The sequence below is a fragment of the Microcaecilia unicolor genome, chromosome 1 (assembly GCF_901765095.1).
Source record: "Microcaecilia unicolor chromosome 1, aMicUni1.1, whole genome shotgun sequence".
Taxonomy (NCBI): domain Eukaryota; kingdom Metazoa; phylum Chordata; class Amphibia; order Gymnophiona; family Siphonopidae; genus Microcaecilia; species Microcaecilia unicolor.
This window is the reverse complement of record NC_044031.1, coordinates 353544705-353688883: the sequence shown is the minus strand read 5'-3', so window position 1 is coordinate 353688883 and position 144179 is coordinate 353544705. Positions and strand designations below refer to the sequence as shown.

General features: G+C 45.3%; 1 protein-coding gene across 1 annotated transcript; it reads right to left on the bottom strand.

Annotated features, from left to right (window-relative positions):
• Nucleotides 1-62091: 62091 nt before the first annotated feature.
• Nucleotides 62092-135025, bottom strand: LOC115479945. The gene is made up of 4 exons (XM_030218328.1): nt 134256-135025; nt 120195-120199; nt 110982-111059; nt 62092-62315 (listed from the first exon to the last, which is right to left on the bottom strand). The coding sequence occupies exons 1-4, from the start codon at nt 135023-135025 to the stop codon at nt 62092-62094; spliced, it is 1077 nt and encodes a 358-aa protein (XP_030074188.1).
• Nucleotides 135026-144179: the final 9154 nt, after the last annotated feature.

Here is a 144179-nt window from a genome sequence, read left to right as displayed (position 1 = left end):
AAGACCACAATAATGTTGTCCAAGAAATAGGCAATCAAATATTATAGATAATTAAAGTAATAAGAGGTAGAAGGCAACTTCTATGAGTACAGCCGATACATAGCATAATATTCAGGGTCTGATTTACTATTCCTTACTAGAGACAAACTCTTGAAGTTTCTCAGGTTCAAAGAAAATATAATTCTGAGAATTAAAAACTACCACAGGGATACTTAAGTAGGAAAGTTCCTCCTATATTAAGCAATCTAGTTTTAAGCTGTAAAAAAGCTTTTCTGCGTATCCCTGGATAAGTCCGGAATAATTTGGATCTTCGCTCCTAAGAAATCTTCATTGATATGGCGAAAATATAATTTGAAGATATTGTTTCGATCTAGCTCGAATACAAATGTCACTAGCATGGTAGTTCTCTCTGTGACTAACTCTAATGAATCCTGAAGAAATTCAGTTAAATTCAGTTGTGGAACAGATCTCTCTCCTCGAATTCCAGCAATATATTGTATCCTAGTTATTGGTGGCATATTTTCCATCGGAATGAGCAAAATGTCTTTTAAATATTTTTTAAACATCTCCAATGGTGACAGTAAAGGAGTCTTAGGAAAATTCAGTATTCTTAGATTATTTTTTCGAAGTTGATTTTCTAAATACTCTATTTTTCTGAACTGGATAATTTTTTCCCTGGAGACAGATGAAGAAAAGTTTTTTAAAGTTTGTACCTCAGTTTCCAGAGCCTCCAGCTTAGTGTCATGAGTATCCAGTCTAGCAGAAAGATTTTCTTGATTCTGTTTAATCTCCGCCACTTCTCCTTGTGTTGTTTTGGTTGTCTGCATCAGGATAGCATGCAAGCCCTGAATAGCGTCCCACAATGTATCGAGGGTCACGACAGCAGGTCTACTATGATCTCCAGGCATCTCTGGAGGCGTCCCGTGCGTTAGCTCTGTTAGGGGTAAAGTTCGTCGCCCCAACCGCTCTGATATTCCCGCAGGAGATGAGGTGGCGGCGGGGCCTCCTCCTACAGTTGCCAGGGTCGTAACCTCTTCGGGTGCCCTAAGGCGTTGTTCCTCCGACACCAATACTCCTCCCCCAGGCCTTGGAGGTGCTGCGTGTGAGGGAGGACTCAAAGAGACTCCCTCAATGCTACGTTCTGGTATCTCTACCAGAGTTATCGAAGTGCTCACAGAAGGTCCCGGTGTGCGCAGAAACATCGCGTCCAAAGTCCCCTGTCGCATCGGAGAAGATTCCATCTTGCTCGAGGAGGTGAGAGCGGGGGGCTTCCCCTTTCTTTTCCCCATAATGGGCTCCAAAAGGTTCCGATATGCCAGGAAGGATATTGGCGTTCAGGAGCTGCGCTCACACACATCTACCTCAGACTCCATCTTGGACCGATCCACACTACTTACTTAACCCCAACAAAGAGCAAAACATGAAGCCTATGAGAAGCAGCAGGGGGACTTTTAAGCCCAGCCTGTGCCCCGTATTCCAGCTATAGGCATAGAAAATATTAAGACAGTAAGTGGTCATGACTCACGTGTTCGGCCGCGCGCACTCTGGAGCAGGAATGGTAAGGTTGCGGTCGGAGCTTATAAAAGATCTGGAAGGATCGTAGTCTTGTGGCCAATTAATAAAAGGTAGGGTACATTTGGTATTATGCTTTAAAAGTAAGTAAAAGCTGTTCTTTGGGGCTTAAAGAAATAGGCGAGCTTCCTGTATAGACGTGGGGTTAATGGCGTCGGACCGAGGCGACATAGGAGGCGGGGTTAATGATGTAGGAGGTGGGGTTTGATTTTGTGTGGTTTTGGGCTGGTTTGGAGCTGGTTTTGGGTGGGGAAAATTTTTTTAACCTGGCAACCCTTAGTATATCTCTGTCTGCAGCAGGTGGTGGACGGATCTGTACCAGCTCCTGGATTCTCAGGGCCTTTGGAGTCTCCTGGGCTGTTTGCCAGTTGAGACCAGGGGGTGTGTTTGGTCTCTGACCCCCTTTAGGAGCATACTGGCTTGTCTGCCTGTCCCTTCTTCACCCTGCAAAAGTCCCTTGCTTCCTGTACCTTAGGTTCTCTTCTCTGCTAACTGCCTCACAAAATAAACAAAAAAGAACAGAGAGACTCATTGGTTCAGGCAATGCAGTGCACCTGGACTTTCTTTTGCATGGGAGTTTTCCTCTGCCGAGGTGGAGGCAGTTTGAGGACGGAGAGGAAGTAATGTGCATTCGGAGGAAATTTCTGCCGGCTCAGCATTTGGTGAGTGCAGCTCCTTTTCAGTTTCCTTCATTCTCTCCGGGGCTATTCTTGTGTCTATGGTGGCTGGTGCAGGAAGCTCAGAACGACTGCGAGCATGTGTAGTGTGGGCTGCTCTGAGTCAGCCGCAGGAGAATCGGGGGCGCTTTTGGTGGGAGCAGTGGCTTCCCGTGTGCGGATTGCCGATGCGGGCACCATTTTGGAACTTCCCGCGGTTTCTTCCCCTGGTTCTCTGGCACTCATGCTCTCCAGGCCCCAAAACAGCGAGATTCAGCCGGTTTGGGCGGCAAAGTTTCTTCTAGGGGGTCGGGTGTTTCCTCTGGCGCTGCTGCGATGGAGATTAGCCTTGCAGATTCAGGAGAAGGATTCTGACCTGAATTCATTTTGTTACTTTATCAGGCTTATTTGCTGAAATGCACCCTTCTCCTCCATCTGAGGGTCTAGGGGGACTGACCACTACCCTGGAAGATGCTAGTAGAAGTCTGATGCCTGTTGTGCTGGATCAGACTTGGAAGCGCAAACGCCTTGATTCTGGGTCCGACCGTGGTTCAGTTGGGCCGCTGTCACTTGCCCCCTCTCTTCCTGGGTGTTTGGGGGCTTCTCTGAGGACTGTGGGCACAAAGGATTTGGAAGAGGGGGATGATCCTTTGGCGGTCCAGATTTTTCACAGGGAGGAACTATCCTCCCTCATTTCTTCTGCCTTGGAGGTTTTGCACAAGCAGAAGCAGCTGCTACTGTGAATGTGCAAATGGCTAGCAAGAAGAGACCGTCCAAATCCTTCCTGATGCATGAAGCCATCCAGGAGATCATCACGGCTCAGTGGTCGGAGCCAGATGCACCTTTATGGGTGGCCAAGGCTATGTCACGCTTATACCCTGTGCAGAGCAGTCAGGCGGAGAGCTTTGAGCTTCCCCGCATTGATTCTTTGGTGACATAGTAACATAGTAACATAGTAGATGACGGCAGAAAAGACCTGCACGGTCCATCTAGTCTGCCCACGACAGTCACCAAGAAAACAACCCTTCCTATGGAAGGGGAGGTGGTGTTAAAGGACTTGCAAGATAGACGTCTGGAAGCTATACTGAAGTGGGACTTTGAGGTTTTGGCCTTGGCCCTTAAAGCTTCCATGTGCAGTTCTTACGCAGCCCGGGCTTCCCTTGATTTGCTGCCACAGTCTGCGGATCGGGATCGGGAGACTTCTTGCCAGGTGACAGTCGAGCCTAAGATGGAGGCGACTCTAGCATACGTGGCGAACGCTTTATATGATTTGGTGAGAGCTTCGGCAAAACTAATGGCCTTGGCAGTCACCTCTCGTAGATTGCTGTGGATATGGCATCTAAGCAGTGCCTTACCAGGTTGCCTTTTCAGGGTAAACTCCTTTTGGAGAGGATTTGGAAAAGATTGTTAAGGATTTGGGAGACTCCAAGTCCCAGCGGCTTCCGGAGGACAAGCACAAGACCTTGGCTCGTTCTGGAACCTCGAGACCTCGTTCGAGAATCCAGGCATTATCGTCCAGGTAGAACTTCTTTGGCCTTTCAGCATCCTCGGTTTCAACAGCGGACTTCCTTTCGTACCGACAAAAGAGGATCGTGGATTGAAGCACAGCAGGGGGCTGCTGCTCGTCCTTCCCAATGATGGGGCACCACCCACTCTTTGGATTTAAAAATAGGGGGTCAGTTGACTCACTTTTACCATGAGTGGGCCAAGATTACCTCGGATCAATGGGTTCTTGAGGTCATCAAAGAAGGCTACAAAATAGAGTTTGCCGCATTGGTTGGAGACTCTTTCTTGGAGTTCCAGTGCGCTATTTCTGCCAAGTGGGCTGCAGTACAAACTTCTTTACAAGATCTAGTGGACATTGGAGCCGTCGGTCTGGTGCTGAAGCTCGAAGAGTGCCACGGGTGATATTTCATATTTTTCGTGGCCCTGAAGAAAGGAGGATCATTCAGACACGTACTCGACCTCTGGAAGGTGAACCACTTCCTGAGGGTTCACCATTTTTGCATGGAAACTCTCCAGGTGGTGCAGCTTCAGAAGTTCCTGACAGCTTTGGACCTCAGAGAAGCCTATCTTCATATTCCAATATGGCTTTCGCATCAGAGATTCTTGTGGTCAGTGTTTTCAGTTTCGGGCGTTGCCTTTCAGCCTGGCCACAGCACCACATACCTTTTCCAAGGTCATGATAGTGGTGGCAGCCTCTCTCCTCAAGGAAGGAATTTGGGTTCATCCCTACTTGGACGACTGGCTCATTCGAGCGTCGTCAGAGTCGGCAAGCCGCTGGGCTACTCAGTGAGTGGTGGAAGTTCTTCAGTCCCTTTTATAGAAAAGGTTGGAGAAGCCATCCAGCCCAGAAGACTTGGAAGATGGCAAGTGCACTATCGTGTGCAGAATTTCCTCAGCTAGGATCGTGCTAGAGAGGTATTCAACGTCACTACCAGAGGACCTGCTAAATATTGATCAACAGCCTCCATTGGCACATAAGTACATAAGTATTGCCATACTGGGAAAGACCAAAGGTCCATCAAGCTCAGCATCCTGTTTCCAACAGTGGCCAATCCAGGTCACAAATACCTGGCAAGATCCAAAAAAAAATACAAAACATTCTATACTACGAATCCCAGAAATAGTGGATTCTCTCTCCCCAAGTCCATTTAATAACAGTCTATGGACTTTTTCTTTAGGAAGCCGTCCAAACCTTTTTAAATTTCCGCTAAGCTAAACCGCCTTTACCACATTCTCTGACAACGAATTCCAGAGTTTAATTACACGTTGAGTGAAGAAATATTTTCTCTGATTCGTTTTAAATTTACTACATTGTAGCTTCATTGCATGCCCCCTAGTCCTAGTATTTTTGGAAAGCGTAAACAGATGCTTCACATCTACCCGTTCAACTCCACTCATTATTTGATAGACCTCTATCATATCTCCCCTCAGCTGCCTTTTCTCCAAGCTGAAGAGCCCTAGCCGCTTTAGCCTTTCCTCATAGGGAAGTCGTCCCATCCCCTTTATCATTTTCGTCGCCCTTCTCTGCACCTTTTCTAATTCCACTATATCTTTTTTGAGATATGGCGACCAGAATTGGACACAATATTCGAGGTGCGGTCGCACCATGGTATGATACAAAGGCATTATAAATCCTCATTTTTGTTTTCCATTCCTTTCCTAACAATACCTAAACTCTATTTGCTTTCTTAGCCGCAGCAGCACACTGATCAGAAGGTTTCAACGTATCATCAACGACGACACCTAGATCCCTTTCTTGGTCCGTGACTCCTAACGTGGAACTTTGCATGACGTAGCTATAATTCAGGTTCCTCTTTCCCACATGCATCACTTTGCACTTGCTCACATTAAACATCATCTGCCATTTAGACGCCCAGTCTCCCAGTCTCGTAAGGTCCTTTTGTAATTTTTCACAATCCTCCCGCGATTTAACGACTTTGAATAACTTTGTGTCATCAGTAAATTTAATTACCTCACTAGTTACTCCCATCTCTAGATCATTTATAAATATGTTAAAAAGCAGCAGTCCCAGCACAGACCTCTGGGGAACCTTTCTCCATTGAGAATATTGACCATTTAACACTACTCTCTATTTTCTATTTTTTAACCAGTTTTTAATCCACAATAGGACTCTACCTCCTATCCCATGACTCTCCAATTTCCTCTGGAGCCTTTCATGAGGTACTTTATCAAACGCCTTTTGAAAATCCAGATACACAATATCAACCGGCTCACATTTATCCACATTTGTTCACCCCTTCAAAGAAATGTAATAGATTGGTGAGGCACGATTTCCTTTCACTAAATCCATGTTGAGTTTGTCTCATTGATCCATGCTTTTGAACATGCTCTGTAATTTTGTTCTTTATAATAGTCTCTACCATTTTGCCCGGCACTGATGTCAGGCTCACCAGTCTATAATTTCCCGGATCTCCCCTGGAACCTTTTTTAAAAATCAGCGTTACATTGGCCACCCTCCAATCTTCCGGTACCACACTTGATTTTAAAGATAAATTACATATTACTAGCAATAATTCCGCAAGTCCATTTTTCAATTCTGTCAGTACTCTGGGATGGATACCATCTGGTCCGGTAGATTTGCTACTTTTCAATTTGTCAAATTGCCCCATTACATCCTCCAGGTTTGTAGAGATTTCATTCAGTTTCTCTGACTCATCAGCTTTGAATACAATTTCTGGCACCGATATCTGTCCCAAATCTTCCTGGCTTTTTCTTCCCTGATTACCCTTTTACCCCTTGGTCATCTAGAGGTCCAACCGAACCTTTCTCCATTGAGAATATTGACCATTTAACACTACTCTCTATTTTCTATTTTTTAACCAGTTTTTAATCCACAATAGGACTCTACCTCCTATCCCATGACTCTCCAATTTCCTCTGGAGCCTTTCATGAGGTACTTTATCAAACGCCTTTTGAAAATCCAGATACACAATATCAACCGGCTCACATTTATCCACATTTGTTCACCCCTTCAAAGAAATGTAATAGATTGGTGAGGCACGATTTCCTTTCACTAAATCCATGTTGAGTTTGTCTCATTGATCCATGCTTTTGAACATGCTCTGTAATTTTGTTCTTTATAATAGTCTCTACCATTTTGCCCGGCACTGATGTCAGGCTCACCAGTCTATAATTTCCCGGATCTCCCCTGGAACCTTTTTTAAAAATCAGCGTTACATTGGCCACCCTCCAATCTTCCGGTACCACACTTGATTTTAAAGATAAATTACATATTACTAGCAATAATTCCGCAAGTCCATTTTTCAATTCTGTCAGTACTCTGGGATGGATACCATCTGGTCCGGTAGATTTGCTACTTTTCAATTTGTCAAATTGCCCCATTACATCCTCCAGGTTTGTAGAGATTTCATTCAGTTTCTCTGACTCATCAGCTTTGAATACAATTTCTGGCACCGATATCTGTCCCAAATCTTCCTGGCTTTTTCTTCCCTGATTACCCTTTTACCCCTTGGTCATCTAGAGGTCCAACCGATTCTTTTGCTGGCTTCAGAACCTCTTTCATCTACAAAGCATTTTTGCAAGTCAGTTTGTACCCGCACTCTTTGAACACAGAAAGGTAAGTTTTACTGATTCTTACAAGTACGACAGCAGCATCTGTTCTGCAGCATAATCCTTTTGCCCATCTCTGTGGACTCTTTATATCATTGAGTTTTTGTTTTTATGTACTGGTTTTCTTTTCTTTAAGCACTGTGTTTTAAGCTTTTCATAACATGCTGAAGGTGACTTTCAAATTAATGAAGTGATAATTTTTGGACTTTTTGAGAATCCATCTAGTGAAGATGGTTTCTTTGCTTGTTCCTTTTTTCTCCAGCCATTTGCCAAACAATTAGTAGATGCTTAGAAGACCGAGTTCAATTTTCTTCACTGTGCAGCATGTATAGGAACAGACAGAGTTTGATATCTTAAAATCTTTTATGTTTTTTTAGTGATGTGAATGCATCTTAAATACCACTGATTAATGACCATTTGAATTTTTTCAGATAACCCATTCATTATATAGCAAAGACTGCATTTTTTGATTGTTTTTTTTTTATTGTTTGTTTGAATTTCTTATTTTGTTGAAATAATATATGGGAGCTCATGCATTCAATCTATTGGTTGATCTTGTTTTTGGATAGCTCATTCTCCGAGGACAAGCAGGCTGCTTGTTCTCACACATATGGGTGACGTCCGACGGCAGCCCCAGGAATGGAATCTTCCTAGCAACAAAGTTTGCAGAGCCCTCGCGCATATGTGCGCGCACCGCACATGCCCGACCGTCTTCCCGCCCGACGCGCGAACGTGCCTCAGTCTCTTTTTTTTTCGCAGTCAGAGTGGCTGTTTTTTTGCTGCTCTGTGCCCCAGAAAGAGCCCTCACAGCTTTGTTTTCGCTATTCGTCCCTTTGTTTGCTCTTCGGGGATTTTTCCTCATCGAGTTTCTTTCTTGTTTGTTTTATTAAAAAAAAAAAAAGAGTTTTCCTTTACCGCTTAGTGTTTGGCCTCTAAGTTTCCTTTTGCTTTCGTGCGCGGCCTTTTTGGCCGCCCGTACGGGGTTTTCTCCCTGGTTTTGGTGCCTTTTTTCGGCATTGCGAATTTTAATTTCGCCGACGCGATTTTTCCGCTCATGTCCTCGAAGCCTGCCAGCGGCTTCAAGAAGTGCATGTGGTGCAACCGGACGATCTCGCTCATTGATCCGTATGTTTCGTGTCTTCAGTGTCTGGGGGCTGCTCATCATCCCAATGCCTACACTTTGTGTCTTCAACTCAAAAAGAGGACCCAGACGGCGATATCGGCTCTGGAACCTGCTGTTCGGAGCCCCGTTCGGTTTGTCGATGTCGGTAGCGGTACCGAGGTCATCGATGGCGGTATCATTGTCGGCATCGGAGAGTGCATCGAAGTCGGGAGCGCAGGTGATGGCTGTCCATAGGGCCCCCCATGCTGGTAGCAGTGAGCCATCGAGTGGGTCTCCACCTGCCTCGAGGGCTCCTGCAGTACAGAGCCATCGGGACCGTCCTATTTCGGACCCGTCCCCGAGGAGGCGTGTGGATTCCATGTCCTCGTCGGTACCGGGAGCTTCCGGTGACGTGCTTCAAGCGAAGGTGAAGAAGCATCGTCATCTGTTGCCTTCCCACCACAGTACCGAAAGCTCCGGGGTGCCGAAGGATTCGGCATCGGCACCCGCTAAGCGTTGACGCTGAGAGGACCGCTCCCCCTCTATCCAGGAGGTGTCTATGTGCTTCTCCCTGGACAGCCCGGTACCCCCTCCCTACCCCAGGCAAGTTCTGGCATCGTCTCCTGCACCGGCTCCTCTCGACAGATGCTCTTGACGAGCACCTCCAAGCCATCCTTCCTGGGATCATGGAAGGGCTGCTGCAATCGTCAGCTTCGGTACCGGGGGTGCTTGCGCCGCCGGTGCCAATGGTGGATGCGGCGGCTGGCTCCCCACCCATGGTGAGGTCTCCGGTGTCGCTTGCGGTATCGGCTTCGCCTGTATCGGTGCCATGTGCGGTGTCTGCTTTGGCGACCACCTGAGTTGACTCCCCGGCATCGTCGATGGAGGGAGCTTCATCGCCACCGGTGCAGGAGTCTTCTTCTCAACCCCGCCATCGAGGACGTAGTGCCTAGGCGTCGAGACGGGCTCGGATTTGGACTGCAGTTAGGGAGCTGGTGTCCGTTACCGAGGGGGAGGACTCGTGGGAAGCAGAGGAAGACCCCAGATATTTCTCTGACGAGGAGTCTTGTGGTCTTCCCTCTGATCCCACTCCTTCACCAGAGAGGAAGCTTTCTCCTCCTGAGAGCTTGTCCTTCTCCTCTTTTGTACAGGAAATGCCTACGGCCATTCCCTTCCTAGTGGTTACTAAGGATGAGCCCAGGGCTGAGATGTTCGAGGTCCTGGACTATCCTTCACCACCTATGGAATCGTCCACTGTTCCTCTGCATAATGTCCTTAAACAAGCATTGCTGATGAACTGGACGAAACAGTTATCTAATCCCCACATTCCCAAAAAGATTGAGTCTCAGTGTAGGATCCATGGGGACCCAGAGTTGATGAAGACCCAGTTGCCTCATGACTCTGTCGTTGTGGATTCTGCTCTCAATAAAGCCAGGAGTTCTTGGGATTACGCCTCTGCGACCCCGAGGCGCAAGTCGAGAACCCTATACTCTTTTGGGAGGAAGGCCTATCATTCTGCTATGCTCGTGTCCAAGATTCAGTCCTACAAGCTCTACACGAGCATCCACTTGCGGAACAATGTGCGGCAGCTGGCGGACTTGGTTGAAAAGCTCCCGTTGGAGCAGGCCAAGCCTTTTCAGGAGGTGGTCAGGCAGCTGAAGGCGTGTAGGAAATTCCTGTTCAGGGGTGGCTACGACACTTTTGATGTTGCGTCCAGGGCCGCTGCTCAAGGTATAGTGATGCGCAGACTCTCATGGCAGCGTGCCTCTGACCTGGAGAATCGAGTCCATCAGCAGATTGCGGATGCTCCTTGCCCGGGGGGGGGGGGGGGTAACATTTTCGGTGAGAAGGTCAAACAGGTGGTCGAGCAGCTCCACCAGCGGGACACCGCATTCGACAAACTCTCCCACCGGACGCCTTCAGCATCTACCTCATCAGATAGACGTTTTTATGGGGGAAGGAGGAATGTTCCCTATGCTTCTAATAGGCGTAGGTACAATCCACCTTCTCACCAGCCTGCTTAGGCTAAAGCCCCAGCGCACTCGTTCACATCAACAGCGTGCGCCTCAACAGGCCCCTGCAGCTCCCCAGCAAAAGCAAGGGACGGGCTTTTGACTGGCTCTAGGCAAGCATAGCTGACATAAAAGTGTCCGTGCCGGACGATCTACCGGTTGGGGGGGAGGTTAAAATTTTTTCACCAAAGGTGGCCTCTCGTAACCTCCGACCGGTGGGTTCTTCAAATAGTCCAGCTGGGATACTCCCTCAATTTGATATCAAAACCTCCAGATTGCCCTCCGGGAGCTCAGTCTTTCAGCTTCCAGCACAGGCAGGTACTTGCAGAGGAACTCTCCGCCCTTCTCAGCGCCAGTGCGGTCGATCCCATGCCACTGGGGCAGGAAGGGCTGGGGTTCTATTCCAGGTATTTTCTTGTGCACAAGAAAACGGGGGATGTGTCCCATCCTAGACCTAAGGGCCCTGAACAAATATCTGGTCCGAGAAAAGTTCAAGATGGTTTCCCTAGGCACCCTTCTTCCCATGATTCAGGAAAATGATTGGCTATGCTCTCTGGACTTAAAGGATGCTTATACACACATCCCGATACTGCCAGCTCACAGGCAGTATCTTCGATTCAGTCTGGGAATGCAGCACTTTCAGTATTGTGTACTGCCCTTTGGTCTCGCCTCTGCGCCCAGGGTGTTTACAAAATGCCTGGCGGTGGTAGCGGCGTCGCTGCACAGATTGGGAGTGCATGTGTTCCCTTATCTCGACGATTGGCTGGTGAAGAACACCTCGGAGGCAGGAGCTCTACAGTCCATGCAGATGACTATTCAACTCCTGGAGCTACTAGGGTTTGTGATAAATTATCCAAAGTCCCACCTTCTTCCAGTTCAAAGACTAGAATTCATAGGAGCTCTGCTGGATTCCCAGACTGCTCATGGCTACCTCCCCAAGGCGAGGGTAGACAACCTTCTGGCTCTTGTTTCCTGGGTTCAAGCGTCTCAGCAGATCACAACTCGGCAGATGTTGAGATTGCTCGGCCACATGGCCTCCACAGTTCATGTGACTCCCATGACCCGTCTTCACATGAGATCAGCTCAATGGACCCTAGCTTCCCAGTGGTTTCAAGCTGCCAGGGATCTAGAGGACGCGATCCAGCTGTCCACGGGGTTTCTCAAATCCATACATTGGTGGACAATTCAATCCAATTTGACCTTGGGACGTCCCTTTCAAATTTCTCTGCCTCAAAAAGTGCTGACAATGGATGCGTCTCTCCTCGGGTGGGGAGCCCATGTCGATGGGCTTCACACTCAAGGACGTTGGTCCCTCCAGGAAACCGGAGTTGCGAGCGTTCTGGAACGCTCTGAAGGCTTTCAGAGATCGGCTGTCCAATCAAATTATTCAAATTCAGACAGACAATCAGGTTGCCATGTATTACATCAACAAGCAGGGGGGCACTGGATCTCGCCTCCTGTGTCAGGAAGCAGTCCAGATGTGGCTTTGGGCTCGCCGTTACGGCATGTTTCTCCAAGCCACGTATCTGGCAGGCATAAACAACAGTCTGGCCGACAGGCTGAGCAGGATCATGCAACCTCACGAGTGGTCACTGAACATGGCAGTAGTCCGCAAGATCGTCTGAGCATGGGGCACCCCCTCGGTGGATCTTTTTGCCAGTCAGATCAATCACAAGGTCCCTCACTTCTGTTCCAGACTTCAGGCCCACGACAGACTAGTGTCAGATGCTTTCCTTCTTCATTGGGGGAAGGGCCTTCTGTATGCATATCCTCTAATACCTCTGGTGGGGAAGACTTTGCTGAAACTCAGGCAAGACCGTGGAATCATGATTCTGATAGCTCCTTTCTGGCCGCGTCAGATTTGGTTCCCGCTTCTTTTGGAGTTATCCTCCGAAGAACCATGGAGATTGGAGTGTTTTCCAACCCTCATCACTCAGAACGAGAGGGCACTTCTGCATCCCAACCTCCAGTCTCTGGCTCTCACGGCCTGGATGTTGAGGGCGTAGACTTTGCCTCTTTGGGTCTTTCTGAGGGTGTCTCCCGAGTCTTGCTTGCTTCCAGAAAAGATTCCACAAAGAGGTATTATTCTTTTAAATGGAGGAGGTTTGCCGTCTGGTGTGATAGCAAGGCCCAAGATCCTCGTTCTTGTCCTAAACAGACTCTGTTTAAATACCTTCTGCACTTGTCAGAGTCTGATCTTAAGACCAACTCCGTCAACTCCGTAAGGGTTCACCTTAGTTCTATTAGTGCTAATCATTATCGTGTGGAGGGTAAGCCTATCTCTGGACAGCCTTTAGTTCGATTTATGAGAGGTTTGCTTTTGTCAAAGCCCCCTGTCAAGCCTCCTACGGTGTACAAAAAACAGAAGAAACTAGTCTTCGCAAGGAAATCAACAAGAAACAAAACAGCAAAGATGACCAACAAAAGCAAAAAACAAAAAACATAAAAATAAAATATATATATATAAAAAACGTCAAAATTTAAAGTTAATCATAAGATATGTATTTAAAAGATGAATCCATCATTCCAAGATGGCGTTTTGCACACACGCACCTGAGTGAGCTCCCTGAGGACGCTGTGAACTGTTGCCTCTTGCGGTTCCCTCGTCTCGTCGTTTGCGATGGGAAAGCGGAGGGGGAAGGTGAGGGAGCTTCCCTCGGCTCCTGGACCTTCGTCGGCATTGAGGCAATCGATTTTGCAGTTCCCCAGGATGCCGCCGGGACCTCTATGCACATCGACTCCTTCTGCCACTGTCGACGTGCCGACGTCGATGGGAAGCGGAGACGGGGTTTCCTTGAGCCCCGAAGACCGCAGGGAACCTCCACAGCCAGGAAGTGAACTATTCGCCACAGCCCAGACAGTACCTGATACCGAAGGGGTAAATCCGGATCTGCCAGAGGGGAGGACAGCGGCGAATTTGAGTGGGACCGCGGACTCTGCGTTTTCGGCCGAATTGGCCTCAAAGGTACTGCCGCAAGCTATTATTAATAGACTTTCTCGTACCAAGACCCCACCACACTCCCTTTTGCCAACAGGTGGAATAAGTAAGCCCTCTATTGTGACACTTGAGTCACTGTGGGATATGGTATATAATACTCACTTCTCTATGCAAAGTATGCTAAAAGAAAATACTAATGATATTAAAACTCTTTCAGAAGCAGTTCTGATTCAGGCACAGGTGACAGCACAGCAGTCCTCTAAGATTGAAAAAGTAGATACTAAGATTCAAGAAATGGGGTCTTTGGAATCCGCTTTGGTTAAGGACAATAATTTCTTACATAAACGTTTGGAATACCTTGAAAACCAGTCTCGGAGACTTAACCTCCGGTTTCTTAATTTCCCCAAGTCTCCTTTAATTTCTTCAATAGAGATGGTGAAAAAATATATGATTGACATTCTGGGAATGGACAAAGATTCATTGCCTCCCATAACCTGGGCCCATTATATCTGGAATATTAAGGGGACATTGGGAGACCCCCCTAGACGAGAAATGGGTGAAGAAATTAATCTTACTTCCTTCCTGGAAAGTTCACTGGATGTGATTACCTACAGGACTACAATGTTAGTCACTTTTATGCTGGAGCCGGATCGGAATGCTGTGTTAAGATGAAGGCATTTAGATGAACTGTTTATGGGCTCCAAGGTTAGGATTTTTCCTGATCTTTCTAGGCCGACACTAGTGAGACGCAGGGCCTTTTTGGAACTCCGTCCCAGAGTAGAAGCCTTGAAAGCTAATTTTGTTTTACGTTTTCCTTGTATATGTACTGTTCTGCTTGAGGGCAAACAATTTCAATTTGTAGACCCTAAACAGCTTAAAGATTTTCTAGACGCTAGAGCTGAAGTGACTGTTACATGCCCTCCTACACAGCAGGCTGGAGTCTGAATTTAGAGGTAGCAAGTGTGTAATAATAATCCAATGCTTTTTCCCTTTTTTTTCTTTTCTTGGAATCGCTTTTTCTTTAGTTGTGGACGGAAAAAAAGTGTTTATTGTTTCCTTATACCACTTTTTGTAAAGAACTTCTGTTATTTCAATGTGGATTGTATTATCACATTGCTGTGTGAATCATTAAATGATTAATAAAGGTTTAAAAAAAAAAAAGATGAAACCATCAAAATCAAAAAATTACATAAAAAAGGCGACACTTTGGATGTAAAAATGAAGAATCAACTTTATTAGCCAAACTGTAGCAGGGAGAAAGGGACTCGACACAGCTGTGTTTTGGCCGTACTGCCTGCATCAGGAGTCTTCTCTGCCGTCTGTTGATTATTAATTCTATCCAAATATAAAAAGAATATGTGTGTCAATAAACTGAAGCTATAGTGCTCAATTGTACTGGAAACAACTTGTTGAGCGGAGAAGATCAGAGCAGCGTCTCTGATCTATGCAATCGGTGTCATGGGATCTCAGTGTTGTTCTCACCCAGCTGATGAAAGCTCCTTTTGAGCCACTGAATGCCTGCCATCTGAAGTACTTGACCTGGAAGGTCATTTTCTTGGTGGCTGTTACTTCAGCTCGTAGAGTCAGTGAGCTTCAAGCCTTGGTAGCCCATGCTCCATATACTTAATTTCATCATAACAGAGTAGTTCTCCACACGCGCACCCTAAGTTCTTGCCCATGGTGGTGTCGGAGTTCCATCTGAACCAGTCAATTGTCTTGCCAACATTTTTTCCCCATCCTCATACCCGCCCTGCTGAACGTCAGTTGCACACATTGGACTGCAAGTGAGCATTGGCCTTCTATGTGGAGCGGACAAGCCCCTTCAGACAGTCTGCCCAAATGTTTGTTTCTTTCGACCCTAACAGAAGGGAAGTGGTTGTCGGGAAACGCACCATTTCCAATTGGTTAGCAGATTGCATTTCCTTCACTTATGCCCAAGCTGGGCTGTCTCTTGAGGGTCATGTCCCAGCTCATAGTGTTAGAGCCATGGCAGCGTCAGTGGCCCACTTGAAGTCAGCCACTATAGAAGAGATTTGCAAGGCTGCGACGTGGTCATCAATCCACACATTCACATCTCATTACTGCCTTCAGCAGGATAGCCGATGCAACAGTCAGTGCTGCAGAATCTGTTCGGGGTTTAGAATCCAGCTCCACCCCCCTAGGCCCATTTTATTCTGTTCCAGGCTGCACTCTCAGATGTTTACTTCGTAGGTCAATCTTTGTTATGTTCTCGCTGTTGCGAGGCCCAATTGACCCTGTTTGTTGTTTTGAGTGAGCCTGGGGGCTAGGGTTACTCCACATGTGAGTACAAGCAGCCTGCTTGTCCTCGGAGAAAGCAAAGTTACTTACCTGTAGCAGGTATTCTCCGAGGACAGCAGGCTGATTGTTCTCACAAACCCGCCCACCTCCCCTTTGGAGTTGTTCCTTTTCTTTGGTTTTGCTTCTTAAATTGACTGAAGTGGGACTCTCGTGCGACGGGCGGGAAGATGGATGTGAATGCGTGGGCGCGCACTCGAAGGCTCTATAAGCTTTGTTGCTAGGAAGATTTTCCAGACCTGTCTAAAGTTGTTCTAGTTGGATAGGCAGTGCCTTAACAGGTGGACAATATATATATTTTTAATATTGGGCTTCTGGGTGGGGGTGGGTGATTGGGAAGGGAAGAGGATATGTTAGACTATGGGGGAGGGAAGGGCAGGACTGTTCCCAGACTATGAGTAGGTAGAGCTGATGCTGATCTACGGGGGAAGGGAAAGACAGGACTGATGTTGAGCTACAAGAAAGGATGGGGAAAGGTGTAGGCAAGGGCAGGGCTGATGTTGGGGTATGAAGGGTAGGGAAGGGCAGGGCTGCAGAGATGCCAAGCTATCCAGTTCCAGGCTGGAGATTTTGGGGCAATCCTGGTTTTGAAGTTATATCCCAAAACAGTGTGGGATTTGTAGTGCCCATTGAATGCTTTGAGTCCCATAATGCAACAGCATAGAATGGGCAGAAATCCAGAACTGTCCCAAAATTTCCAGCCTGGAACTGAGTAACTGGAACTGTAAAGAGGCCCAGAGGGAGAGAACGTGGCTGGAAACGGTAGGAGGAGAGGGAGAGCCAAAGAGAGATAGGGAGAGAAAGAGGGGACATGGAAAAGAGCAAGGGAGAGCCAGGGACATGGAAAAGAGCAGGAGAGAGCCAGAAAGAGATGGGGAGAGAAAGAGGGGCCATGGAAAAGAACAGGGGAGAGCTAGGGACATGGAAAAGAACAGGGGAGAGCTAGAGAGAGATGGTGAGAGAAAGAGGGGACATGGAAAAGAGCAGGTGATAGCCAGAGAGAAGATGCTGGATGGAAGGGGGTACAGAGAGAGAGAGAGAGATGAGTGGAAAGATGGGGAGAGAAAGAGGGGACATGGGCAGGAGAGAGAGTGAAGCTGCAGGGGAGAAACTGGGGGAGACCCTAGCTGTCAGACTGAGAAATGCTGGATGAAAGAAGGGAGAAAGGAAAAATGCTGGAAGGAGGGATCAGAATGAGGGAAAACGCTGTAGGGAGGGAAAGAGGAAAGATACTGGAAGTATGGGGTGAGAGAGGACATGCTGAATGGAAAAGGGTCGAGAAAGAGAACTGTCTAGAAGGAAGAGGAGATAGAGGGAGACAATGGACGGAAGGAGAGGGAGACAATGGATGGAAGGATTGGGAGAGGGTAATGGGTGGAAGGATGGAGAGAGAGGGATGACACTGGATGGAAGGGTAGGAGAGAAAGAGGGAAGGTTCTGGACATGGGTGGATGGAGGGGAGGGCAGGTGGGAGAGGAGGGTTGCTGGACATGGATGGAGGGGAGGGAAGGGAAGACAGGAAGGAGATGCACATGGATGAAGGGGAGAAATTCTAGACATGGATGGAGGGGAAGGAGATGCACATGGATGAAGGGGAGAAATTCTGGACATGGATGGAGGGGAAGGAAGACAGAGGAAGGCGATTCAGATGGATGGAGGGGAAGGGAGAGAGAAGAAATGATCGACATGGATGGAGGGGAGGTAAGAGAGAGGAAGGAGATGAGATGAGGGAAAAGGGAGAAAACCTGCACATGGATGGAGAAAATAGGCAGAAGCTGGATCCACTGGACAGTCAAGTCTGCAGAGGACCCAGCTTTTACTTACGGATGTAAGGCAAGAAAGGAGGAAAGTAAAGAAATAAATGGAAAGGAAGACCTGGAAATGGAGTTAAGAGGACAGATAGCAGCAGAATCAGGTACTGGGCCAGCATGATCAGAAAAACAAAGTCACCAGACAACAAAGGTAGAAAAAATCTTTTTATTTTCATTATTGTGTTTGGAATATGTCCACTTTGATAACCAGGTGCTCAACGTTAAAAGTTTATATTTATTTACTTATTTATGGCATTTTATGCTAGGGGGGGGGGGGCGCCAACTGATAGTCTGAAGGGGGGCACCAGAGACCCTAGGCACGGCCCTGGGAGGGATAATTTTATTGTGTTCAGCACCTCCAATCATTTGGAAATGTCTCTTATACAGTTGCAGAATCTGGATTAGGGTGGAGAAAGCAGACAGCAGGATTGTGGCAAGAAGCAATAAAATAATTGTTCACACTGACATTTTCACTCGGCCTCAGTTACACTGTCAAAAACTTACAGGTCAATATTCAGTAAGCTGTTGAATAGCAAGAAGTCCATATAAAGATGAAAGTTTTAAAAAAATGCAAATTATATATATAGAAGTATTTACTTACTACAATAAAATAATCCAATTTACTGCAGAAGTCACTGTTTAATGATTTAAAGTCAGCAGCTGCAACACCTCAACCTGCTTCTTCTAATTCTGTCGCTTACATACTGATAATCAGAAGCAAAAGCCAGTGCTAGAGGCTGTTAGCACCATACTAGCGCCTGCGTTTGCTAACGCCCCATGATCAGAGTCCCTGAGCGCAAGAAACAATGTGCTTACGGGCTCTGAACACAACTAGCATGCAAATGCATGCAAAACAGGGCTCAGCACAAATAGCCTGCAAATGCATGCTAAACCTATTCATCCCCAATGATCAGCGACCAGTGCACCAAAGATTGGGTCGCTGGTCACGGCAAACCCTACGCCAGCTCCGAGCTGGCATTAGGGTTTGCAGACCATTGGGGAGAAATGGTGAGCCCTGTCCAGCATGCATTTGCATGATAGCAGGCCCCCATTCCACCCAACGAAGCAGCCCCCCCCCCTAGCAACAGGGGCCCCCTGACACTCCCCCCCCCTCTCCAGCCCCTCCTAACTCCCCTCAGCATTTCTAAAAGGTCCCTGGTGGCTCAGTGGGCGACCGCCCCCCCCCCCCCCCCCCAGTGACAGGGGTGCTGCAGGTCTGCCGGACCTCCGGTCCCCCTGACACTCCCCCCCCCCCCCCCCCCCGACACAGTTCGGGGAGGGCTGGAGATGGGTCTCCAGCCCCCCCACCCCCTAGCATTAACAAAGGGTTCCTGTGGTCCAGTGTCAATCCCCCTACCCACCACCCCCTACCTTGAGTTGGAGGAGGGAGGTAGCCTGCCTCCCTCCTCATCCTTCAACGCCGCCTGCAAAATGGCAGTGCCCAGCCCTGCCCAGTGTATTCTGGGATGCTCTGGGTGGGGCTGTTCTCCCTTATATGGTGTATATGTATTTTTGATTCTGTATACATAACTGACCTCATACAGTTGAATATACTATACTTGGATTTGGCAGATCCAGCAAGCAGTGCGCATCAACGTTTGCACATACCGAGTTTATATGTTTATCTTTGGCTTTTTATGTGTATTCTTATGTATATCTTCAAAAAAATGTATCATTCACCATGCAGGTTAGAGTACTTTCTATAGATGTATACATTATTCCCCAACATGGCATTGTCAAACAGCAGTTACATTTAACATGGAGAAAAAGTCCTTTGTCCTAGACAGACTGATCCTGGAGAGGGAGTAAGATGATCATCCCCAGGACAGGAGGACAAATATCTCTTACTCCAGCAAAGTCTGGAGCTCTATATGGAATACCCTGAAAAGGTAAGCATTTTGTTCATTGTGGGTATCTCCCACTCCCCTGACCACCCCCACCATCTTGTCTCTGAGATTAGGTCCTAGTTGTAGTAACCTCAGGGCTTCACTGACTTTGGTCCTAACCCTTATGGGTTTTAAGTGTTCAGTTAGGCTTTCAAGTGTGTTATTTGATAGGAACAACATCAGTACTTCCACTGTCATGTATAGTTTGATAGTCACTTTGTTCATACATAACAGCTCTCCAATTGCTCTTCCCTTTACATGGTTGTTTGTGGTAAGCTAAGAGGTATGTGAGAGAATAGCCCAGACCTGTAGCCTCATATATGACTGCAGTGCATCTGGAACCCCATGAACACTTACAGCTGGGTAAAAGGAGATCTGACCATGGTGTCTGAGAGAGGAAGAGACAACTATTTCTGCAGGCATGCTACTGCTTCTTCCTTCAGAACTGCAGAGACCCATGCAAAGGCTTAGAACATAGAAATGGATACTGAGTGGGGGTATTCTGAGGAGGGCAGATCATGAGGAGGATTAGCTGTAAATGGTATTTCATAAGATGGATCTACTATGGGGAGCTAGGGATTCTGTACTGTTTTCTGTTCCTCTGTCTTTAATGGTTCAAACCAAATTTTATCTTTCTAACAGAGACCTTCCCCCAGGGATTCTCAAAGGCCTTAAAGGCCAAATTATGAGGCATACACAACCAGTGCTCCTGCAGCATATATGGCAGAAGTTGCAGGTAGAACAAGGTAAGGGTCAACCCGTTACTGTGGGTCTATTTATAGATAAACAACTGAGTTACGTTAGTATATTAGGAGGCATATTTTCAAAGCACTTAGCCTTCCAAAGTTCCATAGAAACCTATGGAACTTTGGAAGGCTAAGTGCTTTGAAAATATGCCTCTAGGTCTGCCATCTCCATTTGGGCAGCGGAGCCATGGCCCTTTTACTATCCTGGACAGAATTGCATATCCCCTCTAAATACTTAATTACCCCAACCTTGTATCTGCTCATGACAGTTTTACACAGAGCAGCAGCAGGCTCCTTAATTAGAAAGAAACCCAGTATGCAGTGAATATAGTAAGATAGTTTATTAGGAACAGCATCTCACCCAAAGGCAGTACAGGCAACCAGGTATTGGTATGGTAGAACAGCACCTCACGACATGTCTGTCTCCAGCCTTCTCTTGTAGCCTTCCTTCTGATCTAATACCCCTCAGACTGCTCCTTTTATACTATTTTAGCCCCATTGATTCCAATGGACCCTAGCTTTCTTACCAGAGCTCTTGGCCCTTATCAGTTGATCAAAATTACTTCACATGTTCTCAAACTCTAAGCATAAACAAGATATGCTCAGAGCGCATCTTGTGAGATGACTTCACAGGTCATCTTGCTCTCCTCAGCTCCCCCTCCCTCTACTTGCATCTGACCCTCTACTACCTTTCATTTTAATCAAAACATCTTAGCTCATGACTTCTCGCAGGTGCCAGTCTCAGGATTGTTGACAAGAGCAAATGCCCCCTCCCTTGCCAGCTCTCTGGGAACTCACTTCAGCATGAGCTGCAGTGAAATATATTTTGTACCAGAGATGATTTTTGATTTTAAGAGGCCTAACTCTTTAGCCTGAGCCATTGGCCTATATTTTACTGAGAGCAAGGGCTAGCATATTTCTACATTCCCCTCTTGCCGGACCTCCAAAGGGCCGGCACACATGACTACGAGTGGGTGTGGCCATCCTTTCCAGAGGGCTCCTAGAGTCCTGTGGGGGGATGTATAGGGTTGAGGTGACAGGGGTGCTCTGACATAGTGAGGGACAAGGCCATAGCGAGAGTCAGCCTGCGGATACATAATTATATGCTGGATGAAATGCAGCGTTGGGTTTCCCCGTTTACCATAACCAACCCAAGGGGCCTAACTATCCTAAACCTACCCCTCTAGGGTGGAGTGAGACTTGGAAGCATGAGAAGTCAATTGAGTCTGGGTACCATACAATGGAATCAATAAAGTTGAGTGCATATGATTGCAATCAATTAATATAATTCTAGACTGAAGTTGAAACAAATATGAGTTTTCCCCAACGTTTTCATAATTGTGCAGCGGCAGAAAACTCTGCAAAAAGTAGTTTTAAAATCAGAGTGTCTAATCTGCTTCAGCAAGCGTCCCTGTATAGAACAAGCTGGGCTGAATGGGTAAACAATCTAGGATTGGCAACCTTCCCAGAAACAGGAAACCTGGAATACAAAATAAATGTGCCGTTTGGTGCCCAGCTTTAAAGATGGCCAGGTTTAAAGCTGCCAAATTTAAAGTTGTCAGACCCATAAATTGTCAGACTCATAAATTGAATGGACCCCAGAGGAGGAGGTGTGTGTATTCGTCTGCTGAAAAAGTTAGAGAAAGCTACTGAATAGCAGAGTTTAAGAGTCAAACTGTAAAGCTTGGAGGACGGAGGATACCTAGCTCGCATTACAGAGCAGGTGTATGTAAAAGATGTTCTGCTATCAGGAGAAAGCAGGAAAAGTAACAGGAAAGTAAGCCGAAAGCACACAAAAAATGGCTTTTATACTCAATGTGGCAATTCTGCTTCTGTCATGGCATGTAATCTCCGTGTACGGAACATGCAGAATAAATTGTATAAACAATCTTACTCTGGCAATTTTCCCAGAAGAAGAAACCTTGAGTTAAATGAGGAGAGGAAAGAAAAGAGAGATACTGCAGTGCCATGAGCTGAAAAAGTTAAAAAAAAATTACTATGGAGCAAAGGTTTAAAACAAGCAAGGTTCAGACTATCAAGAGATGTTCCAGTATTTTGTAGATTTATTTAAAGTTAGATTGCCTGCTGTTCATGTAACTGAAACAGTCAAAACGAAAAGGAAAGAAAGCAAAGAAGGAGCTACAGATTACATCCCAGCGTGCATCAGCAAAGGTGGGCTGCTTAAGTCAACTGTAGACTGGAAAAACCACACAGTTTGTTCACTGCAAAACCTTCCAAAAAAAACATGGTCAGCTAAAATCATAGTACCTGAATGAGGGCAAACCCAAAAACCACTTGTTGGTATTCACAAAGGGGCAGAGGGTCGCAACAATTCTCTGTAAAAAAAAAAAAAAGAGAGAGACCCTAAGAGAAACCTACAGCTTTGTACAAGGGACAGTAAGTTTCCCAAACTAATAAGCAAATTATTGGAGGTGGGAACCAGTCTCAAAAATCTTCCTGTACAATGCCTAGACCCCTAAAAAAACACCTTGATAGAGGTTAGAAAGGCGCTTCATACTCCCATTATTATTGTTGGGGAAAGAGCAGCAGCCAACACAGACTGAAGTCCAGAACCTCTACAAAGGGTGGGGTCAGTCTCCAGTAATTGGAAACTGGCTAACACAAAATAAAAGCAATGTGTGACCTAGCTGAAGGTGATAATTTGGGGAAGCAGCCGGGGGAAGACTGCATGTGTCAGAAATGCTGCCGGAGAAGGCAGACAGAAAATCTAGAGATAGAGAAACATAAATCTCCTATGCGTTGAGGGAGGGGCCCCTTGCATGAGTCCACACCGTGAGAATATGCTGATAACACAGTGGTACTAGCCTAGAGAGATTAGACTGGAGTTTAAAGGTGTGCAAATATAAGGCAGCGAGTTAGTTAGGTAGGTGTATGAGCAACACAGTTGACAGAGACAGGCAACAAGAGGTTAAAAAAATTCACATGTAATGACTGTTTGACTTATACCACCTCAGCATGAGACATGAAGAAAAAAAACGAAAGAAAAAATGACTTTTAAAGTGCAGTGTGTCAATTCAATGGCAGCCGTGCTCTGTGTGAAGCAATTGAACTGCAGCCCTTCTCTGCAGAAGCGGGGCTGAATTGATAAGCAAGCTAAGCTTGGCACATCTCCCAGCTTGGCATGACCTTGAGATACTGAGTTATAGTGCTCGTTAGGGAGAATATAAAATGAAAGAAAAAATGCAGTTCTGTGGCCAGGGTGAATCAAATTAAAAGTGTAAGAAAAATATTTTAAAGAAATTTACAGTCCGGTGCCCAGTGTTAAGTAAATGTAGTGAGGCAGATCATAATCCCAGAGGGAAAAAACCATCCTCTGCTACCAAAAATATTAATTTATTAGGTCTTCCATCTCCATTTGGACAGCGAAGCCATGGCCCTTTTACTATCCTGGACAGAATTGCATATCCCCTCTAAATACTTAATTACCCCAACTTTGTATCTCCTCATGACAGCTTTACACAGAGCAGCAGCAGGCTTCTTAATTAGAAAGAAACCCAGTATGCAGTGAATATAGTAAGATAGTTTATTAGGAACAGCATCTCACCCAAAGGCAGTACAGGCAACCAGGTATTGGTATGGTAGAACAGCACCTCACGACACATCTGTCTCCAGCATTCTCCTGTAGCCTTCCTTCTGATCTAATACCCCTCAGACTGCTCCTTTTATACTATTTTGGCCCCATTGATTCCAATAGGCCCTAGCTTTCTTACCAGAGCTCTTGGCCCTTATCAGTTGATCAAAATGACTTCACATGTTCTCAAACTCTAAGTATAAACAAGATATGCTCAGAGCGCATCTTGTGAAATGACTTCACAGGTCATCTTGCTCTCCTCAGCTCCCCCTCCCTCTACTTACATCTGACCCTCTACTATCTTTCATTTTAATCAAAACATCTTAGCTCATGACTTCTCGCAGGTGCCAGTCTCAGGATTGTTGACAAGAGCAAATGCCCCCTCCCTTGCCAGCTCTCTGGGAACTCACTTCAGCATGAGCTGCAGTGAAATATATTTTGTATCAGAGATGATTTTTGATTTTAAGAGGCCTAGCTCTTTAGCCTGAGCCATTGGCCTATATTTTACTGAGAGCAAGGGCTAGCATATTTCTACAGTTACAGGGAAATAGCTACAAGAGGCTGTGGAAATGCCTGTGTTCACTGTCAATGTTGGGCCATATGCATAGCCTGCCTATAAACTGGAATACAATGCATGTCATTTGCCATTGCGCTGCCATCAGCAACAAGCCAGTGTATAGTTTCACTATAGCGTAAGTATAAACATCATAAATATCAATGAAGCAAGAGGTAGTTTCAGTGATGTCTGGTAAACAATAATGAGGTTTCACCAGAATTTGAACATAATATCTTTTTCTTGCTCTTACTCTGCAAGAAGCCTTCATATTATTGCCTTTTAGGGGAAGGGGTATAGCCAAAACTTAATTTTGGAGGAGGCCCAAGGCTGGACTGGGAGGGGGGAAAGCATTTTCTGTCTCCCCCCCCCCCCCCCCCCAAGCCGCCGCCACCACCGCATCATAGTTTTGCTGGAAGGATGCTCAAGTCCTGCCAGATGAAGAGATTCATTGCTGGAGCCCCCGCTGGTGCTCTAGACTCCAACGCCGATATTTCTGCATATACGCAGTTTAATGCATAAACTGAGCATCTGTTGAAGTGCCAGCATTGGTGGCTGGAGCACCCTGGCGACTTCCTGCGCCTCAGGCAGCATCAGAGACGGTTCCAGCGGCGAATCTCTTCAGCTGGTGGTGCTTGAGCATCCTTGCAGCCATGCATCTGGTGCCACAACTTTGAAGGGGGCCCAATGGCTTCTCTAGACAAATGTCTGGGGTGGTAATGGGGGTGCAAACTATGTATGAAAAGGGGGCAAACCAAAGTGATATTCTGCTCTTCCTCTCGCTTTTTAAATTAGCTATAAACAGATATTATAAGAAAAAGTCCCAAGGCCTTCTGTGTGTAAAGAATCCCTCACACAGCCTTTTTCAATCACACATTAGGACTACTATCAAAGTGTTTTACCGCAACATATAATGCATTTTTCTAAACAGGAGTGAAGCCTGGATTCTATACACCATTGGAAAGAATCACAGTATAAACTCTTGAACTTCTACTGTATGATTTGCACGCAAGCTCACACACCCTACATTCCCCCAAAATAGAGCAAAGACATTTCTACTTAAAATGTACTATACCAAATACAATGCACTCCATTTAAGTGCATGTTGGATAAGAGCATGCTCTGTTTAACTGCATGCCGTACTTCGGTCCTGGTTTTGGCACCATCAATTTCTATGGGGACAAACTTCATTTTAGCGCACCACTGATAAGTGCAAGATTCGCTTATATGCATGGTTCAAGACTGCTTCTCTGCAGGAAAGACTCCGCATAAGCGCGCGTGTGGAATAGGGAAGCCGATTGGCGCATGAGAACCAACGAGATTTCAAATTTACTGCCTCTTTAACTGCCACAGGCAGAATAAGCGAAAGAATGTTGTTAGGGCATACACCGGGGTTGTCGTCACAGCAGAACTGTAAGACTTTAACACTGGCTGAACGAATAGAAGTTCTTAAAAAATTAGAAAACAAACAAAGTCAAGCATCTATTGCTAAAGAATATGGTGTCAATCCCAGTCAAATTTCACGTGTCTTGAAGCAGAAAGACCAGCTTCTGAAAGACTGGCAAAACAACACAAATCCACAACGGAAACAAAAACAGGCAGGAAAAGCTGAGGAGGTAGAAGATGCTCTTCTTCGGTGGTTTTCTCGAGTCAGGAGCAGACAGTTTCCTGTCAGTGGTCGACTGCTTATGGAGAAAGCTAACCAGGTAGCAGAAAGTCTTGGACTGAGTGAATTCAAGCCACTGTTGGATGGTTGGTTGGAAAGATGGAAGGAGAGGAACAGCATAAAATTCAAGAAGCAGCATGGTGAGAAACAAGATGCTGATGACTTTTTGGTGCTGAAAATTGGGGTGTTTCAGTTCTTCTTGAACAAGTTTGCACCTCGTGGCATTTTCAATGCTGACAAAAACGGTCTCTACTGGCGAGCGATTCCTGATGGAACACTTGCATTCAAACATGCCAAAACTACTGGAGGTAAAAAAAATCGAAGGACCGACTGACAAATCCTCCTTTGCTGCAATATGGATGGGAGTGAGAAGTTGGAACCCCTCGTCATTGGAAAGAACAAACAGCCCCGTTGCTTCAAGAAAGTTAAGTGACTTCCTGTGTCATACGAGGCTAACGCAAATTCATGGATGACTGGGGAAATTTGGAAGCAGTGGCTAAAGAAGTTAGACACTAGAATGCGGGCAGAAAAGCATCAGATTTTGCTGCTTTATGATAATTGTGCTGCACACAGGGACAATGTCAGACTGTCTAACCTCAGGGTGGTCTTCCTGCCACCAATCACTACCTCTCTGATCCAACCTATGGATCAGCGCATAATAGCCAATTTGAAACAACATTATCAGGCTCTTGTACTACGTCATCTGATGAGCGTTATGGAAGACCAGACTGCCAAGGATAAACGTGCTGTTGAACTGGCTCGTAATCTATCACTGTTGGATTCCCTACATATGCAGAAAGAAGCCTGGAATCATGTTACACAGGCAACCATTGTAAACTGCAACAAGCGGACAAGCTTTGTTAAGGATGTGGAGAGAGTGAAACAGATGCAGCTGTTGCAGATGAAAAGGTTATTCCAGTCGGTGTTATTGAAGAGGAGTTCCATCTCTATGTAGCTGTTGATTACAATCTACAAACAGCTGAAGACAGCAGTGATGTCGAGATATGCGCCTACATGCAGGCAACAATGGCTGATGATGGAACAGATGAAGAAATGAGCAGCGAGGCACATGCTGACGAAATTCAACAACCTCCTCCTGTCACTTTTGCAAGCGCGCTGGAGAGTCTCAACACTGCGGGCCTATCTGGAGGCCACTGGATGTCAGTGCTATGACATTTTTTACTGTCTGGCAGATGTAGTCTATGGGTCTCACAGACCCAAGAGTGTACAGAGGACTATAACTGATTACTTCAAGCCAGCCTAATGTCAGTTAACTGAGAATGTATACTGTACGTATAATAATAAACAGTACTGTACATATGTTTATCAGATGTCAAGCTTCTTTGGGTCACAACAGTTAAGTGCATGCTCTGGTTAACTGCATGCATTTCTTTGGTCCCAGACCTTTGCATTTAAGCAGATTGCACTGTATATATGTATGTGTGTGTATTATTCAGACTGTGGTGTCACCTCAAGAACAGCAGCAACATTCTCCTTCCAATTCCAGACATGTTATTGAAGTACCACAAAACCAAGAAAAAATACTCACAGCCTATATTTCAAACTTACAATATCAAAACAACCTACTCAGGCAAGAGTGCAAGTAGTACACCAAGTCCCAGAGCATACACCTCCTTTTGGGAAAGTACAACAAACCAAACTGCTACAAATTCCTTCATGGAAAATGCACAGTAGCTAAATTCTTTACTTTGGGCACACAAGCATGGGCAGATCTGTACCTAATATAGAAAAAGGAACCACAAATGAGAAACAGAAGCTGCCCCCCCCCCCCCCCCCCCAAAAAAAAAAAAAAGCCAGACTAGAAAAAGAGAAACATAAAAGGATTTTTTCCTCTACTTTGCAAAGTACAGTAAAAAAGATGGATATTTCTCAAAACCAGCATAGTCTAATTCCTAAAATTTTAATTTTTTTTCCTTTTCCACTTTTATTGTCTATGCATTTTATTTTTCTGTTCAGGTGGTGGCACTCTCTTCCACTTTCCTGGTGTTAGTTCTTTCTCAGGATCTCTGCCATTTCTTCTCTCTCCTCCTGCCTTTTTCCTTTTCTTCTTTATAATACATACATATACCCCATTCTACCACAATATCACTTTGTATTAACATGTATTTGTTCAGACCGGAATCGGCTAACGCCGTTAATGGTAAAATGTAAGCCACATTGAGCCTGCAAAAGGTGGGAAAATGTGGGATACAAATGTAACAAATAATAATTCACATGTATTTTTCCCTTTCATCTTTTTTTGCATTTCTATCGTCTCAGCCTCTGTACTCGTATCTAGATTTTATACCTCATTACTTCATATCTGTCATCATCCAGTTCCCTGTCTTCTCTTTTCACCTCTCATTTACCTTCCAATTATCTTTTCTTCTCTTGTCCCCTTCCCAGCTTTCTCATTTCCTGTTCCATCTCTCTCTCTCTCTCTCTCTCTCTCTCTCTCTCTCTCTCTGGCCCCTCTCTAGACCCCAATTGCCATCCTCTGTACTCAGCCCTCCTTAGCCTTCATCTTCCTCCTTCTGGCTTTCAGTCCCTCACCAGCACTGTCCATGTCATACAAATCCCCTGGCATTCAGCCCCTTTCTTCTTTTTCTTAGACCTTCCATAGCTTTCCAGTCCCTCCCTTACAACTCAGCCCCCTTTTTTACATTCTTTCACCCATTCCGTGGTTCCTTTTCTCTTCATATTGCTTAACTTCTTTCTTGCCCCTTCAGTTCCTTCACAGTCTCTTCATCCATCCCTCTGAAACACTTTCTTCCTTCTCACCTTCTTCTTCCATCTCTAGATTCTCTTTCCTCTTCACACATTCTCATTCCAGATATTATTTTTCCCTTTACACTCATTCCTTGAAGACTTACTTGTTCCCTTCCTCCATGATTCCAATCTTTAATGGAGCCAAAGTCGGGCAAGATGGCCGCGGTCTAGAGGAGCTCCGCAACTCCGCTATCGGGCTCTTTGTTCCCCCGCTCTCTGGATTCCCCACGCAACATCCAGATGATGTCCAAAGCCCTCCAGAACCGGAGGACCCCTCAGAAGGACTGCCAACACGCTTTATAAAGCGGGAAAAGCTGACGATCGCAACACACGCGGCACGAAGCAAGATGGCGGCCAAATGTACAGAGTGAAAGAACACAGAGAGCTCGCGCCGCGGAGAAAAGGCGAGTAGAACTAGAGCGAAGGGGATAGTCATCGGGGAACTCAGAGGCACGGCTGTACAATAGGAAGCGGGAGAAAGGTGACTGCGCTTCCATTTTCCCTTCCCCCTCCCCCCCCTCGGCGAACAGAAACGGAACTGTTTACTGGAAGCACTGAGAGACTTTCTGACAACAACACAATATAAGGGGCCGAGAGCACTAATTTCTGCCCCAGAGTGCAACTGGCGCTGCTTACAATAGTATGGACAGTCAAATAAAGATTACTACTACAACACTCTGGCTGTTGAGAGAGGGCGACGTCGGGTGCTGATGGCCAATTAAAGTCTGCAGTCTCGGCCTGGGCAGCTAACCGAGGGAGAATATATGCGGAGGCTGAACCTGAGACCCGGATTAACGTGGGGAACTGGCTCACTAGACTTTTAGAACTTGAATGACAACGCTTGCGAGTTGGTAAAAGCCTGACCCACAATACCACCGAATTACCCCCAGGTAAAAGTGTTACCTTAACGAGATCAGAGGCGCAGAGATCAGTGAGACATTGTAACACCCTCTGTATGGAGCAATATTTGAGGCCCAAACCAGCAGGAACAACTAGAAGCGGAATTAAATACGATAAAGGGAAAAATTCCCCACTGCCCGCCGGGATCAAGATGGCAGAGGGGAAACTCGAGAAGCTTGGTGATTTTTCTGAAAAGCAACTTGCACAGATCACCATGGCGGTCAGCGCCGCATTGAACCCAAGATTCGACTTGTTGGAGCGCCAAATGAGCAGCCTAGAAGCTACCATGGCCGACACGGTGAGACGAGTGGGAGAGGCGGAAAGTAGAATCTCAACGGCAGAAGACATGAGAGCGCAGAATGTTCACGATGTCACGCGCCTGATGGAGCAACTTAAGGCACAGCAAGACAAGATTGAGGACATGGAGAATAGAGCAAGGAGATGTAATCTACGAATCGTGGGTCTACCTGAAGCAATTCCTGAGAAATCATTAGGACATCTATTGGAAAACTGGCTTAAAAAAGAACTTGCCCTGTCGGACAGCTACGGAGAACTGTGCATAGAACGGGCCCATAGGCTTGGCCGCTGGCAACAAGGACAACAAAGACCAAGATTGGTGATAATTAAAGTACACAACTATCTGCACAAGGAGGAAATCATGAGGGGCTTTCGACTGAAAAGAGACACTTTAAAATACGATGGCGTGCCGATAAAAATTTTTCAAGACTATTCGGCTGGGGTACAAGAGCAAAGGCGCCGGTTCCATCCCCTCTGCACGACGCTGGTAAGCAGAAAAACGAGATTCATGCTGATTTACCCAGCTGTGTTGAAGATTCAACATGAAAATGGATGGCGATCGTTCCACTCTGTCCTGGAGGCCCAACAATTTATAGAATCCGAATTACCTGCATCAGTCGATGCCCCACCATGACTCAATATTCTGTAGTACACAGAAGGAACAGAGACTTCACCTTGTTAACAGTTTCCTGCATGTGACGAGGCTGCAACATGCTAGATAAGTTGTTTATAACAAAGAAAATGTTGATTAAGAGTTGATATGTTAAAAAGTTATAATTGTATTAATGTCTATCTGGGAGGTCTCTCCGGCTGAAGTGCCAGAATAGCTTTAATCACATCGCCGGGGGGGAGGGAGGGAGCCCCTCATTAATGGGGGGAGAGGGGTTGGTAATGGGGGGACGAGCCACATAGCGGTATTACACCTTTAGGAAGGAGAGAAGCTCAAGCCAGGAGGGAAAGGGTTCTCAACATGAGAAAGGCAGCGGGTGGGGGGAGGTGGGGATTTAGCGGGATTCAATGTTTAGGGAAGGGGGTTCTTAGGAATACAAAGGGCAGGTCTATCACTCAGGTCACACATAAGAATAAAGAATGGACAGGATGTCTAAGTCAGCATATTGAAACAAAAAGAAGGTGCAACATTTACAGCTTCTGGGAAAGGGCTGGGACCCAGGGGCTGAGTTTTTTCTGGCATACTATTATGAAGCTAGCATGCCCTGGCGGTAACACATTGTAAATTAGTTACCTGGAATGTAGGAGGCATTACGTCCCCCATCAAAAGGAAAAAGATCTTAGCGCATTTAAAACGTCTCAATACAGATATTGCATGTTTACAGGAGACAAAATTGACAGACACAGAGCATGAAAAACTCAAACAGGGCTGGGTGGGTCAGGTGATCTATGCGTCCTCCGATAGGCGGAAGGGAGGGGTGGCAATTTGCATACACCAAAAACTCGCTTGCACGGTGGAGACAGTCTTGCAGGATCCCAATGGAAGATATATTTTGGTTAAAATGTGGTTGCAAGGGAGGGAATTATACCTGTTAAACGTATACGCACCCACCCCCCCTGATAGCGCCTTCTTTCCTGAACTGTCCAGACAGTTGCTTCCCTACGAAAGTAAACACTTGATAATTACAGGAGATATGAATGTGCTAATGGACCCCAAATTGGACTATTCAGGGGAGGGACAAAAGGGAATGGAGAATAGGAAGGGCGCACGGATGTTGAAAGAGTTCAGTAACTCCCTCTCTGTGATAGATGCATGGCGGAATTTACACCCGGATTCAAGAGAGTATACACATCAGTCCAGAGCCCATGGGACTTGGGGCAGGCTAGATTACATGTTGATATCACCAGCCTTATTTCAGTGTATACGAAGCACAAAGATCGAAGAGGTATTGATCTCCGATCACAGTCCGGTATGGTTAGAACTAGGGGCGCCATACAACTTTCAAATGCACAGGCAATGGAGATTTCCCAACCATCTAGTTAAAGATAAATCTTTTCAAAAATACCTGGTCAAAAAATGGGAAGAATATGACTTATTTAACAAAGAACATAAGTCTGATCCGCAATTGTTCTGGTGTACTGGTAAAGCGGTGCTCAGGGGAGACCTAATTGCCTATGTAGCAAGAAAGCGAAGAAAGAATGCAGCTAGCCTCTTACATCTGAATAGGCAACTGCAGAAAGCTAGGCGTCGATACATGGAGAAACAAACCATAGTAAACAGGGAGGCCTATCTATCTGTACAGGCAGCCGTAAACTCATTGTTACATGAAAGAATAGTAAAAAACAGGACTTTCCTAAAATATAAGTTCCACAGATTCGGAGATAGAGTGGGAAGCATGCTAGCCCGGGTGGTTAGGAGACGGGGAGGAGGCAGAACTATATCGGTCCTGAAAGAAAAGGCGGGAAGCATTACTAATAGCCCAGATAAGATCCTTCAAATATTTCAGGAGCATTTTACACAATTATACACTGCTGAACAGCCAGTTGGGGAGGCACATATGGATGAATGTCTTAGAAAGGCCCAAATGCCAACGCTCAGAGATTCTGATATCGTTAGCCTGGAGGCCCCCATCCTGCCCAAAGAGTTATCAGAAGCGATAAAAGGGTTAAGATCATATTCAGCACCGGGGATGGATGGGTATTCCGGGGAATTTTACAAAATGTTACAACCCCAATTGATACGGCCCTTATATGAATATCATCAAGCGGTAATTCAAGAAGGGAGATTCCCATTACATGAAAACACTGCATGTATATCGTTATTGCTGAAACCAGGGAAGGCCTCTGAGGAACCAGAGTCTTACAGGCCCATATCGTTAATTAATGTCGATATTAAGCTTCTTGCGAAAATTTTGGCCGCACGACTCAATAAGTGCTTACCCAACGTGATCGAGCCTGCACAGGTGGGTTTTCTCCCTAATAGACACTCTGTGTTGTATACCCGGAGAGTCTTGCTCGCAATGGCACGATGCCGAACCGAAAAGATCCCTGGGATCTTGGTAAGCTTAGATGCTACCAAGGCTTTTGACAGGGTAGGGTGGGACTTTCTATTCTATATGTTAGACTGGATTGGGGTTCCTTTTGGAGTGAAGCAAGCAATTAAGGCTTTATTTACTAATATGGAGGCACAAATAACAGCGAACGGGGGGCTCTCGTCAAGATTTCAGATAGGCAGAGGAACACGGCAGGGATGCCCTTTATCACCACTACTGTTCGATTTAACATTAGAACCACTACTACGTCATTTAAACTACGACCCTAGTATTAGCGGTGTGCAATTGGGAGAGCAGGAGGTTCGCGCGTTGGCATATGCTGATGACGTCCTCCTGGTGCTGACTAATCCACAAGAGTCCTTCAACGCAGCCCTGGCTCTGATAGAGGAATATGGAACGTTATCGGGGTTTAGCCTCAATCTCTCCAAGTCGTGTGCGATGCATATGGACACAGACACTGATTTAAAATGGGAAAGGGAAGCCCCACTCAGATGGGAGGCAGCGAAAATGAAATATCTGGGGGTATACATTACTTGTGATAGAACCTCCCTGTATAAGGAAAACATTTCCCCATTATTAGAGATGACCAGGAGTAAACTATTAATGTGGAGGGAACTGCCACTCTCTATTTGGGGTAGAATAGCGTTATTCAACATGATGATAGCTCCCAGGTGGCTCTATGTCTTTCAACAATTACCACTTTTCTTGAAAAGTAGAGATGATAAGCAGTTGCAACGTTTAATACAAACATACCTGTGGCAGGGTAAAAAACCTAGAATACCTTACCACCAGATAGCGGCCCCGAGAGAGGGGGGCGGTATGGGACTTCTAAATATAAAATTTTTGGCAATAGCGAGTTCCATGCGGCACATAAACGACTGGTATCGGGGAACATCGGATTTCTCCGTTACACAAGTGGAGACCTCGATGTTTAAGGGTACTCACTTCAGCCACTTACTACACTCTGGAACTCCTCTACCCACTGCGGCATTTCAGATACACCCACTATTGAAATCTCTTAGGGAAACTTGGAGATGGGTGTGTAGACGTCGTCGTTTCTCCCCCCGGGTGTCCCCCTGGATGTCAATATGCGATAACCCTGCTTTCCCCCCAGGCCAAGGGACCAGTACATTTAGCAGATGGGCAAAAAAGGGGATCATATACCTGGCACATATAGTTACAGAAGAGGGACGCATATTCACGTACCGGGAACTCCAGTCACGATATGGGATTCCCACGACACATCAGTTTGCATATTATCAGTTACACCATTATGTAGCCTCCCTGGACTGGACAGACCTTACGGAAGATGTGGTAGAAGTTCTCTCAGAGGAGTTCACTCTGGGAGCACAGCTTAGGGTACCACTGAAATTCCACCACCAGCAACTCAAAGATACCACAGAGGAGATAGACTTCCGGCGACTAGCCCAGGAGTGGTCTAAGGACTTAGGGTGCACACTTACTGAGGAAGAATATAGGGCACATTTGAAATCTATTTACAAACAGAGGCTTTCTGTTCCGCAAAGGGAACGGCTATATCGGTGGACGCTCAGAACACACATTTCTCCCCACAGAGCACAGAAAGCGGGATTTGATACAACAGGGGCATGCCCTAAATGTAATCATGATGCGGCCTCACTTGGACATATGTTCTGGAGTTGTCCCAGTATTGAACAGTTCTGGAGGCAAGTGATAGGGGGGATAGACCAATTATGGCACTGTACCCTTGTGTGGGAGCCTACAATTTTATTCAATATCTTTAGGTATACTACAGACCCCACAGAAGGCTTCAGGGCATTTGCAAAGATAGCAATATATTTTGGAATAACATCCATATTGCAATATTGGAGAACGAAAGAAGCTCCCCCTCTGCAGATATGGCGATCGCAATTAGTGAAGCAAATGAGAATTGATAGGTGCGGAGTGCAGGATCTGGACAGTTCAGCAGGCCTTAGGTTTAGGGCGCAATGGGAGACACTATGGGCCACTCTCCCGTCCAGAGCGAGAAGTTTGCTGCTAAATTTCTGACCCTAATCTGGTACTCTACAGCTCCACATTAATCGAGGAGCCTGGTGACAGGGCCACAGGTTGTGCAGTACTTCACGATAAAAAGATGCCTGGACCATACTCTGATGTGCAGACAGTCAATTTGAACAGCTAAGAGGTTATGATAGACATCACCTCATCTGATATTTGTGAGAGACCTAACCATTACCAATTGTTGAACTCTAAGCGACACAGAAGGGTAGGGTAGTGGGAGGGATTAGTTGGATAGGAGGGCAATAGCAGAGAAGTATTTGACAGACAGCACGATGCTGAACAAGTTCTACATGTTACCTTGGTAATAAAAGGAAATAGTGATAATGCCCAAGAGCGTTAGTTGATCATAATAGGGAGGGAGGGAGGGAGGGTGGGAATCAAGGGAGAAAATAAAAGCAATATTGTAACTTATTTGTTGAATATGTGACAATGGATGACATCTCTTTGTAATGTAATTTCTTTGATAAGTATCTGTAAAAGGTTCATTTCATCTACTAATAAACAAGATTTAAACATAATGGAGCCAAAGTCTACAGGCTTGCGGCTGTGGCTCTGCCAGGGTCCTGCCCCCTCTGATGTCAAATTTCTGTTCTAGGGCAAGGGGCCAGCAGAGCCAACAGTTGTGCGCCTACAGATTGTGGCTCTCCGACTGCTCAATGCACCCCCTTACAGCTTGCACCCGGGGTGGACCGCACCCACTGCCCCACCCTTGATATGCCACTGCTCTTTCCCTCTCCCCTTTGTCCCCATTCTTCCCCTCCCTCCATACACTCTTCCCCCTGTTCGTCACTATTTCTTCACCCTTCTCCTTATCACCAACTCTTTCCTTCCCCTTCCCTTCCCTTTTCACCCTTCCCTCCAGAAGACATTATGTCCTAATTCCCTTTTCATGAAATGTCATAAAATTTACTACATTTCCCTCACACATCTTTTTCTCTCAGGTACATCCTTGCCTCCTTCCCTTAATTTTCTTCTCTAGCATGCATCTTTCCTTGCTGTCTTCCTCTCTCCTTTCTGTCATTCTGAGATGCTCCCTGTTTCAGTTCTTTTCTCCAGTGACCCCCCCCCCCCATTGTATTTTCTTCCCTGTATCTTATCCTCTTCTTCCATGTGCCTCAACCACCTTTTCTTATTCCATAGCATTCTCTCCTCAACCTCCCCCTCCCCCTTTATCTGTGCACAACTTGCTCCTCTTTCATTTTCTTCTCTTCCCCCTGCTGTTACTTGATATTTGTTCTCCCCTGCCTCTCATCCCATGGCTAAGCCTGCTGTATCTGGAAATCCATTCTTCTGCCCCTCAATTCCTCTTGTTTCTGCTGGTGCTGCAAACAAGTTGAAAACTCAGCCGTACAGGAAGTGAGGCTTGAGTTTTCAACTTGTTTGCAGCACTGCAGTGTTGCCAAACTCACTTATTTCCACAAGTTTGGGCAAGTTTTTTTTAGAACTCACATTTTTTTTTTCTGACCCAATGGGTAGCTTCTTTTTGGGCTGAAGTTTCCAACTTGTTTATTCACCAGGAGAATGTTTTGCGTATCTGATGGTGGATTTCCTGGGGCTAAGGGATTAAAGCGGGTACCTAACTCCGGGCAGCAACACTGCTACAAACTGACCCCAAAGAAGCCACCTTGAGTCAGGTACCTGCTTTAGCCCCTGGAAATCCACCATCAGACACGATCTTAGCGCTAGGGAACGAACTAAGACTGTCTCCTTTTTAGCTCTGTAGAGGCCGCACTATGCGCCTTCTTCAAGCCAATCCTGATAACCAATATTCTGTATATTAGGATGTGTTACCCAATATCATTACTTTTTCTGTCTTCGATTTTCACAGGAAATCTCAGTCAGAAGAGGGGAGGGTAATGATAGCCCTTCCCCTGCCACCGGTTATCCAAAATTCTGTATATTAGGATGTGTTACCCAATATCATTACTTTTTCTGTCTTCGATTTTCACAGGAAATCTCAGTCAGAAGAGGGGAGGGTAATGATAGCCCTTCCCCTGCCACCGGTTATCCAAAAGCTCTCACAGTTGGAGATTTGGTTCACCGGAAGTACTACACATAGAACCCTTCCAAATTAGTCAAGTTACGAGACCACACTTCCTGGGTCCACCTAAAAGACATCCGCATCTATAAGGCTCCTGATTCAGACCCTTTCAAGCCACTTGATGATTCCAGATCAACCACCACAAATAAACCAGCCACCCCCACCAGTTCCACAGGTGCCATCCCTGCAGACGCCGCCACCACTACTGCTCCACCTGGTTCCTGTACCTGAGGTGCGCATCCCCTACTTACAAGCCAGGATTCTGCATATACTTGATTCTGCATATACTTGAACATCTTCACCATCTTTACCATGAACTCTTTGATTTATACAGTCTTTGTGACTACCATTTTATGCTGAAGGACTAAAACTTTCTGTCCTATAACAACTACAGACATTACCTTACAGGAAGAAACCACCATACCTGAACAGAACATTGCACATCAAAGAGAGCCTACTACTGCACTTGCCATCTTTCCAGTGGAACCGTGTGACGCAGGTCCAACTACCCACAAGAGGACACTGTACTCTGTACTCCAAAAACTGTGTTAGGACTTGTTGTACCTATATTATTTGTGACTAATCTACTATACATTTGTAAAGACTCACAGGTTTTTTCAGTATACATAGTAATAATCACAAGAATCTACCCCATGTATCCCAACATTTAATTCTACTATTCCTGACAATACGAATCATCATTTGTGTTGTTTTATTCATTACACCTGCCTGGCTATTAAATGGCTGGTGCTCACTCTAATGAGCTCCTGAACGGTGCCTGTCCCACTCACCCCCTAAATTGGGATCCAGGAATAGATGATGATCCTAACTGAGACCCTTTAACTAGATTCGATATTTTGTGTTATCCTTTATTTGATACATGGGCTACTGGATCTAATAGGTCCGTGTTGGATAACTTTGAAATTTTTCAGGGACGAGTTAAAGTTGAACAGAGTACACATCCAATAATCAGACCCTCCACCGGAGAACCTGTATATTTTTGGTATGTCACTTAAAGCATTGGTCAAAGTGGGTGGCATACTTGGTTCTTTGTCCGGAAATTTGGAAATAGATATGTTGAAGTTTATAAACTTTACTCTGCATACGGATTGACTTGTGCCGTACCTCTGTTATCACTATAGATGCTATAGGAGTGTCAAGAGGGGTACGTGATCAATTTAAAGCCAAAAATCATTGTTATACTTAACATTCCCAGTAATACTGACACTGATAGGTTCCATTATAAAGGCATTACAAGACCTTTCTGCCTTAGTCAACAAAATTAGCTACTAAATCAGGTGTTGATACTGTTGCATTATTCCCTATGTTCAGAGGTTTGTCTTAAGCCTCCTTGTTACTACTCTCAGTACAAGACAAACTATATTTCCATCATAAATTTTGTGTAGGACCACTGCTATTTATTTTACCTATTAATACCTGTAACGCAAGTGTACCTCTTTTATTAAGGAAGATATTTATTCTGCTTTTGCTGTTTAATTTAACTATCATACATTTCTTTTTAGTTTGTTACATTTTGCCAATTTGTATAGACAGGTTTAGATTGTTTCCTCTCCATTTTTAGACTGTTGTACCTTTCATCACTGGACTTCAAATAGTAACTAAGCAGACTGTTTTCTACTATTAAGAGAAAATGAGGCAGATCAATTCATTTCTTTAACATATATTTGCTTGATTTTCTGTACAAAGGAAAAAGAAGATTATGTTCCTATGTATGCTCCAAAAACACTATAACTCAACAGTGCTTTCATATATGATCTAGATCTATTACACTCAGAGTTTTGCCATTATCTTGCTCATAATTGCAAAAATATCTTGCCCATAATTATAAGACTACTGCAAGTTAAGCAGCAGGCCCTTCATATATAATGTAGGCCTATGACATCCATAGCTTAGCCTTTGCAATACTTATAATTATCATGCTTTTGAGTTTGCAGTAGTTATTCATTATTTGGCCAATATTAATCCTTCTTAAATGCTAAAATGAAATATTTCTGCCCTCTTAACACCAGTTTTAGCTATATTTACACATTCAAAGTTTGACTTAATGATAAACTTTGATTGAAAATTTTCTTTCCCCCGCCTCCCAACATCAGCTTTGTAATCATGATATATTAATTACAATCATATGCACTCAACCTTACTGATTCCATTGTATGGTACCTAGATTTAATTGACTTCACATGTTTCCAAGTCTAGCTCCGCCCTAGAGGGGTAGATGTAGGATAAATAGGCCCCTTGGGTTGGTTATGATAAAAGGGGAAACGTAACGCTGCATTTCATCCAGCATATAATTATGTATCCACATACTGACTCTTGCTAGGGCCTTGTCTCTTATTGTGCCAGAGCACCCCTGTCACCTCTATACATTCCCCCCCCACAGAATAAGAGCTCTCTGGAAAGGATGGCCACACCCACTAGTAGTCATGTGTGCCGACCCCTCCCTGGGGGAGGGGTTCGGCAAGAGGGGAATGAAGAGTTATGCTAGCCCTTGCTCTCAGTAAAATACAGGCCAATGGCTCATAATAAGAGCTAGGCTTCTTAAAATCAAAATCATCTCTGATACAAAAGAGAGCTAGCTTGTAAAAATCAGAGATCACCTTTGACACAGTTACATTTTACTGTAGCAAATGCTGAAGTAAGTGCTCAGAGAGCTGACAGGGTGGAGGGAATCTACTCTGTAGATAATGAGGAGACTGGCACCTACAAGACGTCATGAGCAAGAGTTGCTATGGTTATGTAGAGATAGTACTGGGTCAGCTGCTCCCCGGGTGAGAATATCCAAAGGAGGGGGCTAGGGGAGAGTTTGGGAAACATGCAAAGTCATCTAATAAGATGCGCTCTGAGCATATCTTGTTTATACTTAGAGCTTGATAGTATGTGAAGTCATTTTGATCAAACTGATAAGGGCCAAGAACCCTGGTGACAAAGCTGGGGTCCATTGAAATGAATAGGGTGAAAATAGTATAAAAATGGGAGTCAGAAGAGTATTAAATCAGAAGACTCCAGAAGGTCAGAGAGAGAGAGGACGTGTCGTGGACTGCTGTTCAAACCATACGAATACCTGATTTGCCTGTATTGCTATTGGTAAGATTGAAATAAACTATCTCGTTATATCTCGGCGAGTCCTTCTGATTATGGAGTTTAATTCCTAGACTGTGTAAGAGCAGTCTGGGGGAGTATGAGGTCAGAGTAATTGGTGGGAACACACAAATTATTTACTAGAGAGAGCCCCTGGCTTCCGCTGCCCAAACGGGAGGGGCAGATCTAATTAATTACAGTGGTGGACGAGGAGGGAAGCTGCTAGTGCTGTGGGTGTGGGAGGGCAAGATATGATTTTGAAGGCTTTCTGGCTACTTTTTGGGAGATGGAGTGATGCTGTTCCAGAGCCACACACTAGGAAATCCCCGTTCCCAGAGAGCTGAAGAGCAGAGATTGTGAGAGAGGAAGCAATTTCCTTATAGACTCTCTACACAGAAACTCTGTCCAAGTGAGAAGTGCCTGAGAAGAGACGAGTAAGTCACCAACTGCATGATTTTCAACTTTCTTCTTTGAAAGTCAAACAGTTTAGACCCCATATAGTTATCCGATTGTGACCTGTGGCTGGTAACAACACGTGCTTCCTTCTCGTAACATCCAGTGCCATATTAATTAATGTCACTATAATTCCCATGTGAGCCTTGATGACCCCTAATGTATGGAACAATACAATATCATATGCTGATTATATTTTCTTCTTTGCCTGGTGATGGAGACTTTGGATAGCACTTTGAGGTCTATTAAATACTATATTTCTTATATTGATAACTGGGCAACTAGACATTTTTTTATGTTTGAATAAACAAAAATCCTATGCCCCTGCTTACAAAGCCACGCTAGCGGTTGCTGGTGCAGTAATGCCAACACAGCCCATTCACTTTGAATGGGCTGTGTCAACATTGCCGCACAGCTTTGTAAACTTGAGGGTAAGTTACTTTAGTTTGGTGAAAATATCCCAAACAGTTCCGTGGTTTTGGCTTCAGGTTATGAAAATTGAGGGTTTTTCTAGAGTATTGGGAGTCATTTTGGATCCTTCATTTGAGAAGCAGGTCAGTGTTTTGAGTAAAAGATTATTTTCTAAAGCTCAGACAATTAAGAGCGATTAGTTCTTCCTTATGAATAGAACATTTTAAAGCTTCTTCCTTAGTTGGATTATTGTAAATCATTACATTCTCAGATCAACTGTAAACTAAAAAATCGGTTGCAGTTATTACAAAATACAGCTGCCAGATTGATTTCTGGCTTGGGTTGGTTTATCTTAAAGGAGTTACATTGGTTTCCTATCAAACAGCGTATTAGATTTAAGATTTTGATTTTCAAAGCACTTTTTGGGGCAAATGCAAAAGGTTTGGTTGATTTGTTAGAGATTCCTTCTTCTAGAAGAAACCTTTGTTACTATTGGACTTTATCATTAGGTTATCCTACAATGAAAAATATTAGACTAAAATCAATTCTCCGAGGACAAGCAGTGACGTCCATGGCAGCCCCCAGGACAGAAATCTCCTCAAACGTTGGGAACGCATCCTCTCCCGTTTTCCTAAATTGGCCTATAAAGCGACAACCCTTTCTCTCGCCATCCTTGGAATACCGACACTCCTATCCCTGCCGGGAAAGCCAAGTTCCCTACCAACGGGAGAAACGGTCTGGCCCCTTTAACCACTCCCCCCCTGCCCTCTCCACCACCTCCAAGCCAGCTGCAAGGCTGTCACATAGTGATCCTCCACTAGCTTCCTAGCTCCTGACACCACCCAGGACTCTAGGACAGTAAATGGGTCGTTCGGTCTACACCATCTCTCCCAGAAGCCCCCGCATGCATAGAAACCCTTCCCTGAGATCAATTCATGGATCCACCGCAGCAATGCCGCCACACTATAGGCTCGTAGATCTGGCAACCTGAGTCCTCCCTGTCTCCTGTGATAAGTTAACTTAATATAAGCTATCCACGGCCTCTTTGCATGCCAGATGACAGTGCCTATCACACTCCGATACAGACTGACTTCCACTGTCCGCACCCACAAGGGTAGCATTTGTAATGGGTATAAAAGTTTAGGTAAAGCCACCATTTTTATCAGGGCTATTCGTCCCATAAAATTCAGCGGTAGGTCTTTCCACTTATGGCACAGCTTTTTTATCTCCTCAAATCTATCACATTCCTCTTGTATACCCATGTCTGATTAGCACTTAGGTAAACCCCTAAGTATTGTATACCTTCCACTGCCCATTTCAGAGGAAAACTCTGCAGCTCCTTACTATCACATGGCACGCTAATGGGTAGTGCTTCAGATTTCTCAAAATTGATGCTAAGACCCGAAAATTCTCCAAAGCTCCTAATGATGGACATAACTATCGGCAAAGTGCGCAATGCTTCCTCCATCATCAGCAGCATATCATCTGCAAATAATTTGATTCTGTGTTCCTCGCTCCCCCACTTTCAGCCCTTTTAACTCTTCCTCCCACCTGATTCTTGCTGCCAACGGTTCCAAGGACAGAATGAACAATAGCGGTGACAGTGGGCAGCCCTGCCGGGTTTCTCCCTTTAAAGGGAACACATCCGTGAGAGAGTCGTTAATAATGATTTGTGCTGTTTGTGTACTATACAGTGCCCGAACCCAACTCAAAAAATCCCCCTGGATACCGAATCGCCCCATTACCCAAAACAGATACTTCAACACCACCCTGTCAAAGGCTTTTTTGGCATTCCAGACTAGCCAGAATTGCACCTCCAGGTCTTCCCCTCCCCTCTAGCAAAGCTCGGCCCACTGTCAAGATGTTGGCCGACGCGAATCTTCGTTTGATAAAGCCCACCTGGTCCGAATGAACCAGGCTGGGGACTACTTGTCCCAATCGGTCCGCCAACACCGCCGCCAACATTTTTACATTTTGATTAAGTAACGAAATTGGTCTATAGGATCCTACCAATTCCTCATTTTTTCCAGGCTTTGGGAGCACAGTAATATAAGCATGATTCAGTACTTGTCTCATACTGCCCCCCTCCTTCACTTCTTCACACATAGCTATAAAAGGTAAAAGTATCAGGTCTTGTAAGATTTTGTAATATTCTACCCCCAAACCATCTGGGCCAGGAGCTTTGGCCAAGTTCAGTTGCTTGATTACTCGTTTGGCCTCTCTGCCTGCAAAGCCGCATTCAACATTCTTTGTTGATCTCCCGTCAAAGAAGGGAGGCCCACCTTTTCGAAAAATTCCCTACACTTGTCTTCAGGAAATGACCTCTCCTTCTAAAGAGACGTATTATAACTTACAAACTCCCTCTGAATCTCTTTATGCGCTGTTATTAACTTCCCCCCTCCGTTCCTTATTTTGCTGATAAACTTTCCCCCCCCCTGATTCTGTTTCACCAAAGCCGCCAGTAACTTGCCAGTTTTATTGCCCCATTGATGTAGCCTATACTTATACAATTGAATATTGTATAATGCCCCCGCGTTCAAAACCTCTTGCATCTCTTTCCTGCACTGGATATACACCTTCCTGTTATCCTCAGAGGACCCGATAAGGTTCCGTCGGGCCTCTCTCAATTTCATAGTAAGGGCACCGATTTGTGCTTCCCGTCTCTTCCTCTGAGAGGCAGCATATGCAATCATTTTTCCCCGAATCACCGCCTTTGCAGCCTCCCAGTATACCCTTGCATTCACCGACTGCGCATCATTGTCCCTGATGTAATCCATCCAACTCTGTCGCAAGTATGTACGAAAGTCCCTACTCTGATACATCGCCAGATTCATCCGCCATCTAGTCGTCCTTCCCCCTCCTCCCCGTTTCAATTCCACCCACACTGGGGCATGGTCAGAGATATCTGGCTGTCCAATTCCCGTTTGAGTCGTTGTTAAACTCACCGAGTGGGACAAAAGCAGATAGTCCAAGCGTGAATGTACACCATGCGGGTGTGAAAAAAAGTGTAATCATGTTCTTCTAAATGTTGCAGGCGCCAGATATCCACTAACTCCAAATCCCGCATTACCAAATTCACTCCCTCTCTCCTCATGGTTTTATCCTGCTCTCTTTGGGGGTTTGCAATCTATGGATGGATCGCTTGTAATATTAAAATCTCCCCCTATAATAAGTTGATAGTCATCTAATGGCATTAATTTGGCCACCAGTGTAGTAAAAAATGTGTGCGTATAGACATTGGGCGCATAGACACTGCAGAGCCCCACTTTAACACCTTGCAATAGCCCCTATAATTTTTTTTTGTTACATTTGTACCCTGCACTTTCCCATTCATGGCAGGCTCAATGCGGCTTACATATTGTATACAGGTACTTATTTGTACCTGGGGAAATGGAGGGTTAAGTGACTTGCCCAGAGTCACAAGGAGCTGCCTGTGCCTGAAGTGGGAATCGAACTCAGTTCCCCAGGACCAAAGTCCACCACCCTAACCACTAGGCCACTCCTCCACTCCCATGAATCTCCCCTCTGGGTCTTGATACATTGTGTGCATATTGAACGCAACTGATTTGTGAATCATTATGGCTACCCCTCGCTGTCGCCCGTTATATGCTGCAAAGTATATCTCGCCTACCCAATCCCTTTTTAGTTTAAGGTGCTCATTTCTGCTAAGATGTGTTTCCTGTATGAGGGCTATGTCAGTTTTCTGCCTCCGCAGTGTTTGTAAGATTTTTGCGCGTTTTATCGGGGAGTGCATTCCCTCAACATTCAACAATACTATTTTTAAACTAGCCATGCCACTCTGTGCTCAGCTACCATCACTGCATATCTACTTGTAATGCCCCAGGAGCCTCCCAGCCAAGCTCCCAGTGCGCCATCGTGCTCATCTGGCCTCTGCTCATTCAGTTGGGTCACGCATCCTTCATTCTCACTATCTTGCTCCCCAAATTCCCCCATCATTATTCGAATCCAGGACTGCAATTGCCCCTCCCCCCTCTCTCCCCCTCCCTGCCCTGTCTCCCCCCCCCCTGCCTCTACCTTTCTCCTCCCTTCCTGTCTACACCCTCCCAACCTGACCCATGCATATCCCCTGAAACTCAATAGGTCACAACACACACTCCCCCCCCTTCTCACCACTAACTCTCCCGGTTTCCTCCTCCCATGCCCACCCATCCAGACCTCGTGCTATTCCCCCCTTAGAAAAAAAGAGTAATAACATATGTGTAAAGATAACTGCCCTATGAACAGAAGTGACTAGCCTAGGCTCTGAAAAACTGACCAGTGTTTCAGTTCCCAGCATCAATCAGTTAGTCAGGCCACCATGCTTCCAGCTTAGGAACATAAACAAGCATGGTGCACGACTTCATGCTAATACTTGCAGCTTTGAGGAGGCCAGAGATCCCCATGCAGGCTGGAGTTTGCACCTCTTCCGCTGCTGTCCTTCTTGTCAGCCGCCAACATGGAAACTCACGATGCCCAACAACTGAGTTCACAATCCACTTTCCTGGTCTCCTCCAACCACACTGGCAGTCCCCGCGCTTCTAATCCGCTGCAATTCTCGAGTCCTCAGTGCAGTCTCTCTACGAACGCTTACAGCTCTGCAGATTCGCTGAAGAATAAAGATTTGTTTTCATGTAGGACACGAACCTTTGCAGGGTATAATAAGGCAAACCACACCCTTTTCATATAAGCGTTTGCAATGGCGCCCGTTTAGTTTCCGTTGTTCTGAAACTATAGCCGAGTAGTCTTGAATGAGCAAGATTTTCCCCCTCGTATTCAAGTCGCGGCTTGCCCCTATACGCCTGCAGAAGTGCTTCTTTGTCCTTGTAATTAAATATTTTGGCCAACACTTGTCGAGGCCGGCTTTCATTTGCTCGCACTACACCCACTGGATGCACTCTTTCTACTTGCATCAGCCGGCCATCCAGTTCTAGGCCCAACTGTGTGGGAAGCCATTGCTCTACGAACGTCTGAAGGTCCGCTGCTTTGACCGACTCCGGGACTCCCACTATCTGTAGATTGTTGCGCCTGCTTCGATTTTCGAGGTCGTCTGCCTTCTGCGCCAGTTGTTCACATTTCCTTTCCAGCGCTGCAACTCTGCCGCTCGTGCCTTCAGCCAAGTACTCACAGTGCGATATTCGATCCTCCGCTTGTTGCAGGTGCCTGCCTTGGCGCTCTAACGTCTCGCGGATCTGATCCACCGACGCCTGTAATTTGGACAGCTTTTCCTCCAACATTGCTGAAATCTGCTGCGCCAAATCTCTCACTAGTTCTGATGGGATCGTTCCCATCACCACCGCCTCGGGGACCGCCGCCATCTTTGCTGGCGCTGCACTGGCACTCTTCTTCTCCCGTGGGGTCTTAGCAGGCATATCCGGCTTTCTGCATGGTGATGGGGCCCGTGATCGCACTCTGCGCCGCTCTCTGCCTTCAGCCGCCTAATCCTTCAATTTGGGGTTCGCTACGAGGTCGTTTTTGCAGGTAAATGAGCAGGTTTTTGGGCATCTGAGTCGGAGCCGGTTTTCAAGGCGTCCGCTCAGTCCCACGTCATCACATGACCCCCCCCCCCCCCCCCCCCCGGAGAGTTCCTTTCTCTTCATTTGTCCGGGAAATGTCTGTGGCTATTCCCTTCCCTATGGTATCTGAGGATGAGCCCAGGACTGAGATGCTCGAGGTCCTTGACTATCCTTCGCCACCTAAGGAATCGTCCACTGTTCCTTTGCACAATGTCCTGAAAGAGACACTTCTAAGGAACTGGATGAAGCCATTAAGTAATCCCACCATTCCCAAAAGAGCTGAGTCCCAATATCGGATTCACGTAGGACCTGAGTTGATGAAGTCGCAGTTACCTCACGACCCTATGGTTATGGATTCCACTCTCAAGAGAGCCAGGAGTTCTAGAGATTTTGCCTCGGTACCCCCAGGGCGGGAATCTAGAACCCTGGACTGTTTTGGGAGGAAGGCCTATCAGTCCTTTAGGCTCATGTCCAAGATTCAGTCATACCAGCTCTACACGAGCATCCACATGCGGAACAATGTGAAGCAACTGGCAAACTTGGTTGACAAGCTCCCTCCGGGGTAGGCCAGGCCTTTTCAGGAGGTGGTCAGGCAGCTGAAGGCGTGTTGTAAAATCCTGTCCAGGGGTGATTATGATACTTTAGACATTGCATCCAGAACCGCTGCTCAGGGTATAGTGATGCGCAGACTCTCATGGTTGCGTGCCTCTGACCTGGACAATTGAGTCCAGCAGCGGATTGCGGATGTCCCTTGCCGGGGGGATAATATTTTTGGTGAGAAAGTCGAGCAGGTGGTCAATCAGCTCCACCAGCGGGAAACCGCTATGGACAATCTCTCCTGCCGGGCGCCTTCAGCTTCTTCCTCATCAGATAGACGATTTTTCCTGGGAAGGAGGAATGCTCCCTATGCCTACAATAAGCGTAGGTACAGTTCTCCTTCCCGACAGCCTTCTCAGGCTCAGCCCCAGCGCGCTCATTCTCGTCAACAGCGTGCGCCCAAACAGGCCCCTGCAGCTCCCCAGCAAAAGCAAGGGATGGGCTTTTGACTGGTTCCATATGAGCATAGCCACTATAAAAGTGTCTGTGCCGGGCGATCTGCCGGTCGGGGGGAGGTTAAAACTTTTTCACCAAAGGTGGCCTCTCATAACCTCTGACCGGTGGGTTTTCCAAATAGTCAGGCTCGGATACTCCCTCAATTTTATCTCTAGACCTCCAAATTGCCCACCGGGAGCTCAGTCCTTCAACTTCCAGCACAGGCAGGTACTTGCAGAGGAACTCTCCGCCCTTCTCAGCGCCAATGCGGTCGAGCCTGTTCCACCGGAGCAAGAAGGGCTGGGATTCTATTCTAGGTACTTCCTTGTGCAAAAGAAAACAGGGGGGATGCGTCCCATCCTAGACCTAAGGGCCCTGAACAAATTCCTGGTTCGAGAAAAGTTTAGGATGGTTTCCCTGGGCACCCTTCTTCCCATGATTCAAGAAAACGATTGGCTTTAAAGGATTCTCTGGATTTAAAGGATGCTTACACTCACATCCCGATACTTCCAGCTCACAGGAAGTATCTTCGGTTCCATCTGGGAACGCAGCACTTCCAGTATTGTGTGCTGCCCTTTGGTCTGGCGTCTGTGCCCAGGGTCTTTATAAAATGCCTGGCAGTAGTTGCAGCGTTGCTATGCAGACTGGGAGTGCATGTGTTCCCTTATCTCGATGATTGGCTGGTGAAGAACACCTCGGAGGCAGGAGCTCTACAGTCCATGCAGATGACTATTCAACTGCTGGAGCTACTCGGGTTTGTTATAAATTACCCCGTCCCATCTTCTTCCTGTTCAAAGATTGGAATTTATAGGAGCTGTGCTGGATTCACAGATGGCTCGCACCTATCTCCCCGAGACTAGAGCAGATAATCTTCTGTCTCTAGTTTCCATAGCCAGAGCGTGTCAGCGGATCACAGCTCGGCAGATGTTGAGACTTCTAGGCCATATGGCCTCCACAGTTCATGTGACTCCCATGTCTGTCTTCATATGAGATCTGCTCAATGGACCCTAGATTCCCAGTGGTATCAGGCTGCCTGGAATCTAGAGGATGTCATCCAGCTGTCCACCGAATTTCACAATTCCCTTCAGTGGTGGACAATTCAGTCCAATCTGAACTTGGGACGTCCTTTTCAAATTCCTCGGCCTCAAAAAGTGTTGACAACGGATGCATCGCTCCTAGGGTGTGGAGCTCATGTAGATGGGCTTCACACTCAAGGAGTTTGGTCCCTCCAGGAATCAGGGCTTCAGATCAATCTCCTGGAGTTGCGAGCGGTCTGGAACGCTCTAAAGGCTTTCAGAGATCGGCTGTCCTATCAAATTATCCAAATTCAGACAGACAATCAGGTTGCAATGTACTGCATCAACAAGCAGGGGGGCACCGGATCTCGCCCCCTGTGTCGGGAAGCCGTCAGGATGTGGCTGTGGGCTCGCCATTACGGCATGTTTCTCCAGGCCACATACCTGGCAGGCATAAACAACAGTGTGGCCAACAGGTTGAGCAGGATAATGCAACCTAACGAGTGGTTGCTGAATTCGGGCATTCTATGCCAGATCTTCCGAGCGTGGGGCACCCCCTCGGTGGATCTTTTTGCCATTCAGGTCAATCACAAACTCCCTCAGTTCTGTTCCAGACTTCAGGCCCACGACAGACAAGTGACGGATGCCTTTCTCCTTCATTGGAGGAGGGGCCTTCTGTACGCATATCCTCTCATACCTCTGGTGGGGAAGACTTTGCTGAAACTCAAACAAGACTGCGGAACCATGATTCTGATTGCTCCCTTTTGGCCGCGCCAGATTTGGTTCCCTTTTCTTCTGGAGTTGTCCTCCGAAGAACCATTGAGTTTGGAATGTTTTCCAACCCTCATTACTCAGAACGAGGGGTCGCTTCTGCATCCCAACCTCCAGTCTCTGGCTCTCACGGCCTGGATGTTGAGAGCGTAGATTTCGCCTCCATGGGTCTTTCTGAGGGTGTCTCCCGAGTTTTACTTGCTTCCAGGAAAGATTCCACGAAGTGGTGTTACTCTTTTAAATGCAGGAGGTTTGCCATCTGGTGTGACAGCAAGGCCCTAGATTCTCGCTGTTGTCCTACACAGACCTGGGTTGAATACCTTCTACACTTGTCAGAGTCTGGTCTCAAGAACAACTCCGTAAGAGTCCATCTTAGTGCGATTAGTGCTTTTCATTATCGTGTAGAGGGTAGGCCTGTCTCTGGACAGCCTTTAGTTATTCGCTTCATGAGAGGTTTGCTTTTGTCAAAGCTCCCTGTCAAACCTCCACCAGTGTCATGGGATCTTAACGTCGTTCTCACCCAGCTGATGAAACCTCCTTTTGAGCCACTGAATTCCTGCCATCTGAAATATTTGACTTGGAAGGTCAATTTCTTGATGGCTGTTACTTCAGCTCGTAGAGTCAGTGAGCTTCAAGCCTTGGTAGTGCATGCTCCTTATCTGAAATTTCATCACAACAGAGTAGTCCTCCGCACGCACCTTAAGTTCTTGCCGAAGGTGGTGTCGGAGTTCCATCTGAACCAGTCAGTTGTCTTGCCAACATTTTTTCCCCGTCCTCATACCCGCCCTGCTGCACACCTTGGACTGCAAGAGAGCATTGGCCTTCTATGTGGAGCAGACAAGCCCCTTCAGACAGTCCGCCCAAATGTTTGTTTCTTTTGATCCCAACAGAAGGGGAGTGGCTGTTGGGAAACGCACCATCTCAAATTGGCTAGCAGATTGCATTTCCTTCACTTATGCCCAAGCTGGGCTGACTCTTGAGGGTCATGTCAGGGCTCATAGTGTTAGAGCCATGGCAGCATTGGTGGCCCACTTGAAGTTAGCCACTATTGAAGAGATTTGCAAGGCTGCGACGTGGTCATCAATCCACACATTCAAATCTCACTACTGCCTCCAGCAGGATAGCCGACGTGATAGTCGGTTTGTGCGGTCGGTGCTGCAGAATCTGTTCGGAGTTTAGAATCCAACTGCGCCCCCCCCCCCCCAGGCCCATTTTTATTCTGTTCCAGGCTGCACTCTCAGATGTTGTGCTTCGTAGGTCAATCCTTGTTCTGTCCTCGCCGTTGCAAGGCCCAATTGACCTTCTTTCTTGTTTTGAGTGAGCCTGGGTGCTAGGGGATACCCCATCAGTGAGAACAAGCAGCCTGCTTGTCCTCGGAGAAAGCGAAAGATACATACCTGTAGCAGGTATTCTCCGAGGACAGCAGGCTGATTGTTCTCACAATCCCGCCCACCTCCCCTTTGGAGTTGTTTTTTTTCCTTGTTATTGCTTTTTAAATTTATCTAAACGGGACTCTCGCGGGACAGGCGGGGAAGATGGCAGCGCATGTGTGGTGCACGCGCGCACTCGAAGACTCTAGCAAAGTTTGTTGTTAGGAAGATTTCCATCCTGGGGCTGTCATGGACGTATATGCTTTCTCCTTTCCCAGGCCTGTTTGCCCGTAAGGATATCAGATCAGATCATAAGTTCCTAGGCCTCATGATTTATGGTCTTTGCCCTTTGACTCTACTCCAAGGTGCATAACTGTGTTTATTATCTACAGTCCCCCATTGAAGGCCTTCAAGAGTAAGGGCTTCACTGCTTTGAACCTTTGCTGTACTTCCATCCATTCCGGAGGGGAGCAATAGGTTATTTTTCAAATGTATATTAGGGTTAAAGGGATCGTAGATGTGAGTCACAGTTCATGTCAACCCCTTTACAGATATTGGGCTATGTGTAACATGACAATGTGGTTATAGTGAAATGTAAGTTGCCCCTCTTCATCCTTCCCCTGGCCTTATGTTACTTACAATATCTTCCCTTCTAAATGATCCCGGAGATTTAGGATGTAAATGATAAAAGTATATTTCAATTTCTGTTAAAAGAATTTAGATTACTGTAAAGTTTATTACAAATTGCAATATTATATTGTTTTGTGCTGTATAATAATATAATAATACAGAAATTAAACATAAATGATCCCAGAGGAAGATAACAATGCTAGGCAAAGGAAATCATAAAAGATTTAAACATCAGCAGCAGCATACACCTTCAATCTGTATTAATATGTAGTTTTTCATACAGAACATAGAGGCATATTTTCAAAGCACTTAGCCTCCCAAAGTTCCATAGAAACCTATGGAACTTAGCCTCCCAAAGTGCTTTGAAAATATGCCTCATAGTGTCCTATGGGTTCTCTCTTAGTTAAAGCAGTTTCAATTAAACGTTGTACTAAGCTTCTGATACAAAGTATTACGCAACAGCCCAGGAGTACAAATATAGCCATAACAATTATCAATGTGGTTAAACCAGATAATATAAAGGTTCTCCATTTCCCAAAGATATTGTCCATCCACCCAGTCCAGATGGTATATGGTCTACACCAGAATTCTCAACAAGTTCATCAGCTAAGGTAGTGAGTCCTTGCAAAGCCTTAGTTATGGTCTTATCAGGCGCAGTATTGTTAGGAATAAAGGTACAACATTGTCCTCCTAGCATGATACAAACTCCTCCTTGCCAATATCATATCAAGGACTAAGCGGTTTTCCCAAGCCATCCGGCTTGTAGCATCCAGTTGGGCAGCAATGCTTTTAACTGCATCTCGAGTATAATTAATGAAACGCTGTTGGTTATAATAAATATAGTTAATCCAGTCAACGTTCTTGTTAATTGTAGACCACCAGAATAATGAAGATTCAAAACCTGCAGCAATTTGATTGCGAGCTTTAAATTCAACTGGCACCCCCCTGAATTATTCACCCCCCTAGGAACACCTATAGAATCTATGTATATCCTATCATCAAAGGAGCCTTTAAGATCCCTTTTCCTGCTAGAGGGGACTGGTTTATCAGTATGTCGAGATGCTATGGTGAGTGGGACTATTAGCTGAACCAAAGCACACTGACCATACCAGTTAGAGGGTAAAGTGGGATACAGGGTTTTAGTTCCACAATACCACCAGATGTCTGCTCGGGGACGTGAAAAGCTTGAAAAGGCAAGTTTCTCACTGGGGAGTAGACTAGAATTACATAAGGATAAATTTCCTACAAAATAGGAATTTTTGATCTTTTCTCTTAACATACATGTCTGGCATATTGTCCCAGAAACAGATGTATTAAACACTGGAGGTACCCTCACACCTTTGGGTAATTCAGGAAATAGTAAACTGAGGGAAAGGCAAGATTTATCGTTATTCTTAGTATCTTGGAGCAATTTTAGCATGCACATTGTTCCTTTATAATCGTTTATAAGATTCAAAGGGAAAGGAACAGCCAAGGGCTCAGGGCGAGAGGAGGAGCAAACATAACAATCAGATAAATTCAAACTATGTGTTGTGAACCGTATCCAATCCATCCACAAATTTGTGTCTCCATAACCAGTTTCAAGAGAAAATGTTTCCTTTAGACTAGTTAAGTTGAGAATTCTGATTGGAATTTTTGTTTCAGGGATTTGGGGCATCAAGGGATTGCTCGGCACAGTATTGGATAGTGAGGGAGAAGTGACCACAGTACAAAAGGGGCCAACAGCATCCGTGTTAGTGGCTTCTATTCCTATACCAAATGTACAGTTCATTGCCTTATACATTCCCTTAAAGGTAATGAGCACAGGGTTACATTTCTCTATCTCACAAGTGGTGGGGTCCACTGACTGTCGAACTATGGTAATATTAGTATGTAAAGGATTATCCCAAGCATGGTGTCCACTGATTGGATAATTGGGTCCAGTGTACCACCATACATTTGACCACTGTGTACAGGGAGATGCATAATTACTCATTTTAGTGTAAGTACATAGAATTTAGAATACCATCGTTGCCACTCTAAAGATCCACAAGAGGCTATACTGCAAACAGAGTGGAGGAGTGGCCTAGTGGTTAGGGTGGTGGACTTTGGTCCTGGGGAACTGAGTTCGATTCCCACTTCAGGCACAGGCAGCTCCTTGTGACTCTTGGCAAGTCACTTAACCCTCCATTGCCCTAGGTACAAATAAATACCTGTATACAATATGTAAGCCGCATGGAGCCTGCCATGAGTGGGAAAACACGGGGTACAAATGTAACAAAATAAATAAATAAACATCTAATTGCAACGTGACTGTCTTGTCAGTTATATTAGATTTTATAGTAATCTTAACTGGATAGTGCCCCAGAGCATAATATCTATCCACCTCCTGAGGATCCAACTCATCTGAATTAATGGTTACAAGGGAGTCGAAGTCCCCCTCTACATCACTGGAATGGGTAAGAGTGGCCAAGTTAAAAAAGAGTGGACAGTAAACAAATGGCATGCATACTAGTAGTTATTCTAAACAAAAATAATACAGTCTTTTCTAATAATAACAAAATTATGACTAAAGTAAAAGTAAGTAAAAAGTCCTATAATAGTAAGTAATGGTTAAGCAAATATAATGTGGAGTCTCCTATTTTCAAGGCCTTGGGATTTGCTGTACCATCCCCTTTTGTCTGTCGTTTCCTGTGAAAGGCAAGGCAAAGAGATTATCAGATTCTGTAACTGATCCCAGTAAGCCGAGTAAGAATCTGGCAAGCAATGATCAGGATTACCTGCAATAAGGCGCATTCTTTGTCCACTGCACAATTGAAAAGGGGTTAATTTTAATGCTTGAGAACATAGTAAACATAGTAGATGACGGCAGAAAAAGACCTGCACGGTCCATCCAGTCTGCCCAAGAAGATAAATTCATATGTGCTACTTTTTTATTTGTACTGTCCTCTTCAGTGCACAGACCGTATAAGTCTGGCCAGCCCTATCCCCGCCTCCCAACCACCAGCTCTGGCACAGACCGTATACGTCTGCCCAGCACTATCCCTACTTTTTTTGTAGAAAAAAAGATGCCGGTACTCATTATGGGCGGGGTCACCACATATGGCTCCACCCCTATGATATCCACACCCAACTTAAGCCACACCCCTTATACCAGCCATGGCGCATATAAACAGACATCACTGAAAATATTATACTAGTATAGGAGAAAAAAAATGATGTGATTTTTTTCATTATAAATAATTTCTGTAAGCTGTTACAGCTCCAGTATACCCAGTGCAAAATTCTCAAATTGGATACATTCCAAACACTAAAATGAAAATAAAATGATTTTTCCACCTTTGTTGTCTGGTGACTTTGTTTTTCATAAGTACATAAGTATTGCCATACTGGGAAAGACCAAAGGTCCATCGAGCCCAGCATCCTGTTTCCAACAGTGGCCAATCCAGGTCACAGATACCCGGCAAGATCCCAAAAATGTACAAAACATTTTATACTGATCCCAGAAATAGTGGATTTTCCCCAAGTCCATTTAATAACAGTCTATGGACTTTTCCTTTAGGAAGCCGTCCAAATCTTTTTTAAACTCCGCTAAGCTAACCGCCTTTACCACATTCTCTGGCAACAAATTCCAGAGTTTAATTACACGTTGAGTGAAGAAAAGTTTTCTCCGATTCGTTTTAAATTTACTACATTGTAGCTTCTTCGCATGCCCCCTAGTCCTAGTATTTTTGGAAAGTGTGAACAGATGCTTCACATCTACCCGTTCCCACTCCACTCATTATTTTATAGACCTCTATCATATCTCCCCTCAGCCGCCTTTTCTCCAAACTGAAGAGCCCTAGCCACTTTAGCCTTTCCTCATAGGGAAGTCGTCCCATCCCCTTTATCATTTTCATCGCCCTTCTCTGCACCTTTCATAATTCCACTATATCTTTTTTGAGATGCGGCGACCAGAATTGAACACAATATTCGAGGTGCGGTCGCACCATGGAGCGATACAAAGCCATTATAACATCCTCATTTTTGTTTTCCATTCCTTTCCTAATAATACCTGACATTCTATTTGCTTTCTAAGCCGCAGCAGCACACTGATCAGAAGGTTTCAACGTATCATCAACGACGACACCTAGATCCCTTTCTTGGTCCGTGACTCCTAACACGAAACCTTGCATGACATAGCTATAATTCGGGTTCCTCTTTCCCACATGCATCACTTTGCACTTGCTCACATTAAACATCATCTGCCATTTAGACGCCCAGTCTCCCACTCTTGTAAGGTCTGCTTGTAATTTTTCACAATCCTCCCGCGATTTAACGACTTTGAATAACTTTGTGTCATCAGCAAATTTAATTAGCTCACTAGTTACTCCCATCTCTAAAGTCATTTATAAATATGTTAAAAAGCAGCGGTCCCAGCACAGACCCCTGGGGAACCCCACTAACTACCCTTCTCCATTGAGAATACTGACCATTTAACCCTACTCTCTGTTTTCTATCTTTTAACCAGTTTTTAATCCACAATAGAACACTACTTCCTATCCCATGACTCTCCAATTTCCTCTGGAGTCTTTCATGAGGTACTTTATCAAACGCCTTTTGAAAATCCAGATACACAATATCAACCGGCTCACATTTATCCACATTTGTTCACCCCTTCAAAGAAATGTAATAGATTGGTGAGGCACGATTTCCCTTCACTAAATCCATGTTGAGTTTGTCTCATTGATCCATGCTTTTGATTATGCTCTGTAATTTTGTTCTTTATAATAGTCTCTACCATTTTAACCGGCACTGACGTCAGGCTCACCGGTCTATAATTTCCCAAATCTCCACCCTCCAGTCTTCCGGTACCACACTCGATTTTAAGGATAAATTACATATTTCTGACAATAGCTCCGCAAGCTCATTTTTCATTTCTATCAGTACTCTGGGATGAATACCATCCGGTCCAGGAGATTGGCTAGTCTTCAGTTTGTAGAACTGCCCCATTACATCCTCCAGGTTTACAGAGAATTCATTAAGTTTCTCCGACTCGTCAGCTTCGAATACCATTTCTGGCACCGGTATCCCACCCAAATCTTCCTCGGTGAAGCCCGAAGCAAAGAATTCATTTAATCTCTCCGCTACAGCTTTGTCTTCCCTGATCGCCCCTTTTACTCCTCGGTCATCTAGTGGTCCAACCGATTCTTTTGCCGGCTTCCTGCTTTTAATATACTTAAAAAAAATTTTACTATGTGTTTATGCCTCCAACATAATCTTTTTTTCAAACTCCCTCTTAGCTTTCCTTATCAGCGCTTTGCATTTGACTTGACATTCCTTATGACCTTTCTTATTATTTTCAGTCAGTTCCTTCTTCCATTTTCTGAAGGATTTTCTTATAGCTCTAATAGCTTCCTTCACCTCACTATTTAACCATGCTGGCTGTCGTTTGGTCTTCTGTCCTCCTTTTTTAATATGTAGAATATATTTGGCCCGGGCTTCCAGGATGGTGTTTTTGAACAGCATCCACGCCTGATGTAAATTTTTGACCCTGCAGTCGCTTCTCTAAGTTTTCTTTTCACCGTTCTTCTCATTTTATCATAGTCTCCTTTTTTAAAGGTAAACGCTAACGCATTTGATTTCCTATGTATACTTACTTCAAAGCTAATATCAAATCCGATCATATTATGATCACTGTTGTCAAACGGCCCCAGCACCATTACCTCCCGCACCAGATCATGCGCTCCACTAAGGACTAGGTCTAGAATTTTTCCTTCTCGCCTCGGTTCCTGTACCAGCTGCTCCATAAAAATGTCATTGATTTCATCGAGGAATTTTACCTCCCTAGCGTGTCCCGATGTTACATTTACCCGGTCAATATCAGGGTAATTGAAATCACCCATTATTATTGTGTTGCCCAGTGTCACGTTTTCAAAGCTGGAAACTGGGTTTGTGAGCCCTTGGGCCACTGCCGAGGAGCGGCAGTGGCAGGCAAAACCACCCCACGCTAGAGACAGGGCAGATCTCTGACAAACAGTTAGGCTTCACCTGCACCTGGCCACTTTCCACCAAGAGTTGAGCTCAAGGCTTCAGGTGGCCAGCAGGACTTACTGGACAGGGCAGGACTGGCTAACACCTAGGCAGCACAGGGACAGCAAGGCAGGGGAAAGGATAGGTTAAAGGACAGGACTGAAAGCTGCGAGCAGCCACTGAAACAGGGAACAAACACAGCCAGACACAAGACTGAACTGAAAGTTGCAAGCAGCCACTGAAGCAGGGAACAAACACAGATAAACCCAGAACTAGGCAAGACATACAAACAAGACTGGGAAACAAGCAATACTCTAAACTAAACATAGACTAACTAGAACAGGCAAGACTTCAGGCAAGAATTAGAGCAAGGAAACAAACTCAGGCTGAAGTGCAAAAGCACCAACATACCAGGGCCTTAGACGCAATGCAAAGGCAAAGCAGAAAGGTTTCAAAATGGCTAATAAGCCCAGCAGCAGCTGAGACTCACTGCAACAATCACCAGGCAACTAAGGGTGCTGTGCAGGTTCAAACAAAACAAGCAGGTCTGGAAGATCCGGACCGGACTGGGCTGAAATCTGGAACGGGTGACAGCACACAGACAATCTAATGCATCCAGCACACAGAGACAGAACTAATTCACAAAGAACAGACATAAGCCAGACATAAGCCAGCTCAGAAGCTGACCACAGGAAATAAGGTGAGTCTGAGAGGGGGCACGGCCACAGACGTGACACCCAGTTTGTTTGCGTCTCTAATTTCCTTTAACATTTCTGCATCCGTCTGTTCATCCTGGCCAGGCGGACAGTAGTACACGCCTATGATTATCCTTTTCCCCTTTACACATCGAATTTCAATCCACAGTGATTCCAAGAAGTGTTTTGTTCCCTGCAGAATTTTCTCTCATTAATATACAATACTACCCGTCCACCAATTCGATCCTCCCTATCACTACAATTTAATTTGTACCCCGGTATGACAGTATCCCACTGTTTAGCCTCCTTCCACCAGGTCTCAGAGATGTCTATTATATCTAACTAGTAAAAAAGCCCGTTTCTGTGAGTGATGAAACGGGCGCTAGCAAGGTATTTGTTTTTTGCAATGATTGTGCTGAAAGAGGTGTTTTTTGTAATTGTGTTGTGTTGGTGATGAATATTTGTTATTTCTGTGTTATGTGCCATTTCTTTTGTTATTGTTTGTTTTGTTGCAGTGTTGGTTGTTTTGTTATTGTGTTTGTAGGTTGTAGTGTAATGAAGTTACAAAGCAGTTTGTGTTATTTTTTTTATTCATATTTTTTTTTTTACATTTGTAATATTTGTTTATACACAATATGTTTGGTGTACATTTTTTTAGAACGTGGAATAAGTTTTCCTTGTTCTGGTCCTTCAAGTATTTTTACAGTTACATCACATGAGTTCCGTACTCTTGAAAAAGCAACATATAGTTGCCCATATGCGAACACAGGTTCTGGAAGATGAATGCCAACTTTGTTAAATGTTTGACCTTGTGATTTGTTAATGGTCATTGCAAATGCCAGTTTGACAGGAAATTGTCTTCTGCAGAGTGTGAATGGTAGGTCACTCTGTGAGGGTGCTAGGTCAATTCGTGGTATAAAAACCTTACTGCCTGCAGTTGATCCACTGATGATTTCAGCAACCATGATGTTTTGTTTCAAGTCTTTAACAAGTAAGCGTGTTCCGGTACACAAACCGCGTGTGGTGTTTAAATTTCGGAGTAGAATAATAATTGCACCTATTTTTAAATTAAGTTTATGTGAAGGCATGCCAGATGGTGTTTGCTCATGAAGGAACTCTACAGGATATAATTGTTGTTCTTCTTCATTGGAGTCTGTAATAGAATCTGTGCTTAAGTAAGTGATTGTGTTCCCTTCTAAAATTTCAAGAACTTCCTCATTTATTTTGTCCACATGTGAATTTTTTGCACACAAAATGGCATTTTTTTTTGCAAAGTTGTGTACAGTGTCATGGGTAATTTTGTGTCCAAAAACAGCCTGGACTATATTTGTGTTACAAATGTGCTGTTCTGGTATTTGAATAACATCTTGCAAACCGTGTGGACATGGTAAAGTGCCGTTTGCTAAATTAATTAGCCAGTTGTTGTAATCTGTATCTGAGCAGCAGACATTAGTGTGTAATTTGATTATTTTGAAGTTGTTCCATAGTTTATTATATTTAATGCTTGCTTCAATTGTTTTTGTTTGATCTCCATGTGGTACTACTGGTAGTGTTTGTCGGAAATCTCCACCAAGCAGAATGACTTTTCCACCAAATGTTTTTTTTATTTTTCATGATGTCTTTAAGTAGTCTATGTACAGCAGTAAGTGCCATAGTGGGTGCCATTGTAGTTTCATCCCAAATAATTATGCGTGCATCTCTTATGATTGATGCATCTTTAGATGTTAATCTCATAGTTGAAGTGGAGTTGTCCAGTAGTGGAACTGGTAATTTAAATTGGGAATGATATGTTCGTCCTCCAGGGAGCAGATTTGCTGCAATTCCTGTTGAGGCAACAGCAAGTGCAGTTCCACCCTCTCCTCAGATAGTGCTGAGGATTGTTTTATATGTATATGTTTTGCCACTTCCACCTGGTTCACATAGGAAAAAGCAGTTGTTGTTGTTACTTGTTTTGCAAGCAGAGATAACTGTATAGAAAGCTTCTTGTTGTTGAGGGGTTAGTTGTTTTTCCATTTGTTCAGCTGTATTTTTTTCATTTGCAATATTGAAGGCTAGTGTTGGATGTTCTTGTTGGTTGATAGCTTTTGGTAAACCAAATTGTTCTAGTTTTATGCCATGTGTTTGTAATTGTTCACAAACTGAGCAGTCATTGTTGCAACCATGCATATGTTGTAATTCTTCCATCATGTAAAATTTGTATTTTTGATATAGTTGTAAAGCATTATTTGGTGTTGCAAAAACACAAATGTATGCAAAGAGTTCTCTTATTTGCTGGGGCATGCTGCATGTTACTGCATCATCTAATGTGTTCTGCCAGACAGTGTCGTCGTGAATGAGTCCCATTTTCTTTGCTGCTTCTTGAAATGTATTGTAAACAATGTTTTGTACTGTTTTTAAATCTTCATATGACCTAGCTCCTGGTTGGTGTAGTAGTATCAACCTTAAACAGTATCGTTCTGGATCTGCTGGTAAATGAACTGCATACATTCTGCCTATTGTTGTTGATTTTCCACTTTTCCTTTGTTTCCACGTTTGTAGAGTTTTGTCAAACGTGTAGTACATTGGAATATCAATGTATAGAATGTTGTTTGCTTGAGGTTGTTCTACATTTAGTTTGAACCATGCTGTTAATGTGGTGTCCCTTTTTTTTGCTAATTGAACTGCATCTGCCACGTGTGCTGGGTGGAAGACAATGTTTTGTTGATCTGGCAAGTGTACTTGCAATCTCTGTATATTATGTGATTGCTGATGCATTTCGAAGCCATTAAGTCGCCATGCTGCTTCTGGAGCACTAATGTATCTTGAGTCTGTAAATATTTTAATCTCATCATGTTGTGTGTTCTTGTGCTCTATAATTGCGACGTTAGCACAATCATGTCCTTTGTAGACATATTTGAATAGGTATTTCACACTTTTAATTGATGCACATATTTCCACGTTAATATGTGAATTGTATTTTAAAAGTAAGTAAGGGTTATAAGGGACTACCCAACTATTATTGATGAATTTTCCATGTAAAAGTGCTCCTACTCCATTATCTCTTCTGCGGTATTTTGGGTAGCCATCATAATTTGCTATAGTTTCATTTTGGAATGTTTTTGGGAATTGTTTTGAACACTTTCCTGAAACCATGCATGGCAAGTTTAAGTTGTTTTCACTGTAAGGGCCATGAATCATATGTTTAGCGACAGTTGCATGTAGACGTGGGAATTTTTCTTTGTCTGGAATTTCTGCGCATACAATTTTATCAATTAAATCTTTATTTTTTGGTTTGTGCTCTTCTTTTAGAATGATTAAAATGTGTGCATGTGGTAAACCTCTTTTTTGGAATTCTATGACATGAATGTTGGCAAGAGGGACACCAAGTATATGATCTTTGCTTATATCATTTAGTAATTGTTTTAGTTTTAAATGAAACACCCTTGCCAATAAGTCTGGATGGAACTCTGATGTTTGGCCTTGTTTTAAGTTGTTAGTAATCTCTTCCCATTTTGGGTTGCATGTCATAGTTATGAAGAGATCTGGTTTTCCATATTTGCGAACTATGGCCATTGCATCCTGGTAATTTTGATGCATATTTCGTGGGCTTCCTGAAAATGTTGATGGTAAAATGAATGGTTGTCCAAGTGTTAATCGTGTATCTGTTGGTTCACTTGCCAGACGGTTCATTAAGCCAGAGTATTTTTCTATGCGTAGTAGTTTTTGATTTTGTCTGATGTAGTTGAGTCTGTTTGCCTCAGTTTTACAAAGTATTGTTGTGTTAGTTTTCCTGCCGAAAGAAATGGATTGAATTCATCTCTTTCTGCAAAACGATATCCATAGTACTGCATTTGTGTTACTCTCACTCTTTTTTTGTTGTTGCACCAGTAGACATTTAGGTTGTTCACTCAAAGGAATATGTATTCCCCAGCTTTGATCTCCATGTGGGAACAGTAATGGATATACCATAGGTTCTAGGTTTGGATCTAACACACTGATTATCTCGGTCTTGTTGGGTTCATTGTTTTTGTTTCTGCAGTGTATTATGAGATCTCGATGTAATGGAGGTTCTCTGTCTGTGTTTTGAAAAATGAAAGCCACCTCATTTGCTCTAGGGGCATTATATCTTCGTTGATCATTTTTTTCGATCTTGTACAATAGCCATTGAGATTGTAGGTGGTTCTATTTTTAGTTGTTGTGCTTCTGTGATGCATTCATTCTCTACTTCATAGAGCATTTTGCAGGCCTCTGGAAAAGGGTTGTCACGTGCCATAATATTGCTTAAGAGTGTCATTATTGTGTCATTGATGTTTGAGTTTGTTTTCATTTGTAGCCTCTGGATGGCAGCCTCCTCTGGATCTAGAATATATAATTGAGCATATTGTCTTTTTTCTCATTATCAGGATGTAGTGATGATGTTCTGTGGTAAATATTGCCTTTTATTCTGAAGCAGTAAGGGCCATATCCTGGTGGTGGTGTAATGTTAGCTCCCATTGAGGCAAAAGCTAAGGAACTGTTAATAGATCAAATGTTTTGCATGAAATTTTTAGAGTATTGATGTTCACCTGTTAGTAGGTCTTTTATAGGTTCATGACATCTAATAGGTGTTAGATGAACTTTGCCCTTACTGCAGCATTTTGTGAATAGTTTGTCGGCAGTTGTTTCATTCTTAAAATGTTTTGCTTTACAAAATATGCATTTTGCGTTCATGGCTCCACAACTGTAGTATGGTGTGTTGTTCTCATTTACACAATCTGTTATTGCAATTGCGGAGTTTGAAGTTGTACCGTTTGTTGTAAGTGTTGGCTGTCTTAAGTGTTGTTCTGTTTGTCTGTGTTTTCATCTCTGACTTTGTAAATATGATCTTCTATTCCTTCTTTTTATTTTTGCTTCATCTGTCATTTTTTGTCTTCGTGCGCGTTCTTTGGCATTGTGCCTACTTCTGTGTTTGTCTTTGTTCTTCTGTCATTTTTGCAGTTTGTGGTTTTGTTGATTTTGTTTTTGTTTCTATGTTATTTTGGTTTTCCAGTGTATTGTTTTGGTCGGCAGTGGTGTTTTCCATTTCACTGTGTATGTCATGCTTGTGTTGTTTTTTTTGTTTTGTTTTGTAAAGCTGCTCGTCTTTTTCTTTCTGCTTCTTCTTTTTTTGTTTCTACATGTAGCTTCTTTTTCTGCAGTTTTTGTTTGTGTAATTTGTTTCCTTGATCTTTTGCTTGTAGTGTTTTCTTGCTGACTCATAGCTAAACGCCTTTTTCTTTGTTTTTCTGTTTTTTGTTGTTTACGTGTGGCTAGTTCTTCTGCAGTTAGTTTTATGTTTTGTTGTCTGGTCTTGTTCCTTGCACTTGCTTCTTGACTTAGACGTTTTTTTTCTTCCTGTGTTAGAGATGCACGTCTTTTTTTTTTCTGCTTCTGCATGTTTCTGTTTACATTGTGCCTGCTGTTGCATAGTTTGTGTTTTAATATTTTGTCCGATTGTCCCATTTTTTTTTTTTTTTTTGTAGTTGTTGGTCAGACGTTACAGCTTCATTTATTTGTAGTTTTCTTTTATTTGTTTGTTGATGTTCAGGCTGTTTCGCTTCATGTAGGTTTGTTGTTTTGTTTTTGTTTGACCATTTGCTTGTACTGTCTTCTTCTGTTGGAGGTGTGGTTTTGTTCTGAGGTTGAGATGCTTTCCTTTTCCTTTGTTTTTTTTGTTCTTGTTGTTTACAGTCATCATGCTCCTCAGTATTCATTGTTTTTTGTGAATAGTTTTGTTCTGTGCGTTCATTATTTTTGTGAGTTATTGTGTGTGTTGTTTGTGTGTTATCCATATCCTGTGTATCTGTTGTATGGAAGAGTGGTTGTCTGTTACTGGAGTGGTACTGTGTTTTTGTATCAGATAGTGCAACTGTGTGTCTCTGTGTGCCACAGTATGTGAGATTGTGAGAGTTGTGTGTTAATTGTCACTCTGTGGTTTTGTTAGATGGTATTACGCACATTGGTGATCAGTGGTCAGTTGGATGTTGTTCTCCGTAGCTCCTTGCTTGTTTTTTTTTAGTTCTTGTTTCTGTAAGAAATGAAATGGTTATTTTTTTTTTTTTAATTTATTGTAATTTTATGTTTTAAATATTAAAATGTGTGGACTCAGCATGTTTGATAGGGTCAGGAATCCAGTTTGTTTGTGTGTAATATGTAGTAGTAGTGCATATGTGTGTTTGTGATTGTAAGTATGTGTGTTTGTCACTCTGTGATTATTGTTGTCACATATAGTGAGTACATGTCAGTAACAGTATGTGTGTTAGAGATTGTGAGTTTCTGTGTTTGATTGAGAGATAGAGTGTGTGACATAGACAGAGAGTTCGTGTGATAGTGAGTGTAAGTTTTAAACGGGGTCATGTATCTGTGGGTTTTTTTTTTTAATGTTCCTTTATTTTGTGTGAATTTGCTTACCTTGTAGTTCTTTTCTTTTGTTGTTGTTGTTGTTTTGTTTTGGTCTTTTGTTCTCAGTTGCAATCTGTTGTTGTTTCTTGTGTGTTTCCTTTTTCCTTGTTAGCGTTTCACCACGCTGCTTGGTTTCTCTGTGTGCACTTGATAGGGAAAAATGAAATGGGCATTTATAAATTGTTATTGTAATGGAAATGTTTTTTTTTTCTGTGAAGTTACTTGGTGATAGTGTGAGTGTGTGTAGTTGTGTTTTTTTTAGGCATTGGGTGTTTGTTGGTGGATATCTCAGTATTGTTTTTTTTTTGTGATGTGTTTTGTTTTGTGTGTGTGTGCAATTGTTAGGTTGTTTGAATGTAGCTTGTAGGTTTTTTTTTCTGAGGGGTGGGTGGACTGGGTTTTGTCCGGAATGGGTTTTTTTTGAGGGGGGGGGGGGTTGTGAATGTCCCTTGCGTTCAAAGTTTGATGAATTGGTTGGTGGCTATGAGGGTGGTGATGTGCTGTCAGTGTGTGGCATTGTGTTTTGTTAGTGGGGGTTAGTGTGTGTGGTGCAGTGGATTTACGGTGTGCAGCATTGGTGGTGGTTATTGTGCTTAATCTGCTCTTTTCTTTATGTTGTGGCAGTGTTTTTTGATTTTGTGTGTGGTGGAGGGGTGTTATGTTGTGTAGCATTGTTGATGGTAAACGTGCTTACTGTGCCCTTTTCTCTCTGTTGTTCTGTTTTATCAAGGGCGTGATGAGAGCTGACATAGAGAGAGAAGGGCAGAGCCTGCACGGGTTTTATTTTTTCTTGACGTCTTCGGTGAGAGGGTGCTTGGATCTTTGGTTGGTGGTTATGAGGGTGGTGGTGTGCTGTCAGTGTGTGGCATTGTGTTTTGTTAGTGGGGGTTAGTGTGTGTGGTGCAGTGGATTTACGGGGTGCAGCATTGGTGGTGCTAAGTGTGCTTTTTCTGATCTTTTCTCTATGTTTTGGCAGTGTTTTTTTGATTTTGTGTTACCGTGTGTGGTGGAGGGGTGTTATGGTGTGCAGCATTATTGATGTTAAACGTGCTTACTGTGCCCTTTTCTCTCTGTTGTGTTTTATCAAGGGCGTGATGAGAGCTGTCATAGAGAGAAGAAGGGCAGAGCCTGCACGGGGTTTTTTTTTGTTTTTTTTCTTGATGTCTTCGGTGGGAGGGTGCCTGGATCTTGTCCATGTTGATCGACTTTTGAACTGATGGGTCAAAGGGTGGGTGTCTGTACGTGCTGAGGCGTTTGCTGACGGGAGGTTGGAGATAATGTGGTTTCTTAATGGGGACTCGGGAGGTAGTGTGTCGGAGAGGAGTTGGAGGGTGATGTTCAGATGTCGTAGAAGAGGAGGAAGGATTTGTAGGGTGGTGTTTTGAGTTTGGATTTATGTGGGAGCGTTTTGAGGATGAGAGTCGGTGAGGGGGTCTGTGGCTTTTTGATGTGGTGTGTTCACTTTGGATGGGCGTTGGATTTTTTCCCATGGTTGGGTGGGTGAGGGTTGTTGCGTGTGTGAGAAGGGCAGAGCCTGGTTGTTTTTTTTGTTTTGAGTTAGTGCGTGTGATAGTGAATGTAAGTTAGTAACGGGGTCATATATGAGGTTTTTTTTATATGTGCCTTTCATGTTTTTGTGTGTATTTGCATACCTGGGTTTTTTTTGTTTTGTTTTTTCTTCACAGTTGCAATCCGTTGTGTTTTCTTGTGTGTTTCCTTTTTCTTTGTTTGCGTTTCACCACGCTGCTTGATTTCTTTGTGTGCACTTGATTTTGAAATATGAAATGGGCATTTGTATATTGTTATTGTAATGGGAATGTTATATTTTTCTGTGAAGTACTCGTTGAAATTGTGTGTGTGTGTGTGTGTTTTTTTGCACTCGGTGTTTGTTGGTGGATGTCTGAGGGTTTTCTTTTTTCATGTTTTGATTGGATCTCAAAATGTTGTTTTTTTTTTGTCTTCATTTGTTATGTTTTTTGAAGGGGGCTTGGAGGGGTTTTTTTTGAGTGGTGGGTGGGTGGGCTGGGTTTTGCCATTTTTTTTTAAAGGGGGTGTTACTGAATGTCCCTTGCTTGCAAACTTTGATGAATTGGTTGGTGGCTATGAGGGTGGTGTTGTGCTGTCAGTGTGTTTTGTCAGTGGGGGTTAGTGTGTGTGGTGCAGTGGATTAATGGTGTGTAGCACTGTTGGTGCTAAGTGTGTTTATTCTTGCCTTTTCTCAATGTTGTGGCTGTGTTTGTTGATTGTGGGTTAGCATGTGTGTTATGGTGTGCAGCATTCCTGATGCAAAACATGCTTACTGTGCCCTTTTCTCTTTGTTCTGTTTTAGCAAGGGTGTGTTGTGAACTGAGATAGATAGAGAAGGGCAGAGCCTGCAGCATTTTGTTTTTTCTTGTCGTCTTCAGTGGGACGGTGCTTTGGCTAAACAACGTGCTTACTTTGCCCTTTTCTCTCTGTTGTTCTGTTTTAGCAAGGTTGTGATGAGAACAGAGATAGATAGAGCAGGGCAGAACCTGCAGCGTTTTTTTTTTCTTGTCGTCGGTGGGAGGGTGCTTTTATCTTCTACATGTAAGAGGGCTTTTGATGTGGTGTTGTGGTTGGGAGGGGGGTGGTGATTGTGTGAGAAGGGCAGAGCCTGCACCTTTTTTGTTGTTGTTGACGGCTTCGGTGGTAGGGGGCTTTTGATCTGATGGGTTAAAGTTTGGTTCTCTGTCGTTACAGAGGCTTTTGTTGACGGGAGGTGGCAGATAATGTGCTGTGCTGTCTAATCTGGGAGTCAGGAGGTATTCGTTGTGGGAGGAGGTGGAGGGCGGTGTTCCAATGTCGTAGAGGAGAGTGAGGGAGGAGTTGGAGGGCGGTGTTTCTAGTTTGTTAGTTTGTATTAGTGAGGGAGTTATCCGGTAGCGTTTTGGTGAGTAGGGTGTGTGAGGGGGGCTGTTTCCGATTAACATGGTCTTGTGTTGGAGTGTGTGGGTTGTTTTGTGTGTGTGGGTTAACCTGGTTTTCTCGAAAGTGCTGATGCCCTTCTTTTTTTTCTGTGTGAAAGTTTCGCGCTGTTGGCGGGTTTTTGTTTTTAATACGTAGTAGTTCATGTTGACTCGCGCTACTGTGCTGTGATTGGGCACAGTCGTTGATGACGCTTCGGGGAACAGGAGCACGAATGCTTCAGAGTTTTTGTCCACGCAGCCAGCTTCAGAACGTTGCAGGTGCTTTTTATTATATAGGATTTTTCATTTAGTGCAATATATTCTAACTCTCCCATCTTATTTCTTAGGCTCCTGGCATTCACATATAGACATTTCAAACTGTGTTTGTTGCTCCTATTTACATCATGCTTAGTACTTGACAGTACTAATTTGCAATCTTTTGTCTGATCTTTATTTTTATTTAGGGACACCTGATCTACTACGGTCTCTTTTGCAACCTCACTATCAGGATACCCTATCTTCCCTGTTTTGGTGATATCTTTGAAAGATACCTTATCCCGAACCATGCGCTTTTGAGCGACTGTCGGCCTTCCCCCAATTTCTAGTTTAAAAGCTGCTCTATCTCCTTTTTAAATGCCGATGCCAGCAGCCTGGTCCCACCCTGGTTAAGGTGGAGCCCATCCTTTCGGAATAGGCTCCCCATTCCCCAGATTGTTGCCCAGTTCCTAACAAATCTAAAACCCTCCTCCCTGCACCATCGTCTCATCCACGCATTGAGACTCCGGAGCTCTGCCTGTCTCTTGGGCCCTGCACGTGGAACAGGTAGCATTTCAGAAAATGCTACCCTAGAGGATCTTGATTTGAGCTTCCTACTTACGAGCCTAAATTTGGCTTCCAGAACCTCTCCCACATTTTCCTATGTCATTGGTACCCACATGGACCAAAACAGCCGACTCCTCCCCAGTACTATCTAAAATCCTATCTAGGTGATGCGTGAGGTCCGCCACCTTCGCACCAGGCAGGCAAGTCACCATGTGATCCTCACGTCCACCTGCCACCCAGCTATCTATATGCCTAATGATCGAATCACCAACTACAACAGCTGTCCTAACCTTTCCCTCCCGGGCAGCACTTGGAGACATATCCTTGGTGCAAGAGGATAGTTTATCCCCTGGTGGGCAGGTCCTGGCTACAGGAGTACTTCCTACTTCACCAGGGTGATGCTCTCCTTCTAGGAGACCTCCCTCCTCCAAGGTGGCACAAGGGCTACCAGACTGGAGGTGGGACTTCTCTACAACATCCCTGTAGGTCTCCTCTATGTACCTCTCTGTCTCCCTCAGCTCCACCAGGTCTTCTACTCTAGTCTCAAGAGAATGGACACATTCCCTGAGAGCTAGGAGTTCTTTGCGTCGGGCACACACATATGACATCTCACCAACTGGGAGATAATCATACATGTGACACTCAATGGAAAAGAGTGGATAGCACCCCTCTCACTGCTGGACTGCTGACTCCATCTTAGTGTTTTGGGGTTTTTCAATAATTTAAAACTTACTACAGTATTAAGGATATTAGCCTAATATAAAAGTGTCTTTTAGTTTATATAGTATATTGTATGATTTAGTTAGTGTTTCCTTCTTAGATGGTAATGAAATATATTTAAAACTCTGTAAGAGCACTCCTTGCTTGTTACTCTAATTACAATAACTGACTATAAATGAAGAGTTGTTCCTGCAATGCCTGTTAATTTCTATCTGTTAATGCTGTGGTACAAAGTTTTTTAAACTAAGTGGAAAAGACTATGGAGATTAGTTGATAAAATTTGCTTTTTATATTTTTATTTTGCCTAACATAAACCTACAATTCCTCCTTTAAACCCCAATCTTTAAGTTCCCAAAGCACAAAGCAAAATAGCGTTCACTTACCAGAGAAATGTTCTCTTCTCTCGGAACTTCTCAGAAAGAAAGTTCAATGGGACCTTTCCTCTTTATATAGTTTTGAATCTAAGGGGCCTCTTTTAAACAGGCTCTTTGAAACTGACTCAGCAACCAATGCAAGTATTGTACTTCCCGACACCTTAATTAACACTTAATTGAGGTCGCTGGATGAGCTACCTCTCCAGCAGCCAAGGAACAGAAAATAACTGCCTTTTAGAACAAGAGTTTTTGGCTGTTTAGTTTCTACCTCTAGAAAAGGTTTCAGTTTAAAACTATGGGGAAAATGCCTATTTCTAGAGAAAATTTCAGTTTAAAACTATGGGGAAAGGGTTTGTACACTATGGCAACTAGTTAATGATGCTTGCTTTTCTCTCTCTCTCTCTCTCTCTCTCTCTCTCTCTCTCTCTCTTTTTATTCCCCCCTTAATACTAAACTAGGTCCTGCTTGCTTCTCTCTCTCTCTCTCTCTCATTGACAGCATTTGTGGTGCCCAAACTTTAGAAACAAGGTTATCGTACATAGTACTAGCACTTAAATGCAAAGAATAATGTAAAGAATGGAGTAACAGAAATAAATTTTGTTATGCTACAAAACTTTGTCCAGCAGGGTGCACCCATAGACTATGGGAATTTAAACTGCATCCTGCTTGTTGCCACAATCTCAATTCTGTCTGGGTAGCCGAAGCCTGCAGTGCCTCATATAACTCCAATCCCTGCATTATCTGGGTTTGTTTGGTCTGATCAACAAACGTTTTCCTTGTCATCAAGCAGATGCAGCCATTACAGATGGGTTGTGTCCATCAACCAGCAGAGGGAGATAGAGAGCACGCTTTTTTCAGTGCCTCATACCAGCTTGCTCCACTGCCTCTCTTCAGTATTCTCTAATCTCCCCTAGCAGAGTGGCTGCAGCTTCTTCGAGCTCCATTTAAAATCTGCCTGGAGGTTGCTCCTGTGCTTTTGCCAGTTGTTAGCAGGGGTGTTGGAGGCTATAGCAGCTTCACTTTAAAGGCACATAGGTTCGCCCTTTCCCTGCCTTACCCATACCTCCGTGGATGTGGACACATTGCTTAGCTTTCCCTGTCCTTCCCCACCAACAGTGGATGCAGGCACATAGGTTCGCCCTTTCCCTGCCTTTCCCACTCACCTGAGCCTCCAGAGTTCAATTTACCTCTGCTTTCCTCACAGCGTTAAAAAAAAAAAGCGCTTAGACGCTGGAACAGAGGTTTTTCCTTGCCTTTTTCTGTGGGACCGGAGCTGTGATACTCGGTCCAGTGAGGTAAGAGTGTTTTCTGACTCCTCCGGGGTGGGCCCGTGATCAGGGCGATTTTGGCGCGAACCGCCATTTTGAATTTTACCGCCATTTTCGGCGATGGCTGCGGAGACAGTAAAGCGATGTTCCAAGTGTGGCAAGCGCAGATCAGCAGCGGGGCTCTGTAAATCGTGCTGTACAGACGTTAGAGCTGGCCCGAGCATGGCGAGCGACGATTCTTCACACTCTGAGCTGGCAGCGGGCGCCATTTTGAATTTACCACATGGCGCGACCTCCGCTGAGACGGAGAGTCCTGAGCCCGGGGGGAGGCCTTGGAGTAAGGCTGATATGGGAGCTACTAGCCCCGGCAGAGATCCGGGTGCCCAGGGTGAGTTTTTCTCCCCTGATTTTGTCTTATTAATGCATAAAGCATTCATGCTTAAAAGAGCTCTCCCACAAAGCCCAGCATGGGCCTCTTGTAATGCCCCCCCGGTGGATTCTAGCCTGGGTATGCCCTCTGAGGCGTTATTCCCTGATAATTGGCAAAATATGAAGCGCAGAAGGGCTCATTCCCCTTCAGAGAGTGCTGCACCTCCATTTTTTCCCCCGTGGTCGGGCTGCGAGGATTTGGAGGACTCTGGCAGGCCTTCATGGTCTGAGGAGCCAGAGTCTGGTGCAGAAGTGACTCAGGATCTGGACGATCCCTCCGCGGTGAGGATTTTCCACCGTGATGAGCTGCCAGCGCTTATTTCTGATGCCCTGCAGGCTCTCTCTATTGAGGACCCTGCCAGTGGCACAGCCTCGTCTGTGAATCCTAGGATGGCTAGTACCAAAAAGCCTGCTCGAGCCTTTCCTTTGCATGACTCCATCCAAGAGCTTATTTCGGCTCAATGGGCTGACCCCGAGGGACCTTTGAAAGTTTCCAGGGCTATGGGGCAATTATACCCTCTGAGTGAGGAGCATATGGCTCGCTTTGCTATGCCTAAAGTGGATGCCCTAGCCACAGCTGTGACAAAGAGAACTACCCTCCCTGTTGAAGGAGGTGTTGCCCTGAAGGATATTCAAGACTTTAGACTGGAATCAGCTCTTAAACGGTCATTTGAAATTGCAGGTCTCACTATTCGGGCATCTGCATGCAGTTGTTATGCTGCTAGAGCCTGCCTGGCTTGGTTGCAACAGGCAGTGGAACAGCCCGGTGATGGAGCGGAGCCCTTTTCAGATGTGGCTCCGCGGATGGAGTCGGCCTTGTCCTTTCTTGCTGACGCACTTTATGATATTGTCAGAGCTTCGGCTAAACACATGGCAGTAGCAGTGGCGGCTCACCGTCTTCTTTGGCTATGGCATTGGGCGGCGGACATGGCCTCTAAGCAAAGGTTGGTGAAGTTGCCCTTTCAAGGCCTTCTCCTGTTTGGTGAGGAGTTGGAGAAAATTGTGAAGGGCCTGGGTGAGGCTAAACCCCAGCGCTTGCCTAAAGATAGGCCTCGGCCTTCCTCTAAGGGTGCGGCGGTCCACTCCTCTTACAGACCTCGCTTCCATGAAGCTCGAAGGTACCGCCCGGGGCGTTCTGCTGGGTTCACTTCTCGTGTCTGTTTTCAGCAGAGGAACTCCTTTCGCTCGGACAAACGTTCCACAGCCACTGGCTCAAGGCCTGGAGTTCAGGTGCGACCCTCTCAATGATGGTGCGCCGGCCCTCTCCTCGAGTCCTGTTATCGGAGGACGTCTTTTCCTCTTTGCCGAGGAGTGGGCCAACATTTCCTCAGATCAGTGGGTCTTGGACCTGATCAGAGACGGTTACAGAATAGAATTCGACACCCCTGTAAGAGACGTGTTTGTGGAGTCCCGATGCGGTTCTGCCGCCAAACGGGCGGCGGTAGAGGAGACTTTACAAGGTCTGATTCAGATAGGGGCCGTGTCCCCAGTACCTCCCGCCGAACACGGCTGCAGCTGCTACTCCATCTACTTTGTGGTGCCGCGAAAAGGAGGGCCTTTTCGCCCTATTCTGGACTTAAAAGAATTAAACAAGTCCCTGAGAGTGCGGCATTTTCACATGGAAACCCTGCGCTCCGTCATTGCGGCAGTACAGCCAGGAGAGTTTCTCACGTCTCTGGACCTGAAAGAAGCTTACTTGCACATTCCAATTTGGCCCCCGCACCAGAAGTTTCTGAGGTTTGCGGTGATAGGAAAGCATTTCCAGTTGCGGGCCTTGCCTTTTGGCCTCGCCACAGCTCCCCACACCTTTTCGAAGGTTATGGTGGTAGTAGCTGCCTTTCTAAGGCGAGAGGGTATTCGGGTTCACCCGTACCTGGACGACTGGCTCATTCGAGCAAACTCTGCTGCAGAGAGTCAGCATGTAACAGCCAGAGTGGTCTCAGTACTTCAATCTCTGGGCTTGGTCGTCAATTTGGCCAAAAGTCACTTGACCCCCTCGCAGTCTCTAGAATATTTGGGGGCCAGGTTCAACACAGCCTCGGGGTATGTGTACCTACCCGAGCAAAAGCGGTGCAAGCTTCAGAATCAGGTCCGTCTGCTCCTGAGGATGCCCCGCCCGCGAGCTTGGGACATTGTCCAGCTGCTTGGATCGATGACGGCCACCATAGAACTGGTGCCCTGGGCGAGAGCGCACCTGAGACCTCTACAGTATGCTCTACTCCAAAGATGGTCTCCAGTATCTCAGGATTACCAATGCAGACTCTCTTGGCTCCCTGCGGCCCGACTCCGCATGGAGTGGTGGCTCTCAGACAGCATGCTGCGGCGAGGAATGCCGCTGGCGCTCCCCGATTGGTGCCTAGTGGTGACAGATGCCAGTCTGAAAGGCTGGGGCGCACATTGCAAGAGGAAGCATGCCCAGGGTCTATGGACACCCGAGGAGTCGGAGTGGTCCATCAACCGCTTAGAGTTGAAAGCGGTGTTTCAGGCGCTTCTGGCCTTTCAAGTGACCCTGGAAGGATTGGCTGGCAGAGTGATGTCGGACAACACGGCAGCAGTGGCCTACATAAATCGACAAGGCGGCACTCAGTGCAGAGCTCTAGCCGCGCAGGCCGAACAAATTTGCCACTGGGCTGAGCTGCATCTACAGTTTCTGTCGGCAGCTCACATTGCAGGTCAGAGCAACGTGCAAGCCGATTATCTAAGCAGGCATCAGATCGATCCAGCGGAGTGGGAACTTGCAGACGAAGTGTTCCTGCAGATATGTGCCAAGTGGGGCAAGCCTGTGATGGATCTAATGGCGACATGCACCAATGCCAAAGTCCCGTGCTTCTTCAGCAGACGGAGAGATCCTCGCGCGGCGGGGTTGGATGCCTTGGCTCAACCCTGGCCTCCGGGCCTACTGTATGTGTTCCTTCCATGGCCCTTGATAGGGCGAGTGCTCCTGCGGATTCGGCTGCATCCTGGAGAAGTGGTTCTCGTCGCCCAGGAGGCCTTGGTATGCGGACCTCCGACAGATGCTCGTAGAGGATTCCCTTCAGTTACGTCTGGTTCCCAACCTGTTGTCACAGGGTCCGGTGACCATGGAGGGCGCCGGCCGATTTGGTCTTATGGCCTGGCGATTGAGAGGGCGCAATTGAGAGGCAGAGGCTATTCCAATAAAGTAATTACCATTCTCCTGCAAGCCCGCAAGCGTTCCACTTCCGTGGCTTATGCCAGGATTTGGCGCCAGTTTGAAGTCTGGTGTGCTTCCAGAGAGATCACACCCCTGCGGGCTCCTGTCTCGCTGATTCTGGACTTTTTGCAGGATGGTGTACAAAAAGGCTTGGCCTATAATTCCCTGCGGGTGCAAGTGGCAGCGTTGGCCTCCCTGCGTGGCAAGGTTGAAGGCGTGTCTTTAGCTGTTCATCCGGATGTGGCACGGTTTCTTAGAGGGGTGCTTCGGCTCCGTCCTCCCGTGCGTGCGCCTTGTCCAGCTTGGAACCTGGGGCTAGTGCTGAAGGCCCTTCAGGGTGCTCCCTTTGAACCGCTTCGGCGTGCTTCAGAGAAAGATTTGACAGTGAAGTCCGTCTTGTTAGTGGCCATTACTTCGGCGAGACGGGTGTCAGAGCTCCAGGCGCTGTCCTGTAGAGACCCTTTTCTGCAGTTTTCAGAGTCCGGGGTCACAGTTCGGACCGTGCCTTCCTTCTTGCCTAAGGTGGTTTCAGCGTTTCACCTAAACCAACCTATTTTCTTGCCCTCCTTTGTCGAGGAGGAATTTCCAGAATCTTTTGGGCAATTGCACCTGTTGGACGTACGCAGGACTCTGCTGCATTATCTGCGAGTTACTAACTCTTTCAGGACCTCTGATCATCTGTTTGTTTTGCTATCAGGTCCTCGCAGAGGGTCTCCAACGTGTAAAGCCACTATTGGCCGCTGGCTTAAAGAATCTATCTTTTCAGCTTATTTGCTTACTGGCCAGCCTCCGCCTGATGCCTTTAAGGCGCATTCCACTAGAGGAATATCCTCTTCTTGGGCTGAAACTGGAGCACTCTCTCTTCAAGAGATTTGTAGTGCAGCAACATGGGCTTCTAAGCTCTCTTTTGCCCGACATTACAGGCTGGATGTGGCTGCCAGGAGGGACGCACATTTTGGAGCACAAGTGCTGGCGCGTGGTGTGGCTTGTTCCCACCCTATCTAGGTAAAGAGGTAAAGAGGTAATTTAGTGAGACTAGGCCGAATGGTATCCATATCATTTCGCATTTCGTTAGCGATGTCCTGAAACCTCAATGTTAAACCCATGGGTCCCAAGACTGTGCCCCTGGGATACATGGGTGTAAGATGAGGCATAGGTCGGTCGATTAATGGATCTGAGCAATGGCTGGAAGACGTCACATTAGTGGCGGTCTCAACAGTATCTTCTGGGTCGTTGGGATTCAATTCTATGAGAGCCACGACTCCCGCAATCTTGACAGTAGTAGTGCATTGGCTGTTTATGGGAATTTTCTTGGTATCCTCCGTCATATCAATTAAATCAGGATACAGCTTCTGATATCCATCAGCCGTGCCACAGGGAAATAATTTAGTTTGGGCCAATCCTCTGGACACAGTATGCTGTAATTCCTGCTCATATGGAGGAGGGCATAATGGATTGGTGGGCGATGGTGGTGGAAATTTAGTGTCGTCTGGTAAATTTTGGGATGCTAATTGTTCTTCACCCACCAAAATCCATTTATTAATAGCTTGTAAATGTTTCAGTCGGGATTTTTCCTTATTCTTTTTCTCATTGTAAGCAAATAATTGTTTCAATATGGAACTCTCAAATGAGCCATTTGGTGGTCAGCAAAAATTAGTTTGCTGTTGATTCCACATACCATTTTTGATTTAATTTAGTAAGTTCTTTTTTCTCTAAAGGAAAGTATTTAATTACTTTCTCAAGAGGCATAGCCATTATGTGTATAATAAAAACCTAGTATTTTAAAACACCTATTCTGACAAACGAGACTTAGGACCTACTAGTAACTCTGTGTTATTCCCTGATATTTTATAAACACCCACAGCTGATCAGATCATAGGACCTACCAGGGATAATTGCTATTTTAAAACACCTAGTCATACAATAGTGACATAGGACCTAGCAATGCTATTTTAAAACACCTAGTCAGACAATAGTGACATAGGACCTAGCATAAAAGTTTTTTTTTAAAGATGCCACTGGGAATCCTGCAGCTTGAACCAAAAACCATAAAACTGCCCTCCAATCCACGTCGGGAGTCACAAAATGTTAAATATTTTAGGTCTTTTTACCAAATCTTCATATACCAGTTGCCCACAATTTGTAGAGATAAAAGACCGAGGCTGCCGCTTATGAGAACATCATGGGAAGATAGAACTACTGCATACATATGCTTTCTGTATCACTCCAACATACTGAACTGAAACAGCTATTTTTATACACTTGTATTTAACAATGATTTACAAGGCTTCAGCAAGTTATCTTACTCGGGATCATCTGGTTTTTTTTCAAAACTATCTGGTTTCCCTCACCTGCTAGACCACATTCTCATGTTTGTTTATGCTTCCTCCTTTCCCAGGCCTGTTTGCCCATAAGGATATCATATCAGATCATAAGTTCCTGGGCCTCACAATTTATGGCCTTTGCCCTTTGACTCTACTCCAGGGTGCATAACTGTGTTTATTATCTACATGAGCTTAGCAACAGCATTGAGTAGAAGAGATGACAGATTGGGCTCAGTCCTCTCAGTCAGTGATGAAGATTCTGGGGTGTAAACCAAAGGACCCCAATGAATTAAGCAGGGCAAACTGTGAAGTTAACTAGTGTTTGTCTTATGCCCTTCTACCAGGCTGCTGTTAGGGTTGTGTAATATAACTTGCTCTGACACTTAATATATTTGAAACCGCTCTATAAATTCCTCAGGATAAGAAGTGTTAAAAAGAGTGTTTTGGTGTATGATTAAACTTCACAGCATGTAAAAATGTTGGGTTTATTTTTGGCCTTGTTTTTGAACTGATATCTCTTGTTTTAGGCTTGTTTTTTAAGCTAAATGTAACTGTTTTTCAACGACTACATGGCAACACTGCAGCACCAGCAGAAGCAAGAGGCATTGCAGGGATAGTAGTACAGACTTAATGTTTGGGCCTCCTCTTTTTCAGTCAGATTTGTACCACTGGAGGAGGTAGGCACATGCACAGTCTGCACTAGGAGCTCGGTTCATGGTGCATGTGTCTAACTCCGAGTGAATAGACAGGTCTCTTGGGTCAGGAAGTGAGAAAGAACATGCTGATGATATTCGGACTTGGGAGAGTAGCAGGACTGTTTGCACATGATCAGATCTGGGGTAGCAAGCTGTTTTTGTAGAGTGGCGTTAACTCCTGTGAGGGAGGCCTGAACTTAAAGTGTGTGTGGGGGGGGGGGGGGGCACCAAGCCCCAAAGACTCCCCCATGCCTAAGCCACTGGTTAGAGGTAATTTTATAAAGAATGTTTCAAATGGAAAAGGTTCATATAAATTTTTTGACTGAAATTGTGCACATAAGTATGCACACCAACAAGATGGTGTGTCCTTGTGCATGTGCATATGTAGACTTCCCTGTCATAGTTTGGGTACAGCAAGCAGAGTGGCAATGTGTGTGTATATTTTATAAAATATGTGAATAATTGCATAAGGTTTAAATTTGTGCAAGAGAATTTGTAACCTACTGGGAGACATGGTATGAGCCTATTTTATAAAAGCATATAAAAGCTTGCGCCAAAGGACGTTTGAGAAGAGACTGGAAGACCTGAATATGTATACCCTAGAGGAGAGGAGATATGTATGATACATACATTTAAATACGTAAAAGGTATTAATATAAAAAGAAATATTTTCTGGAGAAGGGAAAATGGTAAAACTAAAGGACATGAATTGTGGTTGTGGTGTGGTAGACTTAGGGGTAGTGTTAGGAAATTCTTTTTCACCGAGAGTGTGGTTGATGCCTGAAATGCCCTTCTGAGGGAGGTGGTGGAGAAAAAAATGGTGATGGAATTCAAAAAGGCATGGGATAAACACAAGATCTCTAATTAGAAAATGAATGGTATTTAAAAAAAAACTTAAAATGATTACATGTGTGTTTGCATGTTGAGTGGCACTTTAGATGGCGACTTTGAAGAACTGAGGCTGTTGTCGGGCAGGCTTGTATGGGCTGGGTTCCATGTATGGTTTAGGATGGGCTGGAAAGGGCTTCTACAAACTCCAGTAATTTGGAACCGGATAAAGTTTTACAGTCTGTGCCCCACAGTTGACAAGACAGATTTAGATAGGCTGGAGTGGGCTTCAATGGAAACTTCTGTAGTTGGAAACTGAGAGAAGGGAAATGAGACTTGATATACCGCCTTTCTGAGGTTTTTGCAACTACATTCAAAGGCCAGGCGGGTATCCCAGAGATACCAAAGAGTGACAGTGATCAAGTATTTTATATCACATTCATTGTTGGTTTAATCATGACTTGGGTAGACCGTTGGGTAGACTAGATGGACTGTACAGCTCCTTATCTGCCATCATTTATTATGTTACTATTGGGAAAAAAGGCCCATTTCTGAAACCAATGAAACGGGCACTAGCAAGGTATTGGCTTTCTGCAATTAATGTTTTGAAAGGGATTGTTAGGATAAATGTGTTGTCGTGCTAATGAATAATTTACATTGTTGTATTATGTCTAATATATCAGTGTGTATGTTTGAGAGAGTGTGTGTGTGTGAGAGAGAGAGAGAGAATGAGAGAGAGAGAGACAGTGTGTGAGAGACAGTCTATGTGTGTGAGAGAGATAGAGAGGCTGTGTGTGTGAGAGAGTCCCGCCCTCTGATGTAACTTCCGCAAGGGCGGGACTTGAGGGAAGGCCGGCCAACGACGAAGCGAGTTTTCTTCCCTCAGACGCGAGGCACCGGCACCGCCGCTTGGAGGTTCTTTTTAAATGCTGGGTCGGGTCAGGTGAGGTGCGGGCGACAGAAGAGGGTCGTTTGGCGGGTCGGGGAGGGGGGGGGGGGTCAGACGGGAGATGTCTCAGGTGGCTGGAGGGAGGGGGAACAGCAGGGGAACGAGGAGACTCGCGTCGCGGGACATGGGTGGAGGGCAGGGGGATGGGGGGGTTACTGGACATAGGTGGATGGCAGTTGGCAAGGGGGGCAGGAGGGTCGCTGGACATGGGGTGGATGGAGGGGAGGGCATAGGGGACAGGGGGGGTTGCTGGACATGGATGGCAGGGGGGACAGGAGGGTCGCTGGACATGGGTGGATGGCAGGGGAGGGGGTTTCTGGACATAGGTGGATGGCAGTTGGCAAGGGGGGCAGGAGGGTCGCTGGACATGGGGTGGAGGGAGGGGAGGAGGGCTTCTGGACATAGGGGGATGGCAGGGGAGGGCAGGGGGCACAGGAGGGTCGCTGGACATGGGTGGATGGCAGGGGAGGGCATAGGAGACAGGGGGGTTGCTGGACATGGATGGCAGGGGGGACAGGAGGGTCGCTGGACATGGGTGGATGGAGGGGAGGGGGTCTCTGGACATAGGTGGATGGCAGGGGAGGACAGAGGGGACAGGGGGGGTTGCTGGACATAGATGGATGGCAGGGGGGACAGGAGGGTCGCTGGACATGGGTGGATGGAGGAGAGAGAAGAAATGCTGGACGGATGGAGGCGAGGGAAGAGTGAGGAAGGAGATGAGGTGAGGGAAAAGGAAGAGAGGAGAAAAAGTGCACATGGATATAGAAAATAGGCAGAAGCTGGATCCACTGGACAGTCAAGTCTGCGGAGGACCCAGCTTTTACTTACGGATGTAGGGCAAGAAATGAAGAAGAAAGGCGGAAAGTAAAGAAATAAATGGAAAGGAAGCCCTGGAAATGGAGTTAAGAGGACAGATAGCAGCACAATCGGATACTGAGCCAGCATGATCAGAAAAACAAAGTCACCAGACAACAAAGGTAGAAAAAACTATTTTATTCAGAATTTATTAATTGGAATATGTTAGTTTTTGGAAATGTATATCTGTGATATTTTTCATGTAAGTTTTAATTTTTGTAGTATTGCTACATACTGAGTCTGACTTTTTGAGGTAACTTTCCAGTTCAGTATTTTGCATTCATGTGTTTTTCAGGTGTGATCAAGGAAGGTGCAGTATTCTGCTAGCGTATAGTTTGCAACCCTTTTTGTTTGTTTTTTTTTCACTAGGTTGTGCACTGGTGTTTTAGAGCCCGGTGTAATTACAGTTGCCTTTCCACGCCACGCATAAGGTTGTAGCTCGTCCTGTCCTTGGAATTAGTGCTGTTTATGGTTTGTTAAGGTTATGAGTGTGTTTTTGCACACGTTTGTGTATAGTGTTTTGCAGTAGAGAGATTGTGTGTTGGCCTTACTAAGGTGGCACCAAACATCGGAAAGGGTGTAGAGCCTAAATCATGACACACTATCTCTAAAAGGGTGTTTTGTGGCTCTACATGAGAATTGTGATATTATGATCCATTGCTAGCTTCATATTGTTGATAATCTGCATTTTCCGTATGGCTGGTATATTGGTGTATAAGGTATTAATTGTGACTTTTTTTTTTTACTTATTTTTTTCTGTGTGTTGTCAGACAATTATGGATGACAGAGTCGGAGTCTTCTTGAGTCAGAGAGTTGTGGTATATATTTTAAAACAATTTTAATACCTTGGTGGTCTATATGTTTTTATATTGTACATTATATTTTACATATCACTTAATTTTATTGTATATCTTTTCATTTCATTTTTATTTTATTGCATATATGGGTTACAGAGTAATAGGGGAATTTGAAAGTACTGAATCTTTTCTTAATATTTTTCCTTTATTCTCCTTTGTTATGAGAATTGGAACTACTAATTGTAGTGGACTTGAACTGAATAATTTCTGGGGAGGGGAGGTTTCATGATAGCATTGTGCTTATTATTTCAATCAGTTTTTTGTACAAGTTTAGCTTCATTTGTCTTTATTTGAAATTTCATAAATAAAAAAATGTTCTAAAAATGGAATAATTTTATCAATGGGGTGGAGCTATGGTGGGGGCGGGGCTACGGTGGGGCGGGGCTATGGTGGGGGTGGGGCTAGGATGGGGCCCCACCAAATTGGTCTGCATAGGGCCCCGCACTTGCTAAGACCGGCCCTGGTGACAGAGATAGTCTGATAGACAGAGAGTGTATGTGAGAGACCTGCCGTCTCCTGCATTCATGTCCAGCAACTGTGCTCTGTCTCCTGCATCCATGTCCAGCAACTCTCCTCTCTCCCCTGTCCTCCCCTATATCCATATCCAGCGACTCTCCTCTCTTCCCTGCTGTCCCCTGCATCCATATCCAGCAACTGTCCTCTCTCCCCTCCATCCATGTCCAGCAACTGTCCTCTCTGCCCTGCGCTCCCCTGCATCCATGTGCAGCAACTCTCCTCTCTCCCCTACCCTTCCCTCCATCCATATCCAGCAACTGTCCTCTCTCCCCTGGCCCCCCCATCCATGTCCAGCAACTCTCCTCTGTCCCCTGCATCCATGTCCAGCAAATTTCCTTTCTCCCCTGCCCTTCCCTCCATCCATTCATGTCCAGCAACTCTCCTCTCTCACCTGCTGTCCCCTGCATCCATGTCCAACAACTGTGCTTTCTCCCCTGCATCCATGTCCAGGAATTCTCCTCTGTCCCCTCCCTTGCATCCATGTCCAGCAACTGTCCTCTGTCCCCTGCCCTCTCCCCCATCCATATCCAGCAATTCTCCTCTCTCCCCTGCCCTCCCCTCCATGTCTAGCGATTTCTCCTGTCTCCCCTCCCTCCCATCCATATCCACTGATTCTCCTCTGCCCTCCCCTCCATGTCCAGTGACGCCCCAAACCCCACCTTCCCCCCGGGTTCCAGTTCCAACCCCCCCACCCCCACCCGCCCTTTTCTCCCTCAACAGTCCTCCTTTGTTTCCTGCCGCCCAGCCTTAGCTTAAAACTCATTTTACTAACCTGACTGAAGCAGAGTACAGCCGGCTCACCTTCAGCTTTCCCCTTCTCTCTCAGCTGTGGTCCCGCCCTCATTTCCTGTTTATGCAAGGGTGGGACGCTGAGAGAGAAGGGGAAAGCTGAAAGCGAGCCGGCTGTACTCTGCTTCAGTCAGGTTAGTAAAATGAGTTTTAAGCTAAGGCTGGGCGGCAGGAAACAAAGGAGGACTGTTGAGGGAGAAAAGGGCGGGTGGGGGTGGGGGGGTTGGAACTGGAACCCGGGGGGAAGGTGGGGTTTGGGGCGTCACTGGACATGGAGGGGAGGGCAGAGGAGAATCAGTGGATATGGATGGGAGGGAGGGGAGTCAGGTTAGTAAAATGACTTTTAAGGTATGGCTGGGCAGCAGGAAACAAAGGAGGGCTGTTGAGGGAGAAGAGGGAGCTTGACGGGAGGGAGGAGAGTATGGGGGGGTTTAACGGCGACTTGGGAGGGAGTCGGTCGGGGAGGAGGGGGAGGGCGGTGGTCCGAAGTCGGAGAGGGAGGTGGTTCAAAGTCAGAGAGGAGAGGGAGGTAGGCGGGAGTGTGCTTTGGAGAGGAGGGTGGGTGAGGGGGGCTGTGGGCAGGTGACGGGGTCCAGTGGCGACTCGGGATGGGCGAGGGAGAGAACCTCGGGGGGGGGGAGGGGGGTGTTGTCGCGTGTGTGGCTGAGGGGGGTAACCCGGCGTTACCGGCAGTGTTGACGCCGGTTGTCTTCTTTCGTTGATTGAAGTTCGGGCACGTGGGTTTGGCTGTTTTTTTAGTCCATTGAAGGTGTGATTGGGTACTGCTGCTGGTGACGCACCCGGAAGTACATGACGTCATTTCCGGAGATGGAGTTACAGAGAGCACAAATGCTTCAAGGTTTGAGGGCCACGGAGTCAGCTTCAGAACGTTGGAGGTGCTTTTTATTATATAGGATATAGCTGCTTTTTTGACTTTCATATGTAGCACAAGTCCCTGTTTTAAAATTAGCCCTGTGGCTTAGTAACAGGTTGCCTAGGTTGGAAGTCCAAGTAGGGGCCAATGTTGAGACTATTTTATAAAGCTGCATAGACACCAAAGTGTCTTTATAAAATACCCCACAAAGCCTGCACAATTCCATCTTAGTGTATACAACTAGATGTTCAAACTAGATGTATATCTAAACCTGCTTGAGAGCAACCATAAATATATGTGGGTGAAGTATTTTATATATTTTAGGCCCAATATTCAGCCCATGGTGGTCAGCGAATTTAAAGGTGCCAACCATAATTGGCAGTAAATGACCCATATATTTAATGCAAACCTAATGCAAGCACTGGCATTGAATATTCATATCGGGCCAGTCACCAGAAATCTGGGTACTGGCTGATAATCAGACTGGTGCCGAAATGACATCCCAGATAAAGTCAGAACAGCCTTTTTGCTGTCCTAACTTTACCTGGTTAATGAACTGAATTATCTCTGCTAACTAAATAAATCCCAGTGTGGCCCAACACCACCCCGTAGCACTGTGACACTAACCAGATAGTACCATGGTAGTCACACTAGATTTTCAGTGGCAATAGCAGTTAAGTGCTACTGAAAAATCCAGGGATGGACCATTCACCACAATCAAACTGTGCAAGAACACCTGACTCATTTATGTATTTCTAAATATCTACCTCTTCCATTACATATCTTCCCACTATTCCAGAACCTAGCATCCATCAACTAGCAGGTGGAGATAGAGAACCGAACACTGAGCTGAGATATAGCTCTCTTGGCATCCAGTTCAGTTCCTCAGTATTTTCTATCTCCAGCAGGTGGGTGGACAACCTCTGGTTTTGAGTGATTTACTCCTGGTTCAGTTGGTCACCTTGTTCCCAGTTGAGCTTTGTGGGTGGCTTGAGTGTGCAGAATCATATCTAGAGGTCTTCAGATCCTTGTCTCTGATGCCCCACGAATTTACTTCTTCCATCCCTTCACCTCTCTCCTTAGCATGGAACAAAGAATCAGTCCTGATGCTTTCTCATCTGGGGCAAGACTTGTGGAGACTCTGAGTTTGGGGAGAGCAGCTGGTAGTGGTACGTCTGACTAAAGTTTGACTCAGAACTGCATGGAGGGCTGCAAGTTCTACTTGGTGCAGGGGAGGGATCCTGACTTACTTGGGACTGCATTGTGCTGCTCTTGTGCCAGTTGGGGTGAATGGAAACTCCCACGGAGGCAGTTAAAAGGTTTTCCTGTTCTGGGACTCACCACCCACCATCAATGACTAAAATGATAGCGGGGATGGGACGATTTACCTATGAAGAAAGACTAAGGAGGCTAGGGCTTTTCAGCTTGGAGAAGAGACAGCTGAGGGGAGACATGATAGAGGTATATAAAATAATGAGTGGAGTGGAACAGGTGGATGTGAAGCGTCTGTTCACGCTTTCCAAAAATACTAGGACTAGGGGGCATGCGATGAAACTACAGTGTAGTAAATTTAAAACAAATCGGAGAAAATTTTTCTTCACCCAACGTGTAATTAAACTCTGGAATTCATTGCCGGAAAATGTGGTGAAGGCGGTTAGCTTAGCAGAGTTTAAAAAGGGGTTGGACGGTTTCCTAAAGGACAAGTCCATAAACCGCTACTAAACAGACTTGGAAAAATCCAAAATCCCAGGAATAACATGTATAGAATGTTTGTACATTTGGGAAGCTTGCCAGGTGCCCTTGGCCTGGATTGGCCGCTGTCGTGGACAAGATGCTGGGCTCGATGGACCCTTGGTCTTTTCCCAGTATGGCATTACTTATATACTTATCAAGACATTGCAGTGTGTGCAAGCTGGGAATACCACAGGACATGGGGAAACATTTGGTGGCAGCATGTTTTCGGATTTGGCGCAGCATCCGAATATGCTGGGGACTTTGGGCTCTCCTACAGGGCTGTTGTGCAGTTTGATGCTGGAGATCGCGGTAATGGGCACCATTGTGTTGGGGCCAACTGGCAGTGAGGAACGGCCTCTGTCTGATCATGCGTGGAGCACAGCTACCATTATACAACCTCAGGGCCTGACAGAGCATTCAGCTGCATCGGGGTCTTTGTTTTCTCTGGAGTTTGTATTGCTCTTACACCAAGCCTATTTACTGAAGCAGGGACAGTCATAGTTGCTGCAAGGTGCTTCAGGTTCTCACTCTGCGGCCCCTCTGGTTCCTTCTCATTTAGCCTCATCTGCCCACTCCTGGAGGTCTATCTCTGCTTCTCCCTCTTTTTTTTTGATGTGTCCTGAGTCTATTAGATGAGAGAGAGCTCTCTCCTGAGGAGGTGGATAATCTGAAAGTACTGAGGTTGTTTCATAAAGAGGAGCTCAGTACTCTTAGTTCTGAGGCATTCACAGTGTTTTCCATTGAGGAACCTTCTGCTTTGGCATCAAGAGTTCCATCTTCGTCGATCATGAGTGGGCTTAGATGTACTTCTAAGGCCTTCCCAATGCAGCCAAACATTCAAGACTTTATTACAGCAGTATTGGACTCACTGGATGCAGACCTCTGGAAGAGGAAGAGAAATTACAGCTTCAAAGGGTGGACTCCCTTGTTATGGCAGTGAATAAGAAGACCACCATGCCCTTGATTACTCTTCTGTTCATTGCCCTGCAGATCGCTTTTGGAACAATTTCACACCCTTGACTTCGAAAATTGTAGCACAAGCGCTTACCAGGTTTTCAAAAACTTTTTGTAAACTTGATATTTGCCCTAATTACCTCTTGTCTTCTCCTCCTTCATGTTTTATTACTGATCTCACAGCTCACCTTAATTTTATGCTACAGGAAGGTCGTTTCCCAAAGGAACATGGTAGTATTCTGCTTACCCCAATTCCAAAGGACCCAAAGAAAAAGGCAAATATCATTACTAACTATCGTCCTGTTGCTTCTATCCCGCTACTAATAAAACTTATGGAAAGTATGGTTACTAATCAACTAACATGTTACTTGAACAAATTCAATATTCTTCATGAATCACAATCAGGTTTCCACACTCAACATAGCACTGAAACAGTTCTGATTACTCTGTTGTCCAATTTTAAAAACACAATCTCTGTGGGCAAAAGTATACTTTTACTTCAATTTGATTTGTCCAGTGCGTTCAACATGGTTGACCATACCATTCTTCTCAGCATATTAGATAAATTTGGTATTCGTGGTAATGTGCTAAATTGGTTCAAAGGTTTCCTATCATCTAGGTCTTATCAAGTCAAAGTGAACTCCACAATTTCATCACCTTGGAGACCTCTCTGTGGAGTACCGCACGGATTTCCTTTATCTCCGATGCTCTTCAACATTATGATGATTCCTCTTGCTACTGCATTATCCAAGCATGGCCTTAATCCTTTTATTTATGCGGATGATGTAACCATCTCCATCCCTTTTAAGTCCACTCTGTCTGAAATTACTGGCACAATACAAGCCAGCTTTTCCATTATGGAATCCTGGGCTAATGCGTTTAAATTTAAACGCAATAAAGAGAAAATTCAATGTATTGTTTTTTTCTTCACAACATAACAAGTCTATTCCCAAAGCTCTGGTTACTCCTGATAACACCCTCACAATCTCGAACAGCTTGAAAATTCTTGGGGTCACGCTGGACAGCCATCTGTCGCTTGATAGTCACGTTAAGCAGATTACGAAGAAAATGTTATTATTTTATTTATTGCATTTGTATCCCACATTTTCCTACCTCTTTGCAGGCTCAATGTGGCTTACATTCTCCGAGGACAAGCAGGCTGCTTGTTCTCACTGATGGGTGACGTCCACGGCAGCCCCTCCAATCGGAATCTTCACTAGCAAAGGCCTTTGCTAGTCCCCGCGCGCTGATGCGCACCGCGCATGCGCGGCCGTCTTCCCGCCCGAAACCGGCTCGTGCCGGCCAGTCTTCTTTCGTCCGCGCTCGGTACGGTCGTGTTTTCGCCGTGTCGTGCCCCGCAAAGTCGACCTCGTGCGTTCTTCGTGTTGTTTCAAAAAAAAAAACAAACCATTCTGTGTGGTAAGAGACTCTTCGGTCTCTTTTTCCCCCGCTATTTCCAGCTTTTTCGCCCCGGTAAGTTTTCTTTCGTCGTCGGGGTAGGCCGCTTTTAGGCCTCGGGTCGAAGTTTCTTCCCCTTGTTTTTCGGGTGCCTTTTCCGCCATTTCGACTTTTGATTTCGCCGGCGTGATTTTTCCGCCCATGACATCGAAGTCTCCCAGCGGCTTCAAGAAGTGCACCCAGTGCGCCCGGGTCATCTCGCTCACTGACAGGCACGCGTCGTGTCTTCAGTGCTTGGGGGCTGGGCACCGCCCGCAGGCCTGTAGTCTGTGTTCCCTTTTGCAAAAGCGGACTCAGGTAGCGAGATTGGCCCAGTGGAACGTTTTGTTCTCGGGCTCTTCGTCGGCATCGGCACCAGGGGTATCGAGTGCATCGACGTCTTCAGCGTCCAGAACTTCATCCTCGGCCGCCAGTGCATCGAGGCATCGGCCCTCTGCATCGGCGCTGAGACATCGGACAGCTGCATCGACGTCGGTGGTACCGGGACCTCGTCTGCTGATGTCGTCGGACGGTGGTGCTTCGACTGGAGTGCAGGTGAGGGCTGTCCATTCCCCTGCTGGTGGCGGTGAGCCTTCGGGTGGGTCTCCCCCTACCCTGAGGGCTCCTGCGGTACAGCCCCCCCGAGACCGACCTCCTTCGGCCTCGGCCCCGAGGAAGCGACGGCTGGATTCTACGTCCTCCTTGTCGGTGCCGGGAAGCTCCGGTGACATGCTTTGTTCCAAGAAGTCGAAGAAGCATCGTCATCAGTCTCCTTCCCGTGTCGGCACCGAGAGCTCTGGGTCGCCGAGGGAGTCGGCACCCAGTAGGCATCGGCACCGAGAGGACCGCTCACCCTCTGTCCAGGAGGTGTCGATGCGCTCCGCTCTGGACAGCCCAGAACAGCCTCCACGCCCGGAACAGGTTCTGACGTCGACACCTGCATCGACCTCCATGCCTTTCTCTGCAGCCGCTCTAAACGAGAGCCTCCGGGCCGTTCTCCCAGAGATTCTGGGAGAGCTGCTGCGCCCTACCCCTCCGGTACCGGCGGTGCTTGCGCCACCGGTACCGTCGAGCGTGGCGCCGGCTGGCCCATCGCCCGAGGTGAGGTCTCCGGCGTCGGTGCCGCGTGCGGTACCGGCTGCTGCCGCCTCCCAGGAGGGCTCCCCGTCTACGTCGGCGGAGGGAGCTTCGCCGATGCGGGCGAGGGAGTCTACCTCTCGACGCCCCCATCGTGGACGTGGCTCCACAGAGTCGAGTCGGGCACGGTTGCAGACACAGGTCCGTGAACTTGTGTCTGACACCGAGGGTGAGGCCTCGTGGGAAGAGGAAGAAGACCCCAGATATTTCTCTGACGAGGAGTCTGAGGGTCTTCCTTCCGATCCCACTCCCTCTCCTGAGAGACAGCTTTCTCCTCCCAAGAGTCTGTCTTTTGCTTCCTTTGTCCGGGAGATGTCTACGGCCATCCCCTTCCCGGTGTTTGTGGAGGACGAGCCCAGGGCTGAAATGTTTGAGCTCCTGGACTATCCTTCTCCACCTAAGGAAGCGTCCACTGTACCCATGCACCATGTCCTAAAAATGACATTGCTGGCGAACTGGACCAAGCCTCTAACTAATCCCCACATTCCCAAGAAGATCGAGTCCCAGTACCGGATCCATGGGGACCCAAAGCTGATGCGCACTCAGTTGCCTCATGACTCTGGAGTTGTGGATTTGGCCCTAAAGAAGGCCAAGAGTTCTAGGGAGCATGCTTCGGCACCCCCGGGCAAGGACTCTAGAACCTTGGACTCCTTTGGGAGGAAGGCCTACCATTCTTCTATGCTCGTGGCCAAAATTCAGTCCTACCAGCTCTACACGAGCATACACATGCGGAACAATGTGCGGCAGTTGGCGGGCTTGGTGGATGCGCTCCCCCCTGAGCAAGCCAAGCCTTTTCAGGAGGTGGTCAGGCAGCTGAAGGCGTGCAGAAAATTCCTGGCCAGAGGGGTGTATGACACCTTTGATGTTGCGTCCAGGGCCGCTGCTCAAGGTGTGGTGATGCGCAGACTCTCATGGCTGCGTGCCTCCGACCTGGAGAATAGAATCCAGCAGCGGATTGCGGACTCGCCTTGCCGTGCGGATAATATTTTTGGAGAGAAAGTCGAGCAGGTGGTAGAGCAGCTCCACCAGCGGGACACCGCATTCGACAAGTTCTCCCGCCGGCAGCCTTCAGCTTCTACCTCTACAGGTAGACGATTTTTCGGGGGAAGGAAGACTGTTCCCTACTCTTCTGGCAAGCGTAGGTACAATCCTCCTTCTCGACAGCCTGTGGCCCAGGCTAAGCCCCAGCGCGCTCGCTCTCGTCAGCAGCGTGCGCCTCAGCAAGGCCCATCGGCTCCCCAGCAAAAGCAAGGGACGAGCTTTTGACTGGCTCCGGCAGAGCATAGCCGACATCCAAGTATTAGTGCCGGGCGACCTGCCGGTCGGGGGGAGGTTAAAAGCTTTTCACCAAAGGTGGCCTCTCGTAACCTCCGATCAGTGGGTTCTCCAAATAGTCCGGCAGGGATACACCCTGAATTTGGCCTCAAAACCTCCAAATTGTCCACCGGGAGCTCAGCACAAGCAGGTACTTGCAGAGGAACTCTCCGCCCTTCTCAGCGCCAATGCGGTCGAGCCCGTGCCATCCGGACAAGAAGGGCTGGGATTCTATTCCAGGTACTTCCTTGTGGAAAAGAAAACGGGGGATGCGTCCCATCCTAGACCTAAGGGCCCTGAACAAATATCTGGTCAAAGAAAAGTTCAGGATGCTTTCCCTGGGCACCCTCCTTCCCATGATTCAGGAAAACGATTGGCTATGCTCTCTGGACTTGAAGGATGCCTACACACACATCCCGATACTGCCAGCTCACAGACAGTATCTGCGATTTCAGCTGGGCACACGTCACTTCCAGTACTGTGTGCTACCCTTTGGGCTCGCCTCTGCGCCCAGGGTGTTCACAAAGTGCTTGGCTGTAGTAGCAGCGGCATTTCGCAGGCTGTGGGTGCACTTGTTCCCATATCTCGACGATTGGCTGGTAAAGAACACATCCGAGGCAGGAGCCCTGCAGTCCATGCAGATGAGTATTCGCCTTCTGGAGCTACTGGGGTTTGTGATAAATTATCCAAAGTCCCATCTTCTCCCAGTGCAGAGACTCGAATTCATAGGAGCTCTGCTGGATTCTCGGACGGCTCGCGCCTGTCTCCCAGAGACGAGAGCCACCAACTTGTTGTCCCTCGTCTCGCGGGTGCGAGCGTCTCAGCAGATCACAGCTCGGCAGATGTTGAGATTGCTAGGCCACATGGCCTCCACAGTTCATGTGACTCCCATGGCCCGCCTTCACATGCGATCTGCTCAATGGACCCTAGCTTCCCAGTGGTTTCAGGCTGCTGGGGATCTAGAAGACGTGATCCACCTGTCCACGAGTTTTCTCAATTCCCTGTATTGGTGGACGATTTGGTCCAATTTGACTCTGGGACGTCCCTTTCAAATTCCTCAGCCACAAAAAGTGCTGACCACGGATGCGTCTCTCCTGGGGTGGGGAGCTCATGTCGATGGGCTTCACACCCAAGGAAGCTGGTCCCTCCAGGAACGCGATCTGCAGATCAATCTCCTGGAGTTATGAGCGATCTGGAACGCTCTGAAGGCTTTCAGAGATCGGCTGTCCCACCAAATTATCCAAATTCAGACAGACAACCAGGTTGCCATGTATTACGTCAACAAGCAGGGGGGCACCGGATCTCGCCCCCTGTGTCAGGAAGCCGTCAGCATGTGGCTCTGGGCTCGCCGTCACGGCATGGTGCTCCAAGCCACATATCTGGCAGGCGTAAACAACAGTCTGGCCGACAGGTTGAGCAGGATTATGCAACCTCACGAGTGGTCGCTCAATTCCCGTGTAGTGCGACAGATCTTCCAGGTGTGGGGCACCCCCTTGGTGGATCTCTTCGCATCTCGAGCCAACCACAAAGTCCCTCAGTTCTGTTCCAGGCTTCAGGCCCACGGCAGACTGGCATCGGATGCCTTCCTCCTGGACTGGGGGGAGGGTCTGCTGTATGCTTATCCTCCCATAACTCTGGTGGGGAAGACTTTGTTGAAACTCAAGCAAGACCGAGGCACCATGATTCTGATTGCTCCTTTTTGGCTGCGTCAGATCTGGTTCCCTCTTCTTCTGGAGTTGTCCTCCGAAGAACCGTGGAGATTGGAGTGTTTTCCGACCCTCATTATGCAGGACGAAGGGGCGCTTCTGCATCCCAACCTCCGGTCCCTGGCTCTCACGGCCTGGATGTTGAGAGTGTAGACTTTGCCTCTTTGGGTCTGTCAGAGGGTGTCTCCCATATCTTGCTTGCTTCCAGGAAAGATTCCACTAAGAGGAGTTACTTCTTTCTATGGAGGAGGTTTGCCGTATGGTGTGACAGCAAGGCCCTAGATCCTCGCTCTTGTCCTACACAGACCCTGCTTGAATACCTTCTGCACTTGTCCGAGTCCGGTCTCAAGACCAACTCTGTAAGGGTTCACCTTAGTGCAATCAGTGTATACCATTACCGTGTGGAAGGTAAGCCGATCTCAGGACAGCCTTTAGTTGTTCGCTTCATGAGAGGTTTGCTTTTGTCAAAGCCCCCTGTCAAGCCTCCTACAGTGTCATGGGATCTCAATGTCGTTCTCACCCAGCTGATGAAACCTCCTTTTGAGCCACTAAATACCTGCCATCTGAAGTACTTGACCTGGAAGGTCATTTTCTTGGTGGCAGTTACTTCAGCTCGTAGAGTCAGTGAGCTTCAGGCCCTGGTAGCCCAGGCCCCTTACACCAAATTTCATCATAACAGAGTAGTCCTCCGCATTCACCCTAAGTTCTTGCCAAAGGTTGTGTCGGAGTTCCATCTGAACCAGTCAATTGTCTTGCCAACATTCTTTCCCCGTCCTCATTCCTGCCCTGCTGAACGTCAGCTGCACACATTGGACTGCAAAAGAGCATTGGCCTTCTATCTGGAGCGGACACAGCCCAACAGACAGTCCGCCCAATTGTTTGTTTCTTTTGATCCCAATAGGAGGGGAGTGGCTGTGGGGAAACGCACCATATCCAATTGGCTAGCAGATTGCATTTCCTTCACTTACGCCCAGGCGGGGCTGGCTCTTGAGGGTCATGTCACGGCTCATAATGTTAGAGCCATGGCTGCGTCGGTAGCCCACTTGAAGTCAGCCTCTATTGAAGAAATTTGCAAAGCTGCGATGTGGTCATCTGTCCACACATTCACATCTCATTACTGCCTGCAGCAGGATACCTGACGCGACAGTCGGTTCGGGCAGTCAGTTCTTCAGAACCTGTTTGGGCTTTAGGATCCAACTCCACCCCCCGAGGGCCCTGTTTGTTCTGTTCCAGGCTGCACTCTCAGTTAGTTGGTAAATTTTTTTAGGTCAATCTTAGTTATGTCCTCACCGTTGCGAGGTCCACTTGACCATGGTTGTTGTTTTGAGTGAGCCTGGGGGCTAGGGATACCCCATCAGTGAGAACAAGCAGCCTGCTTGTCCTCGGAGAAAGCGAATGGTACATACCTGTAGAAGGTATTCTCCGAGGACAGCAGGCTGATTGTTCTCACAAACCCGCCCGCCTCCCCTTTGGAGTTGTGTCTTCCCTTGTCTTTGTCTTGCTACATATGAGACTGGCCGGCACGAGCCGGTTTCGGGCGGGAAGACGGCCGCGCATGCGCGGTGCGCATCAGCGCGCGGAGACTAGCAAAGGCCTTTGCTAGTGAAGATTCCGATTGGAGGGGCTGCCGTGGACGTCACCCATCAGTGAGAACAATCAGCCTGCTGTCCTCGGAGAATACCTTCTACAGGTATGTAGCATTCGCTATATATCATGAATAGAGGAAATATATAAGAAAATATGCATTTAGTATAACAGAATGATAATGATAAAACGTGATAGTAGTTTAACAAGCAAATATTGTAAGGCAGTTCTGGATATATGTATAGGAGTTCATGTTTGTTGATCTTTGTGGTATGCCTTGTTAAAGAGATGGGTCTTCAGTAGTTTGCTGAAGTTAGTTAGTTCATAGATCGTTTTTAAGTTGCGCGGCAGCGCATTCCAGAATTGTGTGCTCAGGTAGGAAAAGGACGCATGCGTTAGTTTGTATTTTAGTCCTTTACAGTTGGGGAAGTGAACATTAAGGAATGTGCAGGATGATTTTTTAGCATTCCTGGGTCTATCAGGTCTGACATGTAGGCTGGGACGTCTCCGTGAATGATTTTGTGAACTAGGGTGCATGTTTTGAACGTGATGCGTTCTTTGAGTGGGAGCCAGTGTAGCTTTTCTCGCAGGGATTTAGCACTTTTATATTTTGTTTTACCGAATATGAGTCTAGCTGCAGTGTTCTGAGCTGTCTGAAGTTTCTTGATTATTTGCTCTTTGCAGCCAGCGTAGAGTGCATTGCAGTAATCTAGATGACTGAGTACCATTGATTGTACCAGGTTACGGAAGACGGTCCTTGGGAAGAAAGGTCTTACTCTTTTTAATTTCCACATTGATTGGAACATCTTCTTAGTTGTGTTTTTCGCGTGACTCTCAAGTGTTAGGTGTTGATCAATGGTAACTCTAAGAATTTTTAGGTGTCCGAAATTGGAAGATTAAGTTTTGGTGTGTTAATGGTGGTGAATTTGTTCGTGTTATGTTGCGAAGTGAGTATTAGGCATTGGGTTTTTTCTGCATTGAGTTTCAGCTGAAATGCGTCTGCCCATGTGTGCATGATATGTAGGCTTTGGTTGATGTCATTGGAAATTTCCTTTAAATCTTGTTTAAATGGGATGTAGATCATTAAGTCGTCTGCGTATATGTATGGGTTAAGGTTTTGGTTTGATAGTAGTTTCGCCAAGGGTATCATCATTAAGTTGAATAAGGTCGGTGAGAGGGGGGATCCCTGTGGAACTCCGCATTCAGGTATCCATGTAGCTGATGTAGTCGAATTAGATGTCACTTGGTATGATCGTGTGGTTAGGAACCCCTTGAACCAGTTGAGAACGTTGCCTCCAATTCCGAAGTACTCGAGGATATGGATGTTAAAAAAATGGAAGCGGTGCAAAGAAAAGCTACGAGGATGGTATGGGAGTTGCGTTCCAAGACGTATGAAGAGAGACTTGCTGACCTGAACATGTATACTCTGGAGGAAAGGCGGAACAGGGGTGATATGATACAGTCGTTCAAATATTTGAAAGGTATTAATCCGCAAACGAATCTTTTCCGGAGATGGGAAGGCGGTAGAACGAGAGGACATGAAATGAGATTGAAGGGGGGCAGACTCAGGAAAGATGTCAGGAAGTATTTCTTCACAGAGAGGGTGGTGAACGCTTGGAATGCCCTCCCGCGGGAGGTGGTGGAGATGAAAACGGTAACGGAATTCAAACATGCGTGGGATAGGCACAAAGGAATCCTGTGCAGAAGGAATGGATCCACAGAAGCTTAGCTGAAATTGGGTGGCGGGGTGAAGAGGGGTTGGTGGTTGAGAGGCTAGGATAGGGGAGGGCAGACTTATACGGGGTCTGTGCCGGAGCCGGGGATGGGAGGCGGGACTGGTGGTTGGGAGGCGGGAAATACTGCTGGACAGACTTATACGGTCTGTGCCCTGAAAAAGACAGGTACAAATCAAGGTAAGGTATACACATATGAGTTTATCGTGGGCAGACTAGATGGACCGTGCAGGTCTTTTTCTGCCGTCATCTACTATGTTACTATGTATATGTAGTAGTATTCCATGATCAACCTTGTCGAAGGTGCTAGACATATCAAATTGTAGAAGTAGTATGTTCTTGCTAGTTGCAATCATTTGTTTAAATTTATTCATGAGAGTAACTAGTACCGTTTCCGTACTGTGGTTAGACCGGAATCCTGACTGGGGGTCGTGTAGTATTGAGAATTTGTTTAAATAGTTTGTGAGTTTTTTGGTTATCATCCCTTCCGTTAGTTTGGTTATTAAGGGAATGGATGCTACTGGCCTGTAGTTGGTTAGTTCACTAGTACTCTTCTTTGCGTATAGGGGTGAGTAGAATGTTTCCTTTCTCCTTCGGGAAGAGTCCAATTTGTAACATATAATTCATGTGATTCGTGAGGTCTGTTATAAATTGTTGAGGGGCAGATGTCATAAGGTTGTTTGGACATATGTCTAATTTGCAATGAGATGTGGCGAATCTTATCTTTGTGGAAGCTTAAACGCATCAAACAGCTCCTGCCAAAAGATATATTTTGAACCCTGATTCATTCTTTGGTCTTAAGCCACATCGATTACTGCAGTGGAATTTTCGCTGGTTGTTCCCACTATATTCTGAAGAAGCTCCAGACTGTTCAAAACACCGCAGCCAGACTGTTCTTTGGTAAATCTCATTACGACAGTGCGCAGCCTCTTCGTGTGAGACTTCACTGGCTTCCCAGTAAGGACTATGTTGATTTCAAGATCTGTGCCTTAACTCACAAGATCATTTATGGCGAAGCACCAAGTTACATGTGTGATTTGATTGATTTACTTGTTAGAAATTCCTTGGTGTCATCTCGAATTTATCTTAATCTGCACTATCCTTCATGCAGAAATCTAAAATACAAGACAATCTATGCGCCTTCCTTTTCATTCATCAGCCCACGAACCTGGAATGCTCTGCCGAGGCTCCTGAAAGAGACATCGGATCATCAAACTTTTAAAAAATTACTAAAAACTTATTTGTTTAATAAGGCCTACCCCAAAGTAAACAATGCTGTTTAACCCCTTTTTCCCACCATTTTGTTAGTTTACCCGCTCTTTACCCTTTGTCAGCTTCTCTTTTGATGCTCCTGTATTCCCATCCGTATTCTCTCCTTTTAGCTACTGTGTACTTAATTTGTAAGATTGTTTACTGGAACAAATTTAACCTGTTGTATTATATAATTTTCTAGTAACTTTGTTAGCCACATTGAGCCCGCATAAGCTGGGAAAATGTGGGATACAAGTGGACCAAATAAATAAATAAAGTGATAAACGGGATAGGACGACCTCCCTATGAGGAAAGGCTAAAGAGACCAGGTCTCTTCAGCTTGAAGCTTCTCAATGTGCATAGAGTCCTCATTAGATATCTGGAAGTCACGGATGAGTTTCACAAATCGGACAGACTGTTTGTGCTTTTTGGTAAGCAGAGACTTGGCCTCATGGCTTCCAAGCCCATAATTTCTAGAAGGCTGAAACAGATTATTGTTTCAGCTTATTTGCTTGTGGGGATCCGGATCCTCAGGTCTTGCGTGCTCATTGTATGGGGCGTACAGTAGCATCATGAGCAGAAAACTACCTTACTGTCTCTGGCGGATATTTGCAAGGCAGTGTCATGGTTGACGCTGCATACCTTTGCCAAGCACTATAGGGTGGGCATTGCAGCACACTCGGTAGCCAGTTTTGGGGTTTCGGTCCTCAGGGTGGTGGTGCTAGGACCCCACCCACTCTAGGGATTGCTTTTAAACATCCCTTAGGTTCTGGAATAGTGGAAAGCTGTGTAATGAAGGAGAAATTAGGTCTTACTTGATTATTTTCTTTCCATTAGACCTTCCCATTATTCTAGAGGCCCATCTGAGGTTTCTGAGATGTTTAGTGGGTGTGAAGTAATGGGTCAAATAATGACTGTCACCTTGCATTGTGCTTCCTGCATATCTCTTGTTCTGTACAAGTTGTCCAGAGATGAGAGAGGTCCACTCATGTTTACTCATCTGGTTAGTGTTAGGTTAGTGAGTTGTTTAAGGTTGTTGTGTTTATTCTTACTGATTGTCTACATAAATACTGAGGAGTTGGACTGCATTCCAAGAGAGAGATGTCTCAACTCAGTTTTCAGTTCTCTATCTCCATCTTCTGGTTGATGGACACAGCTATCCCACAGGATAGACTAATGGAAAGAAAATTATCAGGTAAAACCTAATTTTGCCTTTCTGTATACTTTTTGACTCAGCCCATGCTCCATCCAAATTAGGCCGTCAAACATGCCTATTCATGTGTCACTTAAAAGTACACACCTTGTCACCACATGTACTTTTATGCACATAATCTCTGGAATAATTTTAAAAGAGTCTTTTTATGCATATAAAACAAGATTTATACTTTAAAAACCCTTTATAAAATTATCCCTTCGGGGGTAATTCTATAAAGAGGTGCCAACATTTAGGCACCAAAAAGGGAAGTAAATGACTAGAATATGGGCATATACGTGCATAAATTCCAATATTCCAGCTATACATTATTTTAAAAATGGCACCTAAATGCAATGGTTTATAGTTTTAAGATGGGTTTACACATGGGTGGAGCATGGATCAGGCACACAGTTACATATTTATGCACTTTTTTTTAGCAATCTATGTGCAAGCATTTATACCAGTTTTATGATTACAATAAATGATTGCTCCTAAATTAAATGTGCATATTGTTCTACTACACTTGTATTATGTAAATGAAAGTAGGCGCTTACTTGGTGCCTAAAAATAGGCACTACTTTATGGAATTGCTCCCCATATGCTCAATACTTCCCTCTTGGGAACGTTTCACTGTCAACAGGCAGAACTGAGTCAGGTCAGAGTCTGGTAATATCATCGAATAGCGCTGAAGCAGAACAACTCAGAACTCAGAATTAATAGAAAGTTCTGATTATGTGCAGCCTTTTCTGGAAACAGTAGTCTCTTGTATCATGTCAGTTTTATGTTTTCTGCTCTGCCAAATGGATGAAAAAAAGCTTTCAAGTTTTGAAGAGTTTTCTTTTCTAGCCTATTTTCCTTGACTATTTATTTTTTTATTTAAATTAAAAAATATTTTTGTTTCTTCATTTGGACCCTGTGAAATATGGTGTAGACCAAGCTTGGTTTTCAGCCTTAGCCAGACTGTGGAAAGAAAATTTCAAACTTTAACACACATGCAAGGTGTCTCATCTCCTTAGGCTCAGAACATAACTAGTTGAATGCAAATACTATATAGACCTGTCTCCTGGCGAGTCCAGAAGGATTGCCTCAATTGCTTTTGGAACTGCTGTGAGACAGAGAAGAGGCTCTTGTTTGTGCCGACAGAGGAGCAAAGACCTTGCTTGGTTCAGAGATTGACTGGGTCTTGCACTCCAGCAGGTCCTTGTCTGTAGATAATCCTCTCTGCAGTGACTTCAAAAATGCCCTCATAATTGGAAGCACCATTGTCTTCCAGCTTGGCACACATATTGGCTCAGACTTCTTAACCTAAAGTGCAGGCATCTTTACTTTATTTTACCAGGTGCTTATATTCCGCTCATACCTGAAGAGGTTCAGAGCGGATTTCAGAGTAAAGATAATTCAACAAGAGCATTGGGAAGACAAGTTTCATAGCAGATTACAGAGCGGGTTAGCAGGTAGATAAGTCAGTCTAATACATAGATGCAGTGAAAAGGACTTCAGTTTGGTGTTAGACGTATTGAAAAAGCCATGTTGGGGAACCAGATTTACGAGGGGTTTGGTAAGATGCATTTCTTGAATAGAATGGATTTTAAGGCTCTACGGAATTGAGTGTAGCAGCTGATGAATCTTTACCAGATCTTCACCTCAGTTACACATGTTTAATCCTCATTCCAAGGTGATGGAAAATCACTTTCACCTCTGCATAGTAGACCACAACCATAGTGCCATCTCTAAGGACTAGCAGTCACATACTGCTCTTGCGTCATGAAAACTAATTAAAAAGCCTCAGCAGGCACACAGGGAAGGCATTTCTGTAAAGAAGGTCCTGAAGTCTAAATGCTTCCATATCATCAAGCAGATCAATCCATAGACTGGTGGGTTGTGTCCATCTACCAGCAGGTGGAGATAGAGAGCAATCTTTTGCCTCTCTATATGTGGTCATGTGCTACCAGGAAATCCTCAGTATTCTCTCTATCTAGCAGCTGTGTGGTCACACGCAGCAGCTCTGGCTTGGTCTCCACGCCTATTTACTTAGGCTTTCTTAAGTACCTGGGGTTGAGGGCTCTTTGTGAGCAAGTACAAACCTGGTGGTGCCAGGTCCCTCCTTTTCTCCCCCCTCCCGCTGGCTCCGTTAAAAAAAACATAACAATCTTGAAGCAGAAAAGATTTTACTGCAGCTGCTCACTGGGACACAATTTGTTGCAGCTTGGAGCAAGAAGCAGGTAATTTTACCTTTTCCTAGCGAGCAGGGGATTCCCCAAACGTTTCCCTTGTGGATCATGGCGTTGGATGGTAAGGGCGCAAAAAAGCGCTCCCCAGACCGCGATCGCGCGGCTAGTGGGGAGGCGCGGGGATCGGAGGCAGAGAAGCCCTTTTTGGGCGCCCTTCCGGACTTTGCTGATTTAGCCGGTTTTTCCTCCACTGGAGCGTCGGCGGCCTTTCCCGCCTTAGGCGCCCTTCCCCCGATGTCCGCCCTTCCGACGTTGGCCACCCATGCAGCTCGGACGGCCTGTGGTATGGCCGCCTTTGAGTTGGGCGGCGGTAAGAAGATGGCAAAGTTTAAGCGCCATGCTTCCCGCGCAGCTCCTTTGCGAAGTGATGTGCTGGACGCCATTTTGGATGCGCAGCGCGCCTCTCCCCCGCTCTATGGAGTGGAGGTTGAGAGTTCCTCTAGGGCTGTGGCCCAGGTTGCAGAGGTGCACAAACGGGGGTTTCTCTCCCGAGTTTATTTTGTTGCTGCATCAGGCCTTTCAACTGCATAACGCTGCTCCTGCTCCCCTGTCAGATATGGGGGAAGAGGCTTCCCTGATCAAGCGCCCTCGGGTGGATCTTAGGTCTTAGGGGACTCTGTCTCCTCTGATGTAGATGAGGGCAGCATTTCTGAGTTCTCCCAAAGGTCCCTTGGAGATTCTTTGGAGGAGGCTGATCCTCGCCCTGATGGGGGAGATGACCCCTCTGCAGCGCTGCTTTTTCGCTCAGAGGAATTGCCTAACCTGTTAGTTCAGGCTATGAGCATCTTGAGTATTTCCTCTCCGCTATTATGTTGGGAACCAAGCGCCCTTCCAGGACCTTCCACATCCATGAAGCCATGAAAACTCTTAATTTCGGCTCAATGGGATTCTCCTGAGGCGAGCCTCAAGGTAGCCAGGGCCATGACTCGTCTGTACCCTCTGCCAGAGAGTGAACAGGAGGCCTTGTGCTGGCCGGCAGTGGACTCTCTAATCATTGCTGTGACAAAAAAACGGCTTTACAGGTGGAAGATGGCTCTGCCCTTAAGGATTCACAGGACAGGAAATTGGAAGTGGCCTTAAAGTTAGCCTTTGAAGCGGCCGCTTTGAGTTTGCAGGCCTCGGTTTGCGGCTCCTTTGTGGCCAGGGCATGCCTGACGGTGGTGCAGCAGGCCTCCCCCTCCTTGAGGGTGGATTGGCCGGTCCTGGAGTCGGGCTTGGCTTACTTGGCAGACTTGCTGTATGATGTTTTGAGAGCCTCGGCTAAAGATATGTCTCCAACAGTCTCTACCCATCGATGGCTATGGCTTAAGCATTGGTCAGCTGACCATGCCTCCAAATCCCGCTTAGCCAAGTTGCCTTTTAAGGGCAAGCTGCTCTTCGGGGATGAACTGGACAAGATCGTGATGGATCTCGGCAGTTCTAAAGGCAAGAGGTTGCCGGAGGTCAAGGCAAGGGCCAGCAGTGCTCGCCCTGGTTCCTCTAAGGGCCGTTTTCAAGAAGCCCGTCGGTATCGCCCGGGCAAGTCGGGCTCCTCCTCCTCCTCCTTCTTCAAGCAGAGGTTCTCCCCGAAGCAGCATTCCTTTCGCAGAGACCGCCGCTCAGGAGGTTTTTTTCTCCGGTCCTCCCCCAGGGTCTCGTACCCAATGACGGGGCCCTGGTCCATGGCCCAGAGCAGATAGGAGGAAGGCTATCCTCTTTTCTGGGTGAGTGGACCAGGGGTAACTTCAGACGCTTGGGTTCTAGAAGTCATCAGAGACGGCTACAAGTTGGAGTTCTGCCGGCCCCTGAGAGACGGGTTCTTGAACTCTCCCTGCAAGTCTCCCCTCAATGTGGCAGCAGTTCAGCAGACTCTGGACAACTTGCTCCGCCTTGGGGCGGTGGTCCCAGTGCCTGTAGAGCAGCGTGGCACAGGACGTTTCTCCATTTACTTTGTGGTGCCAAAGAAAGGAGGCTCTTCTTGGCCTATTCTCAACCTCAAGGGAGTCAATCGGGCCTTGCGAATACGGCATTTCCGTATGGAGACTCTCCGCTCCATGATTGCTGCGGTACAAGAAGGAGAATTCCTGGTATCCTTGGACATCAAGGAAGCTTATCTGCACATTCCCATCTGGCCGCCTCATCAGCACTTACTGTGTTTTGCAGTGCTGGGCCGGCACTTCCAGTTCAGAGCCCTCCCGTTCGGGTTGGCTATGGCTCCGCGGACCTTCTCCAAAGTGATGGTGGTCATTGCGGCTTATCTCCGCAAGGAAGGAGTGCAAGTCCATCCCTACCTGGATGACTGGCTGATTCGAGCTCCCTCCTTTGTGGAGTGTGGGAGAGCGACAGACAGGGTCATTGCTCTTCTGAGCTCCCTGGGATGGATCATCAACCGGGAGAAAAGTCAGCTGCGCCCGACTCAGTCCCTGGAGTATCTGGGTGTTCGGTTCGACACCCAAGTGGGCAGAGTGTTCCTGCTGGACAACCGGAGCCTCAAGCTTCAGGCCCAGGTGGGCCGGTTCCTAGCCTCCTCAGCTCCTCGGGCTTGGGATTATGTGCAGCTGTTGGGCTCCATGACGGCCACGATGGAAGTAGTGCCCTGGGCCAGGGCCCATATGAGGCCACTACAGCACTCTCTTCTGCGGCGCTGGACTCCGGTTTCGGAGGATTACGCAGTTCGCCTTCCCCTGAACCCGGTGGTGAGAAGGGCGCTAAGTTGGTGGCTGATGTCAGACAAGTTGTCAGCCGGTATGCCTTTCACGTCCCCGGAGTGGATTGCCGTTACGACGGATGCCTGCTTGACGGGCTGGGGAGCCCACTGCCTGGGAAGGACAGCGCAGGGGATATGGTCGCCGGTGGAGGCGAAGTGGTCCATCAACCTCTTGGAACTTCGGGCCATTCGGTTGGTGCTTCAAGCATTTCTTCAGGTACTGATTCTGAGGCCAGTTCGAATCCTGTCAGACCACGGTCGTGGCCTATGTCAATCGCCAGGGAGGTACCAGGAGCGCCCCCCCTAGCTAGGGAGGCCATGAAGTTATGCCAGTGGGCAGAGGCGAATCTGGACCAGCTGTCGGCGGCTCACATTGCGGGAGTCCTGAATGTCGAGGTGGACTTTCTCAGTCGCCATACCTTGGATCCCAGAGAGTGGCAACTGTCTGCTCGGGTGTTCTTGGAAATCACGAAGTGCTGGGGCATGCCGACCTTGGACCTGATGGCGACCTCGGCCAATTGCCAAGTGCCGCGGTTCTTCAGCAGAGGACGAGACCTTCGATCTCTGGGGGTCGATGCTCTTCTCCAGCAGTGGCCGGTACAGGAGCTTCTCTACGTGTTCCCGCCTTGGCCTATGCTGGGCAGAATTCTCAGCTGGGTGGTCCTGGTGGGTCGAGACTGGCCCAGATGCCCTTGGTATGCGGACCTGATCCGGCTTTCCGTAGACAGTCCTCTGCGGCTTCCAGCGGAGCGGGGCCTCTTACATCAGGGTCCCGTGGTGATGGAGGATCCCTCCCCCTTTGGTCTTACGGCCTGGCTCTTGAGCGGAAGCGGCTGAAGAAGAAGGGCTTCTCAGACAAGGTCATCACCACTATGCTGAGAGCACGGAAGTGCTCTACTTCTATGTACGCCAGGGTATGGCGTACCTTTGTATCATAGTGCGAGGCAGGATCCCTGTCGCTCTTCACGGCGCCAATTGCTTCAGTGTTGGCATTCCTGCAAGAAGGTCTGGAGAAAGACCTGTCGTTCAGCTCTCTTAAGGTCCAGGTAGCGGCTCTAGCTTGCTTCAGGAGTCGCCTGAAGGGTGCTTCCCTGGCTTCTCAGCCAGATGTGGTGCATTTTCTCAAAGGGGTTAATCACCTACGCCCTCCTCTGCACTCGATAGTGCCTACGTTTAATCTCAATCTGGTGCTGCGGGCCTTGCAGAAGCCACCCTTTGAGCCATTATCGCGGCTGTCTCTGAAGGACCTGACGTTGAAAGCGGTCTTTTTGGTGGCAATTGCTTCAGCCAGGAGGGTTTCCGAGCTCCAGGCGCTCTCGTGTAGAGAGCCGTTCCTGCGGTTCATGGAGGCAGGAGTGTCTATTCGCCCAGTGCCTTCCTTCCTGCCCAGGATTGTTTCTCGCTTCCATGTGAATCAGCAGCTTTGTCTACCCTCCTTCCGTAGGGAGGATTATCCAGAGGAGTATCGTGCTCTCAGATGCCTGGATGTTAGACGAGTTATCATCAGATACTTGGAAGTGACCAACAATTTCCGGAAGTCGGATCATCTGTTCGTGCTGTTCGTGGGCCCCCGTAGGGGTCTGCAGGCATCTAAACCTACCGTGGCACGTTGGGTCAAGGAAACGATTGCGGCGGCTTATGTGGCCACAGGGAAGGTGCTGCCTATCCAGCTGAAGGCTCATTCTACTAGAGCTCAGGCAGCTTTGATGGCAGAGTCCAGGTCCGTTTCCTTGGAGGAGATTTGCAGATCGGCGACTTGGGCGTCAGCTCATACCTTCTCACGGCATTATCGCTTGGACGTGGCAACACGGGCCGAGGCCCAGTTTGGAGCTTCAGTGTTGCGTTCTGGGATTTCCATGTCCCGCCCTGGGTGAGTACTGCTTGGGTACATCCCACCACTCTATGGATTGATCTGCTTGATGATATGGAAGGTAAAATTATGTATCATACCTGATAATTTTCTTTCCATTAATCATAGCAGATCAATCCATAGTCCCTCCCAGATATCTGTACTGTTTGTTCTAGTTCAGTTATATTTCAGGTTCAAGTTTAGACTTCAGTTCCTGTTCAGGAGGACTTCGAGTTCAAGTTCTTCCACTTGGATTTCCCTGGAGTTGGGACGACTTTGTATTACAGTGAGCTGCTGCTTCTTTCACCCAGTTTCAACGGTGGTTGGATTCATAACTAAATTATGCCAGTGCTCCCTCCCGCTTCGTGCGGTAGTAGGGTAGCTTTGTTTCCCTCTCGCTTTTGCGGTGATGGGTTAAGCCAGCTCCTCCCGCGGTTGCGGTAGCAGGACATGCCAGTTCCCCCCGCGTTTGCGGGTGTGGGTGCCCCCCCCCCCCGCTTCGGTGGTGGTTGGGTGGCAGAGTGTCCCTTTGTGGGTGTAATTCTCTATGTTTTGTGATTCCTGCGGATGGAGCTTTGATATCGATTATACTGAGGATTTCCTGGTAGCACATGACCACATATAGAGAGGCAAAAGATTGCTCTCTATCTCCACCTGCTGGTAGATAGACACAACCCACCAGCCTATGGATTGATCTGCTATGATTAATGGAAAGAAAATTATCAGGTATGATACATAATTTTACCTTAGAATAATGGCATTTCCGTATCTCTGCTAGATCAGTCCAGACTAGTGGGTTGTGTCCCCTAACCAGCAGATGAAGACAGACAGCACTGAAGGTTAGTGACATCACCATCACCATCTCAAGGTGGTGCAGTTCTTCTCTTCAGTATTCTCTGCTTCCAGCGGTGGTTTCACTTTGGATTGTGCAGCAGTTGAGTAGGGAGTAGGATCCCTGAAGGTTGGGCGAAGGGCTTTTTCCCAGGTGGACCCATTACCAGGAGTGCTCTCAGGATTAGTTCAAGGACTTTTGCTGATAGAGCTGGGGGAGCCAGCAACCTGGGAGTATGGGATGGGCCACTGTCCTACCCTAGCAGACTAGAGCTAGGCAATATACCTGCCAGCGCAGGGAATGGTTAGTGGGCATGAAGTCCCTTTCAGAAAGGGTCCTTGCTGTGACATGCATGTGACTCTCTTCTTGCCCCCTCCCATCCACCTCTTGTTTTCCCCCCTATCCTTTCTCCTTGGCCAGGACTCAAGCCAATGAAAGAACATTTTTAAAAAGGGGCTCTCAGAGAAAAGGTCCATCTTTTGGGAAAAGAGTGGGAATTTCCTGCCTAGTTGTGCACCTGAGCAGTGTGGGGAGGCAGATGGTCAGTCTAAGTAGATAGGCCTGGATAGGGGCCTAGAGTTAGCACCAGCATGTGGTACGATAGCAGATCTCAGCTGACATTGTGGTGTATGGGGCGCTTGATGGCTTCCTTTGGCAGCTAGGATTTACTGCCCTACCTGTGATAGAGAGTGTTCAAGAGGCTGCAAGTCAGCTGCAGGCTCAGTGAAGCAGGCCGCTTCACGGATCATTTTTCCACCAGCAGGAATGTTGGCCATAATGTCGGGCTGTATGTTGCCTGTGTGGCAGGACTTGGAAGGTAGGGGGGGTCCTGAGCAAGGGAGAGCCACTGGAACTCCATGATATTATTATTATTATTTATTGCATTTGTACCCCACATTATCCCACCTTTTTGCAGGCGCAATGTGGCTTACAGGATGTTAATATGATATAGTCATTACATGAAATTAGATACAGTCGATAATAAGCTGAAGGTAGAAGAGGATTTGGATGGGAGGTGTTGGGTAAGATCATGTGAGAGGTGTTTTACAGCACATGGGTGATATAAGGAGTGGTTTGTTTCATTGAGGATGTCTTTTGTAGGCCTTGTCGAAGAGGTGTGTCTTCAAAGATTTGCAAAAGCTGGTTAAGTTGTCCGTGGTTTTCAGGGCCATGGGTAGTGCATTCCATATCTGTGCTTTTGTACGCAAAGGTAGTAGGGTATGCCTGTTTGTATTTAATTCCTTTACAGCTGGGGAAGTTCAGATGGAGGAACTTGCGGGCTGATCTTCTGGCGTTTCTGGGCGGTAGGTCTACTAAGTTTAGCATGTAGAGTGGGGCTTCTGCGTGAATGATTTTGTGTATGGTCGTACAGATCTTGAACTCAATTCGTTCCTTGAGCGGGAGCCAGTGCAGTTTCTCTCTTATGGGCTTCGCACTTTTGTATTTGGTTTTTCCAAAGATGAGTCGGGCTGCGGTGTTCTGGGCTGTTTGGAGTTTTTTAATGGTCTGTTCTTTACAGCCTGCATACAGAGCGTTGCAGTAGTCCAGGTGACTTATCACTAGCGACTGTACTAGGGTGTGGAAGATGTTTCTTGGGAAAAAAGGTTTTATTCTTTTGAGTTTCCACATCGAGTAGAACATTTTTTTCGTTGTGTTCTTCACATGGGTGTCAATTGTGAGGTTTCGATCGATGGTAACTCCAAGAAGTTTCAGATTTTCTGAAATAGGGAGTGTGCAGTAAGGTGTGGTTATGATAGGGTAGTTGTTTGTGTTGTATTGGGAAGTGAGAACTAGACATTGAGTTTTTTCCGTGTTCAGTTTTAGCTGGAATGAGTCCGCCCAAGAGTGCATGATTTGGAGGCTCTGATTGATCTCATTGGTTATTTCGTTTAGGTTGTTTTTGCATGGGATGTGGATCGTGACATCATCCGCATATATGTAGGAGTTCAGGTTCTGATTGGCTAATAGTTTGGCTAGTGGTATCATCATTAGGTTGAAAATAGTTGGCGAGAGGGGGGATCCCTGAGGAACTCCACATTCCGGTGTCCAGGGTGGTGATCTGTCATTGTTCGTTGTTACTTGGTAGGATCTGGTGGTGAGGAATCCTTTGAACCAGTTGAGAACTGGGCCTCTGATTCTGAAATATTCTAACAGGTGTAGTAGTATTCCATGGTCTACCATGTCGAAAGCACTAGACATGTCGAATTGCAGTACGAGTATGTTCTTACCGGTTGCAATTGTTTTTTTGAATGAATTCATTGCAGACATAAGTACAGTTTCAGTGCTATGATTTGATCTAAATCCTGATTGGGACTCATGTAGGATTGAGTGTTTGGTTAGGTATTCCGTGAGTTGTTTCGTCACTATGCCCTCCATCAGTTTTGTTGTGAGCGGGATAGAAGCAACTGGTCGGTAGTTTGTTAGGTCCATTGTGCTTTTCTTGGCATCTTTTGGCAGTGGAGTGAGAAGGATATTTCCTTTGTTCTTGGGGAAGACACCATTTAGGAGTCTGTAGTTTATTTGGTTCGTGAGGTCTTTTTTGAATTGTTTGGGGGCGGCTTTTAATAGGCTAATAGGGCAGATGTCAAGTTTGCATTGAGATTTGGCGTATTTTCCGAGCCAGTGTGTAAGTTCGTTTACTGAAATCAAGTCAAAGTCGGTCCATGATCGGTCGACTGGATATTCCCCAGGTTTCGGGTCTAAGCATTCAAGGATGCTTGTGTACTCAATGGTGTTGCTCGGTATCATGTGTCGGAGCTTTATGATTTTTTCCTTGAAATAATTCGCTAGGTTAGTTGCCGATGGGGTTTCTGTACAATTTGAAGTGACCCTTGCGGTATTTAGGAGATTGTTTACAAGTGCGAAGAGTTTATGCGTGTCCTTGTAATTAGGTCCTATTATAGTACTGTAATGCATTCTTTTGGTTTGTCTGATTTTGTATTTGTATTTTCTTTGCGACTGTTTCCACTCTTTGAATGTGTGTTCGTCTTTTTTTTTTCTCCAAGCTCTTTCTAGTCTTCTAACCTGTGTTTTTAGGTCTTTCAGTTCTTCGTTGAACCAAGGGATTGCGCTTTTCCTATGTGAGGTTCTAGTTTGGAGTGGTGCTATCTCGTCTAGAACTGTTTTGCATCTGTTGTCCAATTCTTGTAAAAATTGGGGTGAGTCTGTAGTTGTTGTCCATTCGTCGGTGTATATTTGTTGCCAAAATTTTATGGGGTCTATCTTGCCTCTTGTGGTATATGTTCTTTTTTCTTGCTTTTGTTGTGTCTCTTTTGTTTTCCAAAGGAGGGAAGTGTTTGCCTTGTAATGGTCTGACCATGGTGTGGCTGTCCATTTTGTGTCTTTTATTCTGAGGTTCGCTTCTGATGAAAATTTGTGGGTTATGATGTCTAATGAATGTCCTTTCTTGTGGGTGGGTTGCATGTTAGGCCAGTGGATCTCCCAGAGTTGAAGGAATTCCTTGCATTCGTGTACGTTATTTATATTAATATCTTCCAGATGCAGGTTGATGTCTCCTGCTATCAGAATATTTTGGGAAGACAGGCAGGTGTTTGATACAAAGTCCATGAAGTGTATCTGGGCATCTTGCCATTTGGCCGGCGGTCTATAAAATAGGATTATATTTAATTGGTCATGCAGGTTGGGGTGGTTGATTCTGACTGACGCTATTTCGATTTGGGGAAGGATAGATTCAGCTGTTGTTGTGACTGTGAATTTGGATTTATAAATTATAGCTATGCCTCCGCCTCTTTTTCCTTTTCTTGTCCAATGGGTAATTTTGTACCCTAGTGGGCAGAGCTCTAGGATTATTGGGTCTTTTGGAGTCATGAATCCAGGTTTCGTTAATGAGAAGGAAGTCAAGGTGATCTGCTGTTATCCAGTCAGTCATTGTTGTGGTTTTTTCGATTATTGATCTAGCTTTAGAGTAACCTATTTGTATTAATTGGTATTGCTCCTTTGAGTTCGGGTTTGTGGTGATTTTTATCAGTTGTCTGTTTCCTTGATATGTGGATTTGGTGTTTTCTTTTTTCGTCATCCCTTGTAGATGTCTGTAGGTGTTCGGATTGTTGTGGACTTTGTTGTTGTTTTGTGAGGGCATGATTTGTACGTATGTGGTGTGTGATTCGTAAGTTGTGAAGTTGTTGTAATATGTGTCGTGGATCGTCTGTAAGTGTTAGTAGGATGAGACAGTAGATGGTTAAGGGGATTTTGCTGGGGTGCATGTCAGCAGTAAAGACACTACAGCGATTTCTAAAGTAACAGTACATATGATGTAAAGTACAATCTGTGCGGTATATCTACTGTATGGTGTCTACTACTGGGTCCCTGTAAACAGTGCATAAAGAAGAGGAACAAAAAAAAAACCCCACATACAAATATATACAGTGCATGCAGTGCATAAAGAAGAGGAACAAAAAACCACATACAATATATACAGTGCATGCAGTGAAGCATCTAGGTCAGGAAAGCTAAACACTTATAAGCAGTTTTCATTTGCAGTGAGAGTTCATGAAGATGGTGCTTTCAGAGCAGAACGGCGCTGGCATCGATAGTACCATGTGCTTGGAAGCAGATCTCACTCGCAGTGAAATGAGGTGATGCAAGGTCTTGTATGCGGTGAGCAATAGTGATCAGTCCTGATTGGGATTGTTTAGATCATTACTGTAAGTGTAGTCAGCAAAGCAGTTAGTTTAGGTGCAGCCATGCGATGCGTTCAGGTGGTGCAATCAGGCGAAGCAGTTCAATTTAAGCAATGTGATCGATATCAGTTCATGCATGTGTCATGTGCCTTACATTCATAGAATAATTACATGTATATTGTTGTTATGATGCAATTTGCACAGAGCGGCTGCTTCCTTACCTTACATTAAGAACAGCGCATCTCATTTGTGTTATATTCAACACAAGCAGAGCGGAGCATCTACACTTAGTTCATGGCTGATGCTCTGCGCCTGGACAAGAGCAACTGCATTCAATTCTTAGGCTACAAGGAGGCTTGCTCAGACCTGCTCCATGCTTACGAGGTCAGTTTCTGGAAGCCCTCCCCTACTTGGAAGCCTCTCCGGACCCAGACGCAAGCTGTCCTCGGGCTGGGGCAGCGTACCGATTGGGTATGTTGGTTCCGTGCTGGATGCTTCGGGATCGCTGCCTCTTCTTACTTCGCGCTGCGGCACTCCTCCCTCCCGTCTCCCTACGTCCGTTTTCTTGTGACCCGGTTTGCCTTACGTGGTCTCGGTTTCGCTCCGTTCGTCGATCCCCGTTCGCTTTCTGTTCCCTCCTTTCGGTAGTCGAGTGGCAGGAAGGAGCCTAGGTGTTGGTTCAGGGTCGCGTCTCGGTCGGCCGTCGCAACTTGAGTCCGGTGATTGGCTAAGGCACTAATCCAGCCCCGGCTGTCTCCCAGCTCGCCCTGTCTCCACTGTAGTGCACACTTGCTGGAGTGGGCTGGATGGGATGGGTGTCGGATCGGCCTGTGTGAGATCGGTCACCCGAGCTCGGCTGTGCAGGCCCTGGTATAATCAGATGGCTGGATGGACACCTCGTGGGGGAGGCCCTGTTCGCGGCCTCGGTCACGGCTTTAGCCCCTGGCCTCCTCGCCCCGATGAACCTCGTTCCGTGCTCCCCGGTAATGCAGACCCTATGAGAGGAGGTATTCCACCTCCTCGTATGCAGCAGGGTCGCTCAGATCGCGATCTCCGATAGATCCCAGCGATCTTCAGGGGAGCTCCCGACTCAGCTGACATTGTGGTGTATGGGGCGCTTGATGGCTTCCTTTGGCAGCTAGGATTTACTGCCCTACCTGTGATAGAGAGTGTTCAAGAGGCTGCAAGTCAGCTGCAGGCTCAGTGAAGCAGGCCGCTTCAGGGATCATTTTTCCACCAGCAGGAATGTTGGCCATAATGTCGGGCTGTATGTTGCCTGTGTGGCAGGACTTGGAAGGTAGGGGGGGGGGTCCTGAGAGCCACTGGAACTCCATGATATGGCCCAGAACCACAGGAGAGAATGTTCATCAGCCATTTATTTGAGTCTAGGCATCCTGCAGTTGCAAGAAATTATCAGCTGAGCTGTGTATAGAAATGCGGGCATCTCTGTAAGGTGTGGCCCAGGCTGGTCACCTCATGGGGGTTTCTGAGCCAGCATCCAGGAGGCAGAAAAGAACCAGGAGGACAGGTTCCTGCAAAACTTAAAGGAGGAGCCCTGTGAGGCCTTTCTCCTTTGGGTTCCTGCTCTCTGGGGGGGGGGGGGAATTTCCCTCCATTGTAGATGAGTCACCTGCCATGTACCTATATAGAGTCAGCTTTTCTTCTGCCTAAAGAGACCATAGGCTCCAGGGGAGGAGGCAGCAGAAGGAGACCTGATCTTGGAGGGTCTCAGGTGACCTAACTGTTCTTTCTCATTCCACAAAGCTGTCCATAGGATGGTGTTGGTGAAGTGGGATAGTCCAGATGAGGTGCTGATGGGTACCATGTTCATAAGAACATAAGAATAGCCATACTGCGTCAGACCAGATGTCCATCTAACCCAGTGTCCTGTTTCCAACAGTGACCAATCCAGGTCACAAATACCTGGCAGATTATATCTCTTGCCCTGGGAGGACCTGGCACAGCTGTTCTGTCTGCCAAGGGTGAATGCTACTGTGACAGCTGTCACAAAGAAGACAACAATTACAGTAGGGCCAGAGAGTGAAGGGGTTCCTTAAGCAGGCATTTACCCAGCCTCAGCCATGGTAATGCAAGGCAGTATGTGTTAGACATGTGGCACGAACATTGCTCCAGCAAGTCCCTCAGTCACTGGAAGCAGCCTGGCTTGAGTTAGAGGCAGTATTTGTGGCGGATGCCTTGTATGACTTAGAATTGCAGCCAGGTCAAGAGCTGTAGCAGCGGTGGCTTAGGGTTCTGTGCCTCTGACATTGGGCCACAGATGACCTTCTAAGCTGAGGCTGAGCAAGCTCCTCTTCAAAGGCAAATACCTCTTTCAGGAAAATGTCAAAGCTCATGAAGGATTAGGGGTAAGTACACCTTAGCGCCATTCAGAAGATCGCCCTAGATCTTCAGGTAAGCATCATATAGCAGGCCTTTCCAGAAGGATTAGGGATGCTCCAGAGCAATTAAACTGCTCCAAGAAGCTGCTGCATTTGGGTTCAGGTTGTTTTACAAATACCTAGACCTTTGAGGCACTCGTAGGCCATGGAATGGTCCCCCCCCAATGGTAGAAGCCAAAGGAGCTTATTCCAAGGAGCCAAAATAATTGGGGCATTGTCTGGCTCATTTTGCCTTGGAATGAGCCCAAATTACCTCAGACCAATGGGGTCCTCAAGGTAGTACAGCATGGGTATACCTTGGAGTTTCCTGAGTCCCTCTCAGACACTTTTAATTTGGTTTATTGAATATGATATACTGCTATTAAGTTTATACTGACACACAAGTTCACAGTCAATATAGTCTATAAAATGAAAGGTAAGAAAAGAAGTCAGAGGGAAGAGAAATTACATCCATATTCAGTTTAGGGAGAGAAAAGCAATAGACTACTGCATATTCCAGGCCCTTACTCAAGTCTGCCACTCCAAAAAAAAAAAAAAAAACAGCCATATTAAGCACTGAAAACAAAAATGCCTTCAGTTTTTTCCCTAAACTGTAAGTAGGAGCACTCTAGTCATAAGAAACCAGGTAAATAATTCCAAAGCAAGGGACCCATAACAATGAAGATAGAATCACGCATTGAGTCCCAAGTAAATGTATCAAAAAGAAAGTACACATGTTTTCTTGTAAGGATCACAATGATCGAGACAATAAATAAGGTATTATTAAAGGGGATAGATCTGTAGGCTTACTAGAATAGTAAATTTTTGTAATCCACTTTTTTTGGGTGCCTAAGCAAACACCTAGATACAGCCTGGAAGGTGGGAGAAGGGGCATATAAGTTATTTATTTGGTGGGACCAGGGCTGAGGCTGGAGGGCTGGGCAAGCCAGGCATCAGACTATCCACACAAGAATCCAGACCACAACATGAAGTAATTTAAAAACTGGAACTTTACTGTACTATCAAATTAATGAAGCACAGGAACATTGAATGTCATGTAGAATGAAAACTTATATACAGTTGGATATCCATTCTTCCTGGTCACACTTCTTAAAATCAAGGCTACATATGGTAGGCTGATAGTATTCAAACAGATGATGATTACAGTTTAGTGAAACGTTACAATTAGACAAGTTGATGGTTACCTCAAATATGACACCTTAGCTGCTATAGCCTGGTACAGGTAAATATGTTTCTTTATTTGCTCTTTCCTCCATTCTGCCATAGATGTAGTATATGGGCTGCCTGCATGGTATGGCTAAGCATCCTAAGACTCTTTTTGCTCCTTCCCTTAAGGGACTAAGGGATCCTTTTACTAAGGTGCACTGAAAAATGGCCTGTGCTGTTGTAGACGCGTGTATTAGATGCGCTCATGTCTATTTTTCAGCACGCCTGCATAGAAGGCCTCTTTTTTTTTTTTTTTGCCAAAAATGGACATGTGGCAAAATAAAATTTGACACGCGTCCATTTTGGGCATGAGACCTTACCACCACCCACTGACTTAGCGGTAAGGTCTCACATGTTAACCGAGCGGTAATTGCGTGCGTACAATGCCAATTACTGCCCGGTTAGCACCACATGTCAGAAAATTTTCTGGCACGCATAGTGGATTCGTATAAAAAATGAAATTACCGCTTAAGCCATTCGGTAACTGGGTGGTAGTTCCTAGTTGGCGCACATAGGCGCCTACGTAGCTTAGTAAAAGGACCCTAAATGAGGTGAGAAGGGTCCCCCAGAGTAGCGAGAGGCAATCAAGCCTCCCACCACAGGAATCCACACGAGGCCGGTGCAGTGGTGGTCGCATTCCAGGCATTGAGGACTGACCCGCCAACCGCCCAGAATGCTGAGATGAGGAACCACACGGCAGGGCGCCGGTTTCCCTCCCTCACCTGCCAATCCACCGAGCCTCTGTCGATGGTGGAGTGAGAAGAGTCAAGACCGACGTGGCTGCAAGATGGGAGGAGGACGATAGCCTGACTGCTCCCCTGCCGGCAGCCTGCAACGAACAACGAAAGCTAGCCAGCGCGTCCTTGCGGGCGGGACAGCGAACACAGCGACAGCGGAACCTCGCGACACAGCATCGGCTCACCTCTTCACCCACCAATCCACCGACCATCTAGCGACGAGGAGCCAAAGCCAGCAAGACCGCCGAGACAGGTGAGGAACATGAGCCGAGGACATTCCAGCTGATGACGCTCCCGCCGATGACCATCAAAATTTAGAGAATTTTGATGGATAAAGTTCCTTCATAGACTAATTCTTTTGTTCTATAGGTGTTAGTATATGGGTCTATATTGAAATAGGCCATCTAGAAGTTGACTTGGCAAAATCAAGATTTCCTTAAATAGTAGTTATTCTACTGTCTCTAATGCCATGATGGGGGGCTACTTTCATTGTGTCACCCCTCCAACGTGACCGGTTCCCGTCTTCTTCCCTTCTGACAAAACTGTTTCCCTGGTGTCTAAAGACAAAACAGAGAAATACCTCCTAAGTACGGTACTTAAGGGAAAATTATTGACTGTTCTAACTGTAAAACTTCTGTGACTTCTGTTCCAGTTGTAAAACTGTGATAAGCAATGGTCAGAGACGTTATGTTCAAGATCTATGTGTTTCAAATGTAAACAATACAGTCTACACCAAGTTTCCTAGCAGGTCATCTCATCTGTATCTACAGAGTGACCTAGTTCACAAGAGCCTTAATTGATAATCTGCTTTGTAAGGTTGCCTCCTAAAGTAAAAAATTTTCTTAAGCACATAAAGAAATGACTGATAAAGACAACTTACACATGGCCCACTAGACGTGCGTTCCTCTAAGCCAAACGTACTAGAGATAACTGTTCCATCTTTACCCACAGAGAGTAATAATAACCCTGCACACAGTGAATAGCCTATACAACAGCCCAAAGAAAAATAACACCAAAATGATCACCACCATACTACTCCTACTAATCTACACACTTGTATTGGAGTATAATACTTAAGATTTGATACTTATGCTGACCCAGAATATTTGTTTTCTGACATGCAGAATGTTTGTTTTGACTTGTTGCTACCAGAATATTTGTTTGACAGGTTGCTACCACAATGCTCCGTTGCGGTGGGTAACTCACTACAGGACTGTGCTGAGAACAAGTCCAAAGGCTGGTGTTTTCATCAGAGGGTGCCTGGGAGAGAGGAATGTAGATTGGCCACTCATTGTTCTGCTCCAGGCACACTTGTTTGTGAGCTGTTATAAAAAGAGGGGAAGCCCTGGCTAAAACAGAAGCTCTGTACCTGGTTGAGGGACGCCTCGCTAGTGCTGGAATTTTCCCACAGATCTCTGGGCGGTCATCGGTGCTTCTCCGATTGATGTTGCAGCTCAGATGAAGGCTACAATCCTGTGGTGATGTATGTATACTGCTGGAATTTTCCCACAGATCTCTGGGCGGTCATCGGTGCTTCCCCGATGTTGCAGCTCAGATGAAGGCTACAATCCTGTAGTGATGTATGTATACTGCATAAGAGTGTTATGTAATATATGTGTGAATAAACAATCTTTAAAGCAATATCCGAACCCTTGATTTGCTACAACACTATCTGTTGCGATTGTGAGCTCCTATGCCCAGCGAAGCACAGATTAGATAAACGCGAACCTGAGTTCCGCAAGGCGGCCGAACAATTCCGAGACTTCACCTGGAGCGACCCCTTCCTCTGGGGGTTGAGCCCCCAGGCCCCAGGATCGACAGGACTTCGAGACACCAGCCGAGAGAAGAGGCACGCCAAGAGCATGGTCGGAAGTCAGGCAGAGATCCAGACAGGCAGCAAACAAAGAGTGGAGGAGTGGCCTAGTGGTTAGGGTGATGGACTTTGGTCCTGGGGAACTGAGGAACTGAGTTCAATTCCCACTTCAGGCACAGGCAGCTCCTTGTGACTCTGGGCAAGTCACTTAATCCTCCATTGCCCCATGTAAGCCGCTTTGAGCCTGCCATGAGTGAGAAAGCACGGGGTACAAATGTAACAAAAAAAAAGAGATGGTCAGGATTCAGGCAATGGTCAAGGCAGGCAGCAAACAAAGAGATGGTCAGGATTCAGGCAAAGGTCAAATTCATCAGACACAAGAAAACAGGAAACACCACGAACTCCACCGAAGTTGAAGCTGAAGCAAAATGCTGACAGTGTTCTGCTCTTAAATAGTCCTCCCATCAGAGGATCCCTGCCACAGCTGCCAGGCGAGGACTCTCATTGGGCGAGGACTCTCATAAGGATAAGCTTCTCAAGATGGCTGCCTCTCAGGAACAGATACAGATGAACTTCTCAAGATGGCTGCCTCTCAGGAACAGATATAGATGAACTTCTCAAGATGGCTGCCTCTTAGGAACAGATACAGATGAACTTCTCAAGATGGCTGCCCCTCAGATGAACCTCTCAAGATGGCCGCCACCAGGAGTAGCAGGGTAGGAGTGTAACACTATCCCTAATCCACCAAACACTAACCATCCCCCTCACGAATACCAACAACATACCCACAATACATAACCTCTACAAACTACCCAGATATTACACACCTCATCAGAATAATAACAACCAAAACAACGGAAGAACTACCTCACGTGGACAAAATCACCACAAAGGAAAGAAAGGTCATAATAAACCCACACAACAAGAGAACAGACAACTTACGAAAATCAATACAACCACAAACTCAATGGACCCCTACCAAACAATTCAAGTGGGATACATAAATCCAGATCAGTAGTCAACAACAATAATAGCAGACTGGGTCACGGCAGACAATCTTGACCTACTATTCATCAGCAAAACCTGGATCTACGATCACAAGGACCCTATAATTTTAGAACTCTGCCCCCCAGGCTACAAAATTACTCACTGGACAAGGAAAGAAAAAAGAGGAGGAGGCATAGCACTAATCTATAGATCTCACTTCACCGTAACAACAACTGCAGAGTCTATTACACCAAAACTTGAAATTGCCTCAGTTAGAATTCACCATACTTCCCTGCTTGACCACCTAAACGTTGTCCTGTTCTATAGGCCACCAAGTAATTGGCAAGAAAGCCAATCACAATTAATGGATTTCATATCGAATATTTGTGTATCTAACTCCAATCTACTTATACTAGGGGACATAAACCTACACCTAGAAGACCCTAACGCAACCAATGCACGTGAATGCAAAGACTTCCTCCAACTATGGGACCTCAGCTGGCCTAACATGCAAGCTACCCATGACAAAGGGCACACAATTGACCTCATCACATACAAACTATCCTCAGACTTAAGCCTTATACCAAAATGGACAGACATACCATGGTCAGACCACCACAAATTAAACCTAACTCTACAGTGGCAAAAAAAGGCACACACCTCAAGCAAGAACGCATAACATGCACCACGAGAGGCCAAATTGACCCTGTAACAATCGGGCAACAGATCTACAAAAACGAATGGATAGCACAAACAGACTCCAAACATTATCTCCTAAATTGGGACGACAGATGCAGAAGCATATTAGACAAAATTGCAGCATTACAAACAAGAACCACACGAAGACACATCTCGATACCTTGGTTCAACGAAGAACTGAAAAAACTAAAAACACAAGTTAGGAGACTCGAACGAGCATGGAGAAAAATGAAAGATGAGCACACACTTAACGCATGGAAACAAATGCAAAGAAAATACAAATATACAATGAGACAAACAAAGAGAACATACTACAAAATCAAAATAGGGCCAGACTACAAAGATGCACATAAACTATATCAACTCGTGAATAAACTACTAGACACCACACCGGTCACCACAACCAGCACAGACACCCCTTCAGCAGACAACCTTGCTGAATACTTCAATGAGAAAATTATAAAACTACGATCCACGCTACCACTCAATACCACCGATCACGAAAAATTCATTGACTGCCTGGACCCAATTCCCGATGTATACCCAGCAGACTGAACTTGGACAAACTTCGCTCTTCTAACCGAAGAAACCGTCACTCAAGCAATCAACAAATTCGCCAAATCCCACTGCAAACTGGATATATGTCCCAACAATCTAATAAAATTTGCTCCCAAATGCTTCATAACAGATCTTAATCACATCTGAACTACATGCTACGACATGGACTCTTCCCCAAGGACAAAGGAAACATACTACTAACCCCTTTACCCAAAGACTTAAAGAAAAAAAAAAATGACACAACCAACTACCACCCAGTAGCATCCATCCCTCTGACAGTCAAACTAATGGAAAGTATGGTAACCAAACAACTTACTGACTACTTAAACAAGTTCTCAATATTACATGAATCACAATCAGGATTTCGATCCAACCACAGCACCAAAACAGTACTAATCACCCTCCTAACCAAATTCAAACAAACAATTGCAACTGGCAATAGTGTACTTCTCCTACAATTTGATATGTCCAGTGCATTCGACATGGTCAGCCACCAAATACTATCGAACATCTTAGATTACTTCGGGATCGGAGGAAACGTACTTAGATGGATTAATGGCTTCCTAACCGCAATAACATACCAAGTGATATCAAATTCAAAAACATCATTACTTTGGAAACCTGAATATGGAGTACCCCAAGGATCACCACTTTCACCAACACTTTTTAACTTAATGATGACACCTTTAGCCAAATCGCTATCCAACCAAGGACTTAACCCATACATCTACGCAGATGATGTCACGATCTACATCCCGATTAAATACGATCTGACTGAAATCACAAATGAAATCAAACACATTCTCCGAGGACAAGCAGGCTGCTTGTTCTCACGACTGGGTGACGTCCACGGCAGCCCCCTCCATCCGGGAAAAAAAGTCTCACGGGAGGTCCCGCACGCGGGTCACGCCCACTGCGCATGCGCAGCCATCTTCCCGCCCGTGCACAACTGCTCCCGCTCAGTTTTTCGTTTTCAGCGCTTGGAGAGAGACTGCTCTGTGTCCCTCTCCGTTGTCAGCCTCGGAAACCGGTAGCACTTGTTCGCTTTTTCTTTGTTTTTCATAGTTTTAGCGCCTTAGTTTGTTTCACCACCATCGCGGCCTTGTGGCCGCATGTTCGCGCCTTTTTACTCTTGGTGGCCTTTTTCCCGCCACCATCGCCGATTTTGACCTCGTCACCGTGATTTTTCCGTCTATGACATCGAGGATACCCAGCGGCTTTAAAAAGTGTGGTCAGTGCGGCCGGCAGATCTCGCTTTCCGACACCCACGCTTGGTGCCTTCAGTGACTCGGGCCTGAGCTTAATTCCAAAGCGTGTAACTTGTGTCTCGGCTTGAAGAAGCGGACACAGGTGGCGAGGCAAGCTCAACGGGATCGGATTTTTGGAGCTTGCGCCGGCCCGTCGACATCGGCAGCATCGACACCGGTGGCGTTGACTTCGGCAGCATTGGCACCGGCGGTGTCGACTTCGGCGCCGGACATGGCATCGACCTCGGGAGTACAGGTACCACCCACCCAATGACCTTCTTTCGCTGGGAGCAGTGAGCAGCCGAGTGGGCCTCCACCTGCCTCGGCAGCTCCTGCTGTACAGGGCCATCGGGACCGACCCCTTTCGGACCCGACCCCAAGGAGGCATGTGGATTCCACGTCCTCCTCATTGGTACTGCGGAGCGCCGATGACGTGCATCAAAAGAAGTTAGCTAAGAAGCATCATCATTGGTTGCCCCGTTCATATGGTACCGGGAGCTCCGGGGCGTCGAGAGATTCGGCACCTGAGAAGCGTCGAAGCCGGGAAGACCGCCCCCCCTCCATCCAGGAGGTGTCGATGCGTAGGTCATCGGGCAGTCCGATACCGTCTCCTGGCCCCGTGCAGATTCGAGCACCGACTCCGGCACCAACCCCTCAACCTTTCCCGACAGAGACTCTGGACGAGCGCCTCCGAGCCATTCTTCCAGGCATCCTGGAAGGGCTGCTGCGCCAGCCTCTACCGGTGCCGGGGGTGCTTGCGCCCTCGGCACCATTGATGGAAGCACCAGCTGGCTCTGGCCCTGTGATGCGGTTGTCAACACCGGTGCCGTTTGCGGCATCAGTCTCAGCCGCCACTCAGGTGGAGTCGATGGAGGGAGCTTCGTCCCCACCGGCGCGGGAATCCACCTCTCGATGCCATCATCAAGGACGTGGTTCCTCAGAGTCAAGACGGGCCCAATTTCAGATGGAAGTCAGAGAACTCATGTCCGACACCGAGGAGAAGACTTCATGGGAGGAGGAGGAGGACCCCACTCCTTCACCGGAAAGGAAACTCTCCCCACCTTCAGAGCCTTTCTTTCACCTCTTTTGTGAAGGACATGTCTGTGAGCATTCCCTTTCCTGTGGTTACGGTGGACGAACCGAGAGCTGAGATGCTCGAAGTCCTCGACTATCCATCACCTCCTAGAGAGTCTTCCACGGTTCCGCTGCACAGTGTCCTGAAGGAGACACTGCTGCGGAACTGGCTGAAGCCTTTATCTAATCCCACCATCCCGAAGAAAGTGGAGTCCTAGTATAGAGTCCACACAGACTCGGAGTTGATGAGGACTCAGTTGCCACACGACTCTGCGGTCGTGGACTCTGCCCTCAAGAGAGCCAAGAGTTCGAGGGATACCGCCTCGGCGCCCCTGGGGCGTAAGTCTCGCACTCTGGACTCTTTTGGGAGGAAAGCCTATCATTCCTCCATGCTCGTGACCAAAATCCAGTCTTACCAGCTCTACATGAGCATCCATATGCGGAATAATATGCGGCAACTGGTGGACCTGGTGGACAAGCTCCCGCCGGAGCAGGCCAGGCCTTTTCAGGAGGTGGTCAGGCAGCTGAAGGCATGTCGTAAATTCCTGTCCATGACGCTTGTGATGTTGCATCCAGGGCCGCTGCCCAAGGTATAGTGATGCACAGACTCTCATGGCTGCGCGCCTCTGACCTGGACAATAGGACCCAGCAGCGGCTGGCAGATGTCCCTTGCCGGGGGGATAATATTTTTGGTGAGAAGGTCGAGCAGTTGGTCGAACAGCTTCACCAGCGGGAAACCACCCTCGACAACCTCTCCCACAGGGCGCCTTCAGCACCTACCTCTTCAGATAGCCGATTTTTCAGGGGAAAGAAGACTGCTTCTTATGCTTACTCCAAGCGTAGGTACAATCCTCCTTCCCGACAGCCTTCCCAGGCTCAACCCCAGAGCGCTCGTTCGCGTCAACAGCATGCGACCAAGCAGGCCCCTGCACCTCCCCAGCAAAAGCAAGGGACGGGCTTTTGACTGGATCCACAGGAGCATAGCCGCCATACAAGTGCCCGTGCCGGACGGCCTGCCGGTCGGGGGGGGGGGGGAGGTTTAAATTTTTTCACCAAAGGTGGCCTCTCGTAACCTCCGACCAGTGGGTTCTCCAAATAGTGTGGTGCGGGTACGCCCTCAATTTGATCTCCACTCCGCCAAATTGCCCACCGGGAGCTCAGTCCTTCAGCTCTCACCACAGGCAGGTACTTGCAGAGGAACTCTCCGCCCTTCTCAGCGCCAATGCGGTCGAGCCCGTACCACCAGGGCAAGAAGGGCTGGGATTCTATTCCAGGTACTTCCTTGTGGAAAAGAAAACGGGGGATGCGTCCCATCCTAGACCTGAGAGGCCTGAACAAATATCTGGTCCGAGAAAAGTTCAGGATGCTTTCCTTGGGCACCCTTCTCCCCATGATTCAGAAAGACGATTGGCTATGCTCCCTGGATTTAAAGGACACTTATACTCACATCCCGATACTGCCAGCTCACAGACAGTATCTGCGATTCCGTCTGGGGACGCAGCATTTCCAATATTGTGTGCTGCCCTTTGGGCTCGCCTCCACGCCACGGGTGTTCACGAAGTGCCTAGTGGTGGTGGCGGCGTCACTACGCAAGCTGGGGGTGCTTATGTTCCCTTATCTCGACGATTGGCTGGTGAAGAGCACCTCAGAGGCAGGAGCTCTACAGTCCATGCAGAGGACTATTCAACTTCTGGAGCTACTGGGGTTTGTGATAAACTACCCAAAGTCCCATCTACGCCCAGTCCAGTCACTCGAATTCATTAGAGCCCTGCTGAATTCACAGACGGCTAAGGCCTATCTCCCTGAGGCGAGGACGCAGACTCTTCTGTCCCTTGCCTCTCGGGCCAGAGCGTCCCAGCAGATCACAGCTCGGCAGATGTTGAGACTCCTGGGCCATATGGCCTCTACCGTCCATGTGACCCCCATGGCACTTCTTCACATGAGACCAGCTCAATGGACCCTAGTTTCCCAGTGGTACCAGGCCACGGGGAGTCTAGAAGATGCAATCCGACTGCCCGCCAGTTTTCGCACTCCACTGGTAGACGATTCGCTCCAATTTGATCTTGGAACGCCCATTCCAAATTCCTCAGCCGCAAAAAGTGCTGACGACGGATGCATCTCTCATGGGGTGGGGAGCCCATGTCGATGGGCTTCACACTCAAGGACTGTGGTCCCTCCAGGAATCAGATCAACCTCCTGGAGTTGAGAGCGGTCTGGAACGCGCTGAAGGCTTTCAGAGATCGGCTGTCCTTTCAAGTAATCCAAATTTGGACAGACACCCAGGTTGCAATGTACTACATCAACAAGCAGGGGGGCACCGGATCTCACCCCCTGTGTCAGGAAGCCGTCGGGTTGTGGTGCTGGGCTCGCCAGCATGGCATGCTTCTCAAAGCCACGTACCTGGCAGGCGTAAACAACTGTCTGGCCGACAGATTGAGCAGACTCATGCAACCGCACACGAATGGTTGCTCAATTCGAGTGTGGTACGCAAGATCTTCCGGGAGTGGGGCACCCCCTCGGTGGATCTTTTCGCCACTCAGACCAATCGCAAGCTACCTCAGTTCTGTTCCAGGCTTCAGGCCCGCGACAGGCTAGCATTGGATGCCTTCCTCCTGCATTGGGGGAGCGGGCTCCTGTACGCGTATCCTCCCATACCTTTGGTGGGGAAGACTTTGCTGAAACTCAAGCAAGACTGCGGCACCATGATTCTTTTGGCCCCATCAGATCTGGTTCCCTCTTCTTCTGGAATTGTCGTCCGAAGAACCGTGAAAGTTAAATGCTAACGTATTGGATTTCCTGTGTGTGCTTACAGGAAGCCAGACCTGTGGGGAAGAAGAGGAAACAGAAAAACCCCACCCCCAGAATAATAATGGTTCACAGTCTCTGCCAGTCTCAAGGCCTACCAGTCGGCTTAGTGGAGTGGACAGTAAGCTTCTAAGATTTGAGTGAGAGTCGCACAGCAGAGGTTCTGTTAGAAGATCCTGGGAGACCAGACATTCCGTTAGAGTGCAGGGTGGGCTCTCGATACAGCAGCTATTCTGCGATAACCATACAGAGAAGTGTAGGAGGCTCGCAGCATAGCCCCTTTTCAGGCTTTGTCAGTAACTAGTGCGTGTTCCCTCCGAGTATAAAAAAATTTCAACACAGGACTACTCTTAATGGTAGGAGTCCCCAACCTTTGGTTCATTGTGAATTTTCCCCTAGAATTGTTCTTTGTCTTCTCTAAATAGTGAATGGGAGATGGGAGTGAATAATAGGCTAGCCAAACAGACCTATATAGCATGACACTTGTCTACCCAAACATGTCTATACCCACAATATGGCCTATCCACTTAATCCTCCTCAAACTAATATAACCTAAAACCCACTCATTTCAAGATAACTGTAAGCCATATTGAACCTACCAACAGATGGGCAAAAATGGGGTACAAATGTAATAAATATGTTATTTCCCTTTTATTGCACATTAAGTTGCAGTTTACCTAATAATTTAATTTCAGATTACCACTATATTTTCTGTATCAAGGTTTATTCTTGTAAAATTATATTAGAAATTGCTTAAAAATAAAATAAAAAAGAGTCCCCAGCCAGGAGACAATTACCTGCTAAGGACCGAGATGTGTTGTATGTTGTCTTTAAAAGTAATAGACATGTACACCACACACACTATACCATGCTTTTTGGGGATGCCCAAAGGTTAGAGCCTTTTGGAGACAGGTCCAGAGATATATGAGCACTATACTGGGAGAGACAATAGGAGGATCTTGGGACCATTATGTTTTAGACACACCAGCGGCTTTTCGTATTAAAGATAAAGGGGCAAAGCTCTGGTGTCATAAAATCTGCCTAGTAGCAAAGAAGACAATTTTGCAGTATTGGGTCTCACCAGACCCTCCGGCCTATTGGCAATGGAGGAATCAAATTCTCTTGTTAGCAACTTGGGAGGCCAGGGAAGCGAGGAGATCTCCAAAAGGGAAAAAGAATTTTATGCGAATTTGGAATGGGTACATACAGAAATTGAGCCCATGAGGCCGCAGTATGCTACTGAACCTCACTTGCTAAATATAAGATGGGACCGGGTGTAACGACCATCTACTAGAGAGAGATGGATTGGCTCCTAGAGGGGGGGGGGGGAAGGATGAACAAAAATGGGGGAGGGGGAGAGAAGGGGGGAGGGGAAGAGGGGATAAAACAGTAAAAAGGTTGATGACTAAATGTAGCAAATTGTTTTCAGTGTTACTTGTTTTAATACCAAGCTTGAATATCAAGAGATGTAAAGCATTTATGTTTTTGAGATGTCATCAATAAAAATGTTGAAACATAAAAAAAAAAGTAATAGACATGTTTGATGATGTGACAGAGGTATAGGAAACATTATATCCATAAAACTTGGAAGGATCCTGTTTAGGTTGGACCTTTCCAAATGCCCTGTCAGTCACAAAAGCGAAGTTACAGGACCACACTTGGGTGCACCTTAAAGCTATTCGAGTGTTCCACAGTTCTGACGCAGCTGACAACCAGTCTCCTACACAGACATCATTGCCTCATGGAGCCCCTAACCCTGAAACAACAGTGCCTGGAGCCACAGACTCTTAAGTTTAGTATCTGGGGACTACTGTTTGTGGGCATAGCTGTGTTCGCGCTGGTATTAATACTGCTAGAAAAACATTATATTATCTTTTGTTAATTTTTCACATTGTATTATTTGTTGTTAATTTTTCTTTCTGTTTATGATTAGGGACTCACTGTCATAGGACTTATTAACCTTTATTTTCTTATTAGGTATAATATTACTGTTATTAGAAAGGAACTATTATTTTTGTCTAAGATAACTATTAATATGTATACCATCTATTGGCTTTCCATTATTCTTACTTTTAATTCTATCAGCACACATCTTCAATCTTCAGGACTTTTTTTGGCAATAACTTAGATTTCCAAGACGTGGATAGGTACTACGCTCTGGGAAGATATCCAGTCAAGACCACAATAAAGTTAAATTTCACTGATGAGATAGTCATATTACAATTGGATGTTTGTAACATAGCCAATTGTGGATCTTTAGACTGGCAACGATGGTGTTGTCAATATCATGTTTATTTGTGTACTTATATTGAAATGAGTCATCATGCATCCCCTTATTTTAATTGGGTTAATGTATGGTGGTATACTGGACCCAACTATCCTAAAGAAAAAAAAATACCAATTGGCTTGGAATAATCCCTTACGTCATAATATAACCCTTGTCCGACAACCAGTAGACTGTACAAATTGTGAAGAGGGGAAATGTAATCCCATACTTATTACCTTTAAAGGGGCATATGAAGGGATTAATCGCATCTTTGGTATTGGAATGGAAGCCACCAACACGGATCCTGTTGGTCGCTTTCATGTGATGGTCACTTACCCTCAAATATCCAATACTGGTTCACTTAATCCCTTACTACCTCAAATTTCAGAAGCAAAGATTCCCATTAAGCTCCTCAATGTAACCAGCCTTAGGGAAACTTTTGTTCTTGAGACTGGTTTCGGTGAAGCTAATGTGTGGCTAGATTGGATTCGATATACTATCCGGAGTTTAAACGTATCTGATTATTATGTTTGTTCTGCTTCTCGCCCTGAGCCTCAGGCAGTCCCTTTTGCCTTAAATTTTGTAAATAATTACAATGGAACCATGTGCAGGTTAAAACTGCTTCAAGGTTCCATTGAAACTATCGAACCACACTGCCTTTCCCTCAGTCTTCTGTTCCCCGACTTACCCAAGGGAGTGAAAACACCCCGGTATTCAGACCACCAGTCGCTGGGACAATTTTTCAGACCTGTTTAATCTGAGAAAAAGTCCTGAATCCTTACTCAGTTGATAATCTTTCACTATGTAACTCTAACTTAACCTCTACCATTGACCTTGACTTTTCTGACTTTTCTTGTTTTCGGGCAGACATATGGTGGTATTGCGGAACCAAAACCTTATACTCCCACCAACTGACAAGGCAAATGTGGTCCAGTCTAGTGAATGGACTTACCAACCCAATCAGTTGATAATCCAGTTCTTTCTAGAAAGAACTACTACTACTACTATTTAGCATTTCTATAGCGCTACAAGGCGTACGCAGCGCTGCACAAACATAGAAGAAAGACAGTCCCTGCTCAAAGAGCTTACAATCTAATAGACAAAAAAAAAGTAAGCAAATCAAATCAATTAATGTGTACAGGAAGGAGGAGAGGAGGGTAGGTGGAGGCGAGTGGTTACAAGTGGTTACGAGTCAAAAGCAATGTTAAAGAGGTGGGCTTTCAGTCTAGATTTAAAGTTGGCCAAGGATGGGGCAAGACTTAGGGGCTCAGGAAGTTTATTCCAGGCGTAGGGTGCAGCGAGACAGAAGGCGCGATGTCTGGAGTTGGCAGTAGTGGAGAAGGGAACAGATAAGAAGGATTTATCCATGGAGCGGAGTGCACGGGAAGGGGTGTAGGGAAGGACGAGTGTGGAGAGATACTGGGGAGCAGCAGAGTGAATACATTTATAGGTTAGTAGAAGAAGTTTGAACAGGATGCGAAAACGGATAGGGAGCCAGTGAAGGGTCTTGAGGAGAGGGGTAGTATGAGTAAAGCGACCCTGGCGGAAGACGAGACGGGCAGCAGAGTTTTGAACCGACTGGAGGGGGGAGAGGTGACTAAGTGGAAGGCCAGCAAGAAGCAGATTGCAGTAGTCTAAACGAGAGGTGACAAGGGTGTGGATGAGGGTTTTGGTAGAGTGCTCGGAAAGAAAGGGGCGGATTTTACGGATGTTGTAAAGAAAGAAACAACAGGTCTTGGCAATCCCTGGTTCCTTTGATGATAGAATTTATATTGACTCTATAGGTGTACCAAGGGGGGTGCCAGATGAATTCAAGGCCTGCAACCAAATTGCTGCAGGTTTTGAATCCTCTTTGTTTTGGTGGTCCACTATTAACAAGAATGTTGATTGGATTAATTACATTTATTATAATCAACAGTGCTTCATTAATTATACTCGAGACACAGTTAAAGGTATTGCTGCTCAATTAGATGCCACATGAACTTGCTGAGAATTCTGGTGTAGATACCTGGACTGAGTGGATGGACAATATTTTTGGGAAATGGAAAACTTTTATAGTATCTAGTTTAACCACAATGATAATTGTTACTGCTGTATTTGTACTTCTTGGCTGTTGTGTAATACCCTGTATTAGGAGTTTAGTGCAACAATTAATTGAAACTGCTTTAAGTAAGAAAGAACCTATGGGACATGGATATGTTCTATATAAAAGACTACATATTAACACATAGATTTAAAATGTTGAAGATAATGTTTAAATTTTTTGTGGTTTCTTTTGTTTAAACCTTATTGTTTAAACTTCTCATTATGAAGGACAAAGCAAAATAAAATATCCACAGGTATAGATAAAAATATTTTCTTTTTATTCAACTGTCAATGCCATGACAGAGCTATGTAATAATGTTACATAGGAAGCAAGTATACAAAAACAATCTCATCAAATACAGAGATGAAGTTGCTTGCTTATACATTTTCATTCTAGTTTATATACACCCTTTTTTAGCACTGCCTGTTCTTTTTTGCACACAATGCTCTGTTTCTCATGTAAATCATTAATCTGGTCAGGGCCATCTGGTGCTTGTCTTCCTTCCCCTTATCTCTCCCTTACTTTAAAGTATCAACCACAGACTTAATTCTCTTGCCAATCTTTGTTCTCTGTTAATCTTTACACACATGTTCTTTCTGCATGCCTCTGCATATTTCTGTACAGGGTCAACTATAATTCAACTATTGCTTTTATTTCTTCAATTATATACAAACCTCCCTTGAACACTGTTGACAGTGTTCACAACATTATGCACCAATAGTTTCACTAGCATGTTTGAGCTTGCTTAAGATATAGAATGTCACATTATTCTTTTCCACAAGGCCGTCGTCACTAGGAAACAGTTTCTGTCAAGTGCTTCTTTTCCATTTGAAAAGCTCTAGCATACAGAATGTTTAAATTGTGTGTATCATCTTTTGCAATCAATTCCTGATTGACTTGGGTTATATTCACATTTTGTTTTTGTGAGATCATGGTTGTGGTTGTTACTTTTGTCAATATATTTCCACACATTTTCATACAGCAAGGAATGAGACAAGCCAGTAGCAATAAAACTATTATAAATACAATTGCAAATGTCACAAGACCTTTTAACCATGGGCCCAGTCCTCCAAACCATCCTTTTACTGATTCCCACCATGAGGTATCCAATACACCTTCATAATCTTTACTTGATAATTTTACTAAGTCAACAATACGTTTCATTGCATTTCTTACAATTATTGATTGATTTCTAATAACTGAACAACACGATGTATCATTCACTATGCCACATACTCCTCCAGATTGGGCCAACATAAAATCAACTGCCATGCGTGTGTGCATTGCATATCTCGCTGTATCATCAATTTCCTCTTGAAGTGCGGCTATAGCTATGTCTAATTCATGTGTTACTACATGTAATAGTGATTGTAAGCGTCTGATTGACATACCCATTTCAGCTGCAATGGCAGATCCTGCAAATGGAATCCATCCAGTGGCTGACAAGGCATCTAAACGTTTCTTAGTCATAGGATAGGTACTGTTAATATAATCTAATGCTAATTGTAAAGCTTGATCATCTCCTGTTAAAGCACTAAAGGAGGTACTGGAAACATCTCTTTTACGTCGTCTCTGACTATTAGAACTATGTGATGTGGTATTTAATGGAATGATCAAATCAAATAAATTTAGTTGAACAAGAGTGCAGAACTTATAACATAATGGAAGATAAGTGTACAGGATATTATCACATAACAAATAATCTCCTAACCGTAAAGACTGTAGAGAAGTTAGGTTATGATATAAAGCATAGGTTTGAGAAAAAGGAAAAATAGGATTATTTGGTTCCTTAACTGAAGAACAAGCAGTAGGCACAGCAGTAATTGCTTGTATAGAAGAGGCATTAAATTGACATAATGAAAAGAAGAAAGTCAAATTTGTAAGAGTAAGGTTAGTAGAGGTTACATAAGAAGTTGTCAGTGTCCGGTTACAAGTTGTTTTATTAGCACAGGCTATAGATGTTGCAGTCTGATTTATGACATAGGATCCCTGTAACACAGTCCAATTCCGGGATTGTATGTCATAAGTATAATTACATAAAACATTAGGTATCTTACCCTGAAGTGAACTAGAGTTTATCAGACACCAATAGTTTAGTGCAGGAATAGTATAAGCAAACAAAGAAGGCAGGCGTTGAGCAGTAACATTGGTCCAATATTGTCTGTGCTCATGATCCAGACCCAAATAGCAGGTACCATTACTGAAACAGTTATGAATACCTTGCAACTTAATCATAGAATAAGGGTGAACATGTGCTGGAATGGTAGTTACAGAAGTGACAAGTGGAGTGCAAACAATACAGTTAGTCAGATTAAGAGTCTTTGAGGCATGTTGAATTCTCTCAACATATGTATTGAGTCCGTAAGTAAGTCCTACCAACAAACAGATTACAAAAACCTTCATAATTCTTTTGCACTGATGATGTTGCTAAGGAATGCCTTCTAGGGGTATAATGGTGGTTTCTATTTGCTCAGGTGGTCCTGGATCTTACGTAAATCAGATAGATGTATCCAGGTGGTATGGTCTGACAATTTTGCTGCTGTGCGAGTTAGCTCTTTTATTTCAAATGGTCCCACGTAAATTGGGTCCTTCCAGGTCTTATGTGTGAAGTTCTTTCGAAGGACCTTTTGACCTACTGAAAAAGATGAAGAAAAAGTCATGTGAGGTGCTTCCTTTGATTTACAAATTGCCATATCTCTGGTCAAATTTATTATTGGATTTATTTCTTTCCAATAATTAGTTACACCATCATAGCCAGTATCAATTTCTTTTACAGGTACTCCTCTAGGGTCTCGTCCTGTATGTAATTGAAAAGGTGTTATCTGCAATTTTGTACTTGGATGACACCTTAACTGTAGCACAGCCATGGGCAATAAGTCCAACCAGGTATATCTCTTTTCTGAACCTTGATTTAATGAGGCTAGTAAGACTCTAAGTCTTGTTTTTAATAGGCCGTTATAGCGTTCCACTAGGCCGTTAGAAGTAGGACGATAAACAGACACACGTCTATGTAGTATTCCACACAGGTCAGTCATATCCTTAACCAAGGAATTAACAAAATGACTTCCATTATCTGTCACCAATTTCTGTGGGCACCCATGTGCAGGTAGTATGTACTTCAGAAAAGTGTCTATTACTACCTGAGCAGTTTCCTTTGAACACGGAAATGCTTCCACCCATTTTGTAAATGCGTCAACCCACACTAAAAGATACCTTTTACCGGTATTACCATATCTGTAAAATCCAAATGCCATTCTACTCCAGGTCCCGTTGGAATTGGAATGGATCCAGGAGAAATACTTGGTCCTCGATGTACTATATTTTGGGAACAAACTAAACAATTTAATACAACTCGTGTGGCATAAGAAAGCATATTTGGATGCCAAAATGAAGCTTCCATGGCTTTACTCATGTCAGACGCTGGTAAATATAATGTCACATGCCAATTATAAAAATTATTTATCAATTCAGAAGTAGAAATACATGTTTTTCCACTTGGGTGTATCCATTTAGTTTTTCCTGCATCCATTTTACATTCCAAATTTTTCCATTTTATTTCTTCAGACTCAGTGGGTTTTTCTCGTGTCTGTGTGACATCTGGTGGGTATGGTGTTTCACTATCTCTTTGACTTTGCATTCGTGTGGTAACCATCATCTGCAATACTTCCTTAGCTGCTTTATCTGCTAAGTCGTTCCCTTTTGCTTCAAATGATGCCTCGCCTGTATGGGCTGGCGTCCAAACTATGGCTGTGGCTAATCCTTTCCCTTCCCTTTCACTCAACTGGCACAATAACCATTCCCATAATTTAACATGTTGGAGGGGTTTTCCGTCTGCTGTTAAAAATCCTCTTCTTTTCCATTTTAACAAATGATATTGTAATGAGCTAGCAACATAAGAGCTATCTGTATAAATAGTCCCTTCTGTAACCAATCCCATTTCTTTTACTGCTTCACATACTGCAGCAAGTTCAGCTTCTTGAGCTGATACGCCTATCGGCAGTTGTTTCTGAATTTTTTTACATACTACCATAGAATCTCCCGTACCCAGAATTTTTAGAGCTGCAAAAGATGTTTTATCACCTGTTTGAGCTGCGTCAGTGAACCACATCTCACCTCCCTTGGTCAGGGGTTGGAAAGAAAGTAATTTAAAGGTAGGAATTGCTTCTAATCCCTTCAAATAATCTTCTGTTTCTTGCTCGATTTTAAATAAAGCATTCATTAGCCTAATATTGTCCTTAGTCAAAGACTGGGTCTTTATGTCCTGTCCTATAAGAACAGCTTGGTACTTGCCAAAACGCGTGCTAGTTAAAGCAATTTGACTATTAGACAATAAATGATGAATAGTATGATTGGTATGTACTACGATCGGTACAAAAGGCATTACCGCCCTCCATTTCTCTATTGCGGATACTAAAGCCACCAAAAATCTGGGAATCTCTTCCATGCCTCTTTCCACGGCTGAGAAGGTTCCTGATAAAAATGAGACAGGCTGTGTAAAACTGTCACATTGATTCACCATAGCAGCCCATGTACTATTCATATCTTTTACCCACAAATGTATGTCCTTATCTGTGTCTACGGATGCCAGGGGATTATATGACGTTAATTGTTGAGCTATCACTTTGATCAGGGTAATATCGTCCGCAGTCAATTGTATTGGCGTTTTTACGGGTGTCCCAGCCGGGACACGCAAATGTCTATATAATGGTGCGATGATCTGTGAGTAATTAGGAATCCATTGCCTACAGTAGTTAAATGATCCAAGTAGCCCTCTTAACTGCGTAAGTGTTTGTGGCATAGGTGATCGCAAGATTTCCACTAGCGCCTCCTTTGTAATAATTTTAGAAGCGCTGGAAATGGTCTGTCCTAAGAAGGTAACTTGTTGTTTACTCACAAAACATTTATTACGATTACATTTATATCCCTTCAACAATAATTGCTCAAATAAAGCTAGTGTCCAGGAGAGACATTTCTCCTGTGTGGGGGCTGATAACAAAATATCATCAACGTATACAAACAGCGATATATCATCGGGCAAAGAATTTCTAAAATCTTCTAAATCCTTCATAATCTGCTTAAAGAATACTGATGGGCTCTCGGTATAGCCTTGTGGCATACGAGTCCACCTATAAGCTTTATTATCAAGCACAAAAGATGTTAAATCTCGAGATTCCTCTGCGAGGGGAATGGCGAAAAAGGCATTTGATAAGTCAATAACAGAATTATATGTGTGTATAGGCTGTGTTTGTAATAGAGTTAGGGGATTGGGACACACTGGGAATTGTGCTTTTACCAAATCATTTAAGCCCCTTAAATCATGCACTATCCTAACATCGCCATTTGGCTTTGGTACTGGAAATAAAGGGGTATTAAAGGGTGAATTGGACGGTTCGATTATATTAAATTTCAAAAGTGTCTCAATTTGTTGAATGGTCTTTGTTAGTAACTGAGGTTTAATAGGATACGGTGGCCAATTAGGTCCCTCATTAACATGCTTTAATTTTATAACATGGGGTTTCATTTTTGCTTTGCCATATGGGTCGTCTGGTGTACTCCAGATATTAGAAGGTAAATTATTTAACAATTTGTCTCCTTCATCCTCGTCTTCAGTACAAAAGAAGTCTTGTAGGACTGAAATTAAGGAGCTCTGCTTCTCCTTTGGAAATTTAAGCGTTAAACCCAACTGTGTAAGTAGATCTCGCCCACATAGGTTAACGGGACAATTTTCTGCAATCACAAAGTCAATAGTTCCTGTCCGTATTCTTTCCTCATGGGTATTATTGTGAACCTTTAGAATAACACTTGTGGGAATTGTAACTCGTTTATTCTGTTTTTTTCCTTCAAATCCTACCATGGTGTCAATTCGATTACTCAAGGGAATTCCCCTTATTTTTTTGCACAAAACTGATCGAGTAGCTCCCGTATCTATCAAGAACGAAACTGGGATTTGATCTGGGCCTACAAGTAAAGTAACAAAAGGTTCTTGTGTATTTAATGAAAAGGTGAAATCGTCATTCCCCCCCCGTGCCTAGTCAGTATACGTCTTTTTCAGTATCATGGTCAGATTGCCATACAGGGAATTGCTGCTGTTGTGGTTGAAGCGTGTGATGTGCTATTTGTTGCTGCTGCACAAATGGGTTATTAGTACCCATGTTCCCTTGTTCCAATACCTGTTCGATTGTTTGGCCCTGAGTCACGGGGGCGATTGATGGACTTAAATTTTGATTTTCCATTGCCGTGGGTATCACTGGTCCTAATCTAGATGGACATTCATTAGAATAATGTCCCCAATTTAAACAGGTCCAACACTGCACATTTGCTCTTCTATTGGGAGATGGCTGACTATATCCCCGACCTCTTCCGCCACGACCTCTACCCATTCCTCTACCTCTGGGAGGATATTGATATGCTTGCACCTGTGGTGGGTAAGGGGTATATGGCAGCTGTGGGGGATTCTGATAACCCATAGGGCTCTGCGCCGGAGTCATATAATACACAGGTCCCTGTGTAATCTTATTTGATTTTAATTTTTTGTCCTCAATCTCTTTAATTTGCATTGCAACAAGTTTGTCAGAAAGTTTCTGCTGTTCCTTTACTGGGGTTTCTAGCATTTTCACATGTATAGTACTAAAATGCAATAGCGTAGAACGAATCTCTGGCCAAGGTTTGGTCACTAATGCAACAACATTATCAAGATTTTTTCTCATATTCATAGGCAAGGTAGCTAAGAATAAATGTAAAAATATTGCTGATGCGGGTGCAACGTCGGCATCATTTCCCGTCTGTGCCTTATAGATCTGCATACATTTATTCAAATGGGTAGTAAAATCTTCTCCCTTACCATTCCATTTAGTGGAGGTAATGGCTGAAAAATCAACCTCAGTAGGATACATTATCTGAAGTGCTCCAGTTAATTCTACTCGGGCATTCCCGGAGAATATAGCACCATCCTCATCATGTCCTAGAATAGCAGGGTTCTGACTTTGTAAAGCCAATTGTGCCAAACTTACGCCAGCTGCAGTACAAAATGCTTTGAAATCTCCCACAGCTAGCTGTGTTCCTGCTGTTAAAGCATCCATCTGTTCTAACCAAATACGAGCTCCCTTCTGTATATTTGGTAATTTGCTCGTCATTGTACTTATATCTATGGGGCTATATGGTTTATAAACACGTGAACGATTCCCCAATGCATCGGTACGTGTAAGTATGGGCATAGTAATTTTTTCGACCGCTCCCGTGGTACCCTTATGAATCAATCGTTGTATTGTTTCCCTCCAAATTTTAAGGCCTTCCAAAAATCGTTCCTGTTGATCCCAAGACTTTCCCTTTTTCTCAACCTTATCAATCAATGTTTCGATATCTGCGAGGCTGGTAGGACCAGCTGGAGAAACTGGCAAATTAACTTTAGCTGTTAGAAAAGTCCCAGCTATCTCATTCCAAAATGCCCATCCATATTTACCAATTAGTTCAAGGCCTAACTGATTCATTAGGGTTTGCATAAACATTTCCTTATCCGAACCATATTTCTTTTTTTCTAGTTCCTTTGAGCTAACACCATCCTCCCTCTTATCATCCTTTTTCCGAAAACCCTTCAATGTGACTTCATCTTGATCCCCCATTGCTGCTTCTAAAACCTCTTGAGTGACTTTCTCATCCTTCAACAGCTTAACTTGGCCCTTCATAGTGAAGGAACCCTTAACTTCCATATTGGCTGTATTTTCCTTGTCTGTATCACTATCAGAAGTGATTTTGTGGGGCTCAGACCCTTTGTGGACCGTCTCGCCCTCTTCAGATAAACCGGACGTAGTGTCCGAATCATTTACTTTAATGGTACGTTTTTTTGAGCGTTTCTTTCTGCTCTCAGGTTTAGGGGGGTGCGATTTTTTCCAGGACTTATAGCCTGCTGCCGCACCTGCATCCCTTCTATCTTCCTTGTAACTTGCAAGGTCACCCAAAGGATATAGTGACTGTGGTTCTCGTGTTGGATCGTATAGAGGCGGTGCTGTAGGAGTTACTACGGCATCGCAAGGAGGAGGCACTACGGCCTCTTTTGTGGCATTAGCAATGCGTTGTTTATCAAAATGCCACATGTCAGACGTGAGAGAGAATAAATTCCAAACATGCAAATGTTTTAACAAGGAATCCTTTTTCTTGTTATCTCGTAGGTAATTAAGTAATTGCAACAAAACAGGTTTCTCTAAGGATCCGTCCTTGGGCCAGCCAAGGAAAGGGTTCTTAGAAGAGTACTTACACCATTTCGTATTCATTTCTAATATACGTTTTTTATCAAAAGGAAAAGCAGTTTGTACATGCTGTAGCGCCGTTAAAGTGCTAGAACTATCTACATACAAGGTAAACTTTGGTTCATTATCCTGTACAGGAACTTCAATATCTATATTAATATTAGCCATTTTGCAACAAATACAATAATATTGTAAATAGTAACAAAGAATAAAAAGAAGAAAGAAAAGAAAGAAATGAAAAAGGATCACAGCAAACAGGGTAAAAAAATACAGAAAAGTATGCAGTATGACGTCAATATACTCACCACCTAAGCAGATACCTCGGATCAAGTAATTGCAACGAACCTCTCACGAGCTGGCCAGTATCGCAAGACCGGGGCGTTGTTAGTCAATCACCGAAACAGGCATCGGGGGTCCCGCTCGCCTCACACGGGGCACCAAATGTTTAAACCTTATTGTTTAAACTTCTCATTATGAAGGACAAAGCAAAATAAAATATCCACAGGTATAGATAAAAAAATTTTCTTTTTATTCAACTGTCAATGCCATGACAGAGCTATGTAATAATGTTACATAGGAAGCAAGTATACAAAAACAATCTCATCAAATACAGAGATGAAGTTGCTTGCTTATACATTTTCATTCTAGTTTATATACACCCTTTTTTAGCACTGCCTGTTCTTTTTTGCACACAATGCTCTGTTTCTCATGTAAATCATTAATCTGGTCAGGGCCATCTGGTGCTTGTCTTCCTTCCCCTTATCTCTCCCTTACTTTAAAGTATCAACCACAGACTTAATTCTCTTGCCAATCTTTGTTCTCTGTTAATCTTTACACACATGTTCTTTCTGCATGCCTCTGCATATTTCTGTACAGGGTCAACTATAATTCAACTATTGCTTTTATTTCTTCAATTATATACACTTTTTCTGCATTATGGTCCTCTAGGATTATTTAGATGGGGAGGCATTGTAAGTGAAAACAACAACGAAGAGAGTCCAAAAACTCCCGCAAGAGAACAAAACTGTAACAAAATTTTGTTACAGAGGCATTGTAAGTAACATAAGGCTCGGGGAAGGTTAAAGAAGGGCAATATATATCTCATAACCACCTTGTCTTGTTACACATAACCTAATACCTGTCATATATATCCTACAGAGTTGGCATGAATTGTGACTCATACCTACTCCCTAACCTTAACAATGTGACTAAGATTTAGACACTTATGCAGGAAACTGAAATTGCCCTTTAGTGCTCATGAGGTCGTATGGCAATGACAGGAACAGGATTCTCATCCTGCTAAGGGAATCTGAGTGGCCTGCAACCTAAGCCAGCCTGTGGCTGGAGCACTAACATAGAATATGTAGAATAAGTTAACGAAAGGCGAGACAGGTCCTGGGTGCAGGTCTAGGCTGTGGTTTATGTTTTCTGTAACACCAGAGTCACAAACCTAAATGAAGCCCTTACTTTCAAGGCCTTCAAGGGGGGAGATGTAGAATTATGAGCACAGTCATGCATTATGGAATGGGTTAAAAGGCCTGTATATTATTATTTTAATTAAGAGCTTTGGAAAAGCCTGACTTTGGTTCAGGATCTAAAAATGAGAAAAGCTTACAGGCCTTTAACTGTAATCTGAACTCCGAAGTTCCAGTAAGACTCCTGAGCTGTTGGGACATACCATGCAGCAAAATAAGGAAGGGCTAGGGTGCAAAAACCTCATAAACAGGATGGTGCGGTTTACCAACAGGGCAGTCAGTTACTTCCAAGAAGAGATGGTCAAAAATTTAGAACTGAGTGGTCTTGCAAGAAGCTGACTGAACTTTCCGGTCAATGCTAAAAAAAAAAAAAAGCCAAGCACGTACGGTAAATGGTACCATATATGGTCACTAAGGTGTTGACTACAATATATTACATCCAATAAGGTGTGAATATGTCAGATTACTTGTATCCTAAATGGACATATAAAATTGATTGTACTTTCTGCTTTAAGGGTGTGAGACAGTCTCAGGCCGGCACCTTTGTGCAAGCAGTGCTGCTCTCTCACATGAGAAACCAATCAATTGTATCTGCATTGGCAAGTAATCCAATTGCTTTCTCATAATTAGTCTTGAATCTCTTATACATATTTTTGGAGAATAATAAATAAAAGTATTTCTTTGCTTGTATATTCTTTGGAGTCTCAGATATAGAAGTAGTTCTTGTGTAGCAATGTTCTGTACTCCCAGTGAGATATCACTGATCTGCTAATAATAAAAAAACTTGATAAGGTATCTAATACAGAGCAAACTGATGCAGCCTTGGGTGATTTATTTCTTCCTAGGTAGGGATAAATTGACCCTAAAAAATTCAGGCCAGGGATTGATAAATCTGTTGACTCTGGAATCTATCAGAGATTGACGAGCCTGCAGGACTCTGGAATTTATGATCTCTGGAATTTATGGTCTATTATGATACCCTTATGGGCAAGCAGGCTTAGGAAAGAAACTAGTGTAAACAAAAATGGAGAATGTGGTCAAAACAGGTTTAGGAAAGCAGATGCTGGGAACCAGATAATAATCTGTGAGAAGGATAATTTGCAGAAAAAGCCATGTAAATCATTGTCTGAAACAAACGATATAAGCAGCAGAATTGGAACGGTATTTCAGAGATGCAGACAGTGAATATCTATTTAGGTATCTGTACTGATCTCTCATGAGAAACTATTAATTGTATCTGTACTTGGTAAGCAAATAAACAATATACTTTCTCATATGCCCATAGCCTTGGTTTCTTTTATCCTCCCAAATTGTGGATGGCTGGTATATGCTAATTTGGGAAGGGTACAAGGGGCCTAAAAACATGAAGTGTAGGAAGCTAGCAGCATAGCCCATTTTCAGGCTTAGTAACTAGTGCCTGTTCCCTCCGAGTATAAAAAGATTTCAATACAGGACTACTCTTAAAGGTAGGAGTCCCCAATCTTTGGTTCATTGTGAATTTTCCCCTAGAATTGTTCTTTGTCCTCTCTAAATAGTGAATGGGAGATAGAGTGAATAATAGGCTAACCAAACGGACCTATAACATGACACTTGTCTACCCAAACATGTCTATAACCCACAATATGACCTGTCCACTTAATCCTCCTCAAACTAATATAACCTATAGCCCACTCATTTCAAGATAACTGTAAGCCATATAGAACCTACCAACAGATGGGAAAAAGTGGGGTACAAATGTAATAAATAAATGTTATTTCCCTTTTAATGCACATTAAATTGCAGCCTACCTAATAATTTAATTTCAGATTACTACTTGTAAAATTATATTAGACATTGCTTAAAAATAAAATAAAAAAAAGAGTCCCCAGCCAGGAGACAATTACCTGCTAAGGACTGAAATGTGTTGTATGTTGTCTTTAAAAGTAATAGACATGCTTGATGTGACAGAGGTATTTTCAGCTTAGGTTTTGGTTAATGACTGGAGCTGAGATTTTTAGGAGAGTGCTGTCTCTGTCTTCCTCACGCAGAAAGACATGAGTGACCATAGATTTTTGAGAAGGCTATATGTGAGCATTCTGATACGCTTGGAGGCATAAATGAATCTCATGATAGTCTATTTTGATATCAGAAAATTTATTTTTTTCTATAGTGTGACTTTTTCCTATAAGGTAACTGTAGCACTCTAATCCTGTGACTCACAAATAGCAGTTACAGTAAATTTTACATTTTCTAGCCCAAAAATGTCTCTGAATAGATGAGGTGTAACATGGTTTTGATAAGAATAATTTCTTAAGCTAGCTAGCCACTTACTGATTTTTTTCAAATGTATATGGGATATTGTTACTGGTGACACTGTGCTGTTCAACTTCTTTTCTTTTTTTTTTTAAGGAGGAGAGAGTATAGAGATCTTTAAGTTTCCACTCTATGATAGTAGAGATCTTTAGTGGCTCTATTAGAGTAATTGGTGACTTGTAAATACCCCTGTGGCTTCTGGAACAAGGGAAGGGCTCTCCTATTACTTCACTGGGTAGGAGAGCCCTTACTACTACTAAACATTTCTACAGCACTACTAGCCCTTACCAGTGAAGTAATGGTGGAAGGAGACTCCATTTGGAGGTAAACCATGGATGGTATAAACCCCCTGCCCTGGTTGAATTTTAGTTCCTTTAGCTCCTGCTTTCAAGTCATCATGCCATACAGTAACAGGAAAATGGTCTTTGGCTAGTGCATCCATTGTACCTGGATGAGAAAGGAGTGGAGAATAGTAATAGGGTTGCTGAGGCAACACCAGCCTTCAGGTGTAAGCTGGAATAGGGAGCCAATCTCTGAAAATCTTGAAGAAGAAAATAAGGGAATGAAGCAGTTGGAGAAAATTAAACAATGGATCCTAACCTTCTAAGCAGGAGGAGACAAGGAAGATGTCCCTGGGATATACAAAGATAAAAGAAACAGAGGAGCTCCCATCAGGAGACCCTAAAGAGTTGATAACCCTGAAAAATGAAATAAGAGACTAAGGAGCCGATAATTCAGATTGCGGGAGGCAGCCCAGCTAACTCCCGCAGTCAGTGGTGAGCTCGGATATTAAATGCTGGGCTGTTTCCTGTGACAGGCATTGAATATCCAGTTTATTTTGGGCCATTATAAATGGCTGGCTAAATCAATATTTAGCACTGGCCAGCCAAAGGTAGGCCTGCTATTTACGTGGGCCCATTTAGCTGGCAAGCGTTTGAATATTCGTGGTTAGCCAGCAATAACACACCATATTTATTTTCTGCATTTGTATCCCACATTTTTCCACCTATTTGCAGGCTCAATGTGGCTTACAATATGTTACAACAACATTCACATTAATGGAATAAGAATTTCAGAATACAGATTCAGATAAGGTGCATAAGAATATCATGGTAATCATATTGACGGAATAAGAAATTAAGAACTATAACAAAGAGATACATAAGAATACATAATATAGCTGATTAGTCGCTATGTGCTGACTGAATATTCATTGGGATATAGCCAGCTATCCCCCACTGAATATTCGTGGATAGCCAGCCGGGAGCCGTTCCTGGCCAATTAAATAGCACTGAATATCGGGCAGTAAGTGTTGATAATTTTGCCTCTGACTATATCATTGTTATTGAGACTTTTTCCCTCTTTCCCTAAATCCTTTTGGTTTGGAAACCAAATTCTAGCCTGGACAGAGTTATTGTGTGCCAGAGGAGTATGGAGTGTGTGGATTGATAGTATCAGAGGCCCTCCTGTGTACAGTAGTGCCAACCTTGACCCACCAACAAACCTTATATAATTAAAGTAACCTGACAAATACTTATCCAAGTGTTAAAAAGTTTACACTTACATTAGGCTTTGCTGAAGAAAATGAAGACAATCAAAAAAAGCTGCCACTATTCAACTCAAACAGCCTCATTCCATTTAGACTACATTGTCTTAATACGGTCAGTTTTGTTTTCCTAATAACCACCCTACCCTATCATGAGGGATTAAGTTACAGTTCTTCTGTTGGAAACACCAGAAAACTGGGTACTCAGCATTGTTAAATCTGGATATTACCTCAGACTTCTAAGCTCGTCCTTCAGGATGCCTATTTTGTTCTGAACTAACACAGACTTACTACCTCCTTCAAAAATAAATTCTTCTGTTTCAAGGTAATGCAATAGAATCTCTTCCAATACATAAAATAAATTGGTGTTTTATTCCAAGTATTTAATCAGCCTCAAGAACACTGGAGAACTATAGCCCATCTTGGGCCTTAGAGGCTTAACCTCTCTCTCTGCAAGGAGAGATTCAAAATGATCATCCTCCACTCCATCCTCTCCTGCTTGCCCAAAGGGGACTGATTATGTTTGCTAGATCTCAAGGATGCCTATATACATGCACCAATTCACCCCAGGTGTAGGAAGTATCTTCATTTCATCCTGAAACCAAACATCTGTAGAAATTTATTCCTTTCAAACCCTCTTCAGCTCCATCCAAATGTAATGGAGGAATAGCCTAGTGGTTAGACAGCAGGCTAGGAAACAGGGATGCCAATATGCAAATTCAGCCTCTCCCACAGATGTTCTGTCTGACTTTGAGCAAGTCACTTCACTCTATTTGCCTCAGGTACAACTTAGATTATAAGTAGAGCTGTACCAAATTGCATATTTTACTATTCGTCTGAATACAAATGAAAAATATTATTTGACTGAATACAAGTAAAGGGCATTGAGCTTTAACAAATAATAATAGAAGCTCTGTGAAATCAGAGATCCAAGTGTTTATTTTAGTACGATTTAGCACAGTAGAGCCCCAGATTATTCGTATTCGAATTTAAATAATTATTTGACTGAATACAAATAATGTATTCAGGTACAAATCAGATGTGAATATTCGGTACAGCCCTAATTATAAGTCCTTTTGTGTTCATGCTTGTAACTCATTTTCAGGTCAAAATTGGGCAAATGATAGTAATTAAATCTAAAATCAAAATCCAAAATACCTGGTAGTTGTGGCACCCACCTGTGTTCAAAAGGTTCAGTGCTTCCCATGGGTCACAGCTACAACCTGCCTAGAAATTGTCTGCAAAGTACAGTTAAACCTCTTCAAGTACAAGCCACTACTGCTACCATGGCACTCTCAAAGTCCAGAAAATATATGCAAAACAGTGACTCGGTTTTCCCTCCATAATTTTACTTCACTCTGCTGCCTGAGCCAAACTTCAAGCAGTACTGAGTAGTTTGTTTTGGTGATCCATCCAACACTCACATAATCATTAACTAGGTTGCTCCTCAAAATAGACAAGTTACCTATAACCTTGAGTTTGGGCATCACCTTCTTGCATGCTTGATTCAATCCTGCTTGCTGATGGAGAAAGCAAAGTTACTTGCCTGTAGCGGTTTTTCTCCAAAGAGAACAGGATTAATCAGGCACACAAACACTCCCACCTCCCTGAGAGCTGTCCTACTTCATGAGTTACGAAACTGACTAAAGAGACCATGACATGCTTGTGGTCTCTTTAGTCTTTCCACTGGTCCTGAGCTCTGGGAGAATTGTTTCTTTCCAGTGCTGTTCAATGATGTCACTTGATTTCTGTTCCTCTTTAATCCTTATGTCTAAGGAGAACATCTGTTATAGGTATGCAACTTTGCTGTGCTGCTGGTACCAGGACCACAATAGACAGTCATTGTGGGTGTTTTCTGTTATCACTCATACTTTCTCCATATTGCTAAAACAGCACTCTTGGTCATGCCTATACTGATTTCATTCTGGGCCGTTTACAGTGAAAATTATCATGTATCAGGGAAACAAAATTTTATGCACCAGATGTCATTTGTGTTTTAGCTGTAAGAGGCAGGTTTTCTGCAATAGTGGGGAATATTTGTCATATAAGTAACAGGTGCTTTGACTTGTCTCTAATCAGTCATCTCTATTTTTTGTTTACCTTGTTCTGCAGCAGCTAAGAGACAAAGTGAATGATGAGGAAGAGGAGTGACATGACAGGCAGGAAGAAGAGGAAAATGAAGACCTCTTATAAAATTACCCAATGAGTTACCTGCATAAAAGGTGTGTACTACTGTTCAACCCATGTGTAGGTATATTCAGGAGTGTAGTTTGGGTTAAGTGTTGGTAGAGTTGCAAATGCAACAGTTCAGAGACATAGGACACTCTTGCTTCACAGTGCCAAGGGTCTTAATTGGGGATAGATATTTCAAGTTGTCCCCCTGTCATCTGATATGCACATGAATTAAGGAGGAAGACACTACTTCACAGTCCCACCCTTTTACAGAGTTACTTCAATGATGGGTAGTCCCACCTGTCAAAGTGTCTCCTGAAGGCAACAAGGAGGGCTAGGATGGAAAATGAAAAGGCTATGAAACTCCAAGTAGGTTGAAGAGTTTGAATAATTACTATACCTATTTCAAGAACCAGACTCAAAGGAAGAATTAAAACAAATTAATTTCTCTCTTTTCCAGTAGGTTAGAGGATGGTATGGGGATTCAAATAAAATATCAGGATAACAGGTATTTTAACCAAATAATGCTAAAAGCAGTAAATGTCTGTCTTTACATTATAAAACAACTAGCAAAAAAGGCCCGTTTCTTTGAGAGATGAAACGGGCGCTAGCAAGGTTTTTGTGTCCAGCGACCGTCCTGTTCCCCGGCCCCCCCCCTGCAGGCACCCATGGCCAGGGACCCAGCTGTCCCCCAACCCCCCTCCAGGCAGGCACCTGTCCGCTGCTGTCGCTGGCGCTCCATCCCTTGGCCCCCCCCTGCAGCCACCCATGGCCAGGGATCCAGCTGTCCCCCAACCCCCCTGCAGGCAGGCACCTGTCTGCTGCTGTCGCTCCATCCCCCGGCCATCCCCCCCTGCAGCCACCCATGGCCAGGGATCCAGCTGTACCCCAACCCCCCCTCCAGGGACCTGTCTGCTGCTGTCGTTGGTGCTCCGCGATGCGGTGTGCATGTGAAAAATGGCCAGCGAGGGGCAGGGGGAGATGGCGTTTCATGGAGTGTGTTTACTCCGCCCTCGTCGTCATCACGTTGTGATGCGAGGGCGGGGCACACACTCTTGGGCAAACCGGATATCTCGCCCGCTTCAAAGTTCCGGTTGGAGGCTTCATAGAACGTTGGAGTTGCCTTTTATATATAGAGATTACTCAGTTCACTTGCATAATATATGCTTTTGGTATTACTGCCGTAATTTTTTTTTTTTACAGGATTTTCAGCAACAAGCTTCAATTTAAGATATGTATTTCCTCTTACCACTAACACTTGATGCCACTTTAAAGGTTTTAAATGATCAAGATACTTTTCTTAAAATCTTTAACCTAATTGTATTTTTTATACTTTCTCGAACAAGTAAACTTTCTTTCAAGCAAGTAAATATAAAATTATAACTCAAGTTACGGGGTCTCTCAACTTGTAAAGTTGCTCAGAATCACTCATTACTCAGAATTCTGTCAGGTGTCAACTAATGTGGTTGATGCAAGTAGGTGAATTTATGTTTTCCTCTGTCTGTAAAAAGTCAAT

Coding starts and splice junctions, on each gene's coding strand:
- LOC115479945 (XM_030218328.1), bottom strand. CDS start 135,025: ATGTGGCATTTTGATAAACAACGCATTGCTAATGCCACAAAAGAGGCC. Junction 62,316..110,981: donor CAAGAGATATAATCTGCCAG/GTATTTGTGACC, acceptor TATATATTCTAG/ATCCAGAGGAGGCTGCCATC.